The 121,896-nt window shown below is 36.2% G+C and overlaps 5 protein-coding genes across 9 annotated transcripts; 2 read left to right on the forward strand and 3 right to left on the reverse strand.

Annotated features, from left to right (window-relative positions):
- Nucleotides 1-62,175: 62,175 nt before the first annotated feature.
- LOC112055031 (3-oxoacyl-[acyl-carrier-protein] reductase FabG-like) lies at nucleotides 62,176-63,795 on the forward strand. The gene has a single exon (XM_024095009.2). It carries the CDS (start codon nucleotides 62,943-62,945, stop codon nucleotides 63,717-63,719), a length of 777 nt encoding a protein of 258 aa, XP_023950777.1. The 5' UTR covers nucleotides 62,176-62,942; the 3' UTR covers nucleotides 63,720-63,795.
- A 1,553-nt stretch (nucleotides 63,796-65,348) lies between these two features.
- LOC112055026 (uncharacterized oxidoreductase TM_0325-like) lies at nucleotides 65,349-66,799 on the forward strand. The gene has a single exon (XM_024095003.2). It carries the CDS (start codon nucleotides 65,848-65,850, stop codon nucleotides 66,619-66,621), a length of 774 nt encoding a protein of 257 aa, XP_023950771.2. The 5' UTR covers nucleotides 65,349-65,847; the 3' UTR covers nucleotides 66,622-66,799.
- On the reverse strand, nucleotides 66,784-73,370 carry LOC112055025 (uncharacterized). 2 transcript variants are annotated; one of them, XR_008251694.1, is made up of 7 exons: nucleotides 73,198-73,370; nucleotides 72,222-73,108; nucleotides 71,404-71,567; nucleotides 70,670-70,787; nucleotides 70,212-70,349; nucleotides 68,233-69,838; nucleotides 66,784-68,052 (listed from the first exon to the last, which is right to left on the reverse strand). XR_008251694.1 is itself a non-coding variant. In XM_024095001.2 (6 exons), exons 2-5 carry the CDS (start codon nucleotides 73,089-73,091, stop codon nucleotides 70,218-70,220), a joined length of 1,284 nt encoding a protein of 427 aa, XP_023950769.2. In that variant the 5' UTR covers nucleotides 73,092-73,108; nucleotides 73,198-73,370; the 3' UTR covers nucleotides 66,784-69,838; nucleotides 70,212-70,217. The 2 variants fall into 2 exon arrangements, 1 of the variants encoding a protein (XP_023950769.2); XM_024095001.2 differs by having other exon boundaries at nucleotides 66,784-69,838.
- LOC112055032 (uncharacterized oxidoreductase YxbG-like) lies at nucleotides 68,796-69,608 on the reverse strand. Its single transcript, XM_024095010.2, has one exon. It carries the CDS (start codon nucleotides 69,606-69,608, stop codon nucleotides 68,796-68,798), a length of 813 nt encoding a protein of 270 aa, XP_023950778.2.
- Nucleotides 73,371-75,219: 1,849 nt separating the features above from the next.
- LOC112055023 (glycerol kinase) lies at nucleotides 75,220-121,252 on the reverse strand. Of its 4 annotated transcripts, XM_052887225.1 has the most exons (14): nucleotides 114,567-114,656; nucleotides 100,427-100,509; nucleotides 96,259-96,415; nucleotides 95,209-95,310; nucleotides 93,695-93,912; nucleotides 93,333-93,442; nucleotides 91,904-92,009; nucleotides 89,560-89,752; nucleotides 88,474-88,651; nucleotides 87,003-87,083; nucleotides 86,525-86,649; nucleotides 85,762-85,899; nucleotides 84,907-84,993; nucleotides 75,220-80,123 (listed from the first exon to the last, which is right to left on the reverse strand). In XM_052887225.1, the coding sequence occupies exons 1-14, from the start codon at nucleotides 114,610-114,612 to the stop codon at nucleotides 80,026-80,028; spliced, it is 1,722 nt and encodes a 573-aa protein (XP_052743185.1). In that variant the 5' UTR covers nucleotides 114,613-114,656; the 3' UTR covers nucleotides 75,220-80,025. The 4 variants fall into 4 exon arrangements, with proteins under 4 accessions (XP_052743185.1, XP_052743184.1, XP_052743182.1 ...); XM_052887224.1 differs by lacking the exons at nucleotides 75,220-80,123; nucleotides 114,567-114,656 and adding an exon at nucleotides 120,766-121,252 and having other exon boundaries at nucleotides 81,637-84,993; XM_052887222.1 differs by lacking the exon at nucleotides 75,220-80,123 and having other exon boundaries at nucleotides 81,637-84,993; nucleotides 114,567-114,654.
- Between the last annotated feature and the right edge of the window lie 644 nt (nucleotides 121,253-121,896).

The raw sequence follows: 121,896 nt of genomic DNA on the forward strand, positions 1-121,896 counted from the left end.
GGGTCTCAAGGTGCTGGAATGGCGATGGAATAGAAAGCGCACTAGAAAGCGGGTCGAGGTTCGACCCCCGACCAGGTTGACTGACGACATCAAGCGAGTCGCAGGTATTCACTGGATGCAGATGGTTCAGTATCGTGATGTTTGGAAGTCCCTTCAAAAGGCCTATGTCCTGCAGTGGACGTCCATCGGCTGACATGATGATGATAATGATGAAGGTTTGGTTGTTTGTTTGATTGATGTTTTATTGAATCTAGTCTCTGGAACTACTGAGAAGCTACACTATCCTCGAGTGCTGTAGGCTATATTTTATCCCCGTATCCAACGGTAACGGGAAAAACGCGGTTGAAACCGCGTCATCGTCCAATTTTTATTATTATTTACTGAACCAACGAGGTATATCAGACGACACTTCACAACAAAATTAAAAAAAAACACTATAGAAATAGGATTGAAAGTTTAATCGGAAAATGTGCAATGTTTTCAATAGTTGCGCTATGAGTTGACGTATCGGGAATTTCCAGTTAAAGTTGGGGACGGCGGCGGCTCCTGCGGGACGCTGGATCAAGTGCATGGCGCGGAGTTTTAATCGAATTATGTTCGCTTTTAAATAGTATTTAATACGTACCTACACTTAGGAATTATATTTGATGTAGCAAACGATAGGCCCAACACACATTTTGAGCATTTATTTAATACACCACCCATACCCAGCGCGCTTATACTTACTTTACACACACACATACACATGCTACAGGGCATGGGTGTTTCTGTGAATATCTGTATAAGCACAAGCACAATACATCTCCGAAGTTTCCGTCTTGTACCGGAGTCAACGAAGACGCAGAACACGTATTTTTCACATAGTAGTAGGCCAGAACATGTAATTAAAGACATGATGTCGTCGAAGGAAGCCTGGGTGGCAACAAGCGTGTTTGCGACGGAAGAGCCGAAGCATTAAGTACCTGAAGAAGCAGTAGAGCAAGACCTCTCCCCGCGAAGTAATACGGCGGGTCCGCGGGGGTCACATAGGCTGAAGACCAGAGGAGGAGGTTTTTTAGTCGGTCGTGGTTACCCGAGCCCGACTTACCGGGGCAGACCATCAAGCCCTGATGATACGTAAATGTATTTTTTCGAAACCTCTGAGGAAAAAAACACACACACACACACAAACACACAAAAATATATTTATGAGTTTGATGTGGTTTTACGAATTCACCTTTCTTGTTTTTGTCTACTACAGTTTATTTAAATTGAAATATGTAACACTAATGGGAGTTTTCAAGATGCAGTTGCAGCTAGTTTGGGTGCCTGGAATGTACTCTATTATTGTGTTAGAGATTTATTACTGTGTGTTTAATAAATAAATTTTATTTTATTTATTTTATTTTATTAAAAGGAAAATTATTCATTCAACTAATTTAAACCCCGTTCCCGTTTCCGTAAGAAAACGAAGATAAAATATAGCCTGTGACACTCACAAATATTTCACATTTTCCTTTCATTTTTGTAGTGCATTATCATCTACTTATATACCTCGTTGGTCCACAATAATAATAATTATTCATTTATTGGAGCGTCGATTCTCTTTCTACAAACGCGCTAATGCTTTCAGTGTGCTTAGTGGGAGTTTACCAAATGCAATCGACGACGGTACCGTTACGTAAATCGAATATACGTTAACTTTACGGTTTACGTTATCAGCCTGAGTACGAGTCTTATTTAGCTTTTCACGTTACGTAGAGTTTGATCGTTTGTAAAGGAAGTATAGGAATACGCACACAAAGACCGATAAATAAATAGACGACTAATTATTTTTCCGATTCGGATACGATTTTGACGATAGCTATCAATCCGTCTATTACTTTTTCTGTATATGCACTTTGTAATATAAATTAACCAATTAAAGCTTCATGACTCGTTGACGTACGGCGGTGACTTAGCTTCTTCTGCACATCTAATCATTGTGATTCAATTACGAAGAGTTACTCTGAGCTCCTTCTTAACCTTCTTATGAGGCTCACACTAAGTACCTATAAAGTATAGTGATATGTTCGGTACAACAAATCATGTCGATTTATTTGAACTTAGCTTACCTTACCTTATCAACCGATGACGTCCACTGTATAAAACAAATTAAAAATTAACAAAGAGTAATTAAAATTAAAATTAGGAAAAGTGGCCTTATTGCTTTAACCAATCTCTATAGGCAACCTTTGATGACAAGCCTTTCGAAGAAACAGAAAAGGCAGACTACTTTGCCATTGCCACTCGCTGGAATTCCGATAACGACAATTCTAAACAAATGCAAAATAAATTCCGAAACGTGTGTGTTTATAATTTATGGTCACGCAATCAAGTGGTAAGATCTGGGGCACATAAATCCTACGAGATAATAAATCATAGCCCACAGCCGCACCAACAGATACTTTTATCCCTAAATCTGGCCTCCCCGGGGATAACTTATCATGACCCATCCGAGATTTGCAAGGGATCGATTACGATTTAATGTCCCCCCCTAAATGTGAGTCAGCCTTAAAGTATTTACGTGTTCTGAAGACTTTCGTGAAAATTATTCAGCTATTTTTCTTTACATTATGGTTTGAAGGTATTGTAGTTTCGTTACATGGAGTGTGTGGTGGCTAGTGGGTGGCTTCGGCCGTGGCTAGTTACCACTACCGACAAAGACGTACTGCCAAGCGATGTAGCATTTCGGTACGTACGGTACCGAAATTGGTGTGGATTTTCATCCTACGCCTAACTAAGTTAGTCCGCTTCCATCTTAGATCATCACTTACCATCAGGTGTTGCAGACAAAGACTAACGTGTGAAGAATAAAAAAATAAATAATCTATTATAAAGAGGAAAACTTTGTTTGTATGTTTGTTTGTTTGTTTGTTTGATTGTAATGAATAGGCTCAAAAACTACTGGACCGATTTTAAAAATTCTTTCACCATCCGAAAGCTACATTATCCACAAGCAACATAGGCTAAATTTTATTTTGGAAAAAATAGGGTTCCGTAAGATATTTGGCTTTTTCGGACACAAGGTGTAAAAAATCAACCAGAAAAGTAGGGTAGGGGCAGGATAGGGGTAGTTGAAAGTTTACATCGAGTTTCAAGCGGACGAAGTCGCGGGCGTCGGCTAGTTCATAATACAATGAATTTCCTTCCGCTTCTTTGATTATGTCGTAGTTTTATAATCATAGATGAATTCTATGATTATAAAACAGAAGATATAAAAAAATTTTACGCTGGGGGTTAAAAAGCTAAGAATTCAAAAACTAACAAAATGTAGAGGAATGACAGATCCGATTGACAACTTGATCACGTGACCTGTCGTTAATGAATGTCATTCCCATAACTTTTTAATTATCGAAGCGTTAGCTTTTGTAGAAAGAGACGTGCCACATGGCTACATGCCCTCTGTAATTAGGCTGACGCTCTTCCGCGCGTCTCAATTCCCAATATAACCTATTGATTGATTTCAAATATAATCACTATAAAACCGGTACCATCTAGAAAATGCTAGAATATTTCCTCGTAGTAAACTAAAAACGTGTACCCATTAGTCTTGTCATACACGAAGACTGTTTAATTCAAGAGCTTTCCGCGTTTTGAATTATTAATATCCTACCCTCAGATACCTTGTAATATATTGAATTAATGGACCGACGACCAGCATCACTGCAGGCGATTTTACCTTTTATTTGTACTGTAACAAAGGTCAAAATCGTGTGTTGGTGAAAATTGAAAATTGTAAGCGAAAAACTCTCCGAACTGCGTTGATGCAAAATGCATAGAGTAGGTAGTATTGTAATGTTGAATTTTGTTCGCTATAACTGAATCGTCCTTGATTAGTTTTTGGTACTGGTTATATGTAGAAAGTTTTTGATAAAGAGAATAACAAAAATTGTATTATAAAAAACCAAATTGCCAAAGGAGGATGGTGAAAGTGGGAGTCACACTCAGAAGTGTCGTACACTCATAAATTTGTATTAATTAAAACTATTATTTTATAAGACGCTTGTAAAAAAAATATTGAAATTTTACAGAACGGGAATTAAGATTACTTTATACTTAGCATAGTAAAATTCTAGTATTCATAGTAATACTTGTTGCCTGAGACCGTCGTATTTATAAAGCAATCACGCAGTTATGTGTCAGTGTTTTTCAGAATAAAATTCATGTTTATTCGTATGCATAGATAGGGTACCTTCTAATATTAAGTTATATCTTTTTTCTCCCTGCTTTTCAAGATTGGTTACCATTTGCTTTTTTCTTAGTTTAATCACGATTAACAACTATTAATGGGTTTCCAATATGTACGCTACTTCTTTCTGCTTCTGCAGTCCTAGTAGACATTTTAAATTAATTTAATTTTAATTTAATTCCTAGAGTTATAAGAAATACTCCTAAGTACCCTGTAAAAGATTAGATAAAATGCATTCTACCTTATACAATAAAACTCTAAAATGAAAACAAAACGAGAGCTACTTGTAATTATTACGATTTTCCCGCCAAAACACCCTCTAGCATGATTTGTTATTAAAAAAGAAAAGTTTAGTAATTAATTTTTTAATGTTTCTTCTTAATAATACACATGAGGTATTGTAGTCCAGGTGAAATTGTAGTCAAGGGCTAACTTGTAAAGAATAAAAAAAAATAAGTAAACAGACAACATCTGCAAGTAGCTACAACTATTCGGCAGTATGGAGTAAGGAGCAGGACTTTCTTGGTACCTACCTATTAGCAGACTCATGAGTGATTACAAAAGTAAGAAAACTAATGTCGAACAAGGTTATGATTCACAACATTTATCAGGACAACTTAATTAACAAATCACACTGTAACCAAAATAAGACCCTAGAATATCAGAGAATGACCTTAAGTGAAGTCACGCACTTGTGAACGTTGTGTGTAGGGTTTAAGGATCCTTTGACTGTTAACAAACACTCCCCTTTTCCACTCAAGTCACTCACCCCGCCTATCCCAAGTAACCCATAAGGAATTACACAACAAGAGATGTGGACGGCTCGAACGCCACCAGCACACTGAAACCAACACGAGATCGAGCGACATCATATCTGTCACAGTCTACTATTTCCTACACTATTTATTAACAACATGTAAATTTAAAAGTGGCCAACGCGGCGACAACAGTAATTCCATTTTTTTCTTTTTCTTGATAATACGCCTATCATAAGGTAGGTAAACAAACAACATCTGCAAGTAGCTACAACTAGTCGGCAGTGAGGAGTAAGGAGCAGGCCAGGCACTAAGCACAGGTATTAGCCAAAAGGGAACACTACAGCCTGGCTCTTGCAACAACGCAAGAGGTGACATGGAATAACTGTGCACTAGATGTGTTACGTTTAACTTTTAAGTTGAAGTTTTTCAAAGGTCATTTCAAGGGTTAAATGTAGTCAAATGCTAAGCAACCCTTTGTTTGAACCACGTGGTACAAATCACACACATGAATTTAGTACTCAAACGGACGGATATTTTATTTATAGTAGTTATTTAAGTTTTTACGGTTCCTTAGTCCACAAGGAATCCTTATAGTTTCGCAAAGTGCGACTAGACAGAAGGACATTTTTTCATGTTTTTTCAAAATTTTAATTTCTTTTTATGTGTAATTGTAGGATTTTCAATAAACGAGATAATAAATAAAGGGGCCAAACTGAAATAATAAATAAAATAAAGGGAATTTGAGGGAAGAGGTTCGAATTCGGTGCGGGACATGCAGCTGGAACTTTTCATTTACGTGCATTTTAATTAATTAAATAAGACGTGTTTGAGACACGTGGCAATTAATTTCGGCTAAAGAAACCTGCATATCTGGGAAATTAATCATTTTTCTGCGTGTGTGAAGTCTGTCAATCCGCATTGGGTCAGCGTGGTGGACTATTAGACTAACCCCTCTCATTCAGAGACGAGACTTAATAAGGATTCTTTGAAAAGTATCTCTTCCAGTGTCTCTATATCCGGAAAAAGTCTCCGTGTAAGCATACAGCGTCTTTCTCCAGTTAACATAAAGCTAGCTTATCTCACCGTATAGCTAGCTATACATGGAAAACCTGGGCGTGTGCTGAACATTTAGTATCTTTGTTTTAGCGACGGAATTTACGTGTGCGCTTAGCTTAAACTGCTCTACAATCGCTGCAGCGTTAGACGATACCGCTTTAGAACTTCTATATAATTTGCGAGCGGCCGTGTGAAGTTCATATTATGTCGTCAAAGAATCTTTATTTCTCTTAAAGAATTTGGATTCACTTACAGAGAAACAACTATAAATAAATCTTATTAACTATTTTACAATCAGCTGAAAGCAAACAAATTTTTTTTTGTTCTACCTACAGAAATGTGCGATGTTCAGTGCGACATCGTTACAACAGTGTAAGTGTTAGTGGGAATACCACTGTAAATATTTTCTTAATTTAGTTTTAAATGTGTTTAACGATTTGGCATTCTTCACATCCACAGGTAATTTATTATAAATTTGCACGCCTTCAAATTTTATATGTCTCTTACCGAGACAAGTCCTTTGATGCGGTAACAAAATATGATCCTTTCTACGGCTGATTCGACTCTGCACGTGATGTACTTTTGTAAAAGTAATATGTGTGTGAATGGTTTTATTAAGAATTTTTCTTATTAATATACAAGTATAGTAGGCATGTAATTGTTTGATATTCATGATGTCTGTATTTTTGTACTATTTGGATGTAGGAGTTAGGTAGTCATAATTAAATAACATTTTGATTATTTTGTTTTAAGAAATTTGTAGGACTTTAAGGTTTGTCTTTGTTGCAAAGCCCCAAATTTCAATCAAATATATTAAGTGAGGTTTTACTAAGGCGTTGTAAATTAGTTTGTGGACTGGGAGAGGAAGACAGTGAGTAATATTTCGCAGTGATCCCATCAAGGAGGAAAGTTTGCATTTAATACGTTTAATTTGAGTTTTCCAATTTAAGTCACAATCTAACCTTAGGCCAAGATATTTTTCAGTCTTTTTTGGTTCTACAATTTGGTTGTAAAGACGCAAAGGTGGGTAGCATGGAATTGTTTTGTTTTATTTTTGAAGATAATAAAGCTTGTTTTTGAGACATTAATAGTTAAGAGATTTTCTTCAAACCATTCGGAGAGAGTATTTTATATATTATCATATAAGTCTTCAAACACTGCTTACCCTTGATGAATATGAATGATGATGATGTTTGAATATGATTTTTATGAGACATAGGCGAAACTAATTAACACATAAAAACTGTGTGTCAACTCCGACGCACGAATAGAGTTTACTTTTTCAGATCGACTGTCTAAATAGGTGCATGTTGCCCCGCAGCATTGCGATAGGGCCGGATTAAAGAGGTCTAGAGGCTCTAACAAGTTTGTAAAAGTTCTTGATTTTTTATGCTACAAACTTGAAATTTGACAGGGAGGTAGTAAACAGTTTAACAGCGTTAGTGTACGTTTGTTATGAATGGATTTTGCGATAGGGCCGTATTAAGGAAGTCTAAAGGTTTTCGCAGTTCATATGAAAGTCTTTACTTTTTAAGCCTAAGAGCCTCTAGACCTCCTTAATCCGGCCCTGTCGTAAAATGGGTTTGTAACAGACGTCTACAAACCATGCTAAACGATTTTGCGTACCTAGTAACATTATTCATTATCCGCCCACTTTAATATGTCGTGAGTATTTGTAATAATTGTCCCTCAGAGTATATTAATATGAATTTCAAACTATCAAGTAGGTATTATATTATCTTTCAGTAGCTGCTTTATGGAAATTGAAAAGAATATTTCATAAAGCCCTTTGAATATTAAAAGTTATAAATTTAACGTGAAATTGTCTGTAAGTAAACGAAAAAGTCCTTTGTCTCCGAAAAATTAAATTGTCAAAGTTTGTAGAGTGAATGTTTCTTTAAAATTTTTTTTTTTGCAACAGAATTTTTGACTGTGTTAGGAACGGACACGGCAATAGTACAACGGGCAGGGATCGAACCTATGTCCTGTTGGAATTAAGTCCGGCCTCGTAACCGTGGAGCGCCTGATGATAGCCCCATGGATATAAACTCTGCTGCCGATTACGAAGGTTGTGGGTTTGAATCCGGTCCGGGACATGCGCCTCCAACTTTTCAGTTGTGTGCATTTTAAGTAATTAAATATCACGTGTCTCAAACGGTGAAGGAAAACATTATGAGGTAACCTGCGTACCAGAGAATTTTCTTAATTCTTTACGTTTGTAAAATGTGCCAATCCACATTTGGCCCAGCCCAGCGTGGTGGACTAAGCCCTCTCTTCTGAGAAGAGACTCGTGCTTAACAATGAGCTGAATATGGGTTGCTAATGATGATTTTGTACAAGAGCAACTGATGAGTTTATTGCCGGCTCTTCTCAACATATTTGTCTATATTTTTTATCTATCTGTCTGTATGTTTGTTGTAGAAACAAAAACTACTCGACGGATTTTAACGAAACTTGGTGCAATTATTGTTCATACTCCTAGGCAGGTTATAGCATACTTTTCATCACGTTACGATCAATAGAGTAATGAAGGGAAATGTTGGGAAAACGGGAGAAGTTACTCCATTTTCACAGTGATACTACTGCAAGGATTAAAGAGGTCTAAGGGCGAACGAAGTCGTGGGCGTCCGCTAGTCTATATTAATATTGTAAAGCTTATATTAAACGTAAGCTTATAGAAAAGTCGTATTATAGTGTTAATAATTACGTAAACGACAAAATTGCTTGGAAATGAAATGTATTACATGACAGGTTACCTATATACCTATTGTTAAATGTTGATAAACTAAAAAAGGATAAACCTGGCTGAGTTTGTTGAGGGCTAAGCCTATTTCAAATAAATGAATTTTGAGTTTGAGTTTGAGTTTGAAGAGTTTGTTTTATTTTGAACGCGCTAATCTCAGGAACTACTGGTCCGATTTGAAAAATTCTTTCAGTGTCAGATAGCACATTTATCGAAGAAAGCTATAGGCTATATATTATCCCCGTATTCCTACGGGAATGGGTGTCAGATAGTATTTAATAAAACGCCGAATTTTATTCGCTGTGCCAAAACCCGAAGAATATACAAAAGTGAAGTAGAAATGAGAGAGCATGTGAAAACACTCACTGCGCGTCGCTGTTTGAGTCCTGTACTCAGGTGGTTGTGCGCCAACACTGCAGCCGTAGTACTATCGCTTCATCTAAATGAATGTCTTTAAGTCATACGCTGAAGCGGATTTCTGTTAAAAATTCATAATTCAAAAACTGTCTGGATTTAGAAGGTTGCAAGTGTCTAGACTCTCAAAGCCGAAGCCGTGATAGCCAGTGGATATGACCTCTGCCTCCGATTCCGGGGGCGAATTTTGCGGCGATTTAGCTGAAAGGGGAATGTCCACCAGCCCATACAACTTTGGCCCAAGAAACCCAGTTACGCCCCCCCATAAAAGTATATGGAGATGATAATATGATGTATAAATAAGGATTTGGTTAAATAATTTTTTTAATAAAAGTTTGCTAGACATAAAAAAAAAATATTTTATTTTATCACTCTCACTGCTCAAAAAGTACACCGGAGATGAAGTAACATTAATGTACATGAATAGATTTATTGTTTTATGTAACCAACAAGCTTAACAAATAAATCAATAAATGAAACAACCAACCAACCAGGCAGTGGCGTGCATATGGTTGTCGATCAGGGTATGCACTAGTAATAAAATTAAGCAAAATGGAAAAATCTGTATTTACTAATGAAGACAACTCTTAGGATATGCAGTACTTTAGTGCACACCACTACTTGGAGGCCATTGGATCAGCTTCTACTAGAAGAAATTATTGTAATGATGTTAACAATTGTAAATTATAATATTGTATTACTTTTCTAAAAAAGACTGACTGTTGAGTTTCTTGCTGACTCTCCTCAGCAGAACTTGTCTTCCTATCTGGTGATGAGGTCTGTCTGTCTGTCTGGAGATGGACAAATAGTCAACCTTATTATTTCAAAAGTGCTTGTTTGCAAAACCTAGGCTTAGTTTACAAGCACTGTAAATAAATGAATTTACAAATGTATTACAGCGAGGAAAACAACATTGATTTGGAGTGTTTGTCGCTATTACATAATTATTTTCTGTTCTTAAGTTGAGCAAGATGCTGCTTTATCAGTCGTTTTCCAGCAATTTTGACAAACTTGGGATGACTCTGGATAACTGAAATAGTAATAAAATATGAAAATCCAGCAAATAATTTAATCAGAGTTTTAAAATTGGTTTACTTAGTGGATTTAATAATGTTATGTTATTCCACAATTTATTCATCGTCATCATCAACCCATATTCGGCTCACTACTGAGCTCGAGTCTCCTCTCAGAATGATAGGGGTTAGACCAATAGTCCACCACACTGGCCCAATGCGGATTGGCAGACTTCACACACGCAGAGAATTAAGATAATTCTCTAGTATGCACAATTTATTACTGTTTTAAAATTGGTTTAGGGTGTGAAAATGTAGCAAACTGACATACAAACTCACAGTTCACATTTAATATTAATCAGGAAAGTAGGATAAATATACTATAATACTTCTATGCACTAAATATTGCTTGAACAAACCATCAACAATGCAAGAAAACCTATGTGCTGTCCTACATCTACTAGACTAGATGTTTTGCCTTCTACGCCAGTAATTACACAGTAAATGTACTTTTTAATACAGCAATATTGGTTAGTCATAAAAATACACTGAGCGACACTTCAACACTTATATGGGAAACTACACTCTGTTGTGACTTGACACAATAACATGACAAAAATTATTAAAGTTATACATATTATTTCTTATGAATAATAATCGTTTTTCACATTAAAAATGGATCAAACATTATTTGTGCTGCCTGCACCTGCTGTGTACTTGTTTACGAGCATGTTTCAAACATAATGTATTCGTATTTTCGTGACATTTTATTGACAATTGATGCCAACTATAATAATTTTAATATTGATATTAACATTGATTAATGCAGCGTAAATGTCCTCTTGTATTTACATTTGAGAGCTGAAATAAACTTGTATTTTTTCCGGTTCAGGGTCAACATTATTCGAATTTCGAATTTAACTTCGTGCAAGTTTTATTTATATTATAGCTGTGGTTTGAAAAATTATAATTCGGTTCAAAAAATACTGAATGTAAACAGAATACAGACAAAATCAGTAAATTAATTCAATGACATTAACTAATTATTAAAATGAGAATGACATTGACAATTATTGACATCAACAGATTATCTGTCCAAAAGTCAAATCGATGTTGCCATACGAAACACGAAAAATCGAATAACTTCGTATCGATTTCTAATTGAATAATTTTATTACTAGAATAACACGTCATTGTTTTCAACATCTTTTACACGACGCAATGGTTTTTATTGGTTTTCAATAATAAATAAAGTGATTCAAGAAGAAGGTTTATACAAGTAGTTTGTCATGATATTGCGTTTTCACCCGGACAAAATTGCGGACGCCTGCAATTTTATGTCAATGTATTATGTAAACATAATATATTATCTACAATTTATACATACATAAAGTCGTAAGCGTCCGCTAGATATATTCCCTTTCCCCTCCTCAGTCGTAAAAACTATGTGTATGACACGACGTATGACCACGTAGCTGCGTTTCCACCGCTCGTCGCCTGTGACTTGTCCCGCGGAGCAGCGCGCAGACAGCTGTAGTGGTGTGCATGACCTATTCAGGGCTTTCCGCGCGGAGCTAATGTATTCTTTCGTGTTTGTTCTCGTCTGCTGCAGCTGCAGGCGTTTGACGAGGCGCCTCGAGAGCCCACAATTTGTGCTAACAGCTTGTACATGACTAACATTACGACGTACATAGAGAAATTCGGCTACTATTTTTTGGTGTATTCGTTTGTTTATTGCCTAAACTATAAATCGTGTTCTGTATAGGTATTTGGTCAAACTCCGTGAACCATTATGAGCGTTTTTCTTCCAAGCTAAGGTGGACAAGGACACAGGTGGATGCACTGGTCCACCTGTGTCCTTGTCCACCAAGACGGACTTTTGACGGCCACCGTGGCGCAGTGATATGCGCGGTAGATTTACAAGATGGAGGTCCTGGGTTCGATCCTAGGCTGGGCAGATTGAGATTTTCTTAATTTGTCCAGGTCTGGCTGGAAAGATGTACCGCCAAGCGATTTAGCGTTCCGGTACGATGCCGTGTAGAAACCGAAAGGGGTGTGGATTTTCATCCTCCTCCTTGACAAGTTAGCCCGCTTCCATCTTAGACTGCATTATCACTTACCATCAGGTTAGATTGTAGTCAAGGGCTAACTTGTAAAGAATAAAAAAAAGAAAAAAAAAGTATGCCACCTGATTACTGTCGATATTCAGTTCACAAGCCAAGGTAACCACTTGACTTCTGAACTGAAACTACATGGACATGGTCATAGGTAAAATAGGTACATACAGTTAACCTGAAACTAAAAAAACTGTATAACTGTCACATTAATTTATTATTCTATTTACCGGAGTAGAAAGAAAGAAGATTTCCTACATTAAAAAATATGCTTGGAATTCCATTGTCCTGTTGAAAATTTCTTGTTTGCTTACCTACTGTAAGAAAAGCGATCATTTCATGTTTTAACTGTTTGATTATTTCCGAGAAATAACAAGAAAATAATATCGAAGTGGGACCAATAACTTTATTGGTATAAAGTATTGCTAATAATAACTTTTACATAATAGACCTTATATGGTAAAAAGACAACCGAAATTAAGGGCAACGTACCAATAGCATACAAAATGAATAAGGCTGTGTTTGATTCGATTACCGATTTTAGTATCGATATTTCTCATAGTGTATTTATAATGTTATGATTTAAGGCTAAATTAAAACTAAATAAATCTTAATATATAAAAATATATGAATGCGAAAGATCATTCATCACGAAATCTCAAAAACCGCTTGACGTACTATGACTTTTACGGCCGGTGGATTTACAAGACGGAGGTCCTGGGTTCGATCCCCGGCTGGGCAGATTGAGATTTTCTTAATTTGTCCAGGTCTGGCTGGTGGGAGGCTTCGGCCGTGGCTAGTTACCACCCTACCGGCAAAGACGTACCGTCAAGCGATTTAGCGTTTCGGTACGATGCCGTGTAGAAACCGAAAGGGGTGTGGATTTTCATCCTCCTCCTAACAAGTTAGCCCGCTTCCATCTTAGACTGCATCATCACTTACCATCATGTGAGATTGTAGTCAAGGGCTAACTTGTAAAGAATAAAAAAAAAGATGAATTTTGGTAGGGGGGTAGTTTATAGATAGTAAAGGTCCACTAAGAACGGATTTTGCTAGAGGAGTGGATTAAGGAAGTCTTAGAGCGGACGACGTCGCAGGCGTCCGCTAGTTACAATATAAGTAAGTAGATAATTAAATTAAATTAAAAGCTACCCATCTCAACCAATGTCATGACATTAGGTATCTCTTTAAATGGTCAAAAAAGTCTGATTTGAATCGACAAGGACTTTAGCCTTAGCAACGAGTAGAACAACAAAATTTTCTCCAAATAGAAAAAAAACATCATATCTTTGGATTGGCTTATCTTCGTCGAAGGTAACACAAAACCATCTTGATCAACAGGGTTATTATGTAACTCGGTGTACCATTGAAATAACAAATCACTACGTCGTTTTTCATCGTGTTTTTGATCATCTAACATATTTATTTCAACGAAATTATCTTGACTACGTCAATTTACATTAAATGGCAGTGATTTTTTTATTGTTTTACGATCATCTAACATGATTATTTCAACGAAAATACGTAAATCTCGGTGTTTCGTTGAAATAATCTTACTAATTGCTACTGCCACTTTTATATTACTGCCACTTTACGTAAAATGAAGACACTTATGTCATTTCATTGAAAATACGATGTTAGATTATTATAAAAACGAAAATATGATGAAAAACGATGTAGTGACTCATTATTTGAATGGTACACCGAGATACGTAATAACCTTGCAAGTCTTTTTTGAACAAATAAAATCTGTATCATAATTGATCCATTTATCAAGAAACTAAGAGACGCATCACTAGCAACAACCATATTTTAATATCGATTTAAAAATCGATTCTATCCAGTATCGAGTAAAGTATCGATAACTCGTTTCATTGGAATTGCCTATCGAATCCGATCGGAGTTCAAAGCACGTGCGGGCGTAATAAGATTTCTCACGTGGATTCTTTTGGATGCAAATGTAAAATTTAAAAGGGTCTTCCCTACCGTGTGAAAAAAGCCTTTCAGAATCCCAACGCTTTCTTTTATATTTCCACTGCAATAAAGTACTGTGAAATGTGTGTTCAGGGTTTTTTATACTATCGATATCTCGTTTAGTTTATTGATTAGTTTATTTGGGCCAGGGTTCGAGTCACTGGTTGTCGTTATCAACCCTTATTCGGCTTACTGCTGAGCTCGAGTTTCCTCTCAGAATGAGAGGGGTTAGGCAATAGTCCACCACGCTGGCCCAATTTTGGATGGTTGGCGGATTGGCAGACTTCACACACGCAGAGAATTAAGAAAATTCTCTGGTTTCCTCACGATGTTTTCCTTCACCGTTTGAGACACATGATATTTAATTTCTAAAAATGCACGCAACTGAAAAGTTGGAGGTGCATGCCCCGGACCGGATTAGAACCCACACCCTCCGGAATCGGAGGCAGAGGTCATATCCACTGGGCTATCACGCCTGTGCGAGTCACTGGTAGGTAACTAAAGACGGATTTTTCGGGGTTTTCTTCGTGATTTTGATATACTTTACAAACCTTGAAGCATTGCCGAAACGTTGCCCCTTTCTGTCGGTTTTCTACAAGATTTGATCAGGCTGGTTCCTCTTGCATATTTTTCTTACAAAGAGGTAAAGTTTCCTGTATTTATGAGAAGAAGAAAAGAAGAAGATCTCTGGATCTTGAACTAATTTTGATAATTCGTTTACCAATAAGCCTGCTTATTAAAACAACGCAGGCGAAACCGCAAGGCAGCTGCTAGTTATTATTAATCAGAACAATCAGAGATCAATAGCTAATATTCACCGGGAGCCGCAGCAGAAAAAGCTACCTTTTGCCGTGGAGACCCTTGGGCCATGGAGTCGCAGTGCCAAAAAATTTTATCGAATAATTTCACCGCGGCTAGTTGCCTCGACTGGTGACAGAAGGGCTGACTCATTTTTTGCGCAAAGGATCAGTCTGGCTGTCCAGCGCGGAAATGCAGCCAGTATTCTTGCCACCATTCCACGTGGGCATGATTTGTATAGTTATTAGGATAAGTTAGCTGAAGTTCCATATTGTATTCTTTCTCAATAAAAAAAAAAGCTGGCAAAATATTTATTTATTTCAAATATGTTTAGTTTACAAGTACTTTCGAAACGTCAACTAATAATATTGTAAGATAACGGTGATAATAATTAGTCGAAAACTTAAAATTAAATTTACGAGGGTCCCAATTAAATTTACGAGGGATCGCTGTAAGCTGTACCCTATAGGTAATTAATATTAATATCCCTTGGGCTTGTATCAAACTTGTAACTTGTGAACCTCTTTCCTGCGAAGATATGGAATGAATCTTACAGCTGTCATTTAGTCTACCACCTGTAACAAATGTATTTTCAGTTCAAAAGTAGGTAATTGACCTCCTACTAAGCAAGCGGTCCACTTTAAGCTGCTTCTTCGCTTACCACCATACACAATGCAGCCAAGAGCAGTGGCGTGCACAAGGTTTTTAACTAGGGTAGGCAGTTAGGCACTATGAAATGAAATGAAATGAGCATGTGTAACAGTAGCTAGCTTTAAAAAAAACACTTAATTCCAAAGACACGGCGCGGATATAAACATAAAACTGGTGTTATTTCAGCACGTCGGCGTAACTCAAAGAGCCGCGGCTCTGAGCTCTGCGAGCTGCTCAATTGAGCTGTCAGGGGCGAGTGTTCATACATCACTAGCACACACACGCAGGGTTGTCAAACCACACTATGACATCCATTTTTTATTTAGTTGATGTTTTCTTTGGTCTAGTAATTACTTTATGAAATACTGAGTTGTTTTTTTTCCAAAGAATGGGGATGATGACAAGGTTTGAATATATTGATTTTATGATACATTGGGTCAAATAAGATCAATATTAAATCAACTTCTAAAGAGGAAAAGTTCTCAATTCAGTTTTGACTTAGTTTGAAACAATGCCATATTATAATGGCACTACTGCACTACTGTTCCAATTCCTTATAAATTCGCGTTTACGGTTACGCGATCGTCACAGTGAGGCTTGAGGAAGTCTTGAATGAAGAATTAAATTAGGGATATTTACGAACACACTGCACCTGCACTTTCGTTGATGACACTCCCATGATATGCGGGCGACAGGAGGAAAGACTGCGCGGGTGTGAAATCGTGCGTGCGGGGAAGTGGGGTGCATCAGACGTGGGTTTTTCATTCATCGCTACACGCCCCTCGGCGTATCAACAATCGAGAGTGTTACGAACGAAGCTGCCAGCTATTACTAACTTAAGTACTATATAAAGGTAAACTATTTCTACCTACTTATTTGTCAACCCTACTACATTACGCTTTGCTCCTGACATTTTTATAATAAAACACGATATATTTATAGATATGTCTAATAATTTTAACTGAACGCATTGAATAAAATCAATTATTATATAATAACTAGCGGACCCGCTCAAGCTTCGCTTTGACTTATGATGCACTTCTTCCCTATCCCTACCCTACCCTGCTTTTACCCTACTCCTACCCCCTACATTACCTCTACCGTACCTCAACCCTACCCCTACCCTAGGCATACCCTACTTTTACCCTACCCCTAGGATTTAGGGGTTTGAAAAATAAATGTTGGCCTTTTCATAGATACCGGATAAGCACAAAAAATTTCATCAAAATCGGTCAAGCCGTTTCGGAGGAGCTGGCAACGAAAACTGTGTCACGAGAATTTTATATATTAGAAGTAAGTTTAGAAAAAAAGTAAAATGCGTATCTAAAGGCGATCAAACGGTTCGATACGCGGGTAGTGAACCTACGACCTATCAGTAAACCATTTAATAATGTTTATTGACGTGGCACTATATGTACAAATTTTATTAAAATGGAAAACTCTTTTATACAATGCAGTATGAACCTGCATTGTATAAAAGAGTTTGAAGTGCTCAGGGTAGGCAAAGCATTACTGCATCTATGAGGTGTGCTACGTCACAGCTGCCATTAAGGCTTTTAATTGTAAGAAAAAGTGTTTTTGAATTCCACGACTACTTTCGACTGCCTCCGAGGTCAAGTGAGAAGACGGAAGTCCTGGGTTTGATTACCGGCTAGAACGGTTTTCTTAATTGGTCCAAGTCTGGCTGGTGAGAGGCTTCGGCCGTGGCTAGTTACAACCTTACCGAGAAAGACGTACCGCCAAGCGATTTAGCGTTCCAGTAAGATGTCGTGTAGAAACCGAAAAGGGTGTGAATTTTCATCCTCCTCCTAACAAGTTAGCCCGCTTTCATCTCAGATTGCATCATCACTTACCATCAGGTGAGATTGTAGTCAAGGGCTAACTTGTCCTATCCTACTAATATTATAAAGGAAAAAGTTTGTGTGCAAGTGTGTTTGTTCCTCTTTTACGCTGCGGCTACTAAAGCGATTTGGCTGAAATTTGGAATGGATTTTACTCTGGATTAACACATAGGCTTTTTTTCCAAAAAATCCACGGTTCCCGCGGGATTTGTGAAATTTGAATTCCACGCGGACGAAGTCGCGGGCGTCCGCTAGTAAAGAATAAAATAAAAAAAGAGATCCTTAAAATTTCTAAAAATGTAACCTTTATTATATAGGCACCAAGATATTCCAATATTTTTTTCATCAAAATTGTTTGCTTATTAGTATGCAAAGGCCGGAGCATCGTTATTCTGAGTGAACTCTTACATCAACTTCTGATTAAAGAACCATTTTTCAATTTCCACCACTTACGTGACCGTAAATTTCTTCCTAAAATATACTAAACTGTTTGGAAGTTTTCAACAAAAAAAAAAAGAACTTTTTTCGCCAAAAAAAACTCCGCCTCGTGTCTTTGACAATTAAGGTTTTTAGGCCGAGAACGGGCAAATTGTTTACATGTTTCAGAATTTAAATATTCTTTTTGGAAGCTTTTTACTTTCAAACATTGTAGTGCTTGAAAAATATTTTTCTTTTTTCATAATTTTATTCTTTACTTTTTAGCCCTTGACTACAATCTCACCTGATGGTAAGTGATGATGCAGTCTAAGATGGAAGCGGGCTAACTTGTTGGGTGGAGGATGAAAATCCACACCCCTTTCGGTTTCTACACGGCATCGTATCGGAACACTAAATCGCTTGGCGGTACGTCTTTGCCGGTAGGGTGGTAACTAGCCATGGCCGAAGCCTCCCACCAACCAGACCTGGACAAATTAAAAAAATCCCAATCTGCCCAACTGGGGATCGAACCCAGGACCTCCGTCTTGTAAATCCACCGCGCATACCACTGCGCCACGGAGGCCGTCGATATACTATCTCGTCTAAAAATTAGACCATCAAAATATTATAACTTAAAATTATGCAGCACGGTTAACTTTCAAAAGTTTAGAAACATTATATAACTACATTAAACTTTTTTATGTAAACAGAAAGTTTACGACACTGCCAAAATTCTATTCTTCTCGTGGCGAAAATGCAGCGCAGAAAATTGCAAAAATAAACATAAAACGAAGGAAGCATAAGCTAGGGATTAGGGCTTTTGATTATTTGGATTATTTTATATATTCGGCTAGCGTGGTGGACTAACTCCTCTCATTCTGAGAAGAGACTCGAGCTCAGCAGTGAGCCAAATATAATGATGATGTAAAGAATGACCAATTTGAAAAATTCTTTCACTAATAGAAATCTACATTATCAGGAAATAGGCTATATTTTATCCCCGTATTCTCAGGGGAGTAGAAGCCACGCGGGTGACACCGTGAGGTTGCCGTCTGAAGGGTATGATTGCCGATTTATTACAGGCACACCTACGCCTCAGGTCGATGGACCTGGAGCTGGTGTTTCTTGCATACCCTGTGAAGTATTGTTCTGTTTATAGGCTATGGCTGTCATAAGCTAAGTCATCTACTTGGTTGGTCATTTTTTACAATTACTTCATCATCATCATCATTATCAACCCATATTCGGCTCACTGCTGAGCTTGAGTCTCCTCTTAGAATAAGAGGGGTTAGGCCAATAGTCCACCACGCTGGCCCGATGTGGATTGGCAGACTTCACACACGCAGAGAATTAAAAAAATTCTCTTTCCTCACGATGTTTTCCTTCATTGTTTGAGACACGTGAAGTTTAATTTCTTAAAATGCACACAACTGAAACGTTGGAGCCCCGGACCGGATTCGAACCTACGCCCTCCGGAATCGGAGGCAGAGGTCATATCCACTGGGCTATCACGGCTCGTAATATAAACCAAATTACAATTACTTACTATAAAACAAATATTAGTCTTTGATTATTATTTATAGACATATCAAAAGTGCCATTTCTATATCATTCTACAAACACGTAAAATAATCCGATAAGTTTACGCACCTGCCAATTCTATTCTTGATAATGCGAAATGCTTGCGAAATATGGCGAAATTAAACATTAAGCGAGAAGAGCAAAAGCCAATAGATATCTAAGAGGAATGCTTACCCTAATAAGATTGGTGTACCCTTCTCAGGGCTGTCACCTATAATCTAATATACCGAGCTCCATGACATGGAGGCTGCCCTTGCGGTGCAAATACGTATTGGTGCTTAAACTTCTGTAAATACGAGGAAACACCATTTATATACGATATTGGGTCAAACTCTAACTCGACCCGATGAGAAATTGATTTTACGCCATTTCCGACGCATGATTGTCTTATTTTTTTGTATTGTAATTTTCAAGTACGTTTTACTTTTATAATATCTGGAATCTGCCGTTACATAAAAAATAAATGTATGTCTCATACTGCGGATTGTTTCTGCACTCGACATACTAGATCCAAGGTATGGGATCTGCTGTGGCTAGTTATCACCTTATCGGCATCTACCATCCTGGTTGTAGACCTCTAACATACTAGATGCCTATTCACTATTACCTTGAAAGTGCACAAACCATATGTGGCTTGAAACACTGATGCCGGAAGGGCATTCCACATCTTACACTATCTGATTGGCAACTTTGAAGCGAAGCGTTTCGTGCTTGTCAAATGGATGTCAACCACATGTGGATAATTGGCATCCATATGTGGTTTATCCCTTACGTTTCTCTCTGAGTTTCTTAATTCACATAAGCCTGAAACTACTTTTAATCGAAATCTTTACAAAAATTAATTGATTATGAAACACGGCTGAAACACACGTGATACTACGTCGGAGATGATTTTTGCAGCGCGGCACGATACAAACTAAACCGCGTTGCAAGAACCAGCCCATGACTAAAGGCCCCGTATGGGTTCAAAACTAGTCGGGCATACTCCGTGAAGTGTATGAAATCGTGAGTTTTAGCCGTGTTTCATAATCAATTAATATGAATACACTCACGACAGTTTAAATTCTAAAAAAAAATACAAAAATTGATATAATCAGTTTTTCACATGTACATGTAACGAATCGTAAATCTATGGTTTTTCAATACATACTCTTATAATAGACTAGATGTCGCCGCGCGGTTTTACCCGCCTGATTCCCGTTCCCGTAGGAATACGGGGATAATATATAGCCTATATTATCCCCGATAAATGGGCTTTCTAACACTGAAAGAATTTTTCAAATCGGACCAGTAGTTCCTTAGATTAGCGCGTTCAATTAAACAAACAAACAAACAGATAAACAATCAAACTCTTCAGCTTTATAATACTAGTGTAGATGAGAATGAAAAATCCATAAGGCTTTCAGGGAAATGGCCGTCCTATATATGGGACAGTAGGCTAAGGAAATCAATAGGTATTTTTAAAACTTAATACAAGGATACAGTAAGAAACATCTCACGGCACCATCAAATCGAATTTCCCTTCTCGGAACTGAAATGAGCAAAGTTGTATTAAATTCCTACTTTGCTACACTCCGAATTTATAAGAAGCCAAGTTTGTTTTTATTGGTTTGTTACATCGAGTTTCGTTTTCCATAAAACGCGATACCTATCGGAGAATCGAAACACATTCCGGGTGTATAAAAAAGTAACGAAATATTCTTTAGGAAATAATAATAAATAATAGAAATGTCAGAAACAAAGTGGGGTTGCAGGCTTTTCCATTTGAGGGTAGAAATGTAAATGGTTGTTTTTGATGGGAGATTTTTTTCGTGCCATTAGCAAATTCCACATTGCCGGATTTTCTTTTCAGAAGGGATATTATCTTTAAGATATTTCTCTGTATTGGAAAATGACTCAATAAAAGGCAATATTTTTGGAACATTGATGTTTTATGCAAAATCTCCGTTCTGAGGGTATTTATAACCGAGAGATCATGGGTTCGATTCCCAATAGTTAATAGGATGGACGCACTAAAGTACATTTTTTTGTAGTATATAGTAATTGAAGGACCTACCAGGCAACTCACCTAATAGTAAGTGGTAAATCATTACACTAATATTACATAGGCGAAAGTTTGTGTGTAACTGTGAAAGTATGTGTAAGTTTGTATGTTTGTTTCTCCTTTGCGCTGCAGCTACTGAAGCGAGCTGAAATTTGGAATAGAAATAGATTTTACTCTGGATTAACTACGGCTCATTACGGCCTATTAGCTATTCTTTTTGACGGCCTCCGTGGCGCAGTGGTATGCGCCGTGGATTTATTGACTGAGGTCCTGCGTTCGATCCCCGGCTAGACCGATTGAGGTTTTTCTTAGTTGGTCTAGCTGGTGGAAGGCTTCGGCCGTAGCTCGTTACCACCCTACCGACAAAGACGTACCGCATAGCGATTTAGCGTTCCGGTACGACGTCGTGTAGAAACCGAAAGGAGTGTGGATTTTTATCCTCCTAACAAGTTAGCCCGCTTCCATCTTAGATTACATCATCACTTACCATCAGGTGAGATTGTAGTCAAGGGCTAACTTGTAAAGAATTAAAAAACACTACGGTAAACTAACAACATCAAACGGGTTGCAAGGAATCCTGGATTAGGCTAACCTATGGGTTGATAGGACTGCTTGCAACCCGTTTGCCAGCTTATAAGCCATTTAAGCTTCGACCAAAGCTTTCGCTTGACTGTTGGATCAAAGGTTGGATGCAGAAGCCTTGAGACAGCGCGTATTGTGAGGAGGCTCCTCACTCGGGAATCCTGACCACTATGCTTCGGGAATCAAAACCCCCGCAACAGGAGGAATGATTTTTTTATAACTTGTGTAAAAAAAAGTATATTATGTAGGCCAATTGACACTTTTTTTTAAATGGTCTTTAAAAACGGTCTGTTCATTTTCGTTCTACTAGATTGAAAAAAAACATCATATTTTTCTGAGACGTGATTTTTTTTTTGATATGAGCCATAACGCCTTTCGGCCATGACGATCTATATATCAACTATTTCATGACGTCACTATAACAAATCCCTTACAAACGGAGCGTTTGACAAAATTATTAGTTAACAATTAGTTTGACGTTTAGTACAAGTGTGTTAGTGACGTCACAAAATGGACGAAAAATGGAACTGCTTTAAAAATAATTTATGTAAATACCTAACTCAACAGGCATTCTACAGTGTAAATGAGTGTTTAAGTTAATATTATTGTTATTTTCATACATATTTTAATTGTAAAGATGTAAATTTTAATTGGTGAAATTGTCATTTGAATCAATTAATACTTAATAAATAATTTGCATGCCTAATTGGCAATATACATTTATCGTCTACATCTACCGACCACCTGTATAAATAATACATGTATCTGTAAAGAAATAAATTGATTGATTGATTGATTGACGACAGCGTTTTGACGTTTGGAAAATTTAAAAAAATACGTGATATTTAAATTAAGTTTCATAAGAAATCCTTAACTTTTATTTATTGATATCGATATATTTCGGACCCTTATTCCATGTACTACATGAAATTAATATTGTTTGAATTAAATTTGATATAAGCCAAAAACCCTATTCAGTATTTATAAGAATTGTTCTTTTGTTAATCTTTGCAAGAAAGCTCCAGCGAATAAAATATATTATTCTTATTTCTACCACCAAGGGACATTGCTCTAGAAATCGCAAATGAAAATATATTGATCTTTAAGTGGTAGATGTTCTAAAGCTGAGCTTCACTTCCGCAAAGCTGAGTATAAATAATAAATAAATAATAATAAATATACTTATATACACATTACTATCTAGCCCCAAAGTAAGCATACAGAGCAACTTGTGTTATGGGTACTAAGATAGTTGATATTATAATATTCATATACATTTATATACTACATATAAATACTTATATAATGTATATATACACACAGACACTGGAAAAAACCCATGTTCATCACACGAATATTTTCCAGTTGTGGGAATCGAACCCACGGCCGTGGATGCAGAAAGCAGGGTCACTATCCACTGCGCCACGCGGCCGTCTTAGTATCATAGTTTTATAAAAGCATGCCATCAATTTTAGTCTTCCTTGTAAATTAGATTCAAGTCACGGAATTTGTCTACCACCCGAGAGATGGCTGCGATATCATTTTCTTAAAGTAATTGCATACCTATTGTGAAAACAGTTTCTTCCTGAGGTGCTGTTTCATTTATTTATATTACCGTACCGTACGTAGCACCGAACACTGTACTTCGTAACTTAAAAAAAAACGTACCACTTTGTTGTCTGTTTATCTGTCTGATAATACATAGGTACCTCTTTCTCGAAATTGGACCTACCTAACTGGATCATATGTCTTAGGTATATGTATTCGTATGTACTCCGGTAAATAATTTACAACGCTTCACAATCAGCAAACATATCGCATGCCAAAATACAGTCGAATTAAGAACTCTCTCCATTTTGTAGTCCAGAGTTTCTCAAACTTACGGCTCCACGAATCTCTGTGAAAATTTCCAAATGACAGCGGACCCCTTACTAACTAATGGAAACACCCCCCAAAAGAAAAAAAATATTAACTGTTAAAGAAAATAAGGTTTTTATTTCAATAAACTAGCGGACGCCCGCGACTTCGTCCGCGTGAAAGTCGTTGTAAACTTTCAACTACCCTACCCCTACCCTACCCCTGCCCTACCCTACGCCTACCCTACTCATTAAGGCTGCACTTCTTTATTTATTCCCCCCCCCCCCCGCGAGTCGAAACGAGCGCGGCAACCGTTACACAAAAATAATCCATATAGCATGAATTAGTATTCACGCGCGATGGCTTAGCATATTTCTTGTATAACTTTGGTGTTTCTTTACCGATTTTTATGATTCTTTTTTTAATGAATAGGTAATAATGTTAACATTTTTAATTAGGGATGAGTGATGAGTGTTATAAACATAAGAGTAGTCAAATATAATTAGAAAGCTCCGAACTGCTAAGCTATCGGGAGTTACACGTGTTATTGTGAGTCAACCATAAAAGATAGACATATATATGCTATTGTGTTTTTATAGATAATTTTAAGGAGAACATTTCCGTCATATATGATTTCCATGTAGCTTTAACCATTAAGGCTGTACACGCGACGAAAGCTTAAAAAATTGAGTAACTTCTCCCGTTTTCTCAACATTTCTCTTCACTGCTCTGCTCCTATTGATCGTAGCGTAATGAAAAGTATACTATAACCTGCCCAGGAGTATGTAGAATAATTGTACCAAGTTTCGTTAAAATCCGTCCAGTAGTTTTTGTTTCTATAAAGAACATACAGACAGACAGACAGACAGACAGACAGACAGACAGACAAAAATTTTACTGATTGCATTGTTGGCATCAGTATCGATCACTAATCACCCCCTGATAGTTATTTTGGAAATATATATAATGATAATTATTTCACATGAATGTGATAGTAGTAATAAAAGCTTGTATGTGTTTCTATAAATAAAATATAATTGTTATTTACAATATTTTACATTAAATTATTAAATTAAATACTAAACTAAAACTTACCTATAAATAAAATATAAAAACAACATTCAAAGCTATTATTTACAGTTACTTTATATTTTAATAAAAATTTTAATGTTTTGCTGTTAAGTCAATAATATTATATCGAATATTTCAAATGTGACAATGTCATGAAAAAAAAAGTAAATTACCAAAAAGAAATAATATTAAAGAGGTTTTCTTTTTACATCTCCCCCCCTTAAAAAAGAACTTTATCTAAATAATGTTCTCTAATTTATAATTGTTCTCTCATTAAGAACAGGATACAGTTTTGTGATATGATAAAAGTTTGATTCCGCTTTTTTGTGGCCGGTATCAACTTCATAGATTGAATTGGAAATCCTTTGTACAATTTTGAACGGTCCAATTCTTAATTCATCGGTTTTCTTTCTATTTAAACGATTTCCGTTTTCTACATATACTCTATCTCCTACTTTCAATCTATATTCTTGCCTATTCTGGTCGAATATTTTTTTATTATAATTGTGAGATTTTAGTGTGTTTTCCAGAGCTAGGTTTCTGTCTCTTTCTAGATCGTCTTTAGTGTATCTTGATTTCAGTTCATTTGGCAAAATATTCACATTTTCTCCTTCTAAAAGGTATTTTGGAGCAAATTTCGTAACAGTGTGTTCTGTTTCATTATATTTTTCTACACATTTTTGCGCAATTGTACTCCATGCTGTTTTATTCTGATTTTCATTAATCTTACACCTTATTTTATTGAGTAATGTTTGATTTAGCCTTTCATTAAGTCCATTTGAAAAAGGTGTATCCACAGCAGTTAAAATCATTTTTATATTTTCCTGGTTCAGAAATACCATATCTACTTTGTAAGTTTCTGTAACATTTTTCATTAGTTTAATAAAATCTGTGGAGCTTTGTGTCTTTGATGTAGAAATATAAGCATATCTTGTGAAATGATCAACTAAAAGATGTAAGTATTTTTTTGTTGATCGTGATCCTCCAAAACCGCCAATGGTATCAATTGATACAATGTGAAAAGGTTGTGTTGCAGGACCTAAATGAGACATTAAACCATATTTTGATTTCTTCCTTGATTTGTTTTTAATACAAGTTTCACATTCATCACACATTTCTTTAATGTTTTTGATGAAATTTTTTGCTGTATAAAATGGTGTTAATTTATTTATCAGCTGGGTCCTTCCAATGTGACAATAACTAACGTGAACATCTTTTATAAGATTTATGCTCATCTCTTCTGATAATATAATCTTTTCCCGTCTTTTATTCTTTTTGTAGTAAATTCCATTTTTGTTAATAAGTTTTTGTTTTTGTAGGTTTTGATTTCTATATTGGTCATTCTTTATATCTTGTAGACTTATTAAATTTACAACTTTTAAACAATCATCTCTGTTTTCGTGTGGTTCTAAAACTGGGTTTCTGCTTAAGCAGTCGGCTTCCTGGTTGGATTTTCCTGGGTTATATTTTATCTTGAAATTATATTGAGATAAATAATACATCAAATCTCCTAGTTCCTCATCAGTCCTTGATTTAATGTTCATATTTTCTAATGGTTTATGATCTGAATATACAATAAATTCTTTTCCCATAAGCCAGTGTTGCCAATATTTTATAGATTCTTTTATTGCTAGGCACTCTAGATATATAGCTTTCTTCTTTTTTTGAGTTTCAGTTAACTTTTTTGAGAAATAAGCAACTGGTCTTATATCCTGATTTTTATCTTTTTGTTTCAAAACCGCTCCTACACCCTTTATACTAGCGTCTGTATAAATGTATATTGGTAGTTCTGGGTCAAAAATATTTAGAACTGGTTTTGAACATAATAATGTTTTTATTTTATCAAATGCTTCTTGACATTCTGCAGTCCATATGAATTTCACATCTTTTCTTAATAAATTGTGTAATGGATCTAAAATAATTGCACTGTGTGGTATGAATTTATGATGAAAATTAACTTTTCCTAAGAATTGGTGTATATTTTTTTTTTGTTTTTGGAAGTGGAAAGTTTTTTACAGCAGACAAATAATCTTTCAAAGGCCTTACTGAATTATTTTCTATTATGTGACCCAAATATTTTGCGTATTTTTCCGCAAAAGTACATTTTGAAAATTTCAGTTTTAAGCCTTCCTTTAGTATTGCCTCAAGTAACTTAGATATATGTAATATATGTTCTCCAAAAGTTTTAGAAAAAATTAAAATGTCATCTATAAAGTTTACTGCAAAACCAGAAAGTACGTATTTTCTTATAATATTTCCCAATATTCTTTGAAAAATGGCTGACGCAGTCTTTAATCCAAACGGAAGACACGTCCATTGAAAGTGTCCTTCTTGTGTAACAAAGCCAGTTTTGTACCTGTCTTCTATTTTCAAAGGAATTGACCAAAAGGCTGAATTTATGTCAAAAGTAGAAAAATATTCGCAATTCACAGCTTTGATCATTAAATCTTCAATCAACGGAAATGGTTGTGATTGGGGAATAACAATTTTGTTCAATTCTCTAAAATCTATACATAGCCTTGTTCTCTTACCATCTTCCTTTTTATATGCTAAAGTAACTGGGGCAGCAAATGGGCTATAAGATTCCTCAATTAAATTATTTTTTAATAGTTTTGATATCTGGCTTTCTATTTCAATTCTGTCTTCAGCTGTACATCTGTAAGGACGTTTGCAACAATATTTATCTACACTTAAATCAATATGTGCTTCATAATCCCGTACAGTGCCGATATCATATTTATCCTTAGCAAACACTTGTTTATATTTTTCTACCAACTTATCAATTTCTGATTGTTGGGATAAATCAAGATGATTTACCAATATTTCAAAATTTGCCGTGTCAATATGTTCATTGAAATTCACTTCATATTTATTTATGTCTTCATTTTCTTTTGGATCATTAAATTGTACGATTTTTAGTTGTTCATTTTGCATCAACTTAAAGTTTTTAATACAATCTAGTCCAATCAAAAAGTCATAATTAAAATTTTCATTATCTATTATGAAGATATCCATAACTCTTTCAATGTTGTATATTTTTATTTTAAGTTTTATTATACCTTTTGTTTTCTTCTCACCATTAATAGTTTTCAAGCTTACTATTTGTGTATTCTTTGAATTTTCATTTTTCTGTATTTTTAACAATTTTGCATTAATCAATGATACATTTGAACCTGAATCATAAATTCCAGAAATATCTAACGTATCATTCAATAGTAACTTTACTTTTATTAATGGTGGCACATCTAGTTTTTTGGACTCTCTTCATTCAGTTCAACTTCCAATTCAGAGTTATTTACAGTTTTAACAACTCCTGTTTTATCTTTATCCTTAAACCAACAATTTTCTATTAAATGGTAACGTTTCCCCTTTTTTTCTTTCACACATATGGGGCATGGTTTTGTTTGTTCCTTTTTATTTAATTTAGTGTCAGAGCAAATACTGTTTTTATTATCATATTTATTATTTCTTACAAGGTGTTCCAATTTCCCAATTTCATAATAAAGATCCTCAGTACTTTTTAAAGCTGCTCGATCAATCTGATCCCCCACATAATTCGGTAATCCAACCGCTATAAGGTCAATAAGTGTTTCGGTATCAATTGATTTCCTTACTTCCAGTAAAAGTTTTTCTTTTTTTAAACCATATGCAAGTAATGAACCTGTTTGATATTTAAAGGACAGAGCATATCTAATAAGTGACAATCCTTTGTTTGCAAATGTTTCACAAAAACTTTTTTCCCATTTGTCCCATTTTGATTCTATTGTATGTTTCATTATCATACAACTATACCAATCGACACTAGATTGCTCCATAAAATTTTTTAAAACTTTAATTTTCTTTATATCTTCTTTTATGTCAAAACGTTCACATTCTTTATTAAAATCCTTTAGCCATTGATAAGCATTTGAGTTTCTACCATTGAATTTTTCAATCATGAAATCTTTTACAATATTCCCTAAATTTTGATTTTCAGGTTTGTTTTGTCTTTCTTCAAGCATTTTTTCTAACAATTTTTCTAGTACTCCATGTGAACTACTAGGTATAATTTCAGAATAGTTTAGAATTTCTTCGAGATAAAAATCATAAAATTGTACATTTTGCTCCGCATCCAAATAAATATCTTTTATTTCCTTAGTTAAGGTTATCCAGACTTTCCTCGTTTGGTATCTTTTATTGAACGATTTTTTTATCTTAATAAAGTTTGGAGTATTATAAATTGTTTGGTGGAGATTTACCGGCTGATATTCCTCTGGTATACTGAAACTTTTACCATCAGGTGTGGCAATCGAAGTTACACATATTGCGTTTGATTTTCCATCACTTGTTGGTTTTACTTCAAAATCAAACCTCAGTTTCTCCATTTTTCGTAAAATAGTTAATAAATGTTGTTTTATAATGATAATTATTTCACATGAATGTGATAGTAGTAATAAAAGCTTGTTTGTGTTTCTATAAATAAAATATAATTGTTATTTACAATATTTTACATTAAATTATTAAATTAAATACTAAACTAAAACTTACCTATAAATAAAATATAAAAACAACATTCAAAGCTATTATTTACATTTACTTTATATTTTAATAAAAATTTTAATGTTTTGCTGTTAAGTCAATAATATTATATCGAATATTTCAAATGTGACAATGTCATGAAAAAAAAAGTAAATTACCAAAAAGAAATAATATTAAAGAGGTTTTCTTTTTACATATATTTCATGTACAGAATTGACCTCTCTACAGATTTATTATATGTATAGATAAAGTACCAAAAGAAATGTATTTGTAATATTAATGTGATGGGTGTGCTTGTTTCTTGTCGCAAATGTATTCAATGTTAGGAGTAATTTTGGACAATTTTAACCTTAATTCTGACTCGGTATCAGTTATCAAGCCACCATTACGTCGCGAACCCCCTGCTTTCAAACAGCGAACCCGGCTTCGCGTACCCCACTTTGACAAACCCTGTTGTAGTCGATTAAAAAAAGAGAGAACTGAAACCATCCTCTATGTCATAAAGATCCTAATATCGCCAGCTTAAACGTGGGGATGAAATTTAAAGCACAAATGGCTTAATTGGCATTGCAGTCTCATGGAAGTCGGTAATTTATTCGTACCCGATAAAAATTCCAAGCTAATTGCATCTGCATTCACAATCCCTCAGTGCGAGCGTAACTTTCAAAATGATTAATAATGGAAATTCATTTGGAGTTATCGCTCGGAACTAAGCGGATCATACATTTTCGTACATTGAATTGTTAACTCGATAGTTAAATATAACAGGATTTTTGCTGTATGTAGATGGGGCTTCAGTCACTTTCACTATACGACTATGGGAGCGCGCGTGTAAGTCAATAAAACCCCATAATTCATATAAAATGTATATTTAAAACACATTTGCTCGTAAAGTATTTCTGATTTTACCAATGTCGGTATTGTAATATATCTCATTACGCACATGTGCCGTAATGTGAAGTAAAACGCACATATGCTATAATGTAATTTAAAACGTTAACCATTCGTCTAAAAACGAACGGTACTTTTTTAAAGACTTGACAAAGAGTTTTCATGGCAGAAAAATGTTCAACATTTTATGAATTAAATAAGTTTACTTTGTGAGGTGAGCTATAATAAAAAAACATTTCATTTTATTAATTTTGTCAATAAATGACAACCATTTATCTGTAACAGAAACACAAAAATATTAATTTCTTTATTAGTAATAGGTACTGACTGTATTTGGTGCATTTGCCGAAAACAAAAACGAACGCACTTCGCTATCTGTGCAAAAATAACAATTATCAAATTCATTTTCAGAAAATGTCTTCTAAGTGTGTTTCCTCGCAAAAGTGGTAGAAAACGTCGTATGACATACGTGTGCTTTGATAATAACAGCCTCTGCTTCCTTACTATAGCTCTCGTCTTCGGCTCGAGCTGCAATATCGCCTCGGCTGTAATTTTCAACTTACCGCGCCTATATCATAATGTACTATTAACTATGAACACGAAATATAACAAACAATAAAATATGCAAACTAAACAACAATGATAAAGTCGAATGCGTTTTTGACCAAACGTTGAAGTCTCGATCGTTTAGTACGAGGCCTGTTAGTGCGAAGATATCATGAATGGTATACAATATCAAGAAGAAAAGTATTATTATATTTATACACGCCAATTAGACGGTAGCATTTCTTGAAGGCAGTTAGTAAGTCAAAATTACCCCACAAGGTCTCGCGAGGAAGGCGCGAGGACGTGGGCGGCCGCCCTAGCTACGCCACTGGATATCGGAACAATAATGAGGTCCGTTTATATCTACAGACATTCAGCGTGTCAGACACGTGCTGTGGCAGACAAAATAATATTCTTCTATACAGTGTTTAATAACGTATTTATATCTAGAGTAACACGGCCGCGCAGACGTTGACAGACACGGGCCGCGACCGGCAAGTATTCGCGGAAATAATATTTTGTCTGTGTCTGTAGAGTTTTTTTCATGAAAATGAAATTAAATAGACAGCGCCTTACAAAAATGGCAATAAGACCGCCATTACCAAATGACAATGAGTGCCATTATGATATTAACGCCGCGTCTGGGGGACTTCTTTCATGAAAAGGACCTTATGTGTCTCTAGCTACTGCTGGGCAGTGTGAATAGACGGTGTCTGTGGGTGTCTGCCACGCTACTTGTCTGTGACGGACTGTGTCTGTAGATATAAACGGACCTCATCGTTCAACGTGACAGTATTCTCGTGAACAAGGTCCAAGTATTTTGATAAATGTTCCTTTTTAGCTTTCATCATGTAGAAAGCAATATCAACTTGACGGCCTCCGTGGCGCAGTGGTATGCGCGGTGGATATACAAGACGGAGGTCCTGGGTTCGATCCCCGGCTGGGCAGATTGAGATTTTCTTAATTTGTCCAGGTCTGGCTGGTGGGAGACTTCGGCCGTGGCTAGTTACCACCCTACCGGCTAAGACGTACCGCCAAGTGATTTAGCGTTCCGGTACGATGCTTGAAACCGAAAGGGGTGTGGATTTTCATCCTCCTTTTAACAAGTTAGCCCGCTTCCATCTTAGATTGCATCATCACTTACCATCAGTGATATTGTAGTCAAGGGCTAACTTGTGAAGAATAAAAAAAAATCAACTATTTTTGCACGACGCACTGACTAGTAACACTATATACGAACCCAGGACCTCGTGATCATTAACCACAGACCAACCACTGAGCCAATCAGACAGTTCCAGTCTTTGTTAATGTGATCGATCTCCATGGAATGCTTTAAGTGCTATTTGTAACCAAGGCGCAAATGGAATATTAAATTATCTGTCGCTGCAAACCAATTGTGAATTTGCGGACCGCAAAAGCGGGAGTAACCATCAATTGCGCATTTACTGCATATTTCAGCTCAAATACAATCGTAATCACGTACCATTACATTATTATCCTATTGATTTCTGGATATACTAATATTATCAATTAAAATCACGCGAGTCCCTTCGTCAAAAGTTTGAAGAAATTGGTATACTGACAGTAGCCTGTCAATATATATTATATAACAGTATAGTATATGTAAGACAAAATATTAATTTGTACAAACGAAAAGGAGATTTAAACCCACGTCTTACTAGACACGGGCATAAGTTAGTTATTTCTGCATATCGTCTCCAAAGAGTAAAAAAATCTTTTGTAGGTTTGGGTGTACTCTTCTATAATAAGATCCCCAAGACTGTGATGGACCTGCCAATGCATAGCTTTAAGCAATGTGTTAAAAAACATTTACTTAGTCGAGGGTACTACAACATTGATGAGTTCCTTAATGATAAAGATGCTTGGAGGCCGTTGGATCAGCTTCCACCTTCACACAGAAAGTAAAACTATAAGAAATGTAAACAGTAATTGTTATTAATTGTAAATTATAATACTGTATGACTTTTTCAAAAGAGCAACTGTTGAGTTTCTTGCCGGTATCTTCTCAGCAGAACCTGCCTTCCGAACCGGTGGTAGAATCTTTACAAATAGTCAACTGACGTGTCAAAAGTGCTTGTAAACTGAGCCTACTTGAAATAAATGATTTTTGATTTTGATTTTATAAAACTGAAGAGTTTGTTTGATTGAACGCGCTAATCTCTGGAACTACTGATCCGATTTAAAAAATTATTTCAGTGTTAGATAGCCCATTTATCGAGGAAGGCTATAGGCTTTATATTATCCCCATATTCCTACGGAAACGGTAACCACGCGGGTGAAACCGCGCGGCGTCAGCTAGTTTCTGGATATAACTAACATTTTAACTTCTTACAATTAGTAAGAAGTTAATTAGTAAGAAGTAAGCATGGCTTAGGTTTAGGTAAGAATTCTTAACTAATCAAATAGTCTAATTTGAAATATAAAATTAATAGTTTTTTATTATTGGCATTAGATACGCCAATTTGGTTCGCCCGGCCCCTGACATTTCTCTGAGCAGAGACTATAGAAATTTCGTTTACATTCTTTACAAGTTAGTCCTTGACTACAATCTCACCTGATGGTTAGAGATGATGCAATCTAAGATGGAAGCGGGCTAATTTGTTATGAGCAGGATGAACATCCAACCTCTTTCGGTTTCTACACGACATCATACCGGAACTTTAAATCGCTTGGCGGTACGTCTTTGTCGATAGGGTGGTAACTAGCCACGGCCGAAGCCTCCCACCAGCCAGACCTGTGCCTCGGCTCAGCCGGGGATTGAACCTAGGACCTCCGTCTTGTAAATCCACCGCACATACCACTGCTTGTGGACGCTGGCCTCTGAAATGGATCTACTGATTATATTGATTTTTCTTTGTAGGTATATTTTGTATTTTGGCGTCCATCATACAATTTTAAATCGGTAGCCCAGAATTCTAGGGTGGGCACTGGACCATTCTAATATGGGCACGGACCCCCCAACCCCCCTCCCTCCGCCTATGGTTTCCAATATAGATTTTTAATATAATAGCTTGGTTCTAGCAGATGGTATGGTTAATCCAACTCCAATATAATAGTTATCGGTTCGTCGAGAAAAAAGGTCATTAGATTTTGTGTAGAAATTTTAATTAACAACCTTGAAGATACAAAATGAAAATGAAGGTTCACAAGTGTGGGTGTACCTTCATACTATGCTGTGCTATAACCACCTGCGCTTCAAATGAATATTTCCATTTTAGGGTTAAACCTGCAATAAAGCAATAGTCTAAGAGCCTGTCAACGATTTCTCCTAAGCTCGATCTAACAATTTATAACGAAATTAACGGACGCCCGCGTCTTCGCCCGCGTGAAAGTCGATGTAAACTTTCAACCACCCCTACCCTATATCTACCCTACCCTACGTATACCCTACCCCTAAACTACCCCTACCCCTACCCAACCCTACACTACCCCTACCCCTTTAATTTTTTTCTGTCATAAGTACCTTCTTCTGACAATAACAAACATATAAAAAAAAATAGTGAAATCGGTCCAGCTGTTTGCATGAGCTTCTCTCTACCTTATACATATGTATTATGTGACCTTGTACATATGAGTAGAGTATAGGTAAAGTAAGAACACGCATCTTTACATCGTTTGCAGCACCTCTACGGCGATTGTTATTGCAAAGCAAGTCGACTGTATGATTTTAGGACTATTATTACTGCTTTGCAATTGGGTATAGATACATGTTATGCTTAGATGCAGATGCTTATGCTTACATTGGATCCCCGGCAACACTCCACGAGGCGTTCGGCGATCTGGATGGCCTGCTTAGCTTCTGGAGCGAGCTCGGCTGGCTGGAGTGACTCCGGCGGGGACCAGCACCAAAGGGACCTACTTATAACGGCCAATCACAAATGGCCAAGTGCGGAAAAGGCCCAGGAAAGAAGAAGAAGAAGAATTGGGTATAGTTTTTTAATCTCTAGGGGGCAGCTAAATAGATAGCAGAAATAAGCATTTCGGTAACACTTCCCCGGAAAAGCTTTATCACATAATACCTCTGTATTCCGAATCAAAAAAGCTTCTACAAATTGGATCACTCGCTCTCGGACTACGGGTTAGTTCGATACTTTGACGGCCGATAGTGCATTCGGCGGTCGCAAAATTTTAGGTGACGATACTATGGGGTGAGGCCTCCATTTGCATAGTTTAATTAATATGCATTGACAATTTTGAAATCTAATTTTGTAAGCAATTCCGGCGAGGTTCATTTGCTCGTATTTAGTGTAATTTAGTTTACTTTGGGCTTAGTTAAATAATGTGCTGCAAGTAATTAAGTTTGTGTTTATAATTACGTATTTATTTTGCTAATAATATGATTACCTTTTAATGTGCACTGTGTATATATACACACACACACAGCATACCCTAAATGTTTATTGATAGACTAGCAGACGCCCGCGACTTCGTCCGCCCTTAGAGCTCATTAATCCAGCCCCTACAGTAGTATCGCTGGAAAAATGGAGTAACTTCTCCTGTTTTCCCAACATTACCCTTCACTGCTCTGCTCCTATTGGTCGTAGCGCGATGAAAAGTACTACAACCTACTAAGTACTATAACCTGCCCAGAAATATGAAGAATAATTGTACCAAGTTTCGTTAAAATCCGTCGCGTAGTTTTTGTTTCTATAACGAACATACAGACACACAGACAGGCAAAAATTTTACTGATTGCATTTTTGGCATCAGTATGACGTGATAGCCCAGTGGATATGTACTCTGCCTCCGATTCGGAGAGTGTGGGTTCGAATCCGGTCCGGGGCATGCACTTCCAACTTTTCAGTTGTGTGAATTTTAAGAAATTAAATATAACGTGTCTCAATCGGTGAAGGAAAACATCGTGAGGAATCCTGCATACCGGAGAATTATCTTAATTCTCTGCGTGTGTGAAGTCTGCCAATCCGCATTAGGCCAGCGTGGTGGACTATTAGCCTTATCCCTCTCATTCTGAGAGGAGAACCGAGCTCAGCAGTGAGCCGAATATGGGTTGATGACGAAATTCAAAAGCTACCTTACATTATATAAAATGCACGTAGCTGTATTTATAAATCTTTAAGGAAAGTGTAATTGGCATACTCCGGTAATAAGTCTCAGGTAAAATACTTATTTGATTCCTTTCATTTTTCCGTACCATTAAACTTTCCATTAAAGGAAGCTCTCTGAATCTTGAGGGACATAAGTATAGCTTTAACCACGGACTTACATTTAGCTAGATACCCGAAGCATCAGAAATATCAGAATGTAAACGTGTATTTGCCATTCTTCTTTAGAATGAATCCTATTATGGTTTGGTTTTAAAATCGATGTTAAGATCGAGTTATTTTAATTTCGATCACCCCATCCAACCTCCGAGTTGGTTGACTAGCTTATCTAAGATAATGATCACTATACGAGCTCGAATCGGGAGGAAACCTGCATACCAGAGAATTTCTTAATTCTCTGCGTATGTAAAGTCTGCCAATCCGCATTGAGCCAGCGTGGTGGACTATTGGCCTAACCCCTCTCATTCTGAGAGGAGACTCGAGCTCAGCAGTGAGCCGTATATGGGTTGATAACGACGATACGAGCTCGAATCGGGAACCTCATGATTCTTAGTCATACAAGCAGTGGCACACCATAGACGCAAGAATGCCCTGCCTACCCTGAGAATTCATTACGAAACCTGCATTGGATAAAGATTTTCCCATTTTAACATTTTGTTTACATAGTGCCTACCTTACTTAAAAACCCTATGCACGCCACTGCATACAAGGTTAATAGATCAACGAGGGTGTTGACGTCATCAGTCTAGTCTAGTCAGTCGGCCTAAGTGATCAATTGACACAACTGGATTTAATAAGTACTAGCTGACGCCGCGCGGTGTTACCCGCGTGGTACCCGCTCCCGTGGGAATATGGGGGTAATATAGCTTTCCTCGATAAATGGGCTATCTAACACTGAAATGTCGTCTACATATTGTATTACTAGCTGTCGCCGCGTGGTTTCCGTTCCCGTAGGAGTACGGGGATAATATATAGCCTATAGCCTGCCTATAGCCTTCCTCGATAAATGGGCTATCTAACACTGAAAGAATTTTTCAAATCGGACCAGTAGTTCCTGAGATTAGCCCGTTTAATCAATCAAACAAACAAACTCTTCAGCTTTATAATATTAGTATAGATTATTGATTTAAAAAGCGACGTCTAGCAAGATGTAAGTCCGCGGCCTTAGCACAGGAGCCCGTACTATCGGAGGCTGAATGGCGAGGAATATGAAAAAGTACGTGTCCTCAAATGTTCAGGTTCACGACCTATAACGAGGTACTGGAGGTGAGCCGAACGTGTCGGTTCCTACCACCGTGCAAGCTATAGACTGACAGCGGTTGTATAACAAACTAGCGGACACCCGCAACTTCGTCCGCGTGGTAATCAATGGAAAATTTCAAGCCCTATTTCACCACTTTTGAATCCTATTATATTTCGTATTTTTTTTATGATTTATGAACAAGTTTTTAAAACTGTAACTCTAATAATGAAGGACTTTACATACAAACTTTCAACCCCAATTTCACCCCTTCTTATTTTATTTCCGCAATAAAAAATATCCTATAACCTTCTGCTTCGCTGGATGCAGGCGGCTCAGTATCGTGATGTTTGGAAGTCCCTACAAAAGGCCTATGTCCTGCAGTGGACGTCCATCGGCTGATATGATGATGATGATGATGATGAACCTTCTGCATATTATGGTCTTAAACCGTGCCAAGTTTCATTTGAATTCATTCAGTAGTTTCAGTAGTTTAGTTAGCGTGATGCATTAACAAATACAAGATGCGAATAACAAATAAACTATTTCAGTATCACGGAAAACAGTCACAAAAATTCTAAAACAAAGAAACAATGAATATTGGATTTTGCTCTTCACCAAGTAGCATAGGCTTAATTTTATTGCCGTAGTGCCTCGGGAATTAGAACCAGTAGTGTCTGCTACCTTCTATCTTTGACTTAAGTTAGTTGACATATACAAAATTCAGATTATATGTAACCAATGTGCTGGTGGATATCTATACTAATCTATACTAATATTATAAAGCTGTAGTTTGTTTGTTTGTTTGATTGAACGCGCTAATTTCTGGAACTACTGGTCCGATTTGAAAAATTCTTTCAGTGTTAGATAGCCCATTTATCGAGGAAGGTTATAGGCTATATATTATCCCCGTACTCCTACGGGAACGGGAACCACGCGGGTGAAAACGCGCGGCGACAGCTAGTAATACAATATGTAGACGACATTTCCGAATTAATTTGTTGTTTATTTTAATAGGTTGATAATAATGAATAGGCCAGCTGGAAGATGATTCCTGTATTTGATACATGAAAATTTATCACCCGCCTTTTCACCAATCTTGCACCAAACACCAACTTCCCGACAGTGCAAGTGCTGTATACGAGCTATTCATGTCGCTTGTGTAATGTTTTCCTTTACAGGAAACTTTGCATGTTTTCAGCATGCATGCATACTGTTATTACTAGCCTGTATACTAGCTTCAAATAACTCCTTTCACCTTTGTGTTGTTGTTGTTTTTAATCCAAAAGTTAGAGATGTCTCGTCGTATGGTAGGTTACGACGCAATGGGGTAGTTGACTCATATCAAATTTAATATAAACAATATTAATTTCGAAAAGGTTACATGGAATAAGGTTCCGAAATATATAGAAATCAATTAATGCAAGTTAAGGATTTATTTTTCAAATTTTCGAAATATCAAAAACGCTACTTTTTTTTCAAACGCAACGTTTCGTAAGGGATTAGTCAAAGTGACGCCATGAAATGGTTGAAATATAGACGTTCTGGCTCATATTGTCAGATAAATGTTTAAAAATTGAAATTTTCATGTAATCACGTCTCAAAAAAATATGATATTATTTTATATATAGTAGAATAATGATCAATTCCAAAAAAACCATTTAAAAAAAGTGTCAACTAGTCTATTGTATTAGTAAAACTTTTCTACTGTGCTGAAGTTCCTAATTTACACACAAATGCATTTGTGCTTATTTCTTTACTACTATCTTCAAAGCCACCCTGATAGCCTAGGGGATATAACCTCTGCCTTTGACTCAGAAAGTGTATGTTCGAATCCGGTCTGAGGCATGCACCTTCAACTTTTTAATTATGTATTATTCAAGAAATTAAATAGAATTACACTTCTCTAATAGTGAAGGACAACATCGTGAGAAATCCTGGCATCTAATACTGAAGGAAAACATCGTGAGGAAACCTGCTTAACTGAGAATTTTCTTAGTTCTCTACGCGTGTAAAGTCTGCCAATCCGCATTGAGCCAGCGTGGTAGACTGCCTAACCCCACCTATTCTGAGAGAAGACTTGTGAGCTGGGTATGAGTTGTTGATAATGACATCCAAAGCGAAATTGTCTTCATGAAATAGAATAACTATCTATTTGTAGCTCAGTCTGGTTCAGTGAGCCAGTTACTTGCCAGTATATTTCTATATTGCGATGACGCAGTAGCTAGACAACCGCCGATATAGATTTTGCAATTGCAACTTAGTCCACGCTCCTCGGAGACCGCAACTATAACATGAAATCCTGGGCGTATACTTAGGGCTGTCAGCTACAGTTTTAGATATTAGTAATTAACAGAATAAGTGCTTTTATATGACAAAACTTCGTCCGCGTGGTTTTCTGTTTTTCACAAATCCCACGGCAACTTTCGCGGATTCTTTAGAACTTTTACGGGGAACAATTCTGTCATATATGATTTTCAATTTTTATTTTACTTTAGCTGTTTTCGCAGCGCACGCAGCGTAAGCTCTCGATAGGAAAAAACCCCCGATTTTGAAACATTCTTCATTGGTGCTCCGCTCCTATTATTAGTGATAATATATAGCCTATACCCTTCCGCGATAAATTTGCTATGTAACACTGAAAGAATTTTTCAAATCAGGCCATTTGTTCCTGAGATTAGCGCGTTCAATCAAACAAACGAACTCATCCGTAATATTAGATTAGTATAAATATTTAATTTCAAGACTTAATATAATTATCTAAATTTTATAAAATTATAAATAATAGAAATCTTTAAATTAAAAAATTAATAAAAATAAAATAATCACAACTCACTGTTAAACTCCTCAAAATGACAGACCTTTGGACCAAATAAGCACGGCTCTTAGGTCAAAAAAACAAAATGAGATCATTCACGCTCCATACATTTCTGGGCTCTTTTTTGAAAGTGCTGGCCAACGAAAAAAAATAGCACGACTCGTTAGAATTAGCCATTTGGAGCAATAGCTAATATGGCATAAAAGTTGCAGGAGGGCTCTGAACCAAATTATACAGGTTCGATGATTCCATACATTTTGTCGATATTCAAAAGTGCCCGCCAAGAAAAAAAACTGATACGTATCGTTAGAACTGCCCATTTGGAGCAATAGTTAGTATGGCACAAAGATAGTATTTCTAGTTTTTTTTTCTTAGCGGGCACTTTTAAAAGTTGACAAAATGTATGGAAATAACGAATCATCGAACCTGTATAATTTAGTTCAGAGCCACCTGACAGCTTTTATGCCATATTAGCTATTACTTCAAATGATTAGTTCTAACGATTAGTGCAATTTTTTTTCGTTGGCCGGCACTTTCAAAAAGGGCCCAAAATGAAAGATCTCCTTTCTTTCAGAGATACCTATTAGACCTATTTCAAAGTCGTTTATTGTAAGTAGACTATATTTACAAGCCCTTTTCAAAATATAAGTTTATCCGTTTGTAATGACTCTACTGCAGGTGCAGAAGAAGAATATAATATGGAGAACAGCCAATAAGAAACACACACACACACACACAGAAAAGAGCACCTCTGTGCCCTATATTAGGCCATAAAAAATAGCTTAATAATGATATATTGTGTTTGGACAGCCCTGAAGAACCACAAACCGACAAAGTAGTTTTCGCCAGAATCCGATTTACGATTAGATTTGAGTAGTTTGTGCGGATATGGTGACGTTTGCGGTATCTCGCTGTAGAACGGGATATATCTACTCGTACTCGTATATCTCATTCCCGTACAGCGTTTGCCGTGAGCTTGGGATATTACGCCTTTGACATCGGCAGCTTTATCCCCTTATATACAAGGTATTATTGAAATTAAACTGTATTGTGCATCGTTGATCCATTGCATTGTTCGCCTATTATTATATTGTTCCGGACGACACGCCTCGACTAAAAATTTAATTTCAATTTTATTTTTCTTTCACATGAGAAAAAGGCAAAGGTATTACACCGTACAGGATGTCCATGGCTTCAAATCTCGCTCTATACGCAACTCAATAAAAATTAAATAAAAAAATTAACGCATTCTACATACAAGAACGCTGCGTTTCGTTCCAATTTAAAGTTTTTTATTTATTTTTCAAAACAATCAGGACCTTACCCGTAATGATTCTATTTTCGAATAAAACCTCCCCCGTTTTATAGTAGGCTAGTGTTTGACTACTCGTAACAGACAAGAATTAAAAAAACAAAATTACTTTAGCCCCTAGAGGCTGAAATGCTTGTTTAGCCCCGCTGTGGAGTGGTAATATGACAGTGTTTTTGAGCAAGAGTAGTGAAAACCCTATTAATCAATAGTTGACACATGGACATTGAAAAGACTCTTATAGCTCAGTTTATTGCGAAAATAAAATGAGATTTTTTATTGCGAAAATAAAATGAGAAGGGGGTGATAGGGGTTGAAAGTTTGTTTGGAAAGTCCTTCAAATTTGCTCATAAATCATAAAAAAAAACCAAATTTAATGTAATTTAAAAAATTTTAAAACTCAACTCCTAAAGTGGTGAAATATGACTTGAAAATTTACATTGATTTCCACGCGGACGAAGTCGCAGGCGTCCGCTAGTAGTTAATAAAGATAAGATTTTGCAACATAACTAGTCAATATGTAAACCATGTAATTTTTAACAGTAATTGTGTAATAATAATTTTAATAAAGAACCTTTCTCTGAGTCTGAACGTAATTTGCTAACGATAAGTCGTAAATTGAAATTCTTTATTTCGGCAGTTTTCCATAGTTTTCACTAGTTATTCGGAGAGAAAACTGTCGGCTCGAGATACCTACATATAAATTGATGTATTTTATACAAACATGTGGTATGCTAGGTATTTGTATGAAGGTGCATCCAGGTGAATTTGCAAAATATTCCAATTTTTTTTTTTAATTTTTTACATGTTAGCCCTTGAATACAATCTCACCTTATGGTAAGTGATGATGTAATCTAAGATGGAAGCGGACTAACTTATTAGGAGGATGATGAAAATCCACACTCCTTTCGGTTTCTACACGACATCGTACCGGAACGTTAAATTGCTTGGCGGTACGTCTTTGTCGGTAAGGTGGTAACTAGCCACCTCCGCCTCCCACCAGCTGATACCTTTTGGATAGATACTATATTTACGTAGTTGCAACAGAAAACTGTGTGCCTAGTGGGCGTTTCCAATATTTTTGTACTGTTACTATCGCGTTAACGTAAACGCGAATTTATATGGAATTAAAATAGTTGTGCATTAGTGCCACTAGATGGCGTTATTCCATTTCCTTAGAAATTCGCGTTTACGTTAACGCGATGGTAACATTATCAAACTGCCACTAGGCCCTCTGTATCCCCCGATTTTGATACATTCGTTTTTTGTGAAATGACTATGAAGGTTTTAAATGTAATTTTAAAGACGTATTCACATCAATAATGATAAGACATATAGTAGAACCCGCTTAAGACTTTACCCTTAATACGATTCGTCATCCCGTTTAATACGACTGTGTCAGACGCGTGTAATTCCAAATGCGACAAATAAATTACAACAGATAGATCAGGACATCATAAAGATCCTTAAGCAAGTTTGCGGGACAAGACAAATACATGATATCTTAAAGAACTGAAAGACCCTGACAGCAAACGGCCCTTGACATGATGCGATTCTAAACTGAAAATTTTGAAGACGCACTGCAAAAGTAAAATTTAATTGAAAAAATTCGTAATTGCTAATGCATCAAAATCTTTTTGTCATACCTGACTAAGTGATTACTTTATGTAGCATAAATTAGGTAGTCTTTACACCAAATACACTACCTTTTATAACTATGTATGTGTACATTAGTCATTATATTTTTCAGTATCCCCCACCCATATCCTTATTAATACGCTTTCCCGTCTAAGACGCGTTTTTAGTTGGGTCCCTGCGAAGTCGTATTAAACGGGTTCTACTGTAGTTGTATAGATGACAGCCCTGTTACACACCAAACAATGAATTTTGTCTGAAATTTACGATTACATTTGAGCAGTTTATGACGTTTGTTGTATTGTTGCGAGGATTATTCGTAGTTTTACGTAGCTCGCTATGATTTCAGCTAAACAAGTATCATCCATTAATTAACTTTGTACAGACATGCCGAACTATTTGTCAGTAGTTACATTGTTTCGTAACGGTGCTAACATGCGACCATCGACATATCTCGTGAAGAGATTATTTACTACTAGCGGACACCCGCGACTTCGTCCGCGTGAAATTCAGTTTTTCACAAATTGCGCGGGAACCATGGATTTTTCCGGGATGAAAAGTAGCCTACGAGTTAATCCAAAGTAAAATCTATTTCCATTCAAAATTTCAAATCGCTTCAGTAGCCGCTACACAAAGGAATAACAAACATACATACTTACATACACAAAGGAGATGGTCCAAAATTGTATGGAACCCAGGATCAGTCATTGTACCCTGGCGGAAAAAAAAGAAACATTATTAATTGTTAGCGGAATGACCGCTTACTAATACCGTTCTACCCTCTAACTACAATATTAATCAAGTATAGCGCTGATAGTATCAGATGTAAACTAGGATTAACTGTCATAGGGCAGGTAGTCAAGCACGAGCGGGATTACGGACTGGCAACCATTAGTAGCAGGGTCCTGCTACTAATGTTGTACAGTTGGAACTGCCTCATTGGCCCCGTGGTTAGCTGGTTCAGCTACGGACAATGAGGTCCAGGGTTCGAATCCCGGGTCAGGCCAACAAAAAAAACAAAAATAGGTTATTGGGATTTTTCTTACAAGGAAAATCTTAATAGCAGCCTGGAGTTGGGAAGTTGGCGGTGTTAGTACACCCCCGTGCCTCGGAGAGCACGTAAAGCCGTCGGTCCTGCGCCTGATCTCTCACCGGTCGTGTCGGTCTGCCGTCCCATCGGATTTCGAGAGTGAGGGAAGAGAGAGTGCACCTGTGCTTGCGCATACACTTGTGCACTATAATATCTCCTGCGTACATGGTTAAGCTCACCATGAGATTAGCCGCCGTGACCGAAAAGTCGGTCGGGAGCATATTATTATTAATACGAAACCTACAGGTGGATAACATACAGTAGGTTGATGACATTTGATCGATAGATTTGATGTTCATTTTATTAGGTTGATAATAAAGACGAAAATAGTGAATAAGCCAGCTGCTCTTTGTACAATATACAAATATTTGCGTCTCACATAATTCATTGCATAAAACATTTCAAACGGACAAATTGAAAATATCTCTTTAAATTCCCGATCACGTTCCCCATTTCCGGATTTAGCTGCATTGGACCTGCCTTCGAAATGCTCAATGTCTTGTATTGAACTATTTTATTGCAACAAATCCTGTTAAATTAACCATTTCGACGGCAAAATAGCATAAAAGCTTACCGCTTCACGATTTTCGCTTAAAATTAACCGCTGTAAATCCGTCTACAAATAACGACTAAGCTTTGGTTGGTTAGGTTTTTACGTAGATTGGTTTTTGACTTTGGTTAGATTTTCAACCGACGAAAAACGGTGAGGTTATCAATTCAACGTGTATATTTTTTTCTGTGTGAACACGCGTAACTTTTTACTAAGAGATCTGTGTGCTTAGTGGGAGTTTTCAATATTTTCATACTGTTACTATCGCGTTGACGTAAACGCGAATTTATATGGAATTGACACAGCGCCATCTAGTGGCACTACTGCACAACTGTTTTATTTCCATATAAAATCGCGTTTACGTCAACGCGATAGTAACAGTATGAAAATATTGAAAACTCCCACTAGGTACACCGATTTTGATAATTATTTTGTAATAGAGAGGGTATATTTCGAATTTGGTCCCATATAAATTTGAAAAAAAAATACATTAACAGATACTTAAACTATTTTTTACCCGACTGCAAGAAGGGGTATGTTTTTCGCGCGTATCTTGTATGTATGTATGTATGTATGTAATATTCTTTATTACCTCATATCGTCCAAACCACTGAACGGATTTACGTAATTATCATATCGTTAGATTTGTCTCAATAACCCAAGTGTTCTAAGATAGGTGAAACTAAAAAAAAATAACAAGACGACTGTGTGACGCTATAGACTAGAGGCGAAAAATTTTTTTTTTTCTAATATTGCAATATGGGTACCAAATTCAAGAGCTTTTTGTGAGGATTCTAAAATGGTATATCATGGCCATGTTTAAAAAAACTACAATTAGAAAAACGTTATTTATTAGTTGTCTATACAAAATACGCGAGGCGGATGACTATAGGTGCGAGCAGGTTAGTGAAGTGAAGTTATAAAATAGACTAAATTAAATATATTGATTATAAAAATCGGCTACGTGCAAGTCGAATTCGCCCACCGAGCGTTCCGTAGAATTTTTTGAATATTTGCTTAACGGGTGGACGTATAAATTATCGTACTTTGTAATAAACGTAATAAATAAATCCGAAATTAACCATCTATCGTAACTAAAAAGTGTGAAATAAATTAATTAATTAAACAAATAAAAAAACTCGACTGCAGATTAAACAAATAAGAAAACAGTCGGGACCTTAGATATTAGATAGAATGATTTTCTTCTACATTATGTAATAGGTCCCGACTACTTTCTAATTGCTTTCTACACTTCTGGACTGAGCTTGATTTTTCTTTTCAGTTTTTTTTATACTTGATTTTTCTTTTCAGTTTTTTTTATACATTATGTAGAGTAGGGTAAGATAGGGGTAAATATGGTAGGGGTAGGGTAGGGTTATGTTAGTTGTAGTAGAAGTGTACATAAGTCAAAGCGAAGCTGAACCGGATCCGCTAGTATTCTCATAAAGTTTTTCTAACAGAAATGTGGGCAAGAATTTGAACACACACAAAGTAACAGCTGACCTGTGTGATTTGATTGATTCAGCACATATTCGATCGCCCACCTCGCGATACCCACTGTTAACGTTCCGATGGCTCCAATTCCATCCCAAATGATTGTTAGTACACGAAAACCTTGATTTCTTATACTTACCGTAGAGATGAGTTGGTATTGTGTCCACAAATCATATTACGTTATCAACCCATATACGACTCACAGCTGAGCTCGAGTCTCCTCTCAGAATGAGAGGGGTTAGGACAATAGTCCACCACGCTGGCTCAATGCGAATTGGCAGACTTCACACACGCAGAGAATTAAGAAATTCTCTGGTATGCAGGTTTCCTCACGATGTTTTCTTTCACCGTTTGAGACACGTGATATTTTATTTCTTAAAATGCACACAACTGAAAAGTTGGAGGTGCATGCCCCGTACCGGATTCGAATCTCCACCCTCCGGAATCGGAGGCAGAGGTCATATCCACTGGGCTATCACGACTGTTTCTATAAATCATATTAATTCAAGGAAATCGTTTACAAAAACTACATATTTATAGTAGTTTTTATTTTAATACGCAGATGGACAATCAACACGAGTGATGCTAACATGCGACCAGTGTGACCAGATGTGACATGCGAAAAGAAATAGATAAAATATAGTCCATTCGCAGCGGGACTGTGCTAGTCCCATCTTTTTCGTCCCAACGTTTAATGAAAGAGTTGCGATATTTCCGGCTGCACCTCCATTGGTTGAAATCTGCTTTTATTCTTCATAAGATTATCTCGTTGGTGGCAGAACGCGTGAGCACCATATTTTCTGTAAACCTATGAACCAAGCTCCATGAAGATTTAAAAAAAAACATGTACCTACATAAGACCAATTACCGTAGGACCTGACTCGTCTTACGTTACTCCTCTGTCAAAAATATATGATCACGATCTAACGGGTTTATACTAACTGCGTCTAGAATCGATGATTTACCGTGTTAAAATTACACGTTTCGATTTAAATTTATAGTTGTAAGTGTAAGGACACAGGATATATTTATTGGTGTTAAATATTTCCGATGTGTGATTTGTTTGTGAATTTGAGCGCGATCCAACATCAAGGGTAAATTGGTCTGAGCGAATCTAAATTAATACTAGCGGACCCGCTCAAGCTTCGCTTTGACTTATCCCTATCCCTACCCTACCCTGCTTCTACCCTACTCCTACCCTACCCCTACATTAACTCTACCTTAACTCAACCCTACCCCTACCCTAGTCATACCCTACTTTTACCCTACCCCTAGGATTTAGGGGTTTGAAAAATAGATGTTGGCCTATTCTCATAGATACCGGATAAGCACAAAAAATTTCATCAAAATCGGTCAAGCCGTTTCGGAGCAGTATGGCAACGAAAACTTGACACGAGAATTTTATATATTAGATATTATAAAGCTGAAGAGTTTGTTTTTTGTTTGATTGAACGCGCTAATCTCAGAAACTACAGATCCGATTTGAAAAATTATTTCAGTGTTAGATAGCCCATTTATCGAGAAAAGCTATAGGCTATATATTATTCCCGTATTCCTACGGGAACGGGAACCACGCGAGTGAATCCGCGCGGCGTCAGCTAGTTAATATTATAAAGCTGAAGAATTTGTTTTTTGTTTGATTGAACGCGCTAATCTCAGGAACTACTGGTCCGATTTGAAAATTTCTTTCAGTGTTAGATAGCCCATTTATCGAGGAACGCTATAGGCTAGAACGCAAACCACGCGGGAGAAACCACGCGGCGTCAGCTAGTGTTATATAAAGTGAAACGTTCGTTCTGACAAAATTGTAAGCATCAGCTAGTATGCATAACGTATCTAAGGACCAAGCTCCTTGAATAAAAAACATGTAGCTACCTAACAAGCAGCAGGGTCAAAGTACAAGACATTTTGACTGTAGAAAAAAAACTAAATGTAATATCAGCATACAATGCGTCACTCGACCCGTGTGATTTGATTGATATAGCGCAGCTATAGCTAACGGTCCCCGAACGAATGGGTTTATGCGATTCGTTAGGCGCACACAACTGTATTGTCTGGGGAGGCTAAACAAATTTGAAGAAATACCCCGATTTTTGTATTGAAACCAATTATTGGTATTCGGATTGGAGGTATTGTTAGGAACATCAAGGGAGGAATATTAAAAAGAGAAAATTCTAGGCAGCACAATAAATTTTTCAAGCTGTTGGATCCTTAAGAAGATGGAAAAATTTCTTACCTGTTAAGACTAAAACTTTATTGGCCAATGCTCTCCTCCTTCCTATCATAGATTACGCCGATGTTTGTTATCTGGATTTGACTGAGGACCTTCTAAATAAACTCGAACGCTTGCAAAACTTGGCAATAAGATACATATTTGGTCTCAGGAAATTTGATCATATTACAGAATACCGTAGGAAGCTCAAGTGGTTACCTATAAGGCTTCGGCGTAATCTACATATTCGTTTTAACTTTCTGGGCCCTCGCACTTCTAGGAACACACTACGATCTTGTAGGCAAAACGTTTTAGGTAAGATTAGGTGTAACACTCGAACATATTCAGAGTCTTTTACTATAAAAGCAGCTACACTTTGGAACACTATCTATCATTGTAATATATATGTGTTTATTATATGTATGTAGGTATGTATGTATGCATGTATGTAGTTTGTTTGTATGTATGTATGTATGTATGTATATATGTATGTATGTATGTATGTATGTTTGTATGTATGTATATTGTATGTATGTATGTATCTATGTAGATGTAGGTGTATGTTATGTATATTTCATGTTTTGCTGTTTTTATCATTATTGTGTACAATTGTACAAAGTATATATTTTTATAATATGGAAATATTTAATTATAGTGTTTTTATTTATTTATTATATTAGTTATTATTATTTAGTGAATATAACTTATAATTTATTGTATTGCCATTTCCCATCTGACAGGATGTTTAGATTATTTATGTTTAGGTTGCCTGGAAGAGATCACTATTAGTGATAAGGTCGCCTTTTGCCTAAAAATGTATGTGTTCTATTGTTATTTTCTGTTTTGTGCAATAAAGTTGTTATAAATAAAATAAAATAAAAATAAATTGTTTACTCAATTTATTTAACTTTTTTTTAAGTCAAATAAAGTTTTTGTGCTACGAGTAGGTTCACAAAGAGAGGTTCTACCTAAATATTTTTTTATATAAAAAGGGCATGGACAAAAATTGTAAATCAATAAATTATCTACAAAAATAGTTCTTTATAATGTGTATAGGTAAGTTTATCTATATGCTGAAGCTGAAGAGTTTGTTTGTTTGTTTGATTGAACGCGCTAATCTCTCAGGACCTACTGGTCCGATTTGAAAAATTATTTCTGTGTTAGATAGCCCATTTATCGAGGAACGCTATAAGCCTACTCTATATTAATATTACCTAAGAAGGCTATATTATCCTACGGGAACGGGAACCACGCGGGTGCGCGCGGCATCAGCTAGTTTTTCAATACTTCTAACCAGCCAATATGGTAAATTTAAAATCCAAAATGGACCCAAAAACGAACATACCAATCCGTTGCAAGCCGAAGCATTAAAAACTGCGCTAGAGAGGTAAAGGAAGATAAAACGATATGAGATCTAAGCTAAGCACTGCGAAAAAGGAACCGAATAAATAAAAGTAGCATCCAAGTAAATTTTCTTAGGAGCTAAGAAAATAAATCGTCAATTGAAAAGTGGAGTTAGATTTGTTCTTACTCCACCTAAGTGTACCAAGTACAAGCCATATACTCGCATCCAAGTTTGGCTATATGGTTGTACAATTATATACCTTATTTGTATGTGTCTCAAGGGTTTCAATTGTTTGCTATGTCGTTTATTATGTACTGAGCTCAGCTTTATTGAATTCGCTTAGAAATATCTCATCTTGAGAAATTGTGACTTCTTTCTCTGCAGTAAGAGATATGGATTTTTTATAGTTAGTTGATAACAACAAGCAAGTAGCCTAATTGAAGCCTTGATAGCTCAGTGGATGTGACATCTGCCTTCGATTCAGAAGGCCTGAGTTCGAATCCGGTCCGGGGCATGCACCTCCAACTTTTCAGTTATGTGCATTTTAAGAAATTAAATATCACGTGTCTCAAACGGTGAAAGAAAAACATCGTGAGGAAACCTGCATTCCTGAGAATTTTCTTAATTCTCTGTGTGTGTGCGTGAACTATTGGACTAACCCCTCTCATTCTGAGAGGAGATTCGTGCTCAACAGTGAGCTGAATATGGGTTGCTAATGATGAAATAGCCCACCTGCAGGGTAATCTACAATTTACACTAATATTATAAAGTGGACTAGACTAATTTTAATAAAGAATATTACACGCGCTTTTATTTAGCGTTCCGGTACGATGTCGTGTAGAAACCGAAAGGAGTGTGGATTTTCATCCTCCTCCTAACAAGTTAGCCCGCTTCCATCTTAAACTGCATCATCACTTGAGATTGTAGTCAAGGGCTAACTTGTAAGAAATAAAAAAAAAGAAAAACGCGCGAAAAACCTATCCTTTCTTGCAATCGGGTAAAAAATCTTTCACCAATGGAAAACTACATAACAGCGAGTTGCTATTGAAGCTATATTTGACACTTTCTCTCAGTAAAAGAAACTACGCGTGTAAAACCGAATGTATAGGTAACACTTAAAATACGAGCAATGAACTCCTTCAGTAACAAAAAAATAAACATAAATCCCCATAGAATGTTTGTGAACGGTACGCTATGAATATGCAAAATGAGGGTAGTGTAATGGACGCGTGCCTTCTTTTGAGGTGTCGCGTCCACCGGAAACGGAAACAGGACATCCATTTCTTGTAAGTGCCCCGTTGTTGTTCCGGCGTCCCCTGTCGCCCTCTACCGTCCCCTGACGTACCCGAATGTACCCTAACCAATGCTAGGCGTAGCAGTGTAATAGGGCCACGAGTTAGCGCGTTAATATCAAGCGTTGAAAACAAGTAGGTATCTCAAGTAATGTTATCGCCGCGTTGGCCGCTTTTAAATTTACATATTTTTAATTAATAGTAGCCTGTGACGGATATGACGTCGCTCGATCTCGTGTTGGATTCAGTGTGCTCGTGGCGTTCGAGCCGTCCACATCTCTTGTTGTGTAATTCTTTATGGGTTACTTGGGATAGACGGGCAGAATGAGTGGAAAAGGGGAGTGTTTGATATTAGTCAAAGGATCCTTTAACCCTACACACATCGTTCACAAGTGCGTGACTCCACTCAAGGTCATTCTCTGCCATTCTAGGATCTTATTTTGGTTACAGTTTGATTTGTTAATTAAGTTGTCCTGACAAGTGTTGTGAATCATAACCTTTATTCGACATTAGTTTTCTTATATTTGTAATCACTTTTGAGTACTATAATAGCAAGTACCGTTTTCCTTGGAGATTTTCTGTTCCTTTACTTTTCCGTGGAAGAGATCGCTTTTAGCGATAAGACTGGCGTCCCAAATATTTATGACAGATTTTGCCCAAGAAAATGTTTTATGATGATCTTGGCGATACTTACGGTAAAATCAGCATTTCACCGCTAGCATAAGCAAAAAATTAAACCATTGATAAAACGGTTTATACCCAAAAGTTCGCAGACATTTTAGGGTGACGTGACATCATAGTTTTCCTTTTTCCTGACGCTTAGAAATCACGAATACTTACATGCAAATTGTCTCAAATGTCGTGGCCTACATATGGCGGTCAGATTTTTTCCACATACTCGTAGCATTGATATACTTTTTGGTATTAGGGCGGATTTTAAAATATGAGGACATTTTATAGGCCACGAAGTAAATCTATTAGAGCTTATTAAAACTTGGTGGTAAACAGTTACGTGTCATCGATATATTTTAACGGCCCAGTACATAGTTCTCCGAGGAATTATGGAGCTTAAACCCAACACACTACTCCAATGCGTGATGACGAGATTAGGGTGACAATGTTAAGTTTATTGACTACCTCTTTAAGATTGTTAATGATAATGACCAGAACCGACGGATTAGCGTGCCCTCCGACGCTAGGGGGTGTAACATCTCGAACCTCCCCACTTTTTGCTGGAAATTTCTTAGAAGAAATATAGCCAGTGTCATAGGCAGTGTCTCATGCCCCAGACTAGAACCTTGCACACATACATACAAAATACTAATTCAGTAGATATACAGATACGGGCAGTAAGAAATAAAGAACTACATAAAGGCAAACGCGCATTACCTAATTGTGTTACTCGCGCTCTTGTTGCCATTTCGGAATAAGCTTAAAGCACATTTCGGAACAAGCTTTAAGCACGCCGGGAGCCACTTGGCCTGTTTCGCGATTGTTTTGCTGGCGCACAAGTTACAAGACGCGAGAGGAAAACGGATACCAACTTTATCATTCTGTTTTGTATTTTTTTATGTTCCTAAAACTGAGGAAGTTACTAAACTTTGTGCTGTACATATTTGCTTAATCTAGTAAATAAATATGACACTAAGTAATAATATAAATATAAGTAGTTTCAGATTGTTACCTATATACGAGTAAATATAAATATATTTATAGTTTGAGACAGTGTTAGTCGTCAAATTTCATATTTCTATGTCCATAGAAAGTACCCTAAAATTAATTTCGATTCCCTTAAATATTATTATATGTCAAACTACACGTTTTTGCACATAAAAGTCCATATCTTTTATACGTTAAAGTAATAAAAGAAGCTACAGTAAATAAAAACTTAGATTTCTTTAAACTGCTTCAAGGGATTAAAGGCCTGAATGTATGGTTTTAATTTCAAGTCAATACATCCACATGTTCCGACAGACTGACATATAAACTACAAAGTGATCCTTTTAGCGCCCATTCACACGAGCGTTTTTTAGAAGGCGTTAAAAAAGCGTTCAAATACAACAAATGCATTACCAAGTATATGATCACACGACAGCGTTTTTAAAAAACGACGCTTTTATCGAGCAGTGTTGCATTTTCAATTTTGGGCGTTGAATATAGACTTTCATTTAACTTCATACTATATTTTAACGCTTTTTAACGTCCGTTAAAAACTCTCATGCGAATGAGGGCTGAGGATTCCGCTATTTCGAGGTTCAGGTAAAAGGACTCAGCACTCAGCTAATGACTTGGACCACACACCAAACACGCAATTTAAGCCGCCGGTCAGTTCTGAATTGAAACAGCGAGAATCGAGCCAAGTGCGTGCTTGTTCTTCTGCGATTTGCGAACAGCAGGTGGGTGCTTGAATGGTTTAATTATAAACTCAATAGAGATACTTATTATTGGATTTTAATGGGATTCAAAATTTATGTTTAAACTACAATGGGGATGATGACTAGGTTTGAATATATTGATTTTTATGATACATTCGGGTAAATAAGGTAAATTTTTATCTAATTTATACATAAAAAGCAAAGATTGTCTGGATATTTGCAAAATAAATGAGATTATAAAATTTCAATATCTATTAAAAATCTTTTGTCGTCATTAGATGAAAATTCATACAGTTTTAGCTTCCTTACATTAAATGTGTCATATTTGAACTATAAACATAAACGCACAAATAACAAAGATATTAGTAATTTTGTTTAAACGCCCATACAAATCTAACGATCATTACATTGCCTACGACGTCATTAGTTCGTGCCATTTTGTATGGGGCATTTTTCAGGGATCCGCGGCAGCAAATCTGACCCTTTAAATCCCTGTAGCTCCGAAAGTAATGATCGCAGATACCCTGTTACTTTTACGAAATTGCTTTACTATTAGCATACTCTTAATTTATATACAATTTAAAAAACTGTCATCATCCCTATTGTGGGATATTTATGCAATCCTGACACTGCAGCTACTTTACGACTGATACGAATACGGGAGGTTTAGTTTAAAAGGCCTATGTTTCTCGGTGAAGACTCTAGAGGCTCAATAGCTCAACGGTAAGAGTGGTTAGATTCATCACCGAGGGGTGGTGGTTTGATTCCCGCCCCGTTGGTCAATTTGTCGTACCCGTAAAACAATCTTTCCCAACTATTGGGAGGGAAACGGGTATATTGGTCATATTTATGATATGGCAAATCATTTTAAAAAAATCATTTTAAAAAAGTCGGTCGAATAGCTTTTGAGTTAAATCTTAACAAATCATCAAACAAACAAAAAACAACATCTTACCTCTTTATGATCATCATCACCAACCCATATTCGGCTCACTGCTGAGCTCAAGTCTTCTCTCAGAATGAGAGGGGTTAGGCCAATCAAGGCCCACCACGCTGGCCTAATTGGCAGATTTCACACACGCAGAGAATTAAGAAAATTCTCTATGTATGCAGGTTTCCTCACAATGTTTTTCCTCCACTGTTTGAAACACGTGATATTTAATTTCTTAAAATGCACACAACTGAAAAGTTGGTGCATACCCCGGACCGGATTCGAACCCACCTCCTCCGGAATCAGAGGCAGAGGTCATATCCACTGGGCAACCACGGCCTTCTCTTTATGATATACGTATCTGATCTACCTAATGCCTACTCTTACGTTAAAAAAAAAGAAAATTGTAGCAAGCAGAAGATCAAGACGAAGCCGCAGGCGTTCGCTAGTAAATTATAATAATCAAGGTAACAACAACCCAAACAAAAGTGGAAATATGATAATAGGATACAAAAGTTATGAAACAGTATGAAAGTTGGGAAAGTTTTAAATTGGTTTTACTCGAACTCGTAGCTCGAACAAAAATTAAGTTTAGCTGAAGGAATGGCCTGTACGGCTTACCTATGAGAGACCGACTCTTTCGCTTACAACTTTGTTTTGACTTTCAGAACAGTTTGTGTTTTTCGGAATTGGTCTTAAAGGCGGGCGTCCACAGACCCGTATCGTACATATCGGACCCATCGCATCAAACGGATCATATTATTCTTTGTACGAAAGTCATACAGGTGCGTCCACTGATCCCCACTACCAATTGAGGTTTTCTTAATTGGTCCAGGTCTGGCTGGTGGGAGACTTTGGCCGTGGTCACCACCGTAAGACGACGACGAAGACGTACCGCCAAGCTATTTAGCGTTCCGGTACGATGTCGTGTGGAAACCGAAAGAGGTGTGGATTTTCGTCCTCCGCCTAATAAGTTAGTCCGCTTCCATTTTAGATTACATCATCACTTACCATCAGGTGAGATTGTAATAAAGGACAAAAAATATCGTACGGTACGCATCGAACGGATTTTATTTATTTTTTTTTTTATATGACGTTTTGATGTGATGCGTCACCACATCAAACCGTCCACACCCATTTCGGTTTCTACACAACATCGTAACGGAACGGTAAATCACTTGGCGGTACGTCTTTGCCGGTAGGTTGGTAACTAGCAATGGCCGGATCGAACCCAGGACCTCCGTCTTGTTATTCCACTGCGCCACGAACGCCGTCAAAAATAGAATGTGTGGCTAATAGCCACATACTTTTAATAGCAGGCAGTTAGTTCTAGTTCGCGGTAGGCCATTGAAATAAACTGATGTAAGGAATATATTAATATTATGCTTGTTAAATGGCCACCTACCCACATATTTAGCAAAAATAAAATTATCATAAATCATACCTAAAGATTGTTAATGACCACTTAATCAGCGGCTCTCAGAATGGCGGCTAAACGGGGAAAGGTTGTGAATTCCTCATAATTTGCCTCCATCAATCGTTTTAAGGATGCATTAAGATCTTTGTGTCTTTAGGGTTGTCTCTGGGCTCTGGCGTTTCTAATTATTAATACATACAAATAAAATTGAAGTGTCTGTCTGTGATTTAAGAATAACTACGTTTTATACAGTGCGCGTTATTTAAACACAATCAAGCTTCTTTAAATTTTTTGTCTGTGTGAAATTTTCTTTTCTTCTTTTAGCAGACTCGAAAGTGATTACAAAAATAAGAAAACTAATGTCGAACAAAGATTATGATAAACAACATTTGTCAGGACAACTTAATTAACAAATCAAACTGTAACCAAAATAAGACCCTATAATGACAGAGAATGACCTTGAGTGAAGTCACGCACTTGAGAACGATGTATGTAGGGTTAAAGGCGCCTTTGACAGATATCTAATACTCCCCTTTTCCACTCAAGTCACTCTCCCCGCCTATCCCAAGTAACCCATAAAGAATTACACTACAAGATATGTGGACGACTCGAACGCCACGAACACATTGAAGACGTCCGTATCGTCGGCGTCGTTGCAACGCGGCAGTAACACTTCTAAGAAATTTCAGTTCAACTCTCAGCTCCGAGTTAGGAGTTTGGTGGTTTTACACCCACGTGACTCGAAGAGCACGTTGAGCCGACGGCTCTGATCATTATCATTATGAGATTGTACTGTTTGCTGACGAGATATCCTTAATTTTTAAAACTGACAGAAATAAAGATAATTCTGACGATGTAAACCGTGACATACTGCATGTGTCGCATTGGTTCACTGAAAACAACTTACTTTGAAATGCAAAAATAACCAAGTTAAGATTTCATTACCAAATGTTATAAAACTAGAGAGTCAATAATGATCAATGGTGAAACACTGAAAATGGATAATTCCACAGTTTTCCTGTGAGTGACCTTGGATTGTAAACTTCAGTGGGGTGCTCATTTAGAACAACTGTCAGGTAAACCTAGCTCAGCTGCTTTTGCAGTGATAAAATAAGACAGTCTACTGATGAGGATACAGCTAGGCTTGTTTTTACGTACTATACAGTGTGATGTCTTACGGTATACTGCTGTGGGGCAAGGATGCTGATATAAATTGTATGTTTATACTTCAGAAAAGAGCAATTCGAGCAATGTATAAATTAAATCACGCGAGAAAAGAGCCGTGATAGCCCAGTGGATATGACTTCTGCCTCCAATTCCGGAGGGTGTGGGTCCGAATCCGGTCCGGTGCATGCATCTCCAACTTTTCAGTTGTGTGCATTTTAAGATATTAAATATCACGTGTCTCAAACGGCGAAGGAAAAACATCGTGAGGAAACCTGCATACCAGAGGATTTTCTTAATTCACTGCGTATTTGAAGTCTGCCAATCCGTATTGGGCCAGCTTGGTGGACTATTGGCCTAACCCCTTTCATTCTGAGAGGAAACTCGACAACCCATATTCGGCTCAGCAATGATCCGAATATGGGTTGATTATGATGATGACATTTAAGTTACATTTCCATTAAATAAAAATACATGTCATAAATAATATCATTATATGTAGGTATAATCATTACAATGGAAACCTGTGAGTGTTAAATGGCCACCTACCCACATATTTAGCAAAAATAAAATTATCATAAATCATATTTGAAAACTGTTAATGACCACTTAATCAGCGGCTCTCAGAATGGCGGCTAAACGGGGAAAGGTTGTGAATTCCTCATAATTTGCCTCCATCAATCGTTTTGAGGACCGATGCATTAAGATCTTTAGGTCTTTAGGGTTGTCTCTGGTTGTAATTAGTAGAGGGGCGGAATTATTATTTTCGGTCAAAAAACCATTTATTTCAGAGTAAGTAAATTTTTCAAGCAAAAAAAATTTTAATAAAAAATAAATTATAATTTTATGTTTTAATAAACTCATGCTTTTTCTTTAATGTTTTGTGGTATTATTTACTTGAATGCACATTATGAGCGGGCCGGTTCTGTGAACTTTCAAATTGGACTTTGGCTGTCTCAGACTAAATACATAAGGACTAGTTTCGCACCCAAATTCACGAACAAAATTTTCTGCCATTTTCTAAGGAAAATGAGCTTAGATTTCATTCATATCTTATACTAAACTAGCGGTTTTTGTTAGTTTTTTACACCATTTAAGTACACAAAATGGTATTTTTACGGAGGTTTTTAACCGACGGACACAATTGAAAACTATGAAACATCGATTCTATAGAGAAAATGTGTATAATCGCATAAGATCATATACTTTGACAGAAAAATAATGTCTTGCGAGGCAGGTCTTTATCTAATTAGTCTGAGTTGGCTGTACATAGTTGTGTAGGTAAGTATACTTAGTATTAGTTCCGTTAAATTCTTTTTTTTTAATTCTTGACAAGTTAGCCCTTGACTACAATCTCACCTGATGGTAAGTGATGATGCAGTCTAAGATGGAAGCGGGCTAACCTGTTATGAGGAGGATGAAAATCCACACTCCTTTCGGTTTCTACACGACATCGTACCGGAACGCTAAATCGCTTGGCGGTACGTCTTTGCCGGTAGGGTGGTAACTAGCCACGGCCGAAGCCTCCCACCAGCCAGACCTGGACCAATTAAGAAAATCTCAATCTGCCCAACCGGGGATCGAACCCAGGACCTCCGTTTTGTAAATCCATCGCGCATACCACTGCACCACGGAAGCCGTCAAATTTAAATTCGCGTGAATACCTTCCCTGTGACACCCCTACTAATGGGAGGGAGAGGCATTAAAACTAATTTGCATCCGCGGCCGGTAATCGGCCTCGTTATTGAATTAAATTACACCCTCACGCCACGACAAGCTATGATCGTGTCCGACGCCATTACTCTACGCATTCTTCATGCATTCTCTGGAAATCATAGGTTGCCTTTATCATAGGATGCCTTTGCCAATAGGCTAGTTGACACTTTTTTAAGAGTCTTAAATTGTTCAGCGTTCTACTAGATTAAAAAAATATTATATTTCTTTGAGACATGAATAACATAAAAATTAAATTTTTTTATACAGGGTGATTCGGTCTTTAGTGCGGATATTTTTTTTCGTGGTTCTGTATCATTAATAGAATATAAATCTACAAACAGTTCGATACATTTTATGTATTTTTTTTTTTAATTTATGTCTCTAAAATAACAAAATAATGTACATATTATTACTAAACAAGATATATTCAGCTTAAAAGTGATCTGGTGACGTCCTTTAGGTATCAAACGAAAATAAAATAAACGCACAATAGGGTGACCCTAAAATTCTGTTCAAAAGTAAATAACTTTAGCTAACGATAATTTTGTTATTTTTGAGTTAAAAAAAAAAAGAAAAAATACGTGATCATTAAATTTTGTTTATGTACAAAATATAAAAATATCCGCACTAAAAAAATTTTCTTCCTGTATATTTTTCTGACAAAACGAGCCAAAACACTGTCGGTCATGATGCTCTATATTTTAACTGTTTTATGAAGTCACGTTAACACTAAACCTTAGTCAAATAAAAGGAGTGTTTGACAAAATGATTATATAATGATATTAATTTGACGTTTATTCCTTTATTAGCATCAAGTAACAAAGTGAAGTCACAAAATGGACGACAGCATTTTTGACGTTTGGTAAAATTGATTAGAATTATTTTTAAATAAAAGTATCTACGAAATCCTTAACTTTTATTATTTTATATCGATATATTTCGGACCCATTTTCCATTACTATAAGTAATTAATATTCTATAAGTAAATTAAATTATATAATTACGAGTCCACTACCCTATAGCCATATAATAAAAATAATATATTATTTAGTTGCTAAATATAGGTATTATATTATGATATTGACTCTAGCTATGTTTACTTATTAATTGATTTATTCCTATTCACATTCAACCAGAATGATATTTTCTTTTTGCTTGTGCTATTTTACGCTCTATCTATCTATACTTATAATAAATCTGTAGAGAGGTCAATTCTGTACATGAAATATATTTCCAAAATAACTATCAGGGGGTGATTAGTGATCGATACTGATGCCAAAAATGCAATCAGTAAAATTTTTGTCTGTCTGTCTGTCTGTATGTTCTTTATAGAAACAAAAACTACTGGACGGATTTTAACGAAACTTGGTACAATTATTCTACATACTCCTAGGTTATAGTATACTTTTCATTACGCTATGATCAATAGCAGCAGAGCAGTGAAGAGAAATGTTGAGAAAACGGGAGAAGTTAATAAATTTTTTAAGCTTCCGTCGCATGTACAGCCTTAATGGTTAAAGCTACATAGAAATCATGTATGACGGAAATGTTCTCCTTAAAATTATCTATAAAAACATAACAGCATATATATGTCTATCTTTTATGGTTGACTCCCGATAGCTTAGCAATTCGGAGCTTTCTAATTATATTTGTCTACTCTTATGTTTATAACACTCATAACACTTATCCCTAATAAGAAAGTTAACATTATTACCTATTCAATAAAAAAGGAATCATAAAAATCGGTAACGAAACACCAAAGTTATACATGAAATACACTAAGCCATCGCGCGTGAATACTAATTCATGCTTTAAGGATTATTTTTGTGTAACGGTTGCCGCGCTCAACGCGACTCGCGGTGTGAGGAATAAATAAAGAAGTGCAGCCTTAATGAGTAGGGTAGGGGTAGTGTAGGGTAGGTGTAGGGCAGGGGTAGAGGTAGAGGTAGGTTAGGGTAGGGTAGGATAGGGGTAGTTGAAAGTTTACAACGACTTTCACGCGGACGAAGTCGCGGGCGTCTGCTAGTACCTAATAAACTTGGAGGTGTAATTGCTTTAATTATATCTATTCTAATTTTAATTATTTTACCATTCACATTCAATAAAAAAATTCAAGGAATTAAATTTTATCCCCTTAACCAAATTTTATTTTGATTTTTAATTTCAACAATTTTTTTACTAACATGAATAGGAGCCCGCCCAGTAGAAAATTTATATGTTATTACTAGTCAATAAAAAAATAATATATAATTTAGTTGCTAAATATAGGTATTATATTATGACATTGCTTGATATTGACTCTAGCTATGTTTACTTATTAATTTATTTATTTAACTGAGAGTTAAAATTTCTTCATAATGTGCATCGAACGAGTGTTATCATCGCGGTATCGTGTTGTGAAAACAATTAAAAATATTTAACAAATAATTAGGAGCATTTAGATATGAAAATGTGTTTTTAACAAATAGGTATCTTTAGAGATAAAATCAATATAAACCAGAAGTAGTTATACGAGTATATACTGTCGGTAAAGGTAGGTACATACATCCCATTGATATTATTTTTTTGGCTGGTGACAGGCTTCGGCCGTGGCTAGTTACCACCCTACCGACAAAGACGTACCGCCAAAGCGATTTAGCGTTCCGTTACGATGTCGTGTAGAAACCGAAAGGAGTGTGTATTTCATCCTACTCCTAACAAGTTAGCCCACTTCCATCTTAGATTGCATCATCATTTACCATCAGGTGAGATTGTAGTCAAGGGCTAACTTGTAGAGAATAAAAAAAAACGCGTAAGTTTGTATGGATGTTTGTTACTCTTTAACGCCGCAACTATGGAACCGATTTGACTGAAATTTAAAACGAAGATAGATAATACCCTGGATTAACACATAGGCTAATTTTCATGCCAGAAAAATCCATGGTCCCCGTGAAAAACGGAATTCCACGCGGAATTCCAAAATGCACTGCCTACCCTAAGGGCTCATTACAAACCTATGTTGGACCACAGAATACATAGTTATAAGGAATTTTCCACTTTTTACTATACATACATACCCTAGTTAAAAACCTTATGCACGCCACTGTCTGCTAGCATATATAATAGTGTGAATGTGTGATACCTAATGAAATATTTAGCTGAGTTTGTCAGTCGCTAACTATAATCATGGAACCTTAGTTTGCAGACAACAATACTTATCAGCATCGTATTACAGTATTCAAATTATCTTTATTTCAACAATCAATTGTATTGCCTAGTCTATTCTGATTATTATTATTAACGAATAATACCGTTTCAATGTGATAAGGGCACATTTGCGGTCACCAAAACTATCAGTCGATAAAAATGTCTAATCTAGGGAGATTTTAGTGGAATAAATAACAGGTCAAGTGCGAGTGGTACTCGACGTAGGAACATACCTATACTAAAGCCATACTTGAGGAGTACTGTTTACTAACAACCAAATTAGAAATGGGGGTAGAAAACGCATGTCATTTCATAACTTTTTTATTTTAAATTATCTATTGTTATTTTGTAAAATAATATTCAAAATATAGTAACTATAACTAATTGTTTTAAGCTTATTTATCATATTTATTTTCATTAATTTAAGAACAAGTTCATTATAATTATTATTACTTGTGAAATGACTAGCTATTTATACCCTCATTTTTAATTTGTTTGTTGGTAAACAGTACTCCTCAAGTATGGCTTTAGTATAATTATTATTTACTCAACTTCGATGGTGATGGTTAGGCCTTGTTATAACTTTACCTAACAAGTCAATAATTAAAAAAAAGTTTACTTTACTCTTTCAGATAGACTGTCTATATAGGTGTATGTTGCAACGCAGCATACACTATGTACGTATCAATGCCTACGCCTGGAAAGTGAAAGGAACCGAGGAGCAGCAGGCTTGACTTGTGGAGTAAGATGGCGAATGCGTTACGAAAATTGTAATCGTAGCTAAAGAAGTTTTACTTCAGTCGTGTGGTTTAAAGCAGTCGGTTTTTTATCTTTCGAGCTACGGAACCCTAAAAACGGTCAAAGTCACCGTTATCTGCTTATTGTAATAATAAAATAGACCCTCACCTTGATCTTTCGATAGGTATAAAAATTACGAACACAAAGATAACATGGTCCAGTAATACATTGCAAGTGCCATTGAAACTTGTTGAATTGTAAGACAAAATGTCTTTCGAAAACAAAGTGGTACTTGTAACTGGTGCCGGATCAGGTATCGGCAAAGCTATCGCCCTGCACTTTGCAAAGTTGTCCGCAAAGTTATCACTATTGGACAGAGACGATGAAAATGTAGAAAAAACTGCAAAGAGTTGCGAAACACTAGGAAAAAGTAAAGCTATTAAAATTGTTGTCGAAATGACTAATGACGAAGACGTGAAACGAGCTGTAGAAAAAACTGTTGAAGAATTTGGAAAAATCGATGTCGTTGTTAATTGCGCTGGCGTTCTGTCCATCGGCGGTATAATAGAAGAGGGCTTTATACGAGACTTTGATAAAGTTATGAATGTCAACATCAGATCTGTTGCAGTAATAACTCATTATGCAGTCCCAGTATTGATCAAAAGTAAAGGATGTATTATAAACATAGCAAGCATTTGTGCTAAGTTAATTGAAAAGAAAAGTGTACCATACACAACTTCGAAGGCAGCTGTTGTGCAATTCACAAGGAATGTAGCTTTAGAACTAGCAGAAGAAGGAGTTAGGGTAAACTCCATTTCTCCGGGATTCGTTAACACGAATCTTTGGGCGACCCATGCGAGCCCAGAAGTTAATAAGAACTTAAAAAAGAAGGATGCACCACTTAAGCATGTTTTGCAAGCTGAGGAAATCGCTGATATGACCGTTTATTTGGCTAGTGATAAAGCGAAAAGCATAACTGGGGCTGACTTTGTTATTGATTCCGGATATTCTCTGTTGGGATCGCAACTAAAAGAAGATATGTAAGTGTAGATAAATTATTAAAAACATCATAGACCTTTATGACAAAGAATAGTGTGTACAAATTAAACTGATTTATTATATATTTATCTTTTATTTTTATGTTTTCTGATACTATACTTAGAAGTAGTACATAGTGTTGAGATCAACTAATAAGACTAATAAAAAAATATAGTAGAACAAGGGTCTAAAAAGACCCATTATATACGAGGTATTTTTAGGCCTAAATAGAAACCGAGTTTATAATGGGTTTAGCCCCACGTGTTACACTCTGCTTTTCACTACGATTGCGAGAAAATAAAATAGTTTAGTACAATATTCAATGATTTATTTTAATTGAAAAATAAATGTACAAAGTCTACAATTTTGGATATTAAGGGAGTTACTTTTACCCAGTAACATAATGTCCGACTACTGTGATGATGAAAAATGAGTATGCGAGGTAAACGTGGGAGATAATAGTTTAAAAAACTCCTTTCGTAAGTGAATCCATTCGTTGTTGTTTTCTCTGCTTATTAAATTTTTCGTAGGTAAGTACCTATTTAAGTAAATGCGTCTCGACTTTGATGGTAACAGATTAAAAATTTCATCCATCTCCAAATTAGGATCACCGTTCTCACTAGATGAAGACAACAATAACAATTATTGTTGAAAAATATGTAAGTTACGGTCACAAATTTACAATGAGTTTCGAAAAAAATCAAGTGTGTAGGTATTATTCACGCCAATTGTTTTTTAAATTCTCGCTTTTTAATTTTATTTTTTTTCACATGAGAAAAAGGAAAAGATATTACACCGTAAAGGATGTGCCATGTCTTCAAATCTCGCTCTATTCGCAACTCAATAAAAATTAAATAAAAAAATGAACGCATTTCAATTTAAAGTTTTTTACTTATTTTTCAAAACAATCAGGGCCTTACTTATAATGATTCTATTTTCGAATAAAGCCTCCTTCGTTTTATAGTACCTTTGCCTTTTTCTCATGTGAAAAAAATAAAATTAAAAAGCGATAATTTAAAAAACAATTGGCGTGAGTAATACACGCTTCATTTTTTTCAGAAATTCATTGTAAATTTGTGACCGTAACTTACATATTTTTCAACAATAATTGTTATTGTTGTCTTCATCTAGTGAGAATGGTGATCCTAATTTGGAGATGGATGAAATTTTCAATCTGTTACCATCAAAGTCGAGAGGCATTTTTATTAAATGATTTTTTAAATTTGGCGGGCGATTTCAGTTTCTACTTTCATTAGCCAAACTCTAGTGCTGTAAAAATTATAAGATTGAATTTCAATAGAATGAAAAAATATCGCCTCAAAAGGAAAAAAGTTGCCATTTCAGTATTTCTTTGTGACAGGAAGTGTAGGTACTTGATCCGAGGGAATAAGGACGATGACTACGAGTAGAAAATCAATATATTAAAATATTTTTTATTTTATTTTGTGTTATTTTTTTTCATTTTTATTAATTCTTTTATCGTAATAAGATTAAAAATTCATAAATTTTTAGCTTCCTTTCATTAAACCTGACATTTTTAAATATTCGAACTATAAACATAAACGCACAAATATCAAAGATATTTGTAATTTTGTTTGAACGCCCATATAAATCTAACGATCAACGAATCAACGACGTCATTAATTCGTACCATGGTGCGTTTTTCAGGGATCCGTGGCAGTGCCGCAAATCTGACCCTTTAAATCCCTGTAGATATCCTGTTACTTTCAGAAAATTGCTTTGCTGTCATCACCCCTATTAAATAGTAACTTTCAAGTAGTCTCCACGTGTTTTTTAATTCCCTCGAAAATTCTTACCAGTAAAAATTAGGGCATGGTTTAGGGAAACATATTATCTTTTTAAAGTTAAGTTTTTCATACGAATTAAATTACGAACCAACAAAAATGTCAGCGAGCTCTCTTAATTATTAGTTATATAAGTTTCGTTATCTACGTGGTGATAACGTATGATATAAAAACATTTAAGTATTCAATGTACACTAATATAAAAATAAACAATTCGGGCTCTAATATAAAAATAAACAATTCTCTGATAAGGTGCAGTATATTACAACTATTTTTGGTAATCAGTGCTATTTGTTGCTTGTTGAGAGTTGTCAGAATTCTTTAGAGAAATGTCTTTTGAAAATAAAGTTGTGCTTATAACTGGTGCTGGATCGGGAATTGGCAAAGGTATCGCACTAAATTTTGCAAAATTAAGCGCAAAGTTGTCATTACTAGACATAAACCATGAAAATTTGAAAAATACAACAAAGAGTTGCAAAGAACTGAGCAAAACTAAAGCTGTTAACTTTGTACTCGACATGACAAACGACGCAAATGTGAAAGAAGCAATTGAAAAAACCATTGAAGAATTTGGAAAAATCGACATCGTTGTAAATTGCGCTGGCGTTCTATCCATAGGAGGTATAATAGAAGAGAGCTTTATACAGGACTTCGATAAAGTTATGAATGTCAATCTCAGATCTTACGCAGTAATGACACACTACGCTGTCCCAGCATTAATCAAAAGTAAAGGATGCATTATAAATATAGCAAGCATATGTGCTACGTTGGTTGATAAGAAAGTTATACCATACAATACTTCGAAGGCAGCTGTTGTGCAATTCACCAGGAATGTCGCTTTAGAGTTAGCAGAACTAGGAGTTAGGGTCAATTCTATTTCTCCGGGATTGGTCAAATCAAGTCTTTTAGAAAGTAATGCGAGTCAAGAAGCTATAGACAGAATAAAAACGAAGAAAGCACCACTCAAACATGTTCTAGAGGCTGACGAAATCGCCGATATGGTCGCTTATTTGGCTAGCGATAAAGCCTTAAGCATAACTGGAGCCGACTTTGTTGTTGATTCCGGTTATACTCTATTGGGATCGTTACTAGAAGAAGTCTAGAACTGCTGTAATATAATTAGTAATCCCTTTCTTTTGATTTATTGGAGATGAAAAGAAAAATCACCACCATTTCCTCACCACCAATAAACCGTATAGACTATACTATGTAATATAATAGGAACGAGTGAGTGAACATTTTTGTTTTAAATGAATAAAATAATATAAGGTAAACAATAAATGTATGTTTATTATTTTTATTTATTTGTAACAACAAATTGAGAGACATTAGGTAGGTACAATTTGTCTTCTTAGGCTTCCAGAAATAATAACAATTTATAATATTGGAAACAGAAACCAAGGCAAACTTTAACAAAAACATCAAATAACAACAAAAAAATTACAATAATAACAAATTCAATATCTATACTTATAATAAATCTGTAGAGAGGTCAATTCTGTACATGAAATATATTTCCAAAATAACTATCAGGGGGTGATTAGTGATCGATACTGATGCCAAAAATGCAATCAGTAAAATTTTTGTCTGTCTGTCTGTCTGTCTGTCTGTCTGTCTGTCTGTCTGTCTGTCTGTATGTTCTTTATAGAAACAAAAACTACTGGACGGATTTAAACGAAACTTGGTACAATTATTCAACATACTCCTGGGCAGGTTATAGTATACTTTTCATTACGCTACGATCAATAGGAGCAGAGCAGTGAAGAGAAATGTTGAGAAAACGGGAGAAGTTACTCAATTTTTTAAGCTTCCGTCGCGTGTACTGCCTTAATGGTAAAAGCTACATAGAAATCATGTATGGCGGAAATGTTTTCCTTAAAATTATCTATAAAAACACAACAGCATATATATGTCTATCTTTTATGGTTGACTCACAATAACACGTGTAACTCCCGATAGCTTAGCAGTTCGGAGCTTTCTAATTATAGTTGTCTACTCTTATGTTTATGACATTCATCACTCATCCCAAATAAGAAAGTTACCTATTCGATAAAAAAAGAATCATAAAAATCGGTAAAGAAACAACAAAGTTATACATGAAATACGCTAAGCCATCGCGCGTGAATACTAATTCATGCATTAAGGATTATTTTTGTGTAACGGTTGCCGCGCTCGACGCGACTCGCGGTGGGAGGAATAAATAAAGAAGTGCAGCCTTAATGAGTAGGGTAGGGGTATGGTAGGGTAGGGTAGGGGTAGGGTAGGGGTAGTGTAGGGTAGGGTTAGGGCAGGGGTAGGGTAGGGTAGGGGTAGGGTTGGGATAGGGTAGGGTAGGGGTAGGGTAGAGGTACGTTAGGGTAGGGTAGGATAGGGGTCCCTGGGGGGGGGGGGGATAGTTAATTGAAAGTTTACAACGACTTTCACGCGGACGAAGTCGCGGGCGTCCGCTAGTCCATAATAAATGCTGATACAATAACAATTTTATCATTTTTACGGGCCCGGGACTTGTCACGTCATACCCAGTAATCATTGACCTCTTATAATAAAAGAACGCATCAGTAATCATTGACCTCTTATAATAAAAGAACGCATCAGTAATCATTGACCTCTTATAATAAAAGAACGCATCAGTAATCATTGACCTCTTATAATAAAAGAACGCATCAGTAATCATTGACCTCTTATAATAAAAGAACGCATCAGTAATCATTGACCTCTTATAATAAAAGAACGCATCAGTAATCATTGACCTCTTATAATAAAAGGACGCAGAAAATTTCACTTAAAAACTGGCCAATTTTGCTTTGACAGTTTTAGAATTTTATATTAAATATAAATTTATTTATTGGTAAAGAAAAAATAAATTTATTGGTAAAGAAAATTATACCTATTATACATATAAATATTTTTCTACATTTTACTTTATTACTCGTAGATAGGTCGCGCCAAACATCGAGTCTGCTTAGATATTGCAACACTCTCAACTGCACAGCAATAATTAACTCGTCTGGGAAATGCTTTCGTTTATTGCTCAATCACACACCTCGTGTTCAGAGTAGACTTGAAGTTTGGCGCGACCTAACTTGCATGGTAACAGTAAATCTATCCAGAATTTTAGGAAATAAAAACGAAAATTTTTAAAATTGCTGATAAGCAGCTAATCGAACAACAATTGGACAAAAACAAAGAAAACTTAAAGTCTGTTAATATGATATGTGAATTTGTTTTTTAAATAAAGTAGGAAATCGGTCAACAGAACTATCTTTTGTATCAGTAATTATTTTTGATGTCCATCGTTGCGAAGAAATGTTGCATTAACCGTCCCTGACAATATGAAACCGCAATCTATTATAAAATCTGAACCAGTTATGCCCTTAGCTTGGTCACTTGCCAAATAAGCAGCCATTGCTGCTATCTCCATTACATGAACATTACGCTGCAACGGCGTTGTTTTAGCTAAAGTCTCCCACGTTTTAGCATTTTCTACTTGATTGCTTCCGGAATTTATCAAAAGATTCGTTTCAACTGGACCAGGTGATATGGAGTTGACTCGCACGCCTTTATCCGCGAAATCCAAAGCAGCATTTCTCGTAAAGTGAGCTACTCCAGCTTTTGATATGTTGTACGATATAGCACTTTTACAAGACATTCTAGCCATCACGCTGGCTATATTAACAATACACCCTTTGCTCTCAATCAATGCTGGAGCTGCATAATGAGTTACAGCAACCATAGCTCGTAGATTGACACTTATAACTTTATCAAACTCACTCAATAGATCTGCATCTAAGATATTTCTATTATAGCCAGCTATACCCGCGCAGTTTATCACTACATCGATCTTCCCATATTCGTGTTTTATATCACTTATAGCACGTTTTACATCTCCATCTTTGGATACATCTGCAGGGACTCCAAGGACCTTTGCTTTGCTCAAATTTTCGCATTGCTCTGCAACTTTACGTAGTTTATCTACATCAATATCTATTAGAGCAAGTCTTGCAGATAGTTTCGCGAAGTGAGTGGCAATGCCCTCACCGATGCCTGAAGCGGCGCCTGTTATTATAACGACTTTGTTTATTAAACTCATTTTAGTAAATGGCTAGATTGTTGTTTGTTTTGTTATATTTATACCATTTTGATAAACTATTGAAACCTCTCAAATGTTATCATAATAGGTGGCCATCGTAGTTACAGTCAAATACTTGTGTTATCTCTTGAGTGCCCAAGTACATGATGTACTATGCTATAAATGAACTTCCTATTAACTACCTTTTTTTTCTCTTTCATTATTTTTGTCTTAGTAAACAAGCCAGCCAACTGAAAATCGAATTTACGCATTACGATTCCATACAAATTTAAAAATTTATAAATACCTAGGTATTACCTACTGTACGTGATAGCCCATTAGATATAAACTCTGCCTCCGATTCTGGAGGGTGGAGGTTTGAATCCGGTCCGGGGCATGCCCCTCCAACTTTTCAGTTGTGTGCATTTTAAGAAATTAAATATCACATTCTTCAAATGCTGAAGGAAAAACATCGTGAGGAAACCTGTATAGAATTTTCTTAATTCTCTGGTATCCAGGTATCTGGGACTATTGGCCTAAACCTTCTCATTCTGAGAGGAGATTCAAGCTCAGCAGTGAGCCGAATATGGGTTGATAATGATGAATAGGAATATTAAAACATACCTAAATTTACTCTTTTGTTTTGCATGCCTGCGAACTATTATTGTTACTAGATATTTTCATCCATTCTTTTAATTTCCGCATCCTTTTGTACATATTTAGCTTTTCAGATGTGAAAGATGACTCAGTGGTCTGTTGTTCCTGAAAATTATAAGAAAATAAAATTTAAATAAAATTTTGTTATTTTGGAACCACATAGGTATTCGTCGAAAATTAAATTCACAAAATGATTAGGTACAGTTAGTAAACTCATCACAACATTTCTTTAAGTTATGTTTGTCCCTCAACCTGATTAATTTTTTCGAAATCAGATTTGCTAGAAACTTCAGTTTTTCTTCACTTAATAATTATTTTCAGTTATTTTTTTGTATGGAACCCTAACAATTAGCCTAAGCGACTTTGGTCCATAGAGTCCTAAGTTGGAGCCCTAGGTATAAGTAAACATATAAAACATTACTTACGTCAGGAAAAAAGGGAGCTTCTATGACATACAATTTGTAACATGTTGATATTACAATCAAAGGGCCAGTTCTTCTTTCGCAGACATCGAGTTGTAAAGCAACTTCTCCTTCTGGTAACCTTAACAGAGTATAATTATACAACAATAAATGTCCGGCCGCTCAGAGATTGCGTTCCTGACAGTTCGTGATTGAATGGGCGATGTAACTCCGAACTAGCGTACAAGATTGTTGTACTGCGCTATTTCAAGGTTATGCCAACTGTTTGTTTTTGTAGTGATGAGAGAAAAAACGAGGCAGTTATAATTGAATATGTTTGTCCCATTCATTTTCGACTTGTCAAAAACGCAATTTCTGAGCGACCGGTGGTTGATGATGATGCAGTCAAACATATTTATTTATAATTATTTTTTATTTGAAAAAGTATATTCTATCCATTTAATTTTTAAACATTTAATTTAAAAATATTTAACAGACTTAGAACAGAAAAAGAGAATAATGACATTGTACCTATGTCTTTCCTATCTTTCTTATGGTTTGAAGCTGGTGCTAAGCCAAATGCATCTTTAAAGTTGGTTGAATTTTTTTTTAAAAAGATTTTATTAATTATTTATTGTTGTTGTCATTCTTTACCTCCAAATATCTTGGTAACAAGATTTAATCATCAAAAGCCACATAAGCTAGCTACTGGATTAATGAGAAAATTTCAGTGTGATCGTGTAAAGATTAATTTTTACCTGATAAGAGTTTCAAATGTTGGCCTATTACGGCCTGGGGCTTGACTAGATAATCTATATAGCAAAATTTCTCCAGTTTGTGTGCCAAATATGGTAATATCCACATAGAAGAACAATGCTGTTATTGTAGGAAATTCCAAATAAAGGTGTTTGTATTTTTCTACCTGTAATAAATACAATCTTATGTTGTTATGGGGGTTTATAGCATATTTATACTTCACTACAGGGTCAGGTCTGCAGAGTTATTAGACCCCTTGGACCCCCATGCCCTCCTGGCATCTGTTTCCTGACATGTATAATTTAAGCACCTTCAAGGCAAAAGTTTTTTTTTTTGGTGTTTTTTCTTTGTGTTTTTTTAATAACAAATTGTTATTAAAAAAAACATTCAGCAAATGGTCTGTATGTTGTCATGACTAAAGGCAAAAGTGAATAGGCGTCTTCTAGGCAAGCACGGTTCATCATAGAATTTATCATTGTATTTCATCAGGCATGATTGTAGTCAGCATAAAAAAAATGTCCCATGTCCCCAATGTTTGGTTTAGGGTGACTTTTTTATCAAATTAATGATTTTGACATTGATACATGCTAAGTTTGCAGAAGCTTATAACAAATTAGCCGACGTCCCACGGTTTCACCCACAAAGTTCCTGTTACCATATGAATATGGGAATAAAATGATCTATCTCTCAGATATAATGTGGCTATCGAGTGGTTAAAGAATTTTCATATTCAGTTCAGCAGATCTAGAGATTACCATCTACAATACCAAAAACTTTGCCTCTTTATAATATTAGTAAGACAAACACACAAAGCTATTACCTGAATCTTTATTAGATTGCGTGAATAGCATACATAATTTCGATTGTCAGCTGCACATATATGTTTGATTTGTTTGATCCATTCCACAGGGCAATCTATAGGCTTAAATGATGATGGTTTCCAACAACAACTATTTGGATCCCACAATAAGCTCACAATGTACCCGTAACCAATAAATAAATGCAACGCATTGTCACTGTAAACCATTTCTTTAATACTGTATTCTAGTGACATGATAAAATTAGGTGACAAACTGCGATACCTCAAATCTAATGAATAAATATCTTTATTAATGTATACAAATAAATAGTTATCAGTGAGGGCAAAGCCGTCACCATTTATAAACGCTTCGGTTACGAAATCTGGGTCATCTGCTGTACGTTCAATGAATACACCAGATTTTACTTGTATGATAGTCACATTGTCATTGTTAGCAATTTTCAAACAATCGCGGTCTGGTATGGAGACGCATACAGTGATGTTTTCCAAAGTGCTAGTGTCATATAGAACTGTACCACGATTACCTCTCAGAGGCAACAGCCCATGATCTATGTCTAGAATGTGAAGGTTGTCTTTATGGGAAAATTTGTAGAACTCCTTTAATTCCAAGTCGAAGTTTTTTAAATCGGACCATTGGCAGAGATTTCGGTATATATGATACCAGTTGCATTGGTGGCCGCATTTTCTTTTGGCTATTCTCGACGCGTGTTTGAACTCATTTCGACATTTTTGGCGCCACAAATATTCCGAACTGTCTATGAATTCTTTCCAATATTTACAAACTCGTCTGCATCTTCCAAGGGTAAGTCCGTTCACTTTTCTGAATATTAATTCCAAAACATCATATGGGAGATACACAGCTTCGGTCATATTCTTAATTTTTTACACTAAAACAGAGTTGTAAAGTGTGTAGATGTTGTAAATAAAAATGAAATCAAAAGTGCCGAAGTTTTGAGTATAATTAACTTAAACTTACTTGGGACCTCAATTATTTTAATTGAGAATGATATGGTGATACCTACATTACGAGCATTTCAATTAGAAAAATGCATTGTACTTGAAAAAAATTAAAATAAATAATAATTTTAAAATCTGATTTATTCGGATTTTGGACCTATTTGACAGAAAACTGACAGAAGTGAACTCGTGATTTTGAAGTTTCAACGAATTCATGTTACGTTGGTCAACGTGATTTTCTGTCATACGAATAATATTTTCTAAAATTATCTAATATCACTACAAGAAAAATATTGATTAAATGCTATAAACCAACGTATATCTCTACTTCACTAAAACTTAAATATATTATTATTGTGTAACTTAAATATACCATTTTCTATGATATAATAAATTGTGAGAAATCTAATATTCTTGGCTTGCAACTTACGGTGTACAAAATTTTGAACGAAAATGTAGTGCTGCCAACCGCTTTTTAAATCCTTTTAGAGGCGCGAACACAATTTAATTTAAATAAACAGAAAAGTGCGCGAACTATATATTATCACTATTAAACAGTTCTTTACTAAATGATTATTTAATTCTACAATAATTTAATATCTAACTACGTGATTAGTTTGTAAGTAATTTCCGTGCAATTGTTTACGCTTTCGCTGAATATTGTATAGTGTATTCTATGAAATAGAGATTACGAGATTAATCACCTATTGAAAATTATCTATAAATCTGATATGAAGGCATGAGTGGTTAGACTATATTAATTTACTCTTTGGGTTAGACTTCGGAGTTAGGACGGCGCATATCTGGTATAGCACAGGTTGCAAAGTAAAATGTCTTTACTGACAAACTAATGCATTGCTAGCGATAGATTATGGCGAAAATTAAATTAGCAATTACTATGTACCTAATCACCTATACTAATAGCATTAACAACTGAGTCTTAGGGCCATAAATCATTTCTCTATATCTATCTCGCTTGCACTTATGGGTCTTATGGAGCCGTCTAGTGAAGGGTGTAACAATGAAAGACATATTATCGATAAGTAAAGTTTATTATCGTATCTTGTTCACAAAATTAAAAAAATTAACAATATTTGATTTAATATAATACATATTTCATATTATATAATTATTAACTAAATAAAATTAATCTTCATCTGAGTCTTCATCATCAGAATCTTCGTCTTCTGCCAAATTTATTATATATTAGTATCCATAGTGCGCAACGAGTAACACATGAATGTATTTATTTAATTGCAGTAAACACATTTATAGCAAAAAAAATACGCAATGCAATTACATTAGAAACCGACCAATCAGAATCGTCCAAATCATTATTGACTCATCATTAGCACGTGCGCAGGTAGCCGTTTATCGATAATTAGGGTGCGCAGGTAGGCGCGCTGCACATTCCTATCTTTTTTGACTTTTATGACCGGACGACTCAGATGATAATGCGCATACTATAGTAACGGTAGAAGAAAGTATTGATGTGTCATGCGAATACAGGTGAAAAATAACTTGTATATAGCTTGGCAAGTTTGATGACACTCCCATGGAATGCGGGCGACGGGGGGAAAAGGCCTGCGCGGGTGTGACGTCGTGCGCTCCGGGCAGAGGGAAGGACTGCGCAGGTATGAAGTCGTGCGCGCGGGGCGTCGCGGAGTGTTACGAACGAATTGGCCAAACTATACGTACTTACTCGCGTGCATCAGTGCATAATACCTTTCAACCAGACTAGATTATTTAAGTTTCCTTTTATTCAATACAACGATCAGCGTGATCTGTAACTCGTTATAATAAAATAATACCTACACCGAATGGCGTTTTCAGAACGAGCTATGAAACACAAATATTCGTTTAGCATATTTTTTGGGCATAGATAAGTGCAGCTCGCCACGTGTACGTCGGCCCTTAAGTATAAATAGTGCTTTTTAATAGATCCCATTTTTTATTAATTGGATTGACGTCATACACCTATGGAAGGGTAAGGGTTATATGGAGCCTGGAGGTTGATGCCTTACAAATGAAACAAATCAAACCAACAATAAATGCTTTTATTTCAATGCTCTTGAAATAAATTACGATTTTGTAAATAAATAACAAATTGTAGAAATCAAAATACCTAAAACCTATTACAATTCCCATTAAAATCAAATACAGATAATATAATAAATAAATAATTTATAAAAACAGGAAATCTTAAAGCTAAATGCACAATAGACAGCATTAACGCCGCAAAAGTACAATGCGAGTGACGTTACTAATCATTTTTCTGTTTTTGTGAATGGTCTGGCTATTGAAAGAATGTTTTCTCATTATATTAACTGTAGGGTCCAGGTGAATGCGGAATGCCAGCCGTCGGTCCAGGGAACCCAGGTATACCCCCGTACTATATGGATATGTTAATATTATGTTTATATAATAACTAGCTGGCGCCGCGCGGTTTCACCCGCGTGGTTCCCGTTCCCGTTGGAATACGGGGATAATATATAGCCTATAGCCTTCCTCGATAGCTATCTAACACTGTAAGAATTTTTGAAATCGGTCCAGTAGTTCCTGAGAATAGCGCGTTCAATCAAACAAACAAACAAACTCTTCAGCTTTATAATATTAGTATAGATAAGGATCTGGTTAAATTAAATAATTAAAAGTATGTTTCTTGAAGAATAATACATTTTTTGAGTACAATTTCGCCGGTGTACCAAAGCGGCGAAGTAACATTTGAACCTGTATTATTTTTTTCAGACAAGAAAACGAACAATCATGACTTTTAAAAAAATGTCGTACCTAATAATCAGCCTGTATGGTCAACGCTTCATCTTTGCTCTGAGCTATCACGGCTCATAATATACTGGAGTCAAATTTATAGTCACATAACACACGAAACCTAACTTAATAATGCAGCCTGAGCGTGTCGCTATTGTCCTGTACGTTTTTTCTGCTAGGCCCGTAAGGATCTGCCGGGCTAGCATGGGCAAGGGATAAAATTTTTATCCACCCATTATATCCACTGACTAAGGATATAAATCCACCCGTCATAGCATGGCCACAAAGGAAAGACAAATTAATCCCCGATTGACATTACGCGTGGAGATCTTTTCCTCGACTATGGCATATGGAGTGGATAAAATGATATACTTTGGGACTTTTGACATTTAAACGCGATAAATTTATCCCTGTGAAGTTGATGTGGGGATAAAACTTTACTTAAAAAAACAATTATGTCTCGCATGTTTTGGTCTTTAACAATTGCTTCGCAATATGGGGTAGGGTAGGGGTAGGGTAGGGTAGGGCTAGGGTAGTTCTAGGGTAAGGGTAGGGGTAGGGTATGGGTAGGGAATGGGAAGGGTAGGGTAGGGGTAGGGCAGGGGTAGGGTAGGGGTAGGGCAGGGGTAGAGGTATAGAAGGGTAGAGTAGGGATAGAGAATAAGTGCACTTATGTCAAAACGAAGCTTGACCGGGTCCGCTAGTATGATAGATACTATAGATACCTACTACAAACCACCGCAAAAAACAATCACCAAACAAAACAATGCCAACAGAAAACAGATAAATAATATGCACAAAATAACCAAATATTATCAAATTTACGTTTATTTCGGACTATTGATATACCTAATGCCAATTTATAAGATCTACAAATGGGTGGACAAGTCTTTCCCTCCGTTTATCCACCGGGGATAATATATCCACCGGCGTGCCCATGCGCGGTGAGTGGATAAAACGAGTGTGGGGGATAAACGTTTTATCCTCTCCCCGTGGATAAATTTCTCCCTTGCCCGTGCTAGCCCTGCTGGGGGGACGCACGTCTAAGGCCATGCCTTTTACATTCGGTTTTCTTTCGCGCGATAAGACAATAACGTCCTAATCCTTGGAACGTGCTCCGGTAGGGGGCTGTGTTGTTCACATGGTTTTGTTTGTGGAAGTCAAAGTACGTTGCAGTCAGGTCCTATGTGAACCTCTTTAATATAATATGTAATGTTTCGCAAAATGGCGACCTCCATAACGTTAGTTCCAATTTTGACCACCGAGAAGTTTGTGGCACTATATGCAGTGAGCTTTATTGGTCAGCGACGGTAGAAGAGGGCATCAAAGAGGATAATTTTATACGCTAGCGCACATAGAAAAGAATAAATATCTTTCGCGATGCCACGAGCTTTTAGCGTCAAAGGTCGAATAGCATTATCAAACACTTGACATCAATTTTGATGATGCCCTCTATGCAGTATTTAGTTACGTACTTGTGCCCAATTTACATTTCGCTAGCCACCCACAGTCCGAAATATCCCCATGCCTGGAGCGCTACTGGCATGACGTCCGGCAAAACTCATCGTGTGTTGATCGTGATATGCATGACGAGTCGGCTTGAAGCAAAAATCGCGACCAAAACACATGAGTTTTACTGGATGTCATTCTGGCAGCGTTGCAGGCAGGTTTATCGGACCGCTAGCATTTCGTTTGCACTGGGCCTGGGTTTATCTCATTAGAATATAGAAAAAAAATAGCATTTCCTTTAAAGTCTGCCAATACCCTGACTCCGAAGGTCATAAAACAATTTACATTCATGCCTTGTTACATTCTTCGTAGAAGATGTTAAGTACAAAAAAAACAGTACAAAACAAAGTCTATAATTAATTATGAAACAAGGCTAAAACTCAAGTGGTATAAGGTCGAAATAAGCCCCACCACTCAACCCCTCTCCCAACGCGCGATGCGAGCGGCTGCGCGCCGCCGCTTTGCAGTTTGGATCGTGCCGCGTTGCTCATGACTAAGGCCCCGTATGGGTTCCAAAACTAGTCGGGCATACTGCGACCTTATATCAGATGAGTTTTAGCCGTGTTTCATAATCAATTAAAATGAATAACACTCACGATAGTTCAAGTTCTAAAAAACAAACTATAAATTAAATTACAGTATAAAAAAACTAGCTATATCACAATAAATCAATAATTAAAATAATCAAAATGAATATAAATACTTAAAAGCTAATGAAAAGTACGAAATGCAAAAACTAATTGCCATAGGAATCATTGCAGTAGTAAAAATTATTATTTAACTACTAAATTACAAATACGTACTCGACGTAATAAATACCATAATTATTTTTTAATTTATAGTCTTTTTATGTCAGAATAGAATCAAAGAGATTTAACACTTTAAATGTACACTGGCTATATGAATGACGTCATCAGCAAATCAATATGGCGCTTGAGAATACCAAGTTATACCTGTATATTTTTTTTGGATTCAATTAAGCACTTCTAATATCATGTTAAAACAGATTAGATTTATAAATTAAAAATCAACACAGTCGTTTGTTTACCAACCAATAGATATCACTAATACATAAAAAAAACTGCAACTTAACTGACTTAACAGATTTAGCCAAAAAAAATTATAAAGATTTTGAGCATTTTGTTTTTGTTTACAATAACACACTTAACCATAATTATTTCACAGAGTAGCTTGGAAAACATGTCGTAGTATATAGAATAGGATGTTATGTCGCCTACTGTAGAAGACCATGCCATGCCTGTCTTAAAAGTCGTAGCTGCATTCAAGGTACTAAGCAATGTATTTTTTTTTCTAATTAAAACAATATTTTTAATGATTTATCTTTCAATTGACTGTAAGCGACTAGCACGAACGTTGATCTTATCTTATTATAAATTTAAATTCTATGGGTATATGTACATTACAGTACAATAACCACTTCAAAAATCTTAGAAATCGAACCCAGGACCTTTTAAGATCCAGACCGACGATTACATTTCGAAACCGCATACATATACTACTTGGGCGAACACAACGATAGCTTGAGTTTTTTTTGATGTAGCGCCATCTAGTTATTTATATTTAAACGATAAACTATTCAATACAAATAAATAAATGATAGGAATAAAAATAAATACGTTGACCACCTTAGTAGCTAATATTGTCATATAAACTAAGGTAAAAAAGGTTGGCTAAAATGATATTACAGTATTATTTTCCTATGCTAGCTACCCATCATCCAATAAGCCCACATGCCTGCAGTGCTAATGGCTTGACATCCGATAAAACTGATCGTGTTTCGGATCTTTTGCATGATATCATGCACATCGCGACCAACGCAGAAATTATTGGACCGTGAGTTGCTAGCATTAGGTACGGCCATCGATCTCCTATTAAAGAGTGGATGCACAATCAGCGACCGAAAAAAGGTCCCCACTCAATGAGTGCCAAACACTCATTACACTTATTGGAACTCAATTCAAGTAGTCGCATTGCAAATTCAACCTTAAACTTAATCTTTAAGGTTGAATTTGCTCTAAATTTGGGATTTAATTGAAAATTGTACTATATTTAAAAGGCCTTTTTTCTATTAATAATTTAAATTCTTAAACTTTTAAAGCAAAATTGGCCCGTTTTCAAGTGAAATTTTCTACATGATTATGCATCCTTTTATTATATGAGGTCAATGGGTACCGCCTAAGAAACTTTACTCAACTTTATTGACAATATTTTGCGCGCGTGTTTGTGTATGTTTTTGTGTGCAACTAATCTTTAGGGTGGATAATGATTTAATACTATAGCGCATACGTTAAGCCAAAGCCTATCAATTAAACAACATAATAATCCTACTTAATAGCTGAAACAGCACAACAAGATATATCAATGGTCGTTTTAAGCCTCCATGAAATTATTGTCGCAAATATTTCTAGCACAAGGTTAGTCGTAGTTGCAGACAAATACATTAAGTATGTGGCACGGTCCTGTACAATGGGCGACAAACTTTATAACATAGTATGGAAATATAACAACAACAAATTGACACTTAACACTTAGACAATAAAGCATAAAATCAACTGTCCTTTAGTATATTAGACACGACTAGCATAGTAAAGCTTCCCATCAGATATAAGGCCGCCGGTATAGATGCCAGCAAGCTGTACCTTTCCTCTGTAAAAAAAAATAAAATAATATAAATTACAAGTGTAATTCGTGTCAAGCAAAAAGAACACTAACTATACTAGTAGATAGGCGTACAACAGCGCAATGACACAAATGCGTATGAATGCGTATTTCTCATACTTTTAACCATCTACTGTTTAAATAATGGCATTATCCATCTGTAACAAAGATTTACTCACTTTAAAGTGGTATCCGTTGGAATGAAATACACACACATACACGATTAAACTTTGATTTTATCCGAATAGTACCAGACTATTTTCGACCGCGTCTGTAGTGTACGAAACTACTGGTAATCCAGGACATTTTTTATTATTTTTTTAATAATAATAATAATAATTTATTTATTCATAAGAAAGTACAGAAGGTTTACAGAACTTGCTATAGACATACATACTTTCTACCTTGACAGGTGTATGAATATTAAAAATAATATTATACTAACTAATAATTCCATAATTCCAATAATTAAATATTCAATCTGTTCATTTCTGTTCAATTCAACCTGTTCATTTTCTAAATCTATTGCTTTAAATGCATATTCATGAACACTATCGTATTGTTTTAGAACAGCAACCATGCATTAACATTTAGCATATTTGACAAAAAAATCCGTAGACATGTCGAAGACCTGTGCTAGAATTAGATACGACAATAGTGGTTATGAATTAAACCTTGGTTCACTACCTTTGTTATATCTATAACTGCTGAGCTGTTGAAGTTTTGTTTGATTATATTTCTATAATTTAGTTTCCAAATAATTAAAGAATTAACATTGTAAAATCATGCACATGTAACCCATGCAGTCAATAAATTAACTGCAGGTCAGCGATCTTTTTATTTGACTCCAAGTCTGAACTACATAAGATATAATATAAATTCGCAAGCATTTTAATATCAACAATAACGTTAGAGACTCACTTAAAAGGCTGAATTTCATTAATAAAAATAATAATACATAGATCTACCCTCTAATTATTATCAGAAGCATGTGAAACATGTTTTATATGTATAAGGAATGTCCAAACCCAATGAAAAGTACCTTGTCATAAAAAGGGGTTTTTTTATAGCAAATGAAACAATACTTTAAATAACTTATCTTGTGATTTAGTAAAGATTTTCTGTCACTTTAAAATGTATTCTTATTAAGATGACATTAACACAGTTAAACCATAGAAATAATGATTTAGTTGTGTTAAATCCGATTTTAACTATAATTGAGATGATTTTGGATACATGTTTTTCTTTTTAATTTTTTCTTTCGTTTATCAATATGTTGGTTTTTCTGTCATCTAAAGTATCTGCAAACAGAAGGTCATTTTAAAGTCAGTGATGATTTTTACTATACTATACTTTTTGAATAATATTACATAATTAATGTATGTATGGCGAATATTGCCAGAGTTTTGACATGCATTTAAAATATTCTATAAAAATAATTCGTGCAGCATGCGAAAAGCATGAAATTGAAGTGTGAAAGAAAAAAATTAAAAACCTGTAGTAGGTAAAATAATACATTTATTTTTAAATTTTAAGCCTTAAAAATTAAGTACGTGAGCCGTTTACAGTATTTTATTAAATAAAATATAACAACAATACAAAATTTTACAGGGCTTTAGATAACTCATAAGTTATGGCATACCTCTGATAGCTAATTACAATTTTGATGAGATTGTTGTTATAAAATAACCAATATTATTTAACAACAAAACAAATGTTGATTATACTATACTGGTAATATTGAATAACCATTATTTGTTGCCTTGTCTAGACAGAGGGATAATAAATTGATCCTTAGTCTAAATGAACAATAAGATGGCGTATATGTTATATAAATTTTAATTCAATATTTTATAGATATTTATATATGTAGATTTGCTAATTTAAATATATTTACTTGTTTTGGATTCATTACTTGTTATTGTGAAGTTGAAAATTTTGAACTGATTTGTCTGGAACCAGTTAGTATTTGGAAAAATGTATTTTGAATTTGACGTTTGAGAAAGATTTTTTTATCCAGGAAAAATTCATGGCTCCAGTGGGATTTGTTAAATACTGTATTTTACGTTTTTATAGACACATACCTTCGATATCTTTAAAGTTCAGAGGTTAGTAAATGATGTTATCTAAAACCCAGGAAGTAATCTTTTTATCATCTTACATCGACGCCATAGTATTACCGATATGTGGGCCTAGATGTGCGCCAAATGTAATTGTCTATGTTTGTCTACACATCGCGTTATCTTTTCTCCTATCCCATGGAGCAAAAGAGAAACCGACATATATACAAAAATAGAACAAGGAGATGGTTCATATCAGGCTAGTCTATGTACCATATACCATTAAAATTCAAAAAAAATACAGTGATTTTATTATAAAGGAAATAAATTAATAAAACAAGATAATCAACCAAGATATCGAGGTATTACAAGATGGCGCCCTTTTAGCCGTTTGTCAAATGTCACTTTGACACATGAGTCTTAATACAAAACTTCAAATTGAAATCAATCCGCCATTATTATCTGTCTTGGTGTTCATTTATTTAAGAGACTTAATATTAATTTCGTTAAATTAAAACTGAATTCGTAGACAAATCATTTAATATTTTGTGTTCTTTTATTTCAGCATTTGTACTTAGACCAGGCCTGGACAATATAATATTTGGGCCATCTCTTTTATATTGTTATCTCGTGGCGCATATCTTAGCCCCACTAGAGTATCTTTAGGCAAATGATAGAGTTTTTACATAAATAACATAATAGCTATTTATTATTTATATCAATTAAGCTATTAAATAATATTAAGTTTTACTTAATATTATTTGATGTATTGGGGAGTCGCTGTAAAACGAATAACAAGTCACCCTTAAAATAATAATACCTTTAACATTCGATGTTATACGCGAGAAATTAAAAAAAAATATCAACGAATTTTATCAAAATATTCGATGTTCTTGCGGGGACGGTAAACAATTAAGTACGAAAATAACAAATTACTTGAGCGAATTCAGACGTATTTTAATCATCCCGTACATAGGCATTTTAAGTTAGACAGTGTTTGAAGCATTTATTCATTTGTTTTATATATCGGCAAATAACTAAGAGATCTAAGGATTAAGTACATACATACGAGCAAAAATACTCAAGATATAATATTAATTATGATATTCCATTTATAGAAAAATATTGTCGTCACCTTTTCTTTTATATTGTAAGACAGTGACAGCAACAAATCCAAACATTGTCTAACATAAAACACTGATTTGCAGTAAACCCATTTTAATGTATGTAACATGCGATCCTTTCGTTTATGATTTCATGCAGATCCCTTTAAATTTTGTTTAATTTATTAGCTAGGTCTAATTTTTCCGATATTAGTTCCGACCACGGGCTTGGAGTAAGTAAATGGCATTCATTTTATTGTGTATTTACTGTAGACTTCTTCATGGGAACTTAGTAATGACACCATGGAGTGTGGGTGATTGTAAAAGTTCTGTGAGAGACAGGTTGAAGGCTAAAAGACCGAGGCTTTTAGAAATACGAGTATGTTCTATTTTCACATTTGTCTAATATATTTGGAAAATGGTGATAAACAAAAAAACCTTGGCTAAGTTTGTTGTGGGTTCTTCCCGGACCAAGGCGCGTTATGGAATTTTAAGTTTTCGACAATTAATATCACCATTATCTAATAATATTATTACTTGACGTTTCGAAAGTGCTTGTAAACTAAGCCTAATTGATATAAATGAATTATAAATTATGGCATAACACTATGAAACTCAGACCTCAGGTCAGCAGGACGTTGAGTCTAGGACGTTTACAGGCCGAGTAAAATATAACCTAATATCCATAAATGATCATATTTGCGAACCTTGGCAAAGTGAAATAACTTATACCCACAATATTAATATCTACTTAATTGTTTCCATATTCCATATTCCCACAATAAGAATATCTACTTAATTGTTTTTCCATATTTTATATTTAACTAGCTGACGCCGCGCGGTTTTACCCACGTGGTTCCCGTTCCCGTAGGAATACGGGGATAATATATAGCCTATAGCCTTCCCCGATAAATGGGCTATCTAACACTGAAAGAATTTTTCAAATCCGACTAGTAGTTTCTGAGATATAGAGTCCTGCGCGTTCAACCAAACAAACACTTTAGCTTTATATTAGTATCGATGAGGCCTTTAAGTACTCCAAGACCGTGGTTTTGATTCGACGACCGAACGAATCCTTTACTAAGTATTATCTACATTTACATTCGCCTATTCACGTAGGCGACGTATTAGTGAACTTATTGCTAATGTTTCGAAAAATCGCGGGTATCCTTTTAATGTGTATCCGCTTTTTGACAACGCCCCCTACCGGCGGCTCGTAGGCCTCATCCTGCTTCGATTCGCACACTTGCGGCTGATCCTCGCTATCGAAAATGATTTCTGGCTCATTCTCTATGATTTCCTCTATGGTTTTCCAATTGGTTTGCAGTTTCCTCTCAGGCTTGCAACACTGGCACATGCCGTAGTCGCATTCCTTTTTGTTCATATAATACTCCGCGTCGTCTAGTATTGTGTGTTCGTCTTTCGGCAGTTTTAAGGGGACAAATATCGAGAACTTTCGCGCGGAATGTTGCATCAACTCTTCGATGTCTATGCCCTCGTCGTCGGGGGCGGGGTTTATCTCGTCTATGATTTGGGCTACGTCGGAGTTTTTCCTGCTGTCGGGCGGTGTTAGAGTTCCCGCGTAAATGCTAGGTTTTCTTTTCTGACCTGTCATCGTGATGGACTTCTTGGTGGACGCCCAGCCGAGGGAGCGTTGCACCGCCATCTTCCATTTGGTGTATCGCGCGTCGCGGTCTGTTGGTGAAGAAACAAAGTTTATTTATTTATTAATAAACCAACATTCATAATCTATGCATAGGTAAACTTAAAGTGCTAAAGGAAGCCGTCTCTTAAAGGTATATTGTAGCATCATAATCAATAAGCATTGTTATCCTTTGTCCGGTCAAAGTTAAAAAATTAACTACACTTAAAACTGCAAATTACATTTTCATTAAGTGTCCTATTGATTAAATTGTTGAATAATGACAATGAAAAATAATAATCAATTATAAAATTAAGCAAATTATTTAACCAAAAAATAATAATAAAAGCTAACACAAATATGGCAGCGAGTTGCCAGCTGGTTGTTAACCAGGGTAAAGGTAATGTACAGGTTACATTACCTTTACCCTCACATTACAAAGAAATTCTAAAAAATCAATAGGGATATCTATCTAGTTACTCGTTAATATCCTACCAGATAGTCTTCTAAAAAAATTAAACCATATGGTTTGTGTGTGTAATACCAAATTGCATGACGCTCTGATCGCGTTAAAGAACGCTAAAGAGCCGAAAATTTATTACTTTTTCACGGCTGAACCGATTTAGATGAAATTTGGTTTAGAGGATAAATTGGGCCTTGGAGCAAAACACTTGGTACTTTTCATTTTGAAAAAATACATGATTCCCTCGAGATTTATAAAAAAAACAGAATTCCACGCGAATGGAGCTGTAGTAATAGTCCGCTAGTTCTATAATCTATGTGTCATATTTGGATAAAAATATGTGGTCGTGGTCACTCACCGTCGTCAGTGGTGGTCGGCAGGAAGGTGTCGGTCGGCGTGGCGTGGTGGCGCCACCGGTCGCAGCTCCACACGCCCACCGAGTGGCCCGCCACGATGGCCACGCCCAGCGCTGACATGTCCCACGATTGGGCACGCACTGTAACAAACACTTTATATGTAACCTTATGGTTACAATTGACGGACCAAGGAGTCCACTTGATGGTGTTGCCTAAAACCAGACTGACATATTGTGAGGGCATGCAAAGAACAGAATAAAGGTCATTCATCACGAAATCTCGAATACCGCTTGACGTACAAAGATGAAAATTGGCACGGACGTAGTCTATAGTTTGCAGGTATCCGCTAAGAACGGATTTTGCGATAGGGCCGGATTAAGGAGGTCTAAGGGCGAGTGAAGTGAAATATAGATTGACAAGAACTTGTGGTTGAGTAAAATGACGGCCTCTATGGCGCAGTGGTATACACAGTGGATTTACAAGACGGAGGTCCTGGGTTCGATCCCCGGCTGGGCCGATTGGGGTTTTCTTAATTGGTCCAGGTCTGGCTGGCTTTGCGGTAGGCGGTATGGCTACCTGCAAAGACGTACCGCCAAGTAATTTAGCGTTTCGGTACGATGCCGTGTAGAAACCGAAAGGGGTGTGGATTTTCATCCTCCTCCTAACAAATTAGCCCGCTTCCATCTCAGATTGCATCATCACTTATCATCAGGTGAGATTGTAGTCAAGGGCTAACTTGTAAAGCATAATATAATAATAACTTACAAACAGGAATTCCTACAAGGTCAGCCTGCAGTTGCATCAGCAAGTCGTTGGAAGTCATCTTGCCGTCCACGTGGAGTTTCGACAACGGCATGCCGCAGTCCTTGTTCATGGCTTCGAGGATATCCCTGTTGTAAAAAAAAAAGAATCCGAATAATGCATCAGCTGGAAACTTTATAGCATATTGTATATGAAAGCTTTTTAAGTAAAACATCAAAGTACATCAAAGTAGAAGATCGATGTCAAATATGGAATAGTTAAAAAAATAATAGAATCATTTCTAAATGGGCCATATTGAATTTATGATGACGTCACATAGCTGCATTTAGTTTAAGTAATTAAAAACTTATCTATTCTAAAGGAAAATAATGTCGGACTGTAAATAATAATAGACTGTGGTGTTTGAAAGTTCCATAGCTTTTGTCCTACGCAGGGAAGATGAGTGGGTGGTTAGTATTTAAATATTCAATATAGTATTTACCTGGTCTGAAAGCAGACCGCCTCTAAGGCAGCGCGTATGATGTGGTTCTTCGTGGTGAACGCAGTTAGACCGCAGATTATACTATAAAAAACAGATTGACAGATTGATTTAAAAATATTGCCAAGACACAGGAGTTTAATAAACCTCAATATATAAATGCGATAATCATTCATCACGATATCGAGAATCACTTGACGTACAAAGTTGAAATTTGCCAAGGAAGTAGTTTATAGGTAGTAGATGTCCATTAAGAACGGATTTTGTGAGAGGGCCGGATTGACGAAGTCTAAGTCGAAGTCGCGGGCGTTTGCTAGTTTACCATATTTATCACAGTGAGTGTTCAATCATAGTCTCGTATAAGGGAACAATGGATAAAGTTTTTTATAAAAAAACAGTTTTTGCATTGTTACTCTTAAATATGTATAACGAAGATCGGACAATTTAACTCCAATCAGCATTGGTCTATTATAATGTGGAATGTTCTTCCAACAAGTTTTTTTTCACAAGTGAAACGAACGTTTTTTTACCTTTGAAACAAGAGTAAATTCATCCTCTAGGCAAACCTATCAAACATAAAGCACGATACAAAAACAATAATGAGAATTTCCGACGTAAAACATATATTTTTAAACGTTAGAGGTGTTGCAAAATGAAAAAAAAACCAATGCCCAAGTCGCAGGGCGTCCATAGTAATTAATAACCACCAAACAATCGAGTGTCTTATAGGCCATATTGAATTTGCGATGACGTCATATAGGTACAGTACGCACCCTATATTTATAATGTGGAATGCTCTTCCAACAAGTCTTTTTTTACATAACGTGTGTGATAGGCTCAGACTAAATACATAAGGACTAGTATCGCACCCAAATTCACGAACAAAATTTTCTGCCATTTTCTAAGGAAAACGAGCTTGGATTTCACACATATCTTATACTAAACTAGCAGTTTTTGTTCATTTTTACACCATATAACTACACAAAAATGTATTTTTACGGAGGTTTTTAACCGACGGACACGATTGTAAACTATGAAACATCGATTCTTTAGAGACAGTGTTTATAATCACATAAGATCGTTGATCATATACTTTGACAGAAAAATAATATCTTGCGAGGCAGGTCTATATCTAATTAGTCTGAGGTAATAGGCCATTCATTGTTGACGACGCAAATACCTACATTAATAATTATGTAATTTGTGCCCAACTATAAAGGGTCGAGAAGGGTGGCATATTATGCATATTATGTCACACTTTGCCAGCCTTTTTGAAAACCAACGACTGTTTCGCTATCCGACAATCTGTCAACACATACGTTTCCATAAATAAGCCGTTTAAAGACCTGTGTATTATAACCTGACCTTATTGAGCCTGGCCCTTATGCCTAGTTCGGACGACTTCAGTATTTTAACTAGGCCTTTCAGCCATAATTAGTGATGACGTCACATAGCTATAGTACGCAGCACGCACCCCCTGGCGTCCTTCCTCCAGTAGGGCGCGTACAGGCCGTTGAGCGCGGGCACGAAGTACACGTCGCCGGTGGAGAACACCTGCCCGGCGATGTGCTCCGTGTCCTGCGCCACGTCCTTGATGAGCTTCAGGTTGTCGCGGAGGAACTTCATCGCTCCACCGGCCACCGCTATCGAACCTGTAGTACGAAGATTGAGTCTTTTTAGGCCTATATACAGGATGCTCGGTAGTTTCCCATAATTCTAGGGTCTTTTTTTATTCTTTACAGGTTAGCCCTTGACTACAATCTCACCTCCTCCTAACAAGTTAGCTCACTTCCATCTTAGACTACATCATCACTTATCATTAGGTGAGATTGTAGTCAAGGGCTAACTTGTAGAAAATAAAAAAAAACAAAAAAAGTAAGAAGCTGCCGGTCCGTGTCCGGTGCACCTTATTAAGGATACTGAGTTTTTTACCAGCTGTTTCTGCTTTAAAGATACATTTTAACAACAAAATTATGTAATTGAAAAATTATAACAAAATTAATGAATTGGAAATAAAAATAGTAGGTAAGGAATTGTGAGAAATACAATTGTGAGAAATTCGGATATCGGAAAGAATCTCTCTACTCTTAATTAAATGAATCTCCTTTGTTTACTTGATTCAGTTGCAACCTAATGATCAAATAGAGGAGAAAGGAGAAGGGAAAAGTTATTACTTACTAGTAATCTAAAGCATGAATCACAAAATAACGAATACCAGTCGACGTACAAAGATGAATTTGGCAGGGAAGTTTATAGTTAGGAGACATCTGCTGAGGTTTTTGCGACAGGACCGGATTAAGGAGGTCTAAGGACGGACAAAGTCGCAGGCGTCCACTAGTCTATATTAATATTATAAAGAGGAAAGATTTGATTGTTTCTTTCTATGTTTTGAATAGGCTCTGGAACTATTCAACCGATTTGAAAAATATTTCACTGTTGGGAAGCTACACTATCCCCAAGTGCTATAGGCTATATTTCATCTCCATATTTCTACGGCGACGGAAACCACGCGCGTGAAACCGCGAGGCGTCTGCTAGTCGAAAACAAACATAGTACATACCTTCTAAAGCATATACAGCGGGAGCGTTCGGCCCCAGTTTGTAGGCGACGGTGGTCAATAGCCCGTGAGTGGACTGCACGCGCCGCGTGCCGGTGTTGTAGAGGAGGAAGCAGCCGCTCCTGTACGTGTTCTTGGCTTGACCGGCTTGGAGGCAGTTCTGACCCACCAGCGCTGACTGCTGGTTGCCTAAAATCTACAATAATAAATTATATATTATGAATCCTTGATAGCCCAGGTTCGAATCCGGTTCAGGGCACTTTACCTCCAATATGTCACGTGTCTCAAACGGTAAAGAAAAAACATCGCGAAGAAATCTGAATAAGTTGGATAATGTTCACTATTTTTTAATGTTAACTTTCTGTATTCTCCGTTAAAAACAAAAAATACTCTTGAAAGAATTATTTCGATATGTTAATTTAATTCCCGAGATATAGACTTATAAGTGAGCGCGCGGTGATCAGCTCGCGTTTAACGCCGTGACGTCATCAAACAACATTTGTTCGCCCGTTATAGGATATTTCGTACTTCTGTCTTAACTACTGACGAACTAGGTTAGAATTGAAAAATTATTTTTGTGTTGAAAAGCCTGTTTAACGAGGAAGGTTATAAGCTAAATAACATCACGCTACGACCAATAGGAGCCAAGCACCAATCAAAAATGTGGCCAAAACGGGGAAAATAATGTTCGGTCGTCGTCTTCTTAATATATAAATGCGAAAGGTCATTCTTACGAAATCTCAAAAACCGCTTGACGTACAAAGATGAAATTTGGCAGGGAGGTAGTCTATAGTTAGTATTTATTTTACGGTTTTATAGTAATTGCTTGTTTAACAGAAAACAATAAACAAAATGCAACAAAAATCACTTCAAGGATTCGGTTTTAATCTCAATATCTCAGAAATTGACAAGTTTTTACATGATTGGCTGAAATTGGATTGAAATTGGCTGCAAATAAAGTGTTTTATGAGCGCTTTCAAGCAATGTATCTTATTTTCGAACAGTCTATATATATCTATACTAATATTATAAAGAGGTAAAGTTTGTAAGTTTGTAAGTTTGTCACATTTTTTAAATGGGGTAATCTTCGGAACTACTGGTCCGATTTTGAAAATTCTTTCACCAGTAGAATGCTACATTATCGGGGAGTGCTATAGGCTATATTTTATATTTCTATCATATTTAACTACTGAGTTATCGCGGGTTTTCTCTTACAGGTCGGACTGAAAAACCTCTTAAACAGACTTATTCGCATGCGCTGCCTTAACTATTGTGTAAAATTGAAATTAATGTATGGAGACTTTATGTATCTTTAAAAGTCCTACAAAAAAGTCCGCGCCACCATTTATCTATCTTCTATATATTAGCAGATATAGTACCTTTTGTGTTTTTAAAAATTATTTATTTTATATACTTAGGTTTACGTAATTATTTATACAACTAAACTTTAATCCTTATTAAAATAAATTATTTAATAATCACAAGGATATTATGGAGATAAGATTTGCCCTTTACAGTATGTTAATTACTTAAATAGTTTCGGAGATAATACAAAATTTCTAAAAGCCGCAGAAATTCCGCTATATGACGCCCGGCGCTATCATTTACGTAGTTCCCGTTCCCGTGTGAATATGGGGATCAAACATAGCCTATGACACTCGCAAATAACGTAGCTTTCTATTGGTAAAACAATTTTCCAAATCGGTCCAGTAGATCCAGAGATTACCTCCTACAACCACACGAACTTTACCTCTTTATATTGTTAGCATAGAAGTCTCTATTTCTCTTGATCATACCACCACTCTCGAGGGACTGGACCGATTTTGCTAAGGGTAGGAGTAAGATAGAGAAGTTACAGGGTAGGGTAGGGTACGGGTAGGGAAGCGTAGGGGTAGTGTAGGGGTAGGGTAGGTTTAGGACCGGGTTTAGGGTAGTGGTAGGGTAGGGGTAGAGGTACGGTAGTGGTAGGGTAGAGGTACGGGTAGGATAGGGAAGTGGTAGGGTAGGGGTAGGATAGGCGTGAGATAGGGGTACGGGTGGGATAGGGGTACGGGTGGGATAGGGGTAGGAAAGGGATAGGGTACGGGGAGGGTAGGGGTAGGATAGGGGTAGGGTGTAGGTAAGGTAGGGGTAGGGTAGGAGTAGGTTTGGGGTAGGGTAGGGGTAGGGTGGGGGTAGGGTAGGGTAGGGGTTGGGTAGGGTTGGGGTAGTGGTAGGGTAGGGGTAGGGTAGGGTAGGGGTAGTAGTAAAGTTGACATCGAAATATACGCGGACGAAGTCGCGGGCGTCCGCTAGTTTTTTATATATATCTTCTAGGAAATCAATAAAAGATCTAAATAAAACTCACCCCTGATATCCTAATTCCGTTTAATATTGATCCGTCCTTGACTGTGCCGTAAATTTCTGAACTGCTGTGAATCTGAGGCAGCGAATCTCGGTGGATGCCGAATAACCTGATGAAAATTAATTAATGTAATCTTAAAGTATTTCTATAGTAAGTATTTATATAAATTATTTTTATTTTTATTAAAATCGGTTTAACCATAAGATTAGTTTTGATAGACAGACAAAATAAAAAAAAAAACTTGTTTGTGTTAAATAACTATAAGCACTTGAGAAAACTCAGATATTTTAAAAACACAGATAAATACTTCAATTATATTTTTATGTATACTGACAGACATGTGTTGCTAAGCGCAAATATCTCAAGAACGGTGAGTGAAGTACACTATGGTTTTTAGAGTTTTTTTTAGAGTAGGGGTAGAGTAGAGATAGAGTGGGGTAGAGTAGGGGTAGGGTGGGAGTAGGGAAGGTTAGGGGTAGGCTAAGGGGTAGGTAAGCTTGACCGGGTCCGCTAGTTTATTATAATATCCTTAAGGGATTGAAACAGGGAAGTTCAGTTGTATTTATTAAGTTGCTATAGGTTGGCTAGTGGCATCACTCCTGATTATTGATTAAAGTCCGAGACAGCCTTCGGTTCAAAACCCACCCGTTGTATTACCATTGTTTAAGTGATAAACCTGTGTTGCCAAGTCCTAACACTTAAGTATGTAATTCCTTTGTTAGAATTAAGAGTGTGCAATATGTAATTTGGTGGTTACAAATGGTTCTGGATCTCAGATTCTGGAAAAAAATCTGGAAAAGTTAGGAGCCTGATATTTTGGTAAATGATATTTCAAAGTGTTAGTTTCCTTATGACTATACAATATACACAATTTGTAAAACTTTTCTCGATAGTTTATTTTTTTGAAAAATACATGTTTTGCTCACATTTTGCTTTCAATCTCAGGAAAAGCAAACTTATTTTCTTAAATTTTGGTTTTGTATAGAAAATTAGGTATATATCTTGAACATGGCCATTTTGTTTTTCGTTGTGTTTAATTTACTTGCAATTAGGTAAAAATGGTTTTGGCGCTCACGTCATAAAATTTGCGTCGCGCGTCAATCGCTCCGTGCTTTTCACTCACGTGAAAGTCATAATTCGGCGTCTCGTTTGCGCTTCGAACTTTATCCATATCGTACCGACGCGCTGCGCGCTCTTAAGTATGTAATGATAATAAACTTTGTATAGAATGATGATTTTAAAAGAGCAACTTTTGAGTTTCTTGCCGGCTCTTCTCAGCAGGACCTGCCTTCCGAACCCTTCTGTACAGTCTTAACAAATAGTCAAACTTTCTGATTTTAAAAGTGTGTGTAAATTAAGCCTACTTGAACTATAAAGTTTCATATTATTTTTTTGATTCAAGCTGTGTAAAGTCTAAAAATCAAATACTCACCTACATAGCATAGGGTCCCAGTTCAAAGTTTCTAAATTCATGAGTAAAGTTCTTGACGCATTTGTTACGTCAGTGATGTGAAGACCCCCAAGGGGTCCGCCTGTTAGATTCTGGAAAAAAAGACGCTATAATGAGACCACCTATTTTTAGATATTGGTTTTTTTTTTGTTGTACCTATCCATTTCTTTTGTTTACAACCTCTCCCTCTGCCAAGGGTCACTGGCAGAGATCTCTTATAGAGATAAGTGTTTCCTTGTCCACTGTTTTTCTTTTTACTTTTGTGTGTGACTAATATTGGTACTAAATAAATTAAAAAAACAAAAAAAAACCGAAATAAAAAAGATATTGTAAAATAATCTCACCCATACGATCCACGAGTCCACAGTACCGAACAGCAGTCGCTTGTCCCTGCTGGCGCGCCGTACCGCCTTGATGTTGTCCTTCATCCAGCGCATCTTGAGCGCGCTGAAGTACGGGCTGATGGGCAGCCCGGAGATGTTCTTCAGGTAGTTCTTGTTCCTGTCGGGAACTTTGGCCAGTATCGCGTCCACTGTGCTGTCTGTTCGTATGTCGTTCCATGCTGGGGTGGATAGGGAACACATTAAGCTAGGCGGTACAATGCCCCGGGTCCCTCAAGCTCAGAGGCCCTTGAATCCTTACCAGAAAATCGAACTGAATTTAGAAAAAATCGAAAACGAAAAAGTTTTGGTGAATATTTTTACTTTTTTTTTTTATTTACATGTTAGCCCTTGACTACAATCTGACCTGATAGTACGTGATGATGCAGTCTAAGATGGAAGCGGGCTAACTTGTTAGGAGGAGGTTGAAAATCCACACTCCTTTCGGTTTCTACACGGCATCCCACCGGAACGCTAAATCGCTTGGCGGTACGTCTTTGCCGGTAGGGTGGTAACTAGCCACAGCCGAAGCCCCCCACCAGCCAGACCTGGACCAATTAAGAAAATCTCAATCTGCCCAGCCGGGGATCTAACCCAGGACCTCCGTTTTGTAAATCCACCGCGCATACCACTGCGCCACAGAGGCCATCAAAACGTTACTTGATAAAACCTAACCAGTTTTGATGGTAGTGAGGCCCATTTTTTTATTTGCGCCAGGGCCCTTGGTTATTTATCCACTGAAACACATAGATTTTTTTTACATTTTACTAAGAACTCCGGACTGAGAATTTTTAGCTCAACATTTCTTAGTTCGACCCAGCACTCAGGATTCATGATCAGATGACCACACTGGCTAAGTACTGAACCAAACAGTTATTTTTGGGCCTCACCATAGCATATTTTTTACCCGACTACGGCGAAGTCAAAGGGAAGGGTAATGATTTTGGCAGTCTATGTACGAGAATGTACGTAACGCCTAATTTTCTCAACCGCTTTAATGTATAAAGATGTCAAAAGATTCGTAATAATGCCCCTGTTAACATAGGCTATATAATTTTTATCTCAAGGTTATGCAATGGAATTTAAACCTCAGATTCTAACTGAGATAATCATCACGTGAGCCCAGTGGCTATGACCTTTGCCTCCGATTCCGGAGGGTGTAGGTTCGAACCCGGTCCGGGGCATGCACCACCAACTTTTCAGTTGTGTGCATCTTAAGAGTCTCAAAACGGTGAATGAAAAACATCGTGAGGAAACCTGCAAACTAAGAGTTTTCTTAATTCTCTGCGTGTGTAAAGTCTGCCAATCCGCATTGGGCCAGCGTGGGAGACTATTGGCCTAACCCCTCACATTCTGAGAGGAGACTCAAGCTCAGCAGTGAGCTTAATATGGGTTCATATTGAATCATCACTTAATGTAAAAATGGGCGACGGAAATGTTTTAAATAAAAAATAAGTCAACTATTACATTAAACTTACATATGGCAGGATGTAAAGGTTCTCCTGTGAACTTATCCCATGCTATCGTTGTCTCCCGCTGATTTGTGATACCCAGCGTTATAATATCTTCTTTTGAATAACCTAGAAAAATAAATACACATGTAATACTTGGTTTTTATGAAATCAGACTATAAATAAGTAAATTGTATATTAAAAAGCCCGTGTAAATTATAATGATAACAATAAAAAAAAACTATAAATGCCATTTACATACAAAGCGTTAAACACACGCAATACAACAAATACAACCTTAATTATTGGTACATACATAGAGTACTGTGTGTGTGTTTACTCTAACTGTATTTTTATTTTTTATTCAATGACAATACACATAGAGACACAAGTTAGCTCTTGACAGCGATCTCATCTAAATATGCCACAAAACAGTCTAAGATGGAAGCGGGCTTACTAATTGGAACAGGGACAAGTTTATTTTATCTATCTATACCTTTGAAGTACTCAGCAGGCGATGGAGCAAGCTATGCTTGGAGTTTCTCTGCGTGATCGAATCAGAAATGAGAAGATCCGCAGACGAACCAAAGTCACTGACATAGCTCAGTGAGTCGCGAAACTGAAGAGGCAATGGGCAGGCCACATAGTTCGAAAAGCCGATGGGCGTTGGGGTCACACGGTGCTGGTGACCCCGCACCGGAAAACGCAGTGTTGGTCCACCCCCCACTAAGTGGACCGTGGATATCAAGCAGGTTAGACGGAGACGTTGTATGCTGGCGGTTCGAGACCGTTGCGCTTGGAGGTCCATGCTTGGAGGCCTATGTCCAGCAGTGGACGTCCATCGGCTAATGATGATAATGATGATACTTTTGAAGGCTTCTACGGTTAAATCACTTTGCCGGTGGTAAATAGCCACGGTCAACGCCTACCATAAGACCGGACCTACGCCGATTCAGAAAATATAAAATATATAAAAAGCTGAAAATCGAACCGAGGACCTCTATGTCAACAACAGTACTACAAACTGCACTAGAGACAATATAAATAAATTATATAAATATATAAATGTCTCCGTACCTAATTCAGTGAGCTGGTCAACGGCATTCTCCGCGCACGTTTTGATGTGGTGCAAGATCTCCCGAGGGTCCTGTTCGTACCAGCCCTCCTGAGGCTGGGCCTCGGTTTTGTCGAGCTGGTACGATGCCAACTCCTCGGACCTCTCAGCTTCATATATCTGTAAACAAAACATTGCTTTTATTGGAAAATATCTTTCATTTGCAAAAGAAAATATTAACGTAAAACTTCTTTACGCTTGGCGTTACAAGAAGTGTGATCTGGTGAGGAGAACAGACGTTGAATAGGAGACACAGCTTAACGAAGGTAGAAAGGAAGAGAGTTACATTACGGTAGGAGCAAAAGAGAGAAGTTTTATTTCAGTCGTATAAATCACGCTCATGTTTTTTTTCTGTCGATGAAAAAAGACTTAGGCTGCCAGTCCACCGAAGCGGAGCGAGGCAGCGGAGCTGAGAAACAGTAGCCTTACTGTCGACATATCGCAACGAAAGAGAGACTGATATATTTTAATTTCGCCGCTATAAATATATTACCAATATGTCCCTCATGTCACGAGATGTCTCGGACCACGTACACTAAAGGCCTGTACAGTGATATTTAGTGATTATGCATTGCAATAAGAATGGAGCCAGCATGAAAGGTAGTTTACCCATACGGATTTCTAAAAGTCAAGTGTTTCATCTTATTAGCAGTAGGTTTTCGCCGGTAGAGTGGTGTAAGTAAATTAGCCCTCGCAAGAGCTCCAATATACGAGTAGGTCCGCCTAAATAAATAAGAACTTCGCTATAAAGGTCTATATAGAGATAGAGGAAAATCAATCATATAAAATTGAATATTATTTATAATAATACAATACAATAATATTTAACATTGAAACAGAATATCTTGTAACGCAGCAAACCGGTTTTCTAAAGGCCAACGCACACTGTTTTGGGATTTTTTTTATAATTACACTGCCAAAAACTGATAAAAAATGGAACCCACGAATAGTGAAGTGGAAAACCATCGCCTTTAACTCATTAATCTGAGGTCAGATCAGGAATAGTCTGGATTAGTCTATAAGTGTTCCTTGCACGTTCTGCGATATGTTACTCTGTTTATAGGCAGTGGCGTGCACAGAGTTTTAAGCTAAGGTATGCACTACAAGCAAAAAATAGAAAATTTGCCCAACTATGTATTCTGTGGTCCAATATATTTTGTATTGAGTCATTATGGTAGGCAGTGCCATTTTTGAATCTAAGAAGTGCACGGCACTGTTTATAGGCAATGGATATCCACTTAGCACCACATGGGCCAATTACTTGATCCGTCAATTATTATGATTCTATGTCAATTATTATATAATATGCATTCTCGTTTTTGAAAGAACAAAAACGAGAATACCGCGTTACCAAAATATATTTCTTCAAGCCATTACAGAGAGGCAATAAGACATCAATGTGCGCGGGCCTTAGCACACGTCACACACTCGATAATTAACATAACAAGACGGTGTATTTATTTGCGCGTGCAAACTTCTATAGATCGCTTTGAGACAGAGTTAACGCGAGCGAGAACGAGCTGACAGTAATTAAAATACCGCAATGCAAACCTGCTTTAATGAACGAATTACGAATACCTTTAAATTCATACAACAGATTTATTTTAAGACAAGCTTAATTAAAATAGCGTAATTTTAGCATTTTGTAGACAGGAATCAGGAAAACTGGGTTAACATTTAGAAGGGCCAGGCAAAGAGTGACAGCCCAGTTTACGTCTGTGTTTAGGCATGAGAAGATCAATAGGGATGATGACTAGGTTTGAATATATACATTTTTATAAGACATTCGGGTAAATAAGGGCCAATGTTAACTAATTTATACGTAAAATATTATCTGGATGTTTGTAAAATAAATAAGATTATAAAATAATAACAAAGATATTTGTAATTTTGTTGAACGCCCATACAAATCTAACGATCATTATGATCTACGACGTCATTGATTCGTGCCATTTTGTATAGGGCGTTTTCAGGGATCCGTGGCAGCGTCGCAAATCTGACCCTTTAAATCCCTGTAGCTCCGAAAGTAATGATCGCATATATCCTGTTACTTTTACAAAATTGCTTATACTATTAGCATACTCCTAATTTATATACAATTTAAAAACTCATCATCGCTATTATGTAAATACCCGGCAGTGTGCTCGATACAGCCACTCACAGGATTTTTATTTTTAATTTTTGTTTGATAATCATATTCATTGTTAGTCAACTATGTGCCTCATGAGAAGACTCAGACAATCAGCAATGGAGTAACTATGCTCGTAGTATATCTGCGTGATCGAATCAGAGATGAGGAGATCCGTAGAAGGAACAAAGTCACCGACATAAATCAAAGTCGCAAAGCTGAAGTGGCAATAAGCACACAGTTCTAAAAATTTTAATAAAAAAAATTCAACCGACTTCCAACTCAAAAAATATCTTTAACTAAAAAGCAAAAAATAACATCCTACCTATGTGCTACCTTCTGATCAGTTTGAAGGCGGTGCCAAGCCAGTGATGTTTTAATTAAATACGTTTAAACTACAAAATTTCTGTGGTTATTCCAGAAACAGCTTTAATTAAAACACGACACTGGCTTGGCACCGCCTTCAAACTGATCAGAAGGTAGCACATAGGTAGGATGTTATTTTTTGCTTTTTAGTTAAAGATATTTTTTGAGTTGGAAGTCGGTTGAATTTTTTTTATTAAAATTTTTATTTTTTTATTTTTAGTGTTAGCATACCCACTGCGTGTGTACAGTCACAACCTATCTAAGTGGAAAGTTCTTATCAATTCTTCATCACCAGACCCTTAATACAGTCGCAATCCATCTAGGTGGAAAGTTCTCATCAGTACAAATTTATCAAGTCCAAACACAAGGTAGCTACTGTGAACCGTCGAGGAGTTCTCTTCACTGTCCCTCGTCTTCATCATCAGACCCTTAATACAGTCGCAATCCATCTAGGTGGAAAGTTCTCATCAGTACAAATTTATCAAGTCCAAACACAAGGTAGCTACTGTGAACCGTCGAGGAGTTCTCTTCACTGTCCCTCGTCTTAATCATCAGACCCTTAATACAGTCGCAATCCATCTAGGTGGAAAGTTCTCATCAATAAAAATTTATGAAGTCCAAACACAAGGTAGCTACTGTGAACCGTCGAGGAGTTCTCTTCACTGTCCCTCGTCTTCATCACCAGACCCTTAATACAGTCACAATCCTTCTAGGTGGAAAGTTCTCATCAATACAAATTTATCAAGTCCAAACACAAGGTAGCTACTGTGAACCGTCGAGGAGTTCTCTTCACTGTCCCTCGTCTTCATCACCAGACCCTTAATACAGTCACAACCCATATAGGTGGAAAGTACTCATCAATACAAATTAATCAAGCCCAAACAAAAGGTGACTGCTGTAAATCCTTGACGAGTTCCATCGTCTGTGTTTCGGCTCCATCATCAGACCAACTCCAAACCTTCATAAAGTTGTAGTGGTTTAAAATACCTTATGGAAACACTAACAAACGTACTAGCCGTCTCTACAACTTTCGAAAGTTCCTCTCAATTTCTCCAGGATGCCATCATCAGATCCTGACATGAAAAAAATGGGACCACCCTGGAAGTAAACCCTACAAAACAAAAAAAGAATTTTCAAAATCGGTCCATAATTGACGGAATTATCGCTGGACATACATAAAAAAAAAAAAAAAAAAAAACATACATACAGCCGAACGTAGAACCTCCTCCTTTTTGGAAGTCGGTTAAAAAGCCGATGGATATTGGTCTTAAGGTGTTGGAAAAGCGACCCCACGGCTCTTGTCATAGCCGTATATAGAGGTGTCATAATTCTATATTCTTCCGTGCCCATCTAGGATTCTGGGCTACCGATATGGAATTCTATTATGATACTAATAATAGACTCGATGTCGGGGGTCAGGCTCACCCTAGGAAATAATCCTAGATACGCCAATGTTAGATGGACAGACGACGATAAGCTGATTGTGGGAAACAGCTAGATACAGGCAAGTGAATGGAAGAATATAATTGGAAAAGGAGTCTAAACATCGGGCGCTCATCGGCTTACAAAAAATTATATTCAATTTACAGGTTTTTATATATTTTACAGACTTTTTTAAATATTCGTAAACGACTTACCACAAATCGGACAGTCTTCGTTCCATCATCGATGACACCGACCAGGGACCTTTTCACGCCGTCCCTTACCGGCATCTCGTCACCTTGAAACAGAATAAAGAACATTTCAGGGTTTGAACTTTAGTACGAGTAATAATAGCCATTTTAAATATTGCCCACCTTAGGCTTAACACCTCAGTATACACGTAAGGTTCTAGCGCATAGACGCAAATTGTACATTGGTCGTTTTGACCAATACAACCTCGACATTGCGTTGTGGTACACTCGCTAGAACAGCGAAAAATAAACATTTTCTTAAACCTTCTTTCTTTCTTTTAAAAAAATTCAACATACACAGCCCATATGTTGAATATTAATAATAATATATGCTTAGTAGTCTAGAATTTTACAAAACTTTCCACTCATAAGACGATGGTAGGTATTTATATTTACAGCAAGTTGTAAAAGGCTAATTAACGTAACATAGATTATCTCGCAGATGTCAACAATTAATGATTACCCTCACTTGTAATCTCATAAGCCTAAGAACATTTTATCATACTCACTCACTATTATACTAAAATACTCACTCACTATTCTTATCATTTACTAGCTGACGCCGCGTAGTTCCCGTTCCCGGGGGAATAAGGGGATAAAATATAGCCCATGACACTCGCAAATAACGTGACTTTCTAGTGGTACAAGAATTTTGAAAATCGATGCAATATATCCAGATATAATACAAACCTATAGCATGGGAATGCCGGTGTAAAGTTAGTCTATGTGCAATTCCAGACTTGCATGCATCCTAGAATGGACCTGTGCCCACCCTAGGACTCTCTACTGATTTGGAATTCTATTAGGGACTCCTAAATACTGATACAAGTTTAAAAAAAAAATATTTTAAATGTCAAATAATAAGAATTACACACTCTTGGTCGGGGGCGATCCCCCCTTAGGAGATAATCCTAGATACGCTACGTTAGCACGGACAAACAGAAAGACAGACACGCAGACAAAAATTTAAAAAACTTGAGTATGTTTTAGTATCCTGTAAATAGCTTTAAGCACTTGAAAAGTTATTTTGAAATTACAGACAGACACTGCAATGAATAATGTTAAAGTTATGTAGCCTACCTCGTTAAACGGGCTATTCAACACAAAAAGAATTTTTCATTTCTAACTATTACTTCGTCAGTAGGTAAGGCAGAAGTACGAAATTGACTTTTAACGGGCGAGCAAATGTTGTGTGATGACGTCACGTACAATATCGCGACGGTTAGTGGGAGTCGATATTTATGCGTACTTTGAATGCATGTAAAATCATAACTATTTGACATTTTTAAACGAAACAAAAACTAGTGTATCCGTATATATAAAAGCTCTAATGTAACGAAGTTTCAAATGATTTTGCGTACCTCATTCATTTTAATTAAAGAAATACTCCCGAGTACCCTGTATATTATGTGCTGACATCTTTCTACTATTAAAATATTATTTTTATTATAGTTTAGGTCATGTTATGTTTGCAACCCAATATTCGCCAGTGACCTATTTTATTGAGTGTGCCAAATATTTTGGACAGAAGCCATACGAGTTACATGCTAATAACTCGTTGACTGCATTGGTACGACTACGGTCTATCAAATCAACTAGTCATCATTAACAACCCATATTCGGCTCGCTGTTGAGCACGAGTCTCCTCTCAGTATGAGAGGGTTTAGACTAATAGTCCACCACGCTGGCCCAACGCGGATTGGCAGACTTTACACACGCAGAGAATTGGGCAAAATCTCAGGTATGCAGGTTTCCTCACAATGTTTTCCTTCACCGTTTGTGACACGTGATATTTAATTTCTTAAAATGCACATAACTGAAAAGTTGTAGATGCATGCCCCGGAACGGATTCGAACTTACGCCCTCCGAATCGAAGGCAATGGTCATACCCACTACGCTCACGTCTCTCAAAATCAAATTAAAAAAATATCAACTAGTAAATAATTGTAATTTATCCATACTTCTTAACTAATCTATACTTAAAATAAAACTGTAACAGGTCAAACTCTGTATACTGAAGATATTTTAAAAATTTTAGTTGAAGGGCATTCACATAATCGATACTGAAATCAACAACATATTTTTTTCATTTTTTGTTTGTCTGTCTATCTGTCCGTATTCAATGTTATAATTAAATGGAACTTGACACGATTTGAAACCTTATTACGTAGAAGGTTATAGAATTTCGCGAAAATTAAATAAGGGGGTGAATCAGAGGTAGATAGTTTGTATGCAAAGTCCATCATTTTTAGAGTTCCGTAGTCCATAAGGAACCCTTATAGTTTCGTCATGTCCGTCTGTCTGTCCGTCCATCCGCGGTTTAGCGCAGGCGACGGGGACGGGGCGCAGGGGATCTGTTAGTACATAACGAATGCGAATTTGAGTTTGTGTTTGAGTTGATAGAGAGAAACTAATGTGTTTTTCAAGTTATACATATAATGTTAAATTTGCTTGAAAAACACAGTAGTATAGAGTTAGACACGTCCGCAGTATTAGTGGTCGGTTGTAAAAGCTAAACCTTCAATAAAAGTTGTCAGAGACGTAATATAGTCTGTCTGTTTACATTAGACACTCGACTAAAAATAAAAGGAAAAACCTTCCAGTCACAACATACAATATGATATATTATAGAGATTAGACGCGGCGCGTGTTGTCTAATCTCCAATCTCCGTTTAATCTCAAGGAGCTGATAAGTGTGACTTACATAAGATCCTCTCTATATTACATGTCTGTATGTCCATACATACAAAACTTGAGTTATTTGACATCTTTTGCTGACAAGGAGGATAAATGATTGTATTAAATATGTTTAAGCAATACTTGAACTTTTAATGTAGCTTTCTATTGGTATAAGATTTTTTCAAATGATTACTATAAGTTTAGAAGGTGACAGCGTAACAAACAAACGAACTCTTGCTTGTTTGCTAAGCAACAAGTTACAGACAAATTATAAGTAATCTATACTAATAAACTGAGCCGTGATAGCCCAGTGGATATGACCTCTGTCTCTTCTCCGAAGAATTTTCGAATCCGGTCCGGGGCATGCACAACTTTTCAGTTGTGTGCATTTTATCCGCATTGGGCCAGCGTGGTGGACTATTGGCCTAGCCCCTCTCATTCTGAGAGGAGACTCGATAAAGACGATACAAATAATAAAAAGAGGAAAGATTTGATTTTTGTTTTGTTTGCATTTCACTGTTGGGAAGCTACACTATCCCCGGCTGCTATAGGCTGCTTCTTCTTTGCTGTCGCTCCTTCAGTTTCCTCTACCCAGACGCGCCTGCACTACAACCACAGTCAAGCCGTCCTCCGAAAATACATATACAATATCTATACAAAGTGACCATTGATTATGATAAGCTTTAGATTAATGGCGTCTCATGGACGAATCTTTTTTGACTGATAGGAAATCTTATCAAGTTATGTCCCCACTAGGGTTGTCAACATTTTTTAGAAAAATATAGTATTTTTCAGATTTAGCTCTAAAAAATATAGCATGCATAAATAGAATATAGCATTTTATGGAATAAGGAAAAAATCGACGTTTACTTATAAAAAAACAATACTTATTTCTGAAATAAGTGTGGCATAGGTATGCTTTTTCACATTTAATATTTAAATTTTTGAAAAACAAAAGCTATTTTTTTTATTTTATTCGTTTTATGTTTGGAATTCATTAACAAGTACGGACAAGTAAGACGCTATTTGTTAAAAACTAATGTTCATATAGTTTTAAAACGAAATTTTTGTTGAAAATATAGCATTTTTGCGTACTATATATTTCTTCTACAGTAATAAGTATATAGTATGGAGACCCGAAATAGTACGTTTGGCAACCCTAGTCTCCACATTCCATACAAAATCATAACTTTATATTGCAGACAATATCGTGATTGTTATTATTTACAATGGAATTTTGTAATAATACATGCTATAAAATAATTATTGATAAAAATAAATGCATGATCCTACTCAAAGATAATCAGATAAGGCGCATAAGCTAGATCCTACTTATATTACAAAACATACCAAATCAATTGAGAACCTCCTCCTTTTTAAAGTTAGTTAAAATTCAAAATCAACATAATGTTTATGTACACGAGAACAAAGTCAAAGTCAGTTTCGACGGCCTCCGTGGCGCAGTGGTGTGCGCGATGGATTTACAAGACGGAGGTCCCGGGTTCGATCCCCGGCTGGGCCGATTGAGGTTTCTTAATTGGTCCAGGTCTGGTTGGTGGGAGGCTTCTGCCGTCTTTAGGGTGGTTACCACCCTACCGGCAAATACGTACCGCCAAGCGATTTAGCGTTCCGATACGATGCCGTGTAGAAACCGAAAGGTGTGTGGATTTTCATCCTCCTCCTAACAAATTAGCCCGCTTTCATCTTAAGACTGCATCATCACTTACCATCAGGTGAGATTGTAGTCAAGGGCTAACCAGTAAAGAATAAAAAGTCAGAGTTCCTTGCCGGCTCAACTCAGTGGATTCTGATTAATCCGAAGTGATGGTAGAGACACCAATAATAATCTTTGCTAATATTATAAAGCTGAAGAGTTTGTTTGTTTGATAGCCCATTTATCGAGAAAGGCTATATATAGGCTATTATCACGCTAAGACCAATAGTAGCGGGGCAACAATGAAGAATGTTTCACAATCGGGGTATTTTATCCTATTGAGATCTTACGCTGCGTGCGCTGCGTAAACGGTTAAAGTTTCGCAAAAATCATGTATGATAGAATTGTTCCATTTTAGAAGTTCTAAGAAAAATCAACGACAGTCCCCGCGGAATTTGTGAAAAAATGAAATCCACGCGGAAGAAGTCGCGGGCGTCCGCTAGTAACATAAAATAAGTAAGTAGTAAGTAGATATAGGTAGTTGACTTTTGAAAAAGTATTATTAGCTACCTTTTTTGAAAATCTTTAATATTTAGAATTTTGGATGTTTGTAACTCGGTTACGCAGAACCAAAGTCCCCGACATAGCGCAACGAGTTGCGAAGCTAAAGTGGCAATGGGCGGGGCACATAGTTTGAAGAGCCGATGGACGTTGGGTTTCCAAAGTGCTGGCACGGCGACCCCCACCAGGTGGACTGACGACATCAAGCGAGTCGCAGGGATTCGCTGGATACAGGCGGCTCTGGATCGTGATTTTTGGAAGTCCCTAAAAAAGGCCTAAAAAAGGCCTTTTTGTATTGGACGTCCATTAGTTAGTCCTTGACTAACGTCTCTGAGATCTCACCAGATGTTAAATGACCTTACACCTAAAATGGAAGCGGGTGGAAGAGGTACAACATTATTCTCCCCATACGTCTATGCGCAATACCAAGTGTAAAATTGGCGGCACGTCTTTGCTGGTAATGCTAGTCACTCACCATCCAATAAGCTGCCTGCAGCGCTAACGGCTTGACATCCAATAAAACTGACCGTGTGTTGGTGGCGATCTGCATGTTGTCATTCACATTGGATGGTGAATGGCTAGCATAAGGTCACGGCCAATGTGTCCCACCATACAAACTAATTATTCACTAATCTAAAAGTTTCAAGTGTTGGAATGGATATTACAATATTTATGATACTTTTTTGAAAGAATCATAGTTCAATAAAAACCGAAGATATTCTAACCTCAAGGAAAGTGAGTGAGTAAGGAATGCGACGGAAAATGGAATTATAATTTGACAAGTACAATCACACACAATCTTCTAATATACCTGCATGACGAAACTCGCTTAGTAATTGACGTACATACTACGATATGATTAATTTTCAATAGATAAAAGTCTCTATACTAATATCATATAGAGGTAAAGTTTGTGAGTGTGTGAGATAATCTCTGGATCTGCTAAACCTTTATAGATTGAAGTATTTCTGGCTATGACACGCTCTTAGTTCATAAAGTCCAATACTATTATTTTCAATAGATAAAATTCTCTATACTAATATTATAAAGAGGTAAAGTTTGTAAGATAATCTGTGGATCTACTAAACCTTTATAGACTGAAGTATATCTGGCTATGACACTCTCTTACTCGTAGTTCATAAGTCCAATACTATTTCCCTTGACCTTGTGCCCACATAAAGTTCCACCCTTCACTTTTTAAATCATTCAACAGATACAAATAATCCGAATACCGTACGCATACGGTTATAAAAAATTCGTCAAGCATTATTGTAAAACCTGTTTTTATCTATGTCGCGTTCGCTTGCAAATAAACCTGATTGGAATGGACACACCTTTTTATGCGATTGCCACAATATTTTTCCTTGAACTGACATTTAGTCTCTTATCAAAAATTACGTGTATTATTTTTGTTTTTGAGCGTACATACCATAGTGATAAAATTATGAGACCAACGAAAGGTAAGCAAAAATAAGTTGCGTATAAATTGGATTTTAATACATAATAACATCCATACTACTATTATAAATGAAATTGGCCATTTCTAAAATGATTTATACTAGGTTTAATATACTACCTACTTGATAAAGTATTAGTTACAACGCGAAACTATCTTGCTCAAAATTGATCGGTTAGTGAACCAGCTCTGTTTTTGTATGAAAATGCGAAACTGACGGACTTACCCGACTGACGGTCTTAGCCGAACCGACCTTAGAAGTAATAAAAGATATTTGTGACTATAATTATAATTATGTTCCAATTTTATTATTTTGCGTATTAAGATTTCTCTTCTTCCTTTTTTTTCATATTCTATTTAGTTAAAGTTTAGACTTAAAATTATATTTTCACACCTGCATGCTAACGGCTTGATAGCCGATAAAACTGATAGTGTGTCGGTCACGATGTGCATGACACCATACGCCGATCGCGACCAACACACGATCAGTTTTGTAAGACGTCAAGCCATAAATGGGTATAAAATATTACGGGCGTAGGTCAAAGTATATTTCCCTACATTCTGGGACTAAGTAGTTTGCGGTAAACACGACTAACAACACGTTACTCGTGAGTTATGACTTAGGGTTATGGCTTGTGTTTCTGCGACGTTCAAATGAGTCTTTATTGTACGAGACGATGTATTTTTCCTGTACCCATATATAGCAAGGTATAATGACTGGCCATATTTGAAGGCTGCGTTTTTACCTACACTTGGAGGAAATATCGAAATCTTCATTATGAAGAGATGAGAAATAAATTGTAATAATCATATTTTTGTAAGATTTTGTTGAAATAACTCTAGAGTATCTCCTCGAGACCAGACAGTAGAGTCACTTCAGACAGACTTGACCTTTCCGAAGTACCAAGTACAAGTAGAAATAAAGCATTTTACGAATTAGCTTTTTAATAATTGGTGGGTAGGTTTTTTTTCCCTAAAGAATGGTAATGAAGGTCTTTTTAAAAGTTTAGTAATGTCATTCTAAGTAAAATTAACAATAACGTCAACAGGTGAAGCATTAATATAATTGATTCGAAAGGATCTAGGTTCAATCCCTAACCTGACTGTTGTATATATGTACTTCTGTTTAAGAAAAGATTTTTCACTTTATTGGAGAGAGAGAGAGAGAGAGAAAAGCACGGCTATTACTTAATAAACATCAAACTTATGTTGATGTGTGTCTACAAGCACTTTTGAAAAGTCTTGTATACCTATTAGTAGTACACATACCACTGGCTAGACGTTTAAAAATTAAAAAAAAATACACTTTAATGAACTTTTATATTTATAACGAGGCGCGTAGCATTTTTATTAATTTATTGTCATAATATATCCACAATAAATGAATAAAGACTTGATAAAATGATAATTCAGGAAATTCCGACTAGCCGGAAATTCCTGCGTTCTACATTTATGTGGGCATATTATTACAAATGTCAGAGATTGGCCACTGAAGTAGAGACTAAATTCACTTGGCTAATTAGAAAAAATAAACATTTAATCAAATTTAAAAAATGCATATCGGTAAAAACTACTACTATTGGCTACAATCCTACTAATATTATAAACGCGAAAGTTTGTATGGATGTATGTTTGCATGTTTGTTACTCTTTAACGCCGCTACTACTGAAGCGATTTGGCTGAAATTTGGAATTTAAATAGATTTTACTCTGGATTAACACACACCCGAAAAAATCCATAGTTTCCATTTGCGAAAACTGATGATTTTGATGATATGAATGTTTGTTACTCTTTCACGCCTCGACTTCTGAACCAAATTAGCTGAGATCTGGTATTGAGATATATTATAGCATGGATTACTACATAGTTTACTTTTTATCCCGGAAAAATCCATGATTCCCAAAGGATTTGTAAAAAACTAAATTCCACGTGGACCAAGTCGCGGGCGACTGCTAGTCTTCTATAACAAGATCCCCAAGACAGTTATGGACTTGCCAATAGTTTAAGCAATGTCTTAAAAACATTTACTTTGTCGAGGTTACTACACAATTTATGAGTTCCTTAATGATAAAGATACTTGAAGGCCATTGGATCAGCTAGTTGGTACCTTCGCACAGGAAGTAAAATAATAAGAAATTTTAATGATGTTAACCATTGTAAATTATTATTATTGTATATTTTTTTTCAACAAAGCAACTGTTGAGTTTCTTGCCGCTTCTTTTCAGCAGACCCTGCCTTCCGAACCGGTGGTACAGTCTTTACAAATAGTCAACTGACGTCACAATTTTACTTGTAAACTAAGCCTACTTGAAATAAATGAATTTTGAATTTTTACCTTTACATAAAAAAATGTAAGTATCAAACTGAGTTTATTCCAATATTTGCACCATAATTTTGGGAAAATGCCCTCCAATTTTTTGTTTTAAATTTACCGGGCGATTTCAGTCTACTTACATTGGCCAAAATATATAGAACATTTATAACGCCTGCCACACACGATCAAATTTACCGACAAGTCAAACAGTAAAAAAAATATCGTTTTAAGTATAGTTGACTTTGACATTAACCTTAATCATAAGTGGCCGGTATCTATATTATGAAGCTAAAGAGTTTGTTTGTATGATTGAACGGGCTAACCTCAGCTCCGATTAAAAAAATTCTTTCAGTGTTAGATAGCCCATTTATCGAGGAAAGCTATAGGGGATATATTATCCCCGTATTCCTACGGGAACGGGAACCACGCGGGTGAAACCGCGCGGCGTCATCTAGTAAACTATAAAATTTACACTTGAGCAAAAGTTTATCTATTTACCTACATTACATTGACATTAGCTTATCTATTAATCTTTGACGGCATGACTCCTTAGCAAAACATTTATGATTTAAGCCATATAAAATAATCTTTACGGCGTCTTTTAATGATGTTTTTTTGTAATATTCCATCACATGATATCATGCTGTACATTTTTTTTAACAATAGCAAACGCTGCGAAGTTTTACCCTCGTGGTTCCCGTTCCCGTAGGAATACGATGATAAAATAGAGCATAGAGCACTCGGGGATAGTGTAGCTTCCCAACAGTGAAATAATTTTTCAAATCAGTTCAATAGTTCCAGAGCCTTTTCAAAATATACAAACAAACAATCAAATCTTTCCTCTTTATAATATTACTATAGAATAAAATATTTTTAACAGAAAACTTGAACCGACTTCAAAATCACAAAAATAAAGTAAAAAGCGAAAAATAACATCGTATGCGCAACCTTCTGATCACATTGAAGTCGGTTAATTTTTTTTTGTTAAAAAGATTTTATTTTCTGTTTTTAGTTTGTCCTACCATTTAATTTTCATAAAAATCAGTTCAGTAATTGTGTTAAAACAACAAAATTACTGAGCCGATTTTCATGAAAATTAAATGGGATCAATCTGGAAGTATACTCTTTCAGACAAAAAGTTTTTAAAATTGGTTAAGAAATGACGAAGTTATGCTGTAACAAACATAAAAAAAGCCAACGCTATTGGTCGACGACGTCTTTTCGTCTCATCATCTTCGAGATATGTCTAGCGGTCCTCGTGGCTATTCTTTTTTATATAGCGATTTTTTTATATAGCGATAGCAAAATTTTTTTTTTTTATTCTTTACAAGTTAGTCCTTGACTACAATCTCACCTGATGGTAAGTGATTATGCAGTCTAAGACGAAAGTGGGCTAACTTGTTAGGAGGAGGATGAAAATCCAAACTCCTTTTCGGTTTCTACACGACATCCTACCGGAACGCTAAATTGCTTGGCAGTACGTCTTTGTCGGTAGGGTGGTAACTAGCCACGGCCGAAGCCTCCCACCAGACAACAACAATCAGCCTGTTAAGGATACACCATCTAAGAAGCAAAACCAGACATGAGCCATTTATGAAAACATCGTAAGTTGAACCAAGCTGAAATCAAATCAAAATCGTCAAGATCGAATCCACGACCTTTCGGAATTAATTCCGGCCCCATAATCGGTGTACTGAGGGCAAATATAATTTCTACGAACTGATAAGATATCGATGCTCTTAAATCAATAACAGATCTACTCATAGCAATGTTTTGAATCGATGACTATAATATAAAATAATGAACCAACACAAGGCAATTAAAATCAATATTTACGATAACTTACTTACTGTTCAAGCAATGTATGCCACACACACTTTATTACGACATTTTTATTATAGAGAATCTATCGTCATCGTCGTCATCAACCCATATTCGGCTCACTGCTGAGCTCGAGTCTCCTCCCAGAATAAGAGGGGTTAGGCCAATAGTCCACCACGCTGGCCCAATGCGGATTGGCAGACTTCACACACGCAGATAATTAAGATAATTCTCTGGTGTGCAGGTTTCCTCACGATGTTTTCCTTCACCGATTGAGACACGTGATATTTCATTTCTTAAAATGCACACAACTGAAAAGTTGGAGGTGCATGGCCCGGACCGGATTCGAACCTACACCCTCCGGAATCGGAGGCAGAGGTCATATCCACTGGGCTATCACAGCGCTAGAGAATCTATACTCTATACTAATATATAAAGCTGAACAGTTTGTTTGTTTGTTTGTTTGAATGATTGAACGCGCTAATCTCAGGAACTACTGGTCCGATTTGAAAAATTCTTTCAGTGTTAGATAGTCCATTTATCGAGGAAGGCTATAGGCTATATTTCATCCCTGTACTCCCACGGGAACGAGAACAACGCGGGTAAAACCGCGCGGCGACAGCTAGTTAGTTATAAAGCGTGCGACTATGTTCGCTTGAAATTAATTATTAAGCAACTTTCACTCAGTTTTTTTCCACATCTTTTAAATATGACCAATATTCTCTTTTCCCTCTAATTAATCGTAAAGACTGTATTGTATTAGAAGGGGGTATGACAATAGTCCAACGGACGGGGATCGAACCCATGACCTTGTTGAATCCTACTCCAAAGCCGTGAAGCTACTGACGCTCTGACGGATTTTGTAATAGAGAACCAAACATTTTTTTTTAATTTCCCGTTTTCCCATGTCTCTGAAGAACCAAATTTCGGAAATTAGCCCGCCTTTTTTAATTTTTTTCTTTAAATTACTTTTTTATTTGATTGATTTGAGACTACTTGAAAGGAACAAGTTACTGTACGCGCAATGACCTGAAAACCGAGCGAGAGTACCCCATACCCCTAACCTAATCATTTCTACGTGGCTTTATACCCTTAACCAACTGTACTTTCAGATATTACTAAATAGAAATAATATAAACGTAATACCTTCATTCATAATCACCATCGAAATGCTTATCAGAATACACTTATGAAAACTTTTTTAAACACAGATTAGTTTAAAGATAATCCCCGATGTTCGAATTTCGAATTCACGAAACACAGACCGCCCCGCGCGAGGCTCGAGCCACACTGAAACGGAGGCTCGAAGGGGGCTCGGCACCAACGCCCGGCCTTTCCATTCAGGTGCGATGACGTCATATGACGTCACATCCACAGAGTAAACAACATATAGACGTGGGCAGCATTGAGTGATTGTTTTTTTTATCTTGGTGTTTGTAGAATTAAGTGATTGTTTCACAGTAATGTTTTTTTAGCTTTAGTACTTGACCTTGTTACGGTTAATATAGAGTTAGAAGTTATACACTTGTATAAATAAAATGTATTCCTTATTAATATAATAAAAGTGAATTTGTTCGTTATTTTTGTTACGTTTATAGTTTTAACTAGTTAGTTTCATGTAGGATGGTGCGGGTTCGTATCACTCTTGAAAGTTAATAGTACGCATTATGAACGTCATAAAGGTGACTGTCACCGTACCCATGCTATCTGAAACCAACCTGTTTCCATACGCGTTTTCAGGGGTACCGAAACATAAGGTAACCTTTTGTCCAGAAAATTCAACTATACTTTTTTTATTACTTTGGATTATAAGTAAGCAGAACTTCGCGTTTATGTTGATAACTAACCATTTTTTAACACATTTATAACCCATTTATGTATTGTGTATGTGCTCCTTTATAATCATGAGATTCCGTCTTCGACTCCCTAGCGACCGATTAAAGAAAACAAACATTACAACCGTTCAATAGCACCCGAAATAAAAATTAAAAAAAAAAACAAACATTACAACCGTTCAATAGCACCAGAAATAAAAATTAAAAAAAAAAACAAACATTACAGCCGTTCCAGCACCAGAAATAAAAAATAACTAGTATAGATAAACTCAGAATTCGCGGTATTGATTACCAAACTACGCCATAATAAATTGTCTATGGTTATTACTCTATGATCATAACGCAATTTCGCTGTACGTAGGTTGCACCTATCTTTATGGTCGTATTGCTTTCATATACCAATACTTTGTCGGTTGATAATAAACAACGATAAAACGCCCACAAAATCACTTAATAATTCATTTATTGTCAAATTACGTACCTACTAAAGTTCTCAAGCAAGTTGTACCTAATTAATACATAAAAAAATAAATAAATGATAATTTTTGGCTGGTGGAAGGCTTTGGCCGTGGCTAGTTACCAGCCTACCGGCAAAGACGTACCGCCAAGCGATTTAGCGTTCCGGTACGATGCCGTGTAGAAACCGAAAGGGGTGTGGATTGACTTCCGACTTCTAACAAGTTAGCCCGCTACCATCTTAGATTACATCATCACATACCATCAAGTGAGATTGTGGTCAAGGGCTAACTTGTAAAGAATAAAAAAAAAATTGCACAGTAATAATAAATAATAGTAAATACCAACCAAATACAACGTATACTTCAATGAATGCCATTAAATATATAAAAAAGTTTAGTCTTTAAAATATTTTCTTTAGTTTCTCCGCATTACAATTCAATGACCTGAATACTAAGATCAACGTCCTTTCATATTGATGTGAAAAGTATAATTTTGTCAATATTGTAAAATAAACAAGGTTTTGTATGTATATGATCGAAGAAAATTATCTTCATTAATATTTAACGCGCGTATGCAAGTAACAAAGTTCGATGCGTACGGGGCAATAAACTAATTGTATATTCAAAAAAATATTGAATGATTTAAATAATATTATTCGGACAACCACATAATAGTTGTAAGCTATATTTTATAAACATAACACATTTACCATAAATGATTTGCGATCCCTGCTAGAAAATGGAACACCTTTAACCTTTAGAAAGATCTACGACCTATTTTCTATTAGTCTTAACAATTATTTGCAACAACAGGCTACGAGTATAATATATGATCATCGACTTTTGCCTCGTTAATAGAAGCAAAATTGCATGATTTATAAGTACCTATTAATCGATTATCTAGTAATAAACAAATGGAACATCTAAATTCTAATCCAAGTCGTTCGTACCCCGGTCAATATCGACACAAAAAATCGGTAAATTCGCAAAACACTGAAATTTACTCGTCTATTAAAGCATAGCTCAGAATCACCTCGCAAGTAACACGTTCTACAAAGCGCTGCCTTGCGTTTGTCAACCTGAAGTAATATTAATTAACTAATTAACGCTTATTTATCAGCAAGAACACCGGAAACCAGGTTGAAATACACTTAATACACCGGAAGCCACGTTTGGTAGCAGAAATTGGCGATAATAACCCGTACTAACTTCATCACAAGGAACTCTACTATTATTACGTGCTAAAAAATACAATAACCTACTAATAAATACAAATAAAAATTAGCACTTACAATAAACACAAATAAAAAAAAGAAGTCAAAATACCACGAATACAATGCTGTCGCCTCAAAATTCGCTTCCTTCCATTCATAACTCCGTTTAATTCAACCGCACATCACAAAAACAATGAATACACTAAAACACTTAATTACACTAATAGATTTGGGTGACGCCAAACCGATCGGACTTGGCCAAGACGATAAATGTCATGTGCATGACGAAAATAGTTGTAATTCCCATTGTGTTATGCACGTGCGGTTAAGCCAAAATTACGTTTTGTTTTACACTAGCGTTTCTTCGCCGCAGTCGTTTAAAATTAAAACAACGCAGATAAACGCTGACGTTACACCAGCCACACACTATCAAGCCCAGCTTGCTCTATCTCGACTCTTTATAGCCATTTCTCCAAAAGCTGTATGGAAAAAAATGCGTTAAATTATGATCTTATTTGCACATTCTATGTTGGCTTTATTTATGGTATTTGTGCTCTAAAGAATCTAAACATAATACAAAACAAAATCCTTGTTAAACTCGAAACTACTGAACAGATTTTCAACCGGTCTTTCTCAGTAGATAATTTGGAAAAATGTTTATGCATATAATTTGTCGAAGTTTTGGAAAATTGTCGTCTGATAGCAGATATATAATAAAAAATTCAAATAAGTTCTGAACGAGCTACGATACTATACATGTAGACAGACAAACACATAAGATTAAACATGCCTACAATACTTTCATTTTGTACTATTTAATACCCTACATGACACAAACAGCACCATTACAGTAATTTGATACATACAAGGTTTTCCTTAATGAGGATAATCACAATCTGCGATATTATAACAATACCATTACAATTTTCTGCAATCACCTAATAGCAGAAAATTGTAATCGCCTTGAAATTTCACATTACAATAACTTAATGCTAATAGCGTAAAAATATATAAAAAATAAATATATTATTTACAAATGCTCTTTTATTTTACTTATTATAAAAAATAAGATAAAAAAACTTATGGTTTTAGATATATACGACGTTTTTTAAACACGCTGTCGTTTTTATTCTAAAAACGCGCGTTATTAAAGCGCGCATTTCGAATTCGCCTAATATGTACTCGCTCTTATGGTCTAGCCTAGTCAGCCTGCAATCGCTAGACCTTCGCGATTTTATTAAGACTGAAACTTTGTTAGCCTATGATACTATCATAGATTATCAAGTCTCAATAGCCTAACGGTAAAGGGGTCGGACTCATCACCGAGAGTTCGATCCCCGCCCACTGGACTATTGTGGTATTATCAGTCTTTCCCGACTAGTTGGAGGGGAATGAGAAGATTAGTCATATTTAAAAGATATGGCAAATATTCCTTTTTAAAATAAATTATTGATTTTATAAGGGTGCACCCCTTATAAAATCCTGCTAAGCTATTCGTTCCTGATAGTCTTTCTCGCTTTCCAATGATATTAATTAAAATAACAAAGCCCTTCTATGTCAGACAATCCAGACAATTAGCGTTGCCCAAATCGTTTTATGACACACTAGCGGACGCCCGCGACTTCGTCCGCGTAAAAATCGATGTCAACTTTCAACCCCTATTTCACATTCTATTTTGCCCCTACTCTACCCTTACCCTACCCCTACCCTACCACTACCCTATCCCTTCCCTACCCCTACCCTACTCCTACCCTACCCCTACCCTACTCCTAACCTATCCCTACCCTACCACTACCTAGCCCTATCCTACCCTACCCCACCCTACCCCTACTCTACCTCTACCCCTACCCTACCCTTACAGAACCCCTACCCGTACCCGTACCCTACCCTACCCTATACCTTCCCTACCTTACCCCTACCCTTAGCAAAATCGGTCCAGCCCTATGAGCGTGGTGCGATGACAAAGGGAAGTAGAGACTTCTATGCTAAAATTATAATAAGGTATAATATTATAATAAGTTTGTGTGGTTGTCGGAGGTAATCTTTGGATCTACTGGACCGATTTGGAAAATTGTTTTACCAATAGAAAGCTACGTTATTTGCGAGTGTCATAGGTTATGTTTGATCTCCATATTCACACGGGAACAGGAACTACGTAATTGAAAGCGCGGGTCGTCATGTAGCGGAAATTCTGCGTCTTTTAGAAATTTTGTATTATCTCCGAAACTATTTAACTAATTAACATACTATAAGGTGCAAATCTTATCTCCATAATATCCTTGTGATTATTAAATAATTTATTTTAATAAGGATTAAAGTTTAGTTATATAAATAATTACGTAAACCTAAGTATATAAAATTAATAATTTTTAAAACACAAAAGGTACTATATCTGCTAATATATAGAAGATAGATATATGGTGTCGCGGACTTTTTTGTAGAACTTTTAAAGATACATAAAGTCTCTATACATTAATTTCAATTTTACACAATAGTTAAGGCAGCGCATGCGAATAAGTCTGTTTAAGAGGATTTTCAGTCCGACCTGTATGACAAAAACTGTGATTACTCGGATAATATATATGATACCAATATATAGTGTAGCCTATAGCACTCCCCGATAATGTAGCATTCTAATGGTGAAAGAATTTTTGAAATCGGGCCAGTAGTTCCGAAGATTACCCCATTTAAAAAATGTGACAAACTTACAAACTTACAAACTTTACCTCTTTATAATATTAGTATAGATACATAAATCTAAGCCGTCTGTTGCTCGAAGTAAAAATAGAACTTCACGCGGAAGTAAGGTGATCCCGACTTCAATGTACTCGGCGTACTAACTGACCGATATTACTAAAACAATGCTTGAAAAATACTATTTTCTTACTTACTGAGCAGAAGACTAAACTGTGAATAATAAGTGATAATGATAAACCCTCATTTGCACCAGTGTTCAATTATAGTATGAAGTTATTCCTCATTCGCACGAGTTTTATTAACGAACAAAAATCTTTACCTCTTTATAATATTAGTTTATAGTTTACAAATTTAGATTCTCATACATTATGTTATATGCAGCTTCATTGAGATTATGTTTCAAAATTCATTTATATCAAGTAGGCTTTGCTGAACCCTAACCAGATGGACTGACGACATCAAGCAAGTCGCAGGGATTCGCTGGATGCAGGTGGCTCAGGATTGTGATGTTTGGAAATCCCTACAAAAGGCCTATGTCCTGCAGCAGAGGCCATCGGCTGATATGATGATGATGAAGCTTTGCTGTTTTAGTGACTCTACCACTGGTTAGGACGGCACGATTTGCTGGGAAGAGAAGACTTCTAGTTCTAGTTTCTAATAGCGTCAGGTATTCTTAACAAGTTACGACGTACGCGGAAGCTGGAAGCAACTACAGGTATATCTCGAGGACTATTAGTACCGACGAGATCCCATCCGGAGGGTGTCGTCGGTAATCTTAGGAGTGTTATTAGTTACAATCAAATTATAAACCGACTAGGTCGAAAAGTACATACCAAATACCAATACCCACCCGCAATGTTTGAAATCGCTAGTTTATAGATTTTTTTTTTGATAAAGGTAGAACAACATTTGTCATTTCTGCTAGAATTATATATTTAGTATTAAATCTTTTTTTTCTCTGTTGTTCCTTTATCTATCGGAGTAAATATATATTTTTTTCTCTTGTTCCTTTATCTATCGGACCTCGGGTCTCTGGACCATATTAATCTGATCAAATAACTGCTTAGTGTGTCTTAAAAATATTAAGTATTAAAAATATGGATAAAATAAGCAATTTTTAAACCAGTCTATAATGTATCTGTGCCAAATTTCATCCAAATTCATGCAACTTTTCAGAGCAAAGACTAAAGAAATAGCAAAGAATTATATTGGTTGCATCGTTCTCTACATATTGTGCGACCAAACATAACATAATACCCAGGTACAATTTAAAAAAAAATCAAATCAATTAAATTATGTCATGATTTAATTTAATGGTGGTAAGTAAAGTCAAAAACTTAAAACTAAAGTTACGAGGGTTCCAAATGAGCTTTGGTCCAAGAAGAGTCCAAAACAAACTCAGGCAAGGTAACTTTTAGTTTCCTAATTTGTAATTAATTGCCAACCCTATTCAATAACAATATATTTCCTGTGAGAATATGGGGACAAAATATAGACTATGTTAATCCTAAACCTGTGGTCACTATGCCCACACTCTGGTCAGAGGTGTTCTCTCTGCTTTTCTCATGATGGACCCAACACCCACACAAAGGTAATGTAGATTTCCATTGGTGTAAGTTTTTAAAATTGGTTTAGTGGTTAAGGCATGAAAGTTAAACAAACAAACTCACATTACATTCATTATTAAGGATATAAATTAAAAAATCCCCTAACCCATTGGTAATGTCAATGTAAAGACCATATATTAGTCAGATGCTATTAAAATATTTGTCAAGTAAATCATTATTAATTGCCTTATATTCATATTGATATCCACTGTGAACAATGATAACAGTAGGTTACTCCAAAGTACAAAATGATAATGTCGTACTAGTTTTGTACTTAAGTTAGTATGTCCTGCTGATGTTGGATGTTTAGTATTAATTGTGTGTTTGATGCAGTCTTCTGTGAATAGTTCTGCCGAATTTGACCCAGCCACTCACAATCACTTTTACCATCAAGTCTGAGAGGTACTGGCATGACGTCCAGCAAAACTCATTAAATTTTGGATGCATGATGGCTTAACTTGCAGCATAAAAGCGACTAATACAGAATGAGTATTTTTAGATGTCATACCGGCATGCAGACATGTGGGTATATCAGACTGTGGTTTTAGTTTTGTGAGCAGTGAAAAATAAATACCCATAACCAATGATGTTAGAAGAAAAAATAGGTAGATAGGTTATAAGCGGATTGCAAGTGGCACATTAAAACTATGCTAATTAGCAAACCTGAGCTCAATAGTGTATCAACATACACTATCATCACACAGTTGACAACACCGCTGAAATATTTTTTGTGTGTCACCTATCTCTTTTTTCTTCTAACATCATTGTATATAACCATATTTTGATATTTTTTCACTACCAGCTAAGCATCCTGCAGTCTAAACAGTAAACTTGATTGTGATTGTCTAGCATTGGGATTGGCATTTGGGCTGAAGAGAAGAATGTGAGAAGAATGTGTGATTACTAAACAACTCTTTAAGGGTAACTATTGCAAGTTCTAAGTCTAGATCATCATCACGTTTTTATTTTTATACTAATGTGTTTTTCATATAGTATGGGTACAGTGACAGTTGCCTGTATGACATTCATAATAATTATGTACTATTGTCGTGAATTGTGGCAAACTTTCAAGAGTGAAATGAACTGTTGCCTGCACCATCCTATGTGAAAGGAACTGTATCTATACTAAAACCAAACTTGATATGAAATATTTTTCAACAAATTAAAAATGAAGGTATAATGTCATTTCATACATAATTTATATATAATATGTATTGTTTTTTTTTATTATTCAAAAGATCTGTTCAAAAGCTATTAAGTATATCACATTAGCAGAAATTTTTAATCAAGTTTGTTTTAATTAATTTAGAAACAAGTTAATTACAAATATTATTAGGTGTAAAATGACATTATTTACACGCTCATTTTAAATTGTTTGTTGATAAACATTCTGAATGGAGTTATGCTTTAGTATAGTCTATTTCTATTTAGTGCTGAAACGGCGACCCCACACTAGTAGGCACAATATTGGTTGACACCCCACCAGGTGGACTGACGACATCAAGCTAGTCGCAGGGATTTGCTATGCAGGCGGCTCAGGATTGTGATGTTTGGACATCCCTACAAAAGGCCTATGTATTGCAATGGACGTCCATCGGCTGATATGATGATGATGGTCTATTTCTCTCATTTGATCTGTTTGGGCTGTACTAATTGTATAAAAAAAGGCTTACCAAAATTAACCTAGGGTTACTGGATCGCCTTGCTTGAAAGCTGTCTCGATGTAAGGCTATTTGGTCCCATCGAAAATCTAATAAATAATTTCACTCTTGTCCAACTCAAGATTGGAACATCTGAGAAACCATAGCCGTTCATGGTAACTACATTGACTGGGCAATTTTATATTACACATCTATAATTAATATAGATTTTGATAATAAAACTAAAAAGATAGAATAAAGTTGTAGAGTATTTACCCTGCTGAAGCATATCATAGAACGATTTATGTGATAAATTTTAAAAACCGAAATTGTGTAACCAAACAGTGAGAAAAGGGAGTTGTCTTACCTTACTAAATTTGTGACTTGAAAATTCAGGTTCTCGTTATCCTAAGAAATGAATTTAGAACACTTTATCACATACACATAGTTTTACAGTAAAATTGGTAAATACACAATTACAAGTTCAGAATTACAATTACACTTGCATGAAACTGAAACTGAAAGTGATCTCGACAATTTTATTATTTCTTTCTCTTTCTTCTGCTCCTGTCATGTCTTTGTTAGAGGTGAGGCGTATATACTGGAGCAGGTCTTAACACTAGGTTTGTTGGAAGACGTATGGCGTACGAGTACGGAGCAGGGACATAAACACGTATTAAGCGTATTTAGAAGTACCGAGTACCGAGGAGCGCAAGACGTCAACGGAGTGCGAGTCCAATACTCGCAAATACTCTAACGGTCCAACCAATGCGGGACGTGTTCAGAGACGCGTTCGATTAGTAATGTGTGAGTGAGAGACTTCTATCAATGCCGAAAGAAAATAGACTTTGTTGTCTAGACATAAGACCGGTTTTTCAACGCAATAAACACTTCATACGCGTTCATCACGCGTTCCCGGACGCGTTCGTTTAAGAATGTGTGAGTGACGTCCCATTGCCGATGAAAAATTGTCTTTACTTTATCAAACATAAGACCGATTTTTAACGCAGTATACACTTAATACTCTTAATACTCCAATATTTGGAGTCCCTGATTTTAATCCTTATTTTAAAAACATAATGTTTATTTGTTTTAGTATGATTATTTATCCGCTAAAGTATCAAGTTAATGTAACCCGACAGTATCATGAGGTAATATTAAAAGAAATAACTAAATAATAAAATTAAATTGAAATTTTGAAATTAATGACTGAAATATTTTTGTTTGCAATTTTTTTTCTTTTTTTTGTGGATTACAAAAACCAAAAATAGTTGAAGAAACCAATTGAAAAAAAACAAAATAAAAAGACAAAAATGATTTTCTGTTACCCGGGATCGAACTCAGGATTCAATTTTTTTGTACCTTGCGTACATACCTAGTCCAAATGACTACGTAAAACTCGTTTGAAATTAATTTACGCTTAGTATCAGATAATATGACGTAAAATCGCTGGCCACTGAGTATTTAGGAGTACGTATCTATTCTATAGGTCCTAATG

Source organism: Bicyclus anynana, chromosome 18, assembly GCF_947172395.1.
Source record: "Bicyclus anynana chromosome 18, ilBicAnyn1.1, whole genome shotgun sequence".
Classification (NCBI taxonomy): Eukaryota; Metazoa; Arthropoda; class Insecta; order Lepidoptera; family Nymphalidae; genus Bicyclus; species Bicyclus anynana.

What these genes read in the sequence shown, in the direction of transcription:
- LOC112055031 (XM_024095009.2), top strand. Translation starts at nt 62,943, where the DNA reads ATGTCTTTCGAAAACAAAGTGGTACTTGTAACTGGTGCCGGATCAGGT.
- LOC112055025 (XM_024095001.2), bottom strand. Translation starts at nt 73,091, where the DNA reads ATGACCGAAGCTGTGTATCTCCCATATGATGTTTTGGAATTAATATTC. An exon ending in GCAATCTAATAAAGATTCAG is followed by an intron (nt 71,568 to 72,221) that starts GTAATAGCTTTG and finishes TATTTATTACAG; the next exon opens with GTAGAAAAATACAAACACCT. An exon ending in ACATTTGAAACTCTTATCAG is followed by an intron (nt 70,788 to 71,403) that starts GTAAAAATTAAT and finishes TACTCTGTTAAG; the next exon opens with GTTACCAGAAGGAGAAGTTG.
- LOC112055026 (XM_024095003.2), top strand. Translation starts at nt 65,848, where the DNA reads ATGTCTTTTGAAAATAAAGTTGTGCTTATAACTGGTGCTGGATCGGGA.
- LOC112055032 (XM_024095010.2), bottom strand. Translation starts at nt 69,608, where the DNA reads ATGAGTTTAATAAACAAAGTCGTTATAATAACAGGCGCCGCTTCAGGC.
- LOC112055023 (XM_052887222.1), bottom strand. Translation starts at nt 114,612, where the DNA reads ATGAATGGAAGGAAGCGAATTTTGAGGCGACAGCATTGTATTCGTG. An exon ending in TGACCAGCTCACTGAATTAG is followed by an intron (nt 95,311 to 96,258) that starts GTACGGAGACAT and finishes TTATTTTTCTAG; the next exon opens with GTTATTCAAAAGAAGATATT. An exon ending in TGGGACCCTATGCTATGTAG is followed by an intron (nt 92,010 to 93,332) that starts GTGAGTATTTGA and finishes AATTTTCATCAG; the next exon opens with GTTATTCGGCATCCACCGAG.